This window comes from Carassius auratus, chromosome 36, assembly GCF_003368295.1.
Source record: "Carassius auratus strain Wakin chromosome 36, ASM336829v1, whole genome shotgun sequence".
Classification (NCBI taxonomy): domain Eukaryota; kingdom Metazoa; phylum Chordata; class Actinopteri; order Cypriniformes; family Cyprinidae; genus Carassius; species Carassius auratus.
Genome location: NC_039278.1, coordinates 4442330 through 4586508, shown reverse-complemented (window position 1 = coordinate 4586508; position 144179 = coordinate 4442330). Strand labels below are relative to the sequence as shown.

At 36.4% G+C, this 144179-nt stretch overlaps 1 protein-coding gene across 1 annotated transcript; it reads right to left on the bottom strand.

Moving 5' to 3' along the window:
* Window positions 1-67051: 67051 nt before the first annotated feature.
* LOC113055009 (F-box-like/WD repeat-containing protein TBL1XR1) lies at window positions 67052-126787 on the bottom strand. Its single transcript, XM_026220924.1, has 17 exons — window positions 126502-126787; window positions 97532-97588; window positions 87003-87068; window positions 76440-76537; window positions 75888-76033; window positions 75510-75729; window positions 75180-75312; window positions 74206-74347; window positions 74059-74122; window positions 73861-73958; window positions 72956-73016; window positions 72722-72843; window positions 72561-72635; window positions 72338-72465; window positions 69166-69331; window positions 68974-69075; window positions 67052-68893 (listed from the first exon to the last, which is right to left on the bottom strand). Exons 4-17 carry the CDS (start codon window positions 76495-76497, stop codon window positions 68867-68869), a joined length of 1542 nt encoding a protein of 513 aa, XP_026076709.1. The 5' UTR covers window positions 76498-76537; window positions 87003-87068; window positions 97532-97588; window positions 126502-126787; the 3' UTR covers window positions 67052-68866.
* Between the last annotated feature and the right edge of the window lie 17392 nt (window positions 126788-144179).

The following is a 144179-nucleotide window of genomic DNA, read 5'->3' as shown; positions in this document are numbered from 1 at the left end:
TCATCAACTGAAAATGCATGCAGGTCCCCTACCCTCTTGATGGAGGCCAGTACAAGCAGGAGCAGAGTTTACAATGAAAGAAACTTTAGCTCAACTGAATGCAAAGGCTCGAATGGGCCCTGCTGTAGTGATTTAAGCAGGGCGTGGGTTTGGCGACAGGCCGGTGTAACTTGGACCCGGCGAGTGCCGTGCTTCCACGCCCACCTCGGGACTCGGCCATGAAGCCAGTGCTGGAGCGCTCTCATATGTAATAGGCCGAGTGGTGTAAGTTCCCCAAGGAGCCTCTGAAAGAGTTTCAGTGGGACCGCTGTCCAGCCCTTGAATGTATTCAAGCAGGCTAGCACCAGCCGCACACATTCATCTGTGAGGCGTGCTGTCTGTTCGACTGAGTCCAACTCGCAAGCTACACCAGCGGGATTGGCAAATACCCCTTCACTGCACCGCCATCGAGGGTGATGAGGGAGGAGGAGCTCACCGGCCGGTTTCTGGCCCTCCGATGCTGAGATCGACATCTGATCGGGGGAATGCCCACTGGATAAAGCTGGTTTGCTCTTTGAAGAGGGCCCAGTACAAAAACACACCCATGAAGCTCTTTTAGAGAAATGTGCTCTTTAGGAAATGCTCTTTTAGTGCTGAGGCACACAGCGGAATTGGCCGCTTGCAACAGGGAAGGGGGTAGTGCAGCTTGAAGTGCGCAACCCACTCGACAAAGGATGACCACCGTTGAAAGTGTGCTGAACTCGTAGTTTCACAGCAGACACAGTTGAGCAGAATGATGTTCGGCTCTGAAGCAAAAATCTGGTATGCATTGCACCTGCTACCATCTTATACTCACGCTGTGATCAGCAGCAGCTGGATGCAATAATTGCATTTAGTTTACACTCGAAGTGGATTGGTCTATCGAAGCGATATCCCATTTTCATATATATATTTGATCAAAGACACAATATTTGATCAAAGACACAATACTGTATGAACAGTAATAATGTGAAATATCATTACAATTTAAACTGTTTTCAATTTTAATATTTATACTTTAGAATAAAATGTGTTCCTGTGATGATAGCTGACTATTCAGCATCATTCCTCCAGTATGATCCTTCAGAAATCTTTGTAATTGTGTGTTTATTATTAACTATAATCAATGCTCAAATTTTCATAGTGGTTCATATTCTTATCAATGCTGAAAACTGTTATTTATATTTTTTGTGGAAAATTTATAATTTTTAAGGGATTCTTTGATGAGTAGAAAGTTTGAAAGAACAGCATTAAAAAAAAAAAAAAAATAAAATATGTCGCTACCCTGACTTAGGTCTATATCATTTGAAAACCTCTTTATTGCTATGCAGCCAATCAGATTGCTACTGCTGATGTACAGCTTTGTGTGCAGTGTGTTTCATAAGATCAGAGAGTAGACTGTGAGTGATCTGTGGGTATGCCGTTTAGGTCAAATTCACCTCAAACTCAATCTTCCACTTAAGCTTTGCTGCCAGTCTGCTGCTCCACTGCGATGTTTCGTATAATCACAGCAAGCCATTCATCAGCGCCATAGCTGCTCTTAGGCTCTGCTCAGTAATTCTCAACCTCGTCTCATCAGTGGTCAAATTCCAGCACATCAATCACACTTGCTGATGTATTATCCCAGTTCGAAATGTCCATGCTTATCTATAATTTGGACGGTTATCATTTATGAGTAATGGTTTTATGGTGCGTGGACGGCCCCTCCTGCATCATGCTGTCAGTCATGCCACCTAAAAGGCGCAGAAGAGAGATATCATCTGCGACTGGCTCTTCCGTTTAACAGCAGGCAAAATATTTTCATGACATTCCCAATACAATAGTGGTCTGTGAAATGCCCTCCACCGAATCGCCAGTTAAATTGGGTAATTTAGCGCTTTACTATAAGTAGCAGCTAAATGCTCTTCGTCTGCTCAAATGAGGCCAGGAACGATCACGTCTCTTGTGTGGAGGGGCTGATTGTGTGCTAATTGTGGGGCATGGCTGGAAAATGCCATTGGCACGACTCCATTGATGTGACTCCTTTATGTCTGGATTTATTCATGAATTAAAAAATTTAATTCATATATACAATGACTTTAATTTAACTTCTAAATGAAAAGTAATTTATTTTTTATTTATTTTTTTATGTTTTGAGCATAAATTCAATAACAATATCATAATATAATAGTCTGATAACATAATAAAAACAATGAAATTCTGGAAAACAAAACCTTATGAAATAGTTGAGCTCAATCATTTATTAGTATTTTAAATAAAGAAATTAGAAATATTATACTAGATTTTTTTTTTTATGTTTGTATTTATTTATTATAAGTCATGTGTTGCAACCAACATGCAGAAACAGTAGAAAAATATATATCATAAAAATTATCCTCATTACTGTGTCATTTAAGTTAATTTTCCAGGTTGAAAATTGTCATGTGGTAGTACTCCACAAAAACTTGGATATGGAGGTGATAAAAGCTACACTGTATTCTTGTGTTCTCATGTTGCTGTTCCTATACTTTCTGTATGATGGTTGCACTACATGACATTTTAGAGTTATTAAATTTAAACTTTCTAAGATTTTGCTTTAAATTGGATTTTAATATATTTATCTGTGAGCCCCTTATTTGCTACTAAACCTTTTGCTTCAGTTATTGTGTTCCAGAACCAATCACCTGAGCCATACACATACGCATATAGATTTGCCAGCATGGCCTAACCATGGAAGCTAATCAGCCAAACTTTGACCCTATGACCTTGGCTATTTCCCTTTGTTCCTTTCTTTGGGGTCAGCAGTGATGATAAATAGTATAGAAAGTGTGTGCCAAGCGTCCGATGCAATATGTATAAAAGTTAAAAGCAGACCGGCAGTAATTAAGAACAGGTGTAGCGCGCATGTGTTGGGATTGTGGGCATTACGCGGGAGGATGTCAAATGCTGTTCCCTAATTGCCACTAGCTGAGGATTTATTGTTAATGTTGGGCCAACCTCCTTTAACTCCTGAGAGAGAATCCTAACCTGAAATATAGATTCATTAAGGATGCATATGGCACGCCTTTCAAATGTGCCCATGAAATATTTCATCTGGAAGACAATTCCTGGCTGGAGAATGAACAATTGTTGTTAAAATGATTCATAGTGCTAGACTAGATCAGCACTGGAGGAGCATGACATTTTAGCTGTAGAGGGGTTTACCATGTTCGGTTTGTTTTCGCTATCTCTTTGAGGAAAATCATTATTTTCCGCTGCTAAAAATATGTCCATGCATCAATCACAACAAAAGCTGCGGAGAAGTCCCCTGATTTGTATTTTAATCAGTGTTGGGCTTGTTACTCAAAAGTTAAATCTTTCATACTTATTACTCTCTGACAACAGTAATTCATTAAACTACTCTTTGAAATACTTTTCCGTTACACAGCATTAGCGACTTCCAGTGTTGTTTACCAGTGTTTTCTCTTCTCTCTAGCTCATATATCACTCATATCATGTCTTCATAACCTCTTCTGGTGACTAAGGTCCATTAAACTTTCACAATCCGCTTCTGTACATAACAAATTCCATAGAAACATTTCTACACATGAAGTATGAAGCTAATAAACAAATGGTTATGATAGCATATGTGTTGTATGTGATTTGGGTTACTTTTATAAGAATAAATTAATTTTACAGAAATTAAAGAGGTGTAGTAATTATCTTATTCTAAAATGCTATAAATAGCATATTTCTGCTTTATTACATGACCAAAATCTACTTTAGAATGCAATCAGAAGTTATTACAAACATGTAATAATTAAGTTTCAATGGAGTTTCAATTAGTTTTTTATTAAAATATTAAAATGTCATGTGCAGCTTGATACTAATTGTACCTATGATGCACCTGTTATGGAAGTGTGATTTATATTTCCTTGTATATGTTGTCATTTTTTTATAAATACTTTTGATTAGCTGATTATAGTGTACTGTATATCCGGTTCAAAGGCATGGGTAGGCAATACCAGAATAAAGTAATGCCACAACTTTTACATTTGACAACAATGTTCCTGCCATATTTTCTTCTAACAAAATCTAAATAATAGCAATATTTCCAGCTACTGAATGTGATCTTTTCCAAGCTCTTCCAAGCTAGCGTTCTGCAATGGTGACATGCACACGTGAGAAGGAATGATTTGGGGTCGAGGCAACAAAAATAACATTGTAATGAGCTGCATTTTAATGAATAGTAAAAGTAATATTACTCCTGAAATTGTATTCATAATTAGTTAATAGTTATTGATATTAGTACTGTAACTGTAATTCGAACACTGTTAGTAAGCCAGGCCTCTGTGGTGCTCCCGCAAATGGCATTTTCCCACTTGTGTTGGCTTATGGGATATAGCTGCTACACCTATTTAGTGTGCCTGTTTTGGGGTTCTAACACAAGTGCTGGGAAGGCATGGAGGATTTTGCACACAAGCTCATTGCATGTGAATGCTCTACCTTTTTCAGGTCACTGATGCTTTGAGTCAAAGTCTGTGTCAGGGGCATTAGGAAACAAAGCTAAGAGCAAATGGCATTGCAGTGCTGTGTGACTGTTTCAGGCTATCACACCCCACCAGACTCATCCATTAATGCTTTCACGCTCTCTAATGACCATTTGGGTGAGAAGCCTTAAGAATTGTCTCTCACACACACTCAGACATGATACGATTTACAGTAGTTCCTGCTTCCATCTCTGGAAATGGAACAATATTTGCTTTCTTCTGAAGGGCTGTTGAATAAAACATGTCGGAAAGTCTGGTGTGTATAGTTGGATTTAAACAAGTGACCTTGTCTAGTTTGCTGTTGCACATCGGACGTAAAAATATTACGAGATGACTTTTGTAATAGGCTTATGCCATAAACATTTGTATGACATAAAATCTTGAAATAAAAATATATATATATTAATAAATAAAAATATATTGTCACAATGTTACAAACTAAGGTAGTGCTGAACGTAAAATAAAGTGCAAGAGGAGGATCTGGAACAAATAAGGACTTTACTTAGGCTTAATACAGACAATATACTAGATAACATCGCATTAACATACAGATGCACATTCAGGTAAGGTTACAATACTTTTACATTCAAGCAAACAATCACGGACAAGGGAGAACTCAACATAACAGGTATTTAAACAATCAGGGGGTGATGAGGGAACTGGAAACAGATGGGAAGAATCAATTAACCAAAACTAGGAGGAAGGTGACCAAAAAAGGAAACAGAAAGTTCACAAACGTGACAGTTCGCCCCCTCCTGGAACGGTGCGTCCTCGCACCGCAAGAGGAATACCAGCGGAGGGAGGGTGGGGGTTCTGGAGGTGGGCGAGGAGCAGGACAAGAGCAGGTGACTAGGGAGCATGGAGGTAGGGACCAGGGCAGAGTGGATGGAGGGAGGAGCCAGGGAGGAGCCTGATGGTCCACCAGAGACCAGCCAGGACAGAAATCCATGGTGGAGTCGACGGCGGGAGGAACCATGGTGAAGGAGGGGCTAGGGCCTAGGTGGAGCAGAAGGCTCAGGCAACCAAGGTGGAGGCGGGGTCCTGGCAGACTGCTGTGGAGCCGGAGCGACCGAGGATGGAGGTGGAACCGGAGCGAAGGAGGAGCCTGTCAGAGCCGGAGGGATGGAGTGACGAGGTGGAACCAGAGGAGTGGAGTCCCGAGGCGGCGGATGGTCGACGACTGACCAAGGTGGAGCCGGAGGGATGAGGGAGCCCGGTGGAGCAGGTGGGATGCCAGGCCACGGTTCTCTCAGGGACCGTTCGCTGGTAGGTGTGCCTTACACCGCTCGCTCAGGCGGGTGTAGAAGAAGTTAGAGAGCGAGCGGTCGGGGAAGTGAAAAAAAATTAATAAATAAATGAAAGAAAAAAACGCCGCTAAATTAAACTATACTGTTAGGTCCGTGATTCTGTTACAAACTAAGGTAGTGCTGAACGTAAAATAAAGTGCAAGAGGAGGATCTGGAACAAATCAGGAGTTTACTTAGGGTTAGGGTATACTACAGTGATCCTCAAATCTGGCTCGCGAGATCCACTTTGCTGCGAAGTTTAGCTCTAACCCTAATCAAACACGCATGAGTTTGCTAATCAGTGTCTTCAGGATCATTAGAAAATCACAGGCAGGTGTGTTTAATTGGAGTCGGAGCTAAACTCTGCAGGAAACTGGATCTCGCGAGCCAGATTTGAGGATCACTGATATACTAGATAACATATAGAATTAACATATAGAATTAACATACAGATGCACATTCAGGTAAGGTTACATATTTTTACATTCAAACATGCAAAAGGTAACCGAAAAAGGAAACAGAAAGTTCACAAACGGGACACACAAATTTGCTAAATGTAAATGATATTCACTTTTTATTTGTTTCTACAAATTTATTTGTTTGGATGCTGAAGATTAATTGATTTGTATCACATCCCACATGGTCTATGATAGCCCATTTGGTGTAGTTAAATGCATTATGAAGTAGGGTTAACAAAGTTTGTCTCATGTCAGAGATTGTGATTACTAAGGGTTCTTTCTTCCTCAAAGTTACCAATGATTTTTTGATTTCAATATATGTCAGGGAAAGGCAGAGAGGGGGAAAACTATTTTCTCTCTCCATGATGATTTATTTATTGTCTCTGCTGAAGAGCTTCACTACTCAATCACAAACACTCTCCAGGAATCTATAAGGTTGTAACCTCATCATAAAAATTCAAAGTTGCCTCTTAAAGCATGTGAATGTCACCCTGTCGGCTCACGGCCCGGGGTTTCAGGACATGGCAGTTAAGCAAAAACTGCTGCCTGTCTTGTTGCAGAATGTGAGATCTTTGTCAGTGGACAACTGTAGGCGATGTGCTAATTTCTCCAACTACTAGACTCTCCATTCATCCCAGCTGTGGCCTACATGCTGCAGACAAAAATAAGAAAAGAAGCAATAAAGCTGTACTCTGAAGAAGCAATAGATCTGTCCACTACTCAACTTTACACAAGGGTAGCCGCAGTCGAGACAATCTGAAATCGATCATTTTCATTATTGAGGTGATTTTGAAGGACGGACATGGAGAGACGCAGAAGAAGAGCGAGTCTCTATTATGATACTAATCTCTGACTGATCCATCCATCTCACTTAAATGATGTCTTTGTATCTTATTTTATAAAAAAAAAAATCAAGTCTGCTCAACTGTTCATTTTATTCCCATCAAGTCTTTTGAGTTGAGTGAAACTGAAAACTTATAAAAGTATTTTATGTTGACCTCTTAGTTTTTAACAAGTTATCTCATTATAAACCACCAATTAGGGCATTTTAAAATGTACAATTTTCTGCAAATGTTACCAATATAAGTATTTTTAGTGTCATTTGTGTACTGCGTCACTGACTCGCATGGTTGCAGTACGTGTGATTTTCACAGTTTGTCAGCAGCATGCTTCAACACTTAGAAATGATAAAGAGCTAGAGGTGATACATGACATCTGTAAGCAAACACAGACTGTATGAAGCTCAGCTTTAACACCACAATGTGATGCATCAGTAAATAATCTCACCATTTTCTTTAAGCATACTGGCATTTAAAAGTGAAGACATTAATTAATTAATACTTGTCTTCAGCAAGGATGAACTGAATTGATCAAGTTGCATAAAATAAATTTTAAATGTAGCAAAATATTTATATTCTTATATTTTTTTGAACTTTGTATTCATCAAAGGATCCTAAAAATGCATCTCAGTTCCACAAAAATATGAAGCAGCACAATATTTTTTTTTTTTTTTTTTTTTACATTGATACTAATACAGGCCCGTCGTCAAGGGGGGGCATTGGGGGGCAGTGCCCCCCCAAATGACTTTTTGTGCCCCCCTAAACATAACGCACAGAACAATTAACCAAACTTGCATTACTGTGCATTCACACCGCCGGCGTCGAGAGCGTCAAAGTGGCCCGAAGTCATTCATTTTCAATGTAAACCAGCGTCGAGAAGCGGCGCGGCGCGACTTGGCCTTTGAGACCGTCGAGCAGAGTTGAAATCAAGGCAACTTTATGGTAATGAGCTATGACGCGGTTGGGCAGCAACCAATCGGAACGTAGAAGTCAACCGCTTGAGAGGATTCCAGAGGACGCAGCTCCGATCACATTAGTTCCCAAGCAAAATAGAGGACAGGTTGATTATTGCTGTTTCCCGTTTGCAGTAATCTATGATGTGTCCCTGTTTGCGTACAGGGACATAAAAAAATAATTAAAAGTGATACGTGTACCAAGGTGTCTGAGGATCGTTCATTTTAAGTAAAGGATCTTAAAATTTCATCCACAACAACATTTAATGAGATCAACTTATAACGTTAACCTCCTTGTGGTTAGTCCGCATAAGATCAACAAGTCTGTTTGCTTAGCGGCCACTTTTAATACAAAATAAGCATTCGGTCTACGTGACTACGTCAGAGCATCTGAGCGCTCACGAATCTTTCTGCGCCGCCGGTGTGAACGCGCAGTTAGACGTTTAATATCGAATGTTATTGATTTAGATCATTGCCCTAATAGTAACGTTGTTTCAGCAGAACTTGGCTCACATGAACAGTAATCACTACAACGGTAACACTAGAAATGCATAACACATTACCTTCAGAAATGATTCAGACGATTCATTATTCAACGCATTATTACACAGAACATAATTTTAAATATAACTATATTCATAAATGACTGTTAAAACATCCCAAAACAGCACCCAAACCTTGCAAAGACCTACCTCATGAATTATTCAAATACAACAGGCAATGGCAAGTCTCCAGCAGCAGACCTTTCAATATGTTATTTTTGTGTTAGTAGTTTTATTAATTCAAATTACAATATGCAGTTTGTGTGTAAGTATATGTATATATAAATCATGCAATTCATTATGTTAAGCATACAGTATTGTATTGTTTATACGCAATTCCTTTGCGCAGATGAGCTGCTCGTTGCATGCGATCTCAGAATAAATTTTTGGCGGTTTGGGAAATGTTAAGAAACAATAAACAGAGACGTTGAGATCAAACGGTGAAGTATTTTATTTGAATATTTGAACAAAACAAGACTATTGTGGCCTATTATAGTTATAGCCTAATATGGGTTTATGTTATGTTCTGTCTCAGATCATTAAAAAAAAGTGTGCCCCTCTATGAAAATTAAATGCCCCCCCATTTGGTTTGTTCTGGCGACGGCCCTGTACTAATAAATGTTTGTTGAGCATCAAATAAGGATATCAGAATGATTTCTGAAGAATCATGCGACACTAAAAGCTGGAGTAATAGTGCTGAAAATTAGGCTTTGCAATCATAGAAATAAACTGGATCCTAAAATATATTCAATTAAAAATTAATATATGTAGTAATAAGTAAGTTTGCATGACATGCATGCCAAAAAAATGAAAAAAATAAATAAAATAAAATCTTACCGACCTTCCTTATGACAATGCAAAATAGTAACTGAAAATATCATATTTATGTTACATATTCTTGTTTTTTAATGCACGTCAAATGCATAGAATGTAAATGTTTTTATCGGCATGAATCAAATGGGTTTGTATTTCTCTGAGTCTGCACTGATTCGTTCCTGCAGACAGAACTACACAAACCAAACAGATCAATGTCAGATTTCTGGCTCAGCCCACATAACCCAGTAGAGTAGATGTACACCCCTAGTATTTGACACTCTTTGTGCAGCTCTATTAATAAAGCATCAAAGCTTCCAATGTGCAAGAGCTGAATTGCTGCCCTTCCGAAATGGACACCCGAAATGTTCACTACACTTTTATTGTGTATTATATTGTGTGAAGGGACCAGAAAGGACCTCTTTGTCTGAGAGCTCCACACTCTTTAGTATTGCTTCACTCAATATTGCTTCACTTTAGTATTGCTTCACTCGGAATTATCACTTTTCACTTTTTTAAAAACTATTTTAAAAATAAATAAATAAATAACAGCTACTCCCATTTTAGATGGTGGTCAAAATAGTTTTTATACATAGGCATAGATAAAATACACTGTAAAAAATGTCTTGTTGTTTTTACAAAAACTTTTTGGCAGCTGTGGTTGCCAGAATAATTTTGTAAAAATACAGAAAACTGTAAACACATTTACGTCAAAAACTGTTAATTTTACAATATAAAGCTGTAATTTACAAACAAGAAAATGTGAATATAAACCAGTAAATTCAACAACACACAAAATTAAATCTGTTTTGTACCTTGAAAATACTGACAACCACCATAATAATAAAGATGGTACTGTATAAGAGAAAGCCACATGAAGTATCAAAGCTCATCACAAGTAGCTTCACCACAAGCAGAAGTAAATATTAACATATAGAAGGTGCACATTTATGGAAACACAAAACACCATCATGGTAACACACGTGATACTTAAATAATGCAAAAAACTTTCATTAAGCAACAGAAGATGTAACATAAAGCTCAAATGTACATAACTGATAACAAGAACTATTTAAAAACATGATTATTTAAACAAAATACTTTCAAACGTGGAGTGTCACGCAGGGAATTCTGGGAATATCAGTTTACAATTTTAGACTGTAAATTATACATTGATTTGTTCTTTTTTTACTTCTAAAAGCTGTATAATTAACAGAATTTTACTGTAAATTTACATTAAATGCTTTGTTAGATCTTTTACAGTTTTTCCCTGTATATAGTACGGGAACTTACTGTTAACCTATCATCAGTTTTTTTCCGTAGCGTTTTTACAAAATTTTACAGTTAAAATTACACTTATTTTTTACAGTGTAGGCCATTTACACTGCATCACCGCCTCATCGTTTTTCACTTTTAATGAACATGTTTTTCTATCACATTTGTGAGCAAATAAATGCTGACAAAATGTTTTTTGGGTCAACTTTTTCTTGTGCTCGCATGTGTCTGTATATCTGCTACAGGATTTCAACACGCAACTGAATTACAGTTACCGCCGCGGCACCGCTGCGGCAGTAAGGCCCAGATAGGCTGGCCACCTACTGTATTTCCCAACAATTTTGAATGAATCTCAAATTCAGAGTCAGAACTATCCATTTTATATAAGGGTTTACAAGTTTATCTTCCCCGTCTTGAAAACACCTCATCTATAAACACACAATCAGGGCCCATTCTGTTGACTGATCACGTGATAACATACAATCTCTTTTGGAGAGGGTTTAGATTTCACAGCGGGCCGCACTGAGCTGTCAATAAAGCAAAGCAATGCTGAACTCTTCAGTGAGTGTAACTACTGTAATTTGACTTGTGAGATGAAACTACTTCTGTTGCTCTGTATATTGCGGCACAGCTGAAGAGCGAAAGCAAATTTCCGTCATCTGTTCTCTCGCTCAAAAGTGTTCAGACAAAGAGGGAGAGAAGATCACAGCACACAGTACCATGGCAGTGGGTTAGGATGTCGCCTTCCCCAGCCACCTGTCATCTTCCTCTACCATCTCTCCCTCTAGTCTGATCCTCCGTGACATGGATTTACTCAGTCCATCATCTGGTCCCCTGTGAGTATTAGAAGATTGGAGCCGCTGGAGTGGCCTTTATGCATTTAGAGAGGATTTGCTTTACTTAGAAAGCGCTAAAGGTGTTTTGGCGATGGATGTGTGTGTGTTGTCTGACTATATCAGTTTGTGTACTTTGTGTTTATTATCATAGAGTGAGAATGAATGTGTGTGTGTTCATGGATGCTATCTCAAACGTCGAAGGAAATTGCATTATTCTCCTCTGCTAATGCGTGACATCTGTTGCGATGGGTCAGTCCTGATGGGATAGAGCACCTCTCACCTCCCTTCACTCAGCTCCAGCCATGCTCATAACTCCAGGAATGGAGGAAAAGAGAGAACAGAGAGAGCTGTGAAGAGATGTTGAAGGGCTTGGTAGATGGGCACTCTCAGACAAAGCCGTGAGATTTGAGCAAACAGCCTCTGTGGGGTAATATGTGCTTTTACACTTCATTTTCTTAGACCTCACTTGAGATTTTTGTCAGGTTAGAAAGAAGCTAATCACAGCCTTTGCTCAGTCTCCCTCCACCTTCCTGCTTTTAAAAGGAAACAGAAAGCCACTTTTATGTGATCTTATTTGTATTTATTTTTTCTACAAAAGCCACATGTGTGCGTCTAATGGAATGTCTTCTCAGTAATCCAGGTCACTCTTCTCTGGTCCTTAAAAGTGCTGCAAATGTTGATTTGCAGACAATAGCCTGTCTACACCAGCTTTTTTTTTTTTTCTTCTGCTCTTTCAAAAACTCTGAATTATAATAAATAAAAAAAAATGTCTTTCTAATGTAGTATGGAGACAGCATAATTTTTTTCTGAAATAATGGTTATTTAACAATAATATTAGCAATGTAATTTGCAAACAGATAATAAGGCATTGTACACTTTGTAGCTGCACAACAGATGCTATATGCAATAAATGTAGAAGTATTATCTATATGTATGTAAACACTACCATTCAAAAGTTTGGAGTCAGTCAGATTTTTAAATTAATACTTTTATTCATTTAGGATGCATTATCAGTAAAGCTATTATATTTTTTTATATCATATATATAGCAGCAGTTTTACAGTATACTAAATAAAATACATTTATAAATAAATTAAAATTACGTGAACCCACTGAAATTATATTATTTAATTCTTATGTAACCTAAATATTCTATTGAAATTATATTATAAATATATGTGTAGTTTTATATATAAAATAAGTTTTTTATAAACACGTTTTATTGTTTTATTTATTTTTATTTATTCATTTATTTATTTTTAATGTCTGTTAAAAATAATTTTTTGTATTTGGTGTAACAGAATATGCTGACATACTTTAATGTTCAGAAAACACATTCTTTTTCAAATACTGTACATTATTGTAGGTCCTCTATGCCCCGCCTCTCTCAAACACGTTGTTTTCTACAAAGTCCCTCCTTCCGACAAGCGCAATCTGCACTGATTGGCCAACTGACCCAGTGCATTGTGATTGGCCGAACTCCACAGGCACTCGTAGGAAATGTAATGCCCCTTTCCATAATCTCAAGCTTTATCTTTTCTAAATAAATGTAAAGACAGTTTTACCATCAAGCCCGAAAGGGGTACAGAGCCGCATGACACATGAGAAGATGAAGCTTGTATGTGTTTGCAGAACACTAGCCACAGACGGTTAAGACAGCTTACTCCACTGTGTGATCCTCTCTCTCTCTCTCTCTCTCTCTCTCTCTCTCTCTCTCTCTCTTTCTCTCACACACGCGACACGCAAATCTCCACGTTTGAACATTCAATAGCAGATACTTAAACTAATAATAAAAGATACTTACAGTAGCTGATTCAGAACTGCCAGATTGTCATAGCAAAATCAGAATGACCTCCTCTCCTAGGTTCACGAAACATTCATCCATAAAATGTGTTGCTGTTCTGTTGTAAGTAATCTTAAAGATTCCTACTTTCAGAAGGCCAAATAAAGTGTTTCTGCTTTTGCCTAGATACACACAGCATCACTCTGACATGACTGCTTCAACCCTAACTGCAGTTACTTCTTTCTTTTGCGTGAACATTTGGGCAGCATCACGCAAATATTTCCACATAGTGACATAGATATTTGCAGGTGTTTTTGAATGAGCCGTTTTGGGGGTGGGGGGCGTGGCAGAGTCTTAACTTTGATAAAGAATATCTCTTTGGATTTGAAACTTTAGTCTTTGCAACTTTACAGATCTTCATTATGCACCAAGAGCTTGTAACACTCCAAAGAGAAACGAAAAATTGAAATTGCATCATATGACGCCTTTAATAATAACACTGACATCCACTCTATCTGTCCATCTATATTGATTTGTCACTCTCTCCCCTTCAAGACATTGAACTATAGAGGGAGTGAGATGTCCGCCTCCATTGGGAGTAATTTCCTGGCTCTGTGTGGGCAGTGAGATGTAGGCAGGCTGTTTCTGAGGAGTTTCTCATTGCTCTCTCACGGGCATGTAGTGCTGCAGAATTCCATTAACAATCTCACAGCTCAGACGCGGCTGCACACTGAGTCTGGCCACAGAGGTGGGCTGTCATCTCCCAATAGAAGAGCACTGTACTACCATCCTCCCGTGGGCAGCCGTGTATTCTAGCAGTCCGACAATAGTGAGAATTGGGGTTAACACAACAGGAAGGTCCTATGACTTCCTGGAACACAATTATAACAGAGCAAATTTGTGCTTAAGCAACACTTGATGCTGTGATGATTTTTAATTTTCTCATTATTTTGCCTAAAGAGAGTGTTATCACTCTACCTAGTATCTTAACTCACTAGTTTACATATAAACATGTTATGACCAAGGTGGTCTTCAGTAGAAAAATGGCGTTGGGGAGCAGAAGTTGATTGATTCATGTGAATCGTTGCAGAAAAAAAATCATTGTTCATTTACTAAATTGAAGGCAGAGCCATTGAGCCATTTTTGTGTGTGTGTTCCCAAATGCAAACAAAATAAATTTAGTTGCACTGAATTTAAACTGCACTAAGATGGCCTCATCACCTCAAATCATGTAGCTAATAAAAAATATCCAATTGATGCAGAATGTTTATCGCACAGTGCTTGCAAATATTATTTTAGCTGTGAGCCAGACAGGCACCACAAATATCCAGGTCAAGGACTATTGTTGTTCTCTTTCACACATACTCTCCCTCTCATCTCTCACATATTGTATCTCATCTCTTTCTCAGTTTCAGTGGTCATGACATTAAAAGCTATCAATTTGTGGTAAAACACTTTTTGGTAGTGCTCCCTCAAGGCGTTTCCAAGTAACCCTTGACAGAAACTACTAAGACATTTGTCATGGCACTTTTTCTCTGCTTTTGTATATCCCTGCAAATGTCATTTGAAATGAGAATCTATTGGTGGGCTGGATTTCTTCGGATGCTCTGTGCCGTGTGTCTTATAGCCTGTCATAATTTCTTTGCCCCAAGGTGGCTGTGACATTTGTTGTGGGTTCAGAGGTTCACCAAGAGACCACGAATGACTTCACCTTTTATCTCTTGGTAAGATAAACCTCCCATGTTTTTTTTGTTTTTTCTTACCTCCCAAAAAAAATGTATTTTGACACTTACATCACACTCAAAAAAAAAAAAAAAAAAAAAAAAAATGTATTGCATCAGAAAAATTATATCAAACCAAATGGCATATACTGACAAATGCTGCTTGAGCTTTTTTTGAACTTTAAAGTTACTATCAAAGAAAAGTTCACTCCTATATTTATGGAATGAGTTTATTATTATTATAAATAATTTATCTGTAAACATCATTATTTATAAAAATAAAGAAGTCACAATGACGATAATCCATCCTCTCTATAGTTGTCACTCACATAAGATCGCAACAGTGCTATTTTAGTATCATTGATTATAGTTTGTATTAATATTTTGCATTAGATTTTTTTTTTTTTACTTTAATTTTAGTTAAAGGTTTAGTCATTTTTGTATGTGTTTTTGTCATTTTTATTATTATTATTTTTTATGTTAAGTTTTTATACATTTTTATAGGTTTTAGTTTTGTTACTTTATACTTCAAGTTAAACTTAAAAACGAAAATGGAAAATGTTGCCTTGGCAACTCACTAAAATAAAGTTTAAAATAATTTGTTTATATATGTTTTTCATATATATATATATATGGTTTTAGTTTATGTTATCTTGGCAGTTAGTTGAAATAAAATAGGTTTACCTTTTTTTAGACTTACTTTATTTCAGTTAACATTTTTGTTGTTGCTGTTTAAAGTAAAAAAAATAAAATAATAAAATACAAGTACAAATAAAAAATGGTTTAATCTTTAATTAACAATAATAATCCTGACCTGCAGCAAACAGTGATTAAATGTATTCCTAATGGACAAAATCCCTATTTTTATTTTATTTTTTCTTGTTCAAGAAGCTATTTCACTCAGACATACATTAAAATCAATCACAATTTATGTTCCGTGCCAACTTTAACCCAGTGGCCTCAAGCTGATTTTAGTGACTGTGTGCGCTTCATTTTGAACAATATATTCAAATTTATTTTTATTTTATTTTTATTTTATTTTGTTGCATCTTTAACCCAAGCAAACTTCATGTTTTTTTTTTTTTTTTTTTCTTCTTCTTGGTTTTATTTTTTGATGTAATGGAATGATATTCTTACATTTTCTTATATATTGAAGTCCAACTCAAGTGTCCAAATCCTTTCTAATGCTTGTTTATTTCAGGAAAATTTGTTTTATTTCTCTGTTTACGTAGCATGTGGGCATTGGCATGTCAGTGCATTTGGGTTTAGTGAAGTGTAGAGATCTGGAAACTAGAGACCCAAGTATGTGTTCATTACAGCTGGTGTGCCGAGCAGTTAATGAAAGTACCTCTCGAACCTTATCACTGTGACAATGTAGATGTTAGCCAGGAGTCCAGGGAATTCTCACTCTGTCCCTTTCTCTAATCCTGTTAATTGGCTGCCCACTCAGAGCTGGAAGGTCCAGAGGCAGCCAAACCTTGCTGGCCCGCAGGAGGCTTCTGTCAACAGAACAAACCAAATCCACCCGCATGAGTCTCACACATCACCTTGCTCTCATTTACAGCCAAAGTCACAATGACACCTTTGAACAGACAGCTACTTGCTCAACGGCTTTTTTTTAAAGGCCCCAGCATATGCCCTTTTGTTACCTCCAAGCACCTAATGGGTGTCTGCTTTTAAGGAGTCGCAAGGCCAGGCTTTGTTTACAGTGACAGCAGGGGGAGTCTATCTGTCTCTGGTCCAGCAGACAAGAAGGGAATGAGCTGGCCCGGTGTCAAATGGAACATATTTTATATATAAAAATAAAAAAAACACAAAGTGCTTATAATGCACATGTCAGCATACTGCGTGGCGGTTGCAAGGTTGTTAGTAACTGCTCGTTTAATGCAGATGCTGTAGAATAGGTACAAAAAGTGGAGCAGTCTCACAAGGGCCCACCGTTTGGTTTATTTGTCTGAAATCCGGCTTTGGGCTCTTGGGAGCATCTGCAATTACAAGGGCTCTTACCTTTCGCTGTATGCCATCTGTTGTAATGTACTGGGTTTAGTCCCCTGCTCCTCGTTCGTATTTATCTTACTGATGATTTTCATTTGGTGCAAGAGAAAACACAGTTGTGACTGTCAGCACTTTTAAGAGAACATTTATAGAGCTGCTCTCAATTCCCTAGTTCTTTATTAACAATTGCTAAAACTGAAAGTAGACTTGTTAAATGGATTCCGACTCATTCTGATTGGATGAGCCTCATTAGAAGCAGGTTTAAAATGGTAGCAAACTGGCAACTGTGACAGCACGTTTTACATTATTGCAACAAGTTGCTATAATATGGCATCTGTTAACAGCCTTCAGTAACAACAAAGCCTAAAAAGTCAATTTTGATGTCACAGCATGAAACAAATATATGAAGAGTTTGGTTCTAAAACACAGTATATTTTGAGTAAAAATGTGTTTTCTTTACCAAGGAAGTGGCAAGATTAAAAAAAAAAAAAAAAAAAAAAAAACTATTTTCTGTTTCAAATTTTCACATAGCATCTTTAGTTTATAATAACATTAAAATCGAGGTGTTGATTTTCAAAGATTTATTATCTTTGTATTATTTTTTAAATATATCTTTGAAATGGTATTATTTTTTTCCCCCAAAATGCAATAAAATAAATCCATGATACTTTTTTTATCTTCCTGAAAATTCAATAAATCCATTGTATCAATATGAAAGTTATTTTTCGTATTGAAACTGATGAAAATACACAACATAGTAAATTGATCCACATATGACAGCCTCTGAACTTGGTCAATACTAATCTTATATACAGGCACTGGACTAAAAATACATTCATCAGTCATCGCTCCAAAACTGAATTCAACGGGTCTTCTTGTTAATGATATAAATTAATTACAGCAATAAAAGAAAATTACATCATGAACAAGAACATGAATTACATTTCCCTTAGCTTCCCTTCCCTAAGCTTCCAAAAGTGCATTCATCTTTGCCATGTTACATTCATTTAGTTGACTAGTGCCTTACACTGTATTAACAAAAACATAAATGGCATTAATAAATGCCAGTAACACTGACAAGCTACGCAATATCACGTTCATAATCAAATATGATTCATTTAGATTCTAGGCTTAATGAATGTGATATAATGTAGTTTGTCAGAGATCTGCAGCTCTGTGTATTAAATATTAATGCCGCTCCATCTGAAAGCACATGATGGAGATTTACCGGTATTATTAATCACAGAACCAGCTTTACTGACAAGATGCACATGACAATCACATGTAATTTATCGTGCAGCCCATGTTTGTTGATCACAAAGTAAATGAGGAAACGTCTTGGTTATGTATGGTTACCCTAATTCCCTGAAGGAGAGAATGGAGACGTCACGTCGATGACAAACTATTTTGGGATATTACTTCGATAGACCAATCTACTTCAAGTTTAAACTAAATGAACCAATTATTGCATCCAGTTGCCACTGATCACAGCGTGAGTATAAGGCAGCAGGTGCAATGCATACCCGGTTTTCGCTGAGGAGCCAAGCCGGTGACCTGGTGGCTCAGCAATGGTACAGCAACCGTGGCGACGGGTCAGGACGTGACAATGACCGACTAATTGGGATCCCTACCAAAGCGACATGGGTGCTTCCCCTTCGACTGTATGAGCCGCCTGCACCCCTTTTAAGTGTAGGCCAGGGCTTGGAACAAGTAGTTCCACTCACCATTGTCAAAGCACTACCTCACTTAGTGAGATTGGATAACACTGGGAAAATGTACCCATTCCGCTTGGAACAGGGACGCTGGGAAGGCCCCATGCTTCCTGAAGGAATTTTCGGGAGCAAAAACACGTATAGCATCCGTTTAGGTGTATATAGAGTGTATATATAAATTTTGAGGTGATTAAAACCCTCTTGGGGAGACAGAAGTCTGCAGGGGAAACACAGGCTCTAAGGCTATACTTTGGACTATACGCATTCAAATACTGCTTAGGTCTCAATATGGAACCCAGCCATTCATGGTTCTCCCAGATTCATCATTAAGGCCTGGCGCCAGACGTTCCACCGCGTCCAGCTGCCTAGGGTGATGGAGGATCTCAACAGGGTCTACAGTACAGAACAGTACAGTACTCTGGAGCAGTTTTAGCAAACCGACACTAACCGGGGCCTCTCAGTGCTGCTACCTGTTTGAGGTGAGAACACAGGAGGATACTGGCTCTAAACAAAGGCTATAGAACCTAGCGAACGTGTTAGGGGTCACCCAGCCCGCAGCTCTACAAATATCTGTCAGCGAGGTGCAACAAGCCAGCGCCCAGGAGGATGGAACACTTCTAGTTGAGTGAGCTCATAGCCTGAACCTGAGAAACCAGGGTTATGGCATCCACAATCCAGTGGGCCATCCTCTGCTTAAAGACGGCATCCCCCTTCTGCCAGCCTCCGTAACAGACAAAGAGCTGGTCTGAAGCTTTGTGTCCTGTCTACGTAGCAACTCAATGCTCGGGGCAGCACTTGCAGGTTCACCACTTGGTCTTGGAAGGTGTAGTGGGAACCTTAGGCACGTAGCCAGGCCAAGGCCTCAGGATTACCTGGGAATCAGCCGGCCCAAACTCTAGGCACGAATCGTCAACCAAAAATGCATGCAGATCCCCTACCCTCTTGATGTAGGCCAGTGCAAGCAGAAGCAGAGTTTTCAGCGAAAGAAACTTTAGCTCAACTGAATGCAAAGTCTCAAATGGGCCCTGCTGTAGTAATTTAAGTATAGAGTCAGGTCCCAAGAAGGTATTGAGTGGGCCAGGAAAGATTTAACCTCCTGGCCCCTCTAAGGAACCTGATGATGAGGTCATGCTTACCTAAAGACTTCCCATTCACAGGGTCATGGAACGCAGCAATAGCGACAACCTGGACTTTGAGGGTGGAGGGGGACAGCCTTTGCTCCAGCCCTTGCTGCTGAAAGAAAATCACGACTGCAATCGGGCATCTTCGGGGGAAAAAAAGACTGAGGAAAACCGGAAAAAAACAGGTCAGGTTTTAGGTCAGGTCTTCTGTCACAATACTGTGCCAGAATGAACATGGAGTTGAGAATAAGAATAATCGAGAGAGTCTTTATTAATCCAACACAGGGTAAAGCCAACATGGACCTCAGGAGGAAGACGTAATGACTTGTAGACCCGACAAACACAGACTGAAAGGACATGGGTTTTAAAGACAGGCTAACGAGGGACTAAGGAGACACACCTGGGAACTAATCAGACACACCTGGGAACTAGTCAAAGCAGCACATAAACTGGGTCACATAGAACATGGGGAATAGAACACATGCAGGGAAAACACAACATAATGAGTTCAGGGGTGTGACACATGTATGACTTCAGTTCTTCTACACAAAAGGAATATTGACACAGATTGTTTCATTCAATTTATTTTTTAGAAATAAAGGTTCTTCATTGGCATCTGGTTCCATAAAGAAACTTTAAAGGTCCCGTTTTACGTGCTTTTTTGAAGCTTTGACAGGTCGGGTTGGGAGCACAGATCCAAAGTGCTGATAAAAGCACATTAAATATTGCACACTTTCCTATCAATGAATTATGTGAGTTAAACAGTTTTCTTTGGAAAAACTAGAAGATGTGTCTGAAATTAAAGGCCCCGTTTTACGCGCTTTTTTGAAGCTTTGATTGTGTTTACAGTGTGCAATATAAGGTGTTCATGTTTCGCGTGTAAAAAAAACACAGTATTTTTCACACAATTCACTTATCTGTATACCGCTGTTTTCACTGTCATAAAAACGGGCTGATGATTTCCTTGTTCTATGAAGCCTCTCCTTCAGAAATACGTAACGGGTTCTGATTGGGCCAGCAGTTCCTGTGTTGTGATTCGACAGCAGCTGAGCGCAGGCTGCCCTCCTGGTAACGTGATTGGGCTAGAACACACATGCTGGAGATGTATTTATAGTTACAGGAGCGTTTTTACTGACGAAATGCGCATGAAAACCGCATTTGTTTTTTTGCACAGCCCTAACATCTAGTTAACAAAGTTAAACAGTATTGCCCTTTGTGTAATAAGTTACAGAAACTGTTAAACGCACCAACTTAAATAATAAAATACACTTACCGGTTGTGGTCCATAAACAACGCCTTCTCCAGACAGAGAGGGAACTGCTCCATCTTTCAAGAATAATCTTTGTGCGAATCCGGCATTAAACTGATTGAGATTGAGAAAGTTGTCCTCAGCAAGCTGTCTTCAGCAAAATGAGCTGCACATAGTTTTACATATGCATTATAATGTTCGGGAACCGAGTTAAACATAAATTGTAACCATTAAACTCAAAGTACAGCGTTCCTGGGAAGCCTAAACAAAGAGGATTGGACTCCAAGATAAAAAAAACAGCGTTTCAACGACATGGCAACAAATACAAACAGCTCTTCCTTCTTCTCCGTCGGAGCACAACAAGGCCACGCCCCCTGTTTGTGAATTCATGCGGGCAGTGGTTAGTCAAAAAAACTGTTTTAGTGACGTCATTACTACAGGAACTAGAGGGCTGTAGTCCAAACGGGTCGTTTTTTGTAGGCAAATTCTGTTAAATCAAATATCTCGCTTGGCATTGAACTTTGAGCTTTAGAATTTTACAGATATTATTTATACTCTAACAACAACATTACACACTAAATAAAGTTTAAAACATGGAATCACGAAGAAGGTGACATTTAACTTTCAAGGAACCTTTTCATTCAACAAATGGATCTTTAAAATGAAAAAAAAAGGTTATTTTAACCAAAATTCTCACACATGTGCGCTTGTGTGGGTTTTCCTGGGGTGAACTATATCCCCATTAATGCTTTTCTAAGTGTCATGATCCTGCCTTCATGTCCTGACTTTTCTCTAGTCTTGAGGCAGGATCATGACAGACCCGTGTTTTGTGTACAAGCACATGGCCTTGTCCTTGGGCCATGTGCTTGTGGTGGCTCGTTCCCTTGCCCCGCCCCCCTTATCCTAGTCTTGTCGTGATTGCCTTATCTGTACCACCTGTTGTGTCTTAATTAGTTCCCCTATTTAGATGCCCTAGTGTGCTCTGTCTTTTGTCGGTTCATTGTTCCACATATGTGTTTCTACCTGTCAGCCTCGTGAGATATCGTATCCTTGGAACCCCTTTAAGAAGTCTTTGTATAACCGCGAGTGTTTTTTTTGTAGTTAGTGTTCAGAGTCTTTGTTTATCGTGTCTTGTAAAGTAATTTAGTGTCTACCCTAGTCAGTGTTTTCCCTCTCGTGGGTTTTGTTTTCCCCTTTTGTACAATAAATCCTGTGTTGGCACTTCCTGTCTGCATCTGAGTTCATCCCAACCCCTCCACATAACGCTAAGATCATGCACCTTCAATGATGTGTCCTTCAGTTTAATTTAAATACAGGACAACTGTCAAATTCAAAGTTGACAATACAAAGCCCTCCATGTTCATTTGTCAAAGCAAAAGAACTAACGTTTTTTTTTTTTTTTTTAAATGCTCCAGAAAGAGCTCAACCTAATGACTTCCGTCTCAAGTACATGTATTCGGGAAATAGACGGAGACGTCTGCGGTCCATCTCCCTCCTGAGCTGCCCGCTTGTCATGCATCCCTGATGTCTCTCTGATTTTAGCACACCCTGAAAAACTCTCCAACACACTGAGGTTTCATCTAATCATCTGTAAAGAAGTTATTGAGTTACCAATCAGCACTGTGTTACTCAAGAGACCCAAAGCAATTATGTTGGAGCAGATGAGATGAAAGGAGACGGCTACAGGAGATGAGATCTCACGTCGCCCTTTTCGGAGACCCAGAATGCTCTATAGCAGAAAATCTGTCTTTCCCTCACATCACTGCAGTTTACCCTCCTTCACTGATGACAGACAGTTTTTGGCTTTCCATTCTGTCAGAATCAGTTGTTATCTGAAGACTTGTCGATACATAATCACAGACTCTTTCCTAATCAAACACAGAACAGTCCACTTAGTCTGCTTAAAGAATCACTGGTATTCTAACTCTTGCTTTGGCTTTTTTATGTGTTAGAAAACACATTACACTAAAATAAATAAATGTTTAGGCTTACATCTGAAGTGTATTTGAATTGCAGAGTAGAACGTTTCCATCCATTTGAATTACACATTTTTGCATAAATAAATTAAATACCATACTGTCAGTCACACATAATAAAAGGGTAAGATTTCTGTAATATCATTAATAAATTAAATGTGTTTTAAATACACAATATCAAGGTTTAAATTTGTGTTAATACATTTCAAGTTAGAATGTCATCATTTAACTTGGTATTGCTTGTTCCACAACTTTACATATTAAATACAAATTTAAAAATCTAAATGTAGGGGGGGGGAAATACATTTTGAATTTAATTTAATAAGTTAAAATGTAGTTATCCAAATGGATGGACATTTTTTTATGCAGTCCAAACACATAAATCTTAAATTTCAGCCTAAATATTTTTTTGGCTTGTAGCCTGTGTTTTCTCTCCTATGTTTCTTCTCCAGGCCCAATTCTGATGTCCATTGTTAGCCACCACAGTAACAGCCCTGATTCAGCTTTCCTTGCCCTGGTTACAGCTCCTGCCTTTTTGTAGCTTTATTTGATTTGCTGCATCTAATTCAAATGTATTTACTCTTTCTTCAGCCAATATGCTCGTTTATGTAAATGCTTTCGGTGTCACCCAATTTGACCAGCTGAACTCTCATGCCATCATTTCTGGCCAGACGTGTAAGGCTCATGTTGCAGCCCTGTGCAGCAATCTTTTTGTTGTTGTTGTTTATTTACCATCGTTAAATTTACTTTCTTCTAAAGCCCGACAGATTCAACAATTCTTCTTTATTTGGCATCATGTGGTCTTTTTTTAGAGATATTAGACAGCCACTGAATATTGTGTCCTTCTATCAGCCTTAAGATGTTTCTTTTTTTCTACACGGTTGCTGATATAACTGTCAGATCAAGCCCAGAATGGATGCAGTGCATTTTCTTAAAGCTCAAGTGTGTGGTTTTTGATGTTAAAATCATTTCTGTTACCCCAGTTTAACATGCAGACACAGTTTGTACTCTGATTCCTGTGAGAAGGTAAATGCCATTAATTAATTTGTGTAAAAATATAGAAAAGCAAAACTGAATAAGATTTTTTTTTTTTTTACCACAGTTGAAAATTGCTTTGTCTTGGATTAAATTTAGTGGCTAAACATCGCATTAAGGATTGTTTTCTGTATTAAATATCTAAACATCTTTGTGATTTAAGCAACATTGCTTGAGATCCAATATTTTCAGAGAGTCTTTAATTAAGTTTACATTCTTAAACCACTGACAAATTATGTCTTGTCACGACTTATTTTAGTAAATCACATATTTTGGTTTAGGTAGTTTCTATTCAAACCTAAAAATGTACTTCAATCTAAAATTAGGGTGGCCATATGTGCTGTTCAAATGGAACACGTCCTATATTTTTAATATTGCCTGAAATATCCAGGTTTTGGCTGTTTGCACTGTGCAGGTTGATCATTATGTGACATTCATGGGAGCTATAGAGAGCAGAGCAGAAGGCTCCTTATGCTTTCAAATTGCTTTCACACCTAAAAGTCAAATGAACGAACAAACACGTGCACAAATTTGCATCGCTTTGATCATTCCCTGTAGATCTCACCTTCCCACTCGCAGTCCCATGATTGGTCGATTATGTACAATACATGCCTGTTATTGGTCAAACTGCTTTGGATGTTTAAGTCAATATTAAAATCCTGGCCAGGACATGTCCTGTGGGAATGGTGCATATGGCCACCCTATCTAAAGTGCATCCTACTCAGCCTAAGAAAGCCACATTGGCTCTACATCGGCATAAGTTTGGGGTTGTGACTGTTAGAGTGACCAATGACAGATGGTGGAGTGTTCATAAAATTTGCTTGTACTCAATCTCCCCTCCCCAATCTTGCTTGGTTGATATTAGTAAATGACTGACTTCACCTTTAAATTATGTGGTATAAATCTACATTGCATATGCTCAAAAAAAAAAAAAAAAGTATGAAATCTGTCACTGGGGTTGAACCTAAAGTTACCTTAAAGGTATATACTAGTACCTGAAGTTTACATATTAGTACATAAAAGGTAAAAAAGTGTATTGCCTCAGTGACAGCTTTCATTTTTTTTTTTTTTTTTTTTTTCAGCTTTCATACCTGTACGCTGTACAGATTTTATGTTCTAATCTGATTCTGCAACAATAGATGACTTGGCCTCCACATTGTAGATCCATTTCAGCATTATTTGTCTTAAAGGTCCCCTTCTTCGTGATCCCATGTTTTAAACTTTAGTTAGTGTATAATATTGTTGTTAGAGTATAAATAATATCTGTAAAATTCTAAAGCTCAAAGTTCAATGCCAAGCGAGGTATTTGATTTAACAGAATTCGCCTACAAAAAAACGACCCGTTTGGACTACAGCCCTCTACCTCCACCCACATGAATTCACAAAAAAGGGGGGCGTGGCCTTGTTGCGCTAGCACAGAGAAGGAAGAGCTGTATGTGTTTGTCATGTCGTTGAAACGCTGTTATTTTCATCTTGGAGTCCAATCATCTTTGTTTGGGCTTCCAAGGGACGCTGTACTTGGAGATTAATGGTTACAATTTATGTTTAACTTGGTTCCCGAAAATTATAATCCACATGTAAAACTATGTGCAGCACATTTTGCTGAGGACAACTTCCTCAATCTCAATCAGATGGAGCAGTTCCCTCTTTGTCTGGAGAAGGCGTTGTTTATGGACCACAACCGGTAAGTGTATTTTATTATTTAAGTTGGTGCGTTTAACAGTTTCTGTAACTTATTACACAAAGGGCAACGCTGTTTAGCTTTGTTAACTAGATGTTAAGGCTGTTCAAAAAAATCAAATGCATTTTTCACACGCATCTCGTCAGTAAAAACGCTCCTGTGATTATAAGTACATCTCCAGTACATGCTCCTGCCAACTTGCTTCTCAAAACTACTGCAAAACTAGCCCAATCACGTTTCCAGGAGGGCCGCGTGCGCTCAGCTGCTGTCAAATCACAACACAGGAACCGCTGGCCCAATCAGAACTCATTACGTGTTTCTGAAAGAGGGACTTTATAGAACAAGGAAGACATCAGGCCGTTTTTATGACAGTGAAAACAGCGGTATACAGCTGGGTGAATTGTGTGAAAAATACTGTGTTTTTTTTACACGCGAAACATGAACACATGTTATATTGCACACTGTAAACACAATCAAAGCTTCAAAAAAGCGCGTAAAACAGGGCCTTTAATTTCAGACACATCTTCTAGATTTTCCAAAGAAAACTGTTTAACTCACATAACTCATTGATAGGAAAGTGTGCCATATTTAATGTGCTTTTATCAGCACTTTGGATCTGTGCTCCCAACCCGACCTGTCTACTGCAGAAAGATTTTCCTTTTTTTCAAAAACATTGCCAGCTCATAATTTTAATATCTAATTATCGAACTGAGCATAATATTTATTTTGTGTCCTCTATTGAGAGAGCAGAGGAGGAGAGCTTCACTGGTTTGCATTGAGATCTTCTGAAGCATAGCTTGTACAGATTAAAAGAGAAACCTCTGGTGGCAGCTGGAGAGCGAGGAAAACAGTTTCACAAAGTTGTCTGTGCTGCCTTTTGAAGCAGAAGCTTTTCCTTTTTTTTTTTTTTAAGTCTTTGTTGAGCTTTTAACTTTTTCATTTTTATCTACAATCAAAATATCATCCTAGTTTTATTTGCCTTATAAATGTAGTTGTTTAGATCAGGGATTCTTAACCAAGGGTGCAAATGTCCCATGCGATACTTTAGCTGGCTTAAGTCAAAGAACAGAAAAGGGCTGTCAAATAATAAAACTATTGATGAAACTGTTCAAAACTAAACTACTAAATTAAAATTAATAAATGTAATTAATCATATTATTTTTAAAGTTTTTTAATAATAATGATAGTAAACAATAGTGCTAGTAACAAATTGTTATTATTATCAAATTAGTACAATTAACTGTGGCGATAATGTTAACTGCTTACTACCTTTTGAGGCAGGCCCGTCGCGACAAGGCAGGCAAACCAAGCAATTGCTTGGGGCCCCGAGCTGGCCTGGGGCCCCAAGACAATGACTGGTTAAGAATAAAATGCAACGACACTGTGTTAGCGCCCCTTTGATCGTCAATGCAGTAACATGCATCGGGATCCCCCTCAAGGGGGCCCCTCTCAGTAGTCGCTGACAGCAGCCAGCCAACCGCGTGATCTCACGTGATGGACTAATATCTGTAAATATTAAGCCGGAAAAGTCTATTTAAATATGAATCCTGCATGTTCTGCGTGTCTCTGTTAATGAATGGAGCAGAAGCGCGACTTCCTTTATTAAGACACACTGAAGCGCACGTGACGCTCGCGGTAATTTCAGTGTCTGATGTCTCACTAAATTTGCATCTCAGAAAATGCTTTATTTAAAACCACAACTGAATGTCACTTAAATGCACTTAATACATCTGTCAACTTTATTGTCATTGTTCACAGTACAAGTACAGACAGAGAAACAATGGATAATAAATGTTTATTTTTGATGTATGCATTGCATTCTATGCAAAAAAAAAAAAAAAAAAAGAATTCTAAAAAAGGAAACTTAGTTGTTAATTTTAAGAGACCCAGGATTCTTATTTTCTCTTGCGTAATTAATATTAATAAGCAAAAACACATTTTATCTGATTACTCGATGGAATTTTTGGTAGAATACTCGATTACTAAAAAAAATTGATAGCTACAGCCCTAGATGAAAGTGGCATAGCAAATAGCATGCTATACTATTCCACTGTGATAATCTATTTACCAAATGGGGGTTATGAAAATCACACAATAAATTCTGTGCATCAAACATTAGCTTGGGATGTTTTTAAGCATTGGTAGTGAAAGCAGCTGCCTGCATCCCTTCCCTTCTAATATCAAAATATGGAAATGCTAACATATCTTTAATTTTTCGGTAACCATTATAATAAGTAAAAATACTGTTTGCTAACAGTTAAGTGACAATTAACTAAAGAATAATTAACTATCAATTTACCATCTATTAATGATTGTTATTATAAAGTGTCTGCCATCTAACTTAGTTAGCAACTATGGTTTTTGAAAAAAGCACCCCTGAGCTGTTAATAGTGACCTCTTTCAATATGCTAAAAGTAAAATGGTAAAATGTACTTCACAGGTAATTTCAGATTTATTTTCAATTATTTTCCCAGCTACACCATCAACTTCATCCTCAACATTAACAGATGCATCACTTCTCAGTGCTGATGTTTCCTCTATATAGCCAAGGTACCACAAGCTCTATAATTATAGCTGATATCCTGCAAAGCCCGAGTTTAAACTGATAAGTGTGTGCTGTCATATTATTAGAAAGAAAAAACAGTGCAAATTACTATTGAATTCCCTGTAAACCTTTTTATTTATATAAAGTGTGAGTGAACTTAAACTGTATGGCTATGCTGTGGTTCCTGTAGGCTTTGCGTGCGTGCGGGGGTCGGGGGCCTCTATGTCCATTTTGCTTGGGGCCCCCAAATTCCTTCAAACGGCCCTGTTTTGAGGTAATACTTTTATATTATATAAAAAATATTTATATTTCAAATAAATGCTGTTGTTAAACTTTGTGCATCAAAAATCCTGAAAAAAAAAATGCATCACAGTTTCTAAATAATATTATGCAGCACAAATGTTTTCAACATTAATGAAAATAAGAAGAGTTTATTGACCAGCAAATTTGTGAAACTGAAGACTGGAGTAATGGCAGAAAATTCAGCTTTGCCATCACAGGAATAAATTACATTTTATATTAAGATGGGAAATAGTTGTTTTAAATTATAATAATTTTCCAAAATATTACTGTTTTAGTGTGTGTGTGTGTGTATATATATATATATATATATATATATATATATATATATATATATATATATATATATATATATATATATATATATATATATATATATGATCAATGCAGCATTGATGAGCATAAAAGATTGCAAAAAAAAAAAAAAACTGATAAACTGACCATTTAACTCATCAGTATCATATCTTGTTCATTCCTATCCAGCATTCATGCCATTATTTTATTTCTAATAGAATTTTGCAATGCAGTTAATGTTGTTTGTTGAGGGCCAAAGACTATTTATATAACAGGTTATATACAGCAATATACTTAATTTGTAACATACACAAGTACAGAAACACTGACTTTCACCTCTAGTCATAGATGCTACAATCCCCATTTAAACCTCAAAGCAGATATCTGCTTTTAGACAGTTGTTTAAGTCAGCCGCTGATGTCATCCTCTGCGATATGGCCCACTGAAAGAATACATCACCACCGCAGCACGGCTCTTGTCAGGCAATGCGTTACATATCGCTATCCTGACATTTAACAAGTCACTCTTTTGTCATTTCTGAGGAACGGTGCCCCTAATGTCTCCTGCTTCTGATTTAGTTTGCTCTGGGTGGCTGCTGTCCTATCGTAATTGAGTCATCAGTGACTGAGCGGTCGGAGTGGAGCTGGCTTGCAGGCACAGCATTAATGAACCCTGCAGCCAGTGCAGCCTGGGGTGTGAGGACTGTGGCTGATGAGTGATTGCTGGTGGATCCCGCCGTGCTAGATTTGTCACCAAAATGAGACCCCCCCCCCCAAATCCCATCTCCTGTATGACAGAGCATCAAGAACATCACGCAGCCTGTTTGTCAAATGATTGAGTCTTCAAAACAAGCACAAAACCATCAAGCTGTGACACATCACATCTGAGGAGCACCATAAATCTGATGACGTTTGAAAAGCTACAACGCGATTGATATGAATGCATTTTCACGTAAACACCAGCATAGTCCTGATGGAAGTATGAGGGGGATTAATAGCACCACTGTCATTGTTAACACTTGTTAGAGTAAGCCACGGCTTGCAATCATTCAAAACTCACAGAGTGCCATTAACCCTGAGTGGCTGTGTTAGCAATCTAGGCTTCAAATCTGACAGACTACTTCACTATCAAGGCCAGTTAAGATACTGTGACTAAGTTTCTCAGATATTGGTCACCACAAACCTACTTTTTCTCAAAAAGAACAAGATTTTTTTACTTAGCCACAGGAGAGCTTTCTCTGTTCAGTGTCTGATCTCGTGTCTTCTGTTATATGCATATGTGGCCATGTGAATGTGTACACTATTAAAGAAACTCAAACACTACCAAGCATCTAAAGGGGTTCTTTATTTCCGACCGCATATGCAGAAGACACGGCATTAATACTATTGGTTTCCAATTGCGTGGAAAGTTGTGCTGAATGTGATTATACAGTGCAGAATAAACACAACCAAAAGCACACTTTCCCAAAGGTATAAAGAAACAACCCAAAGTTCTAAGTGCTTCCAGTGGTTTTCACAATTACAGATATCACTTTAGGCCAGTTTAGCCAGTTTCCCTTTTTCCTTTTATACAGATAGCCACACAGTAACCAAAATAAATAAATAAACAAATTAATAAATAAATCAAACAAAGTACAAATAAACTGGATGTGAGCACTTAACCCCCAGATAGACAACGGTAGTGGCTTATAATGCTTTCTAAAGGAAGAATAGCCATAAAAGTATAATCAAAGATACATTCTCATAATCACTTACAGCTATTGACTATTCAAACATACACATTTCACATTGTAAATTCTTTACATCTCAATTAACATTGGTATTACTTCTGTTTTCTCCAAAGGACAGGTTATTAATGAATACAAATTAACATTGACATCAAAACAGTATTCGACCATTGAATCATTTCCCCTGAGTGTACATATATATTTATCAAAATTAAATGAAATGAATGTTACTCACTCTGTGGCGCGTTGCGTCGCATTAAAAATTCACATAACTGTCATCTCACAGGCAACTTCACGCGCCTTCGTTCTCCCCTCTAATATTATTTTATTAAAGGACAACAGAGTTTAGTTTACTTTCCATTTCACTTCACAACATAAATAGCATGTCCTAAACTTAACGTTTCCATAAAATAACACTCACGCTCAATCTCTGTGGCCTGCGCAATTTCTCTACGCAGATATTTCTCACCCACAGAGAAATACCAAATCAGTGTGACCGTAAACTGCTCCAAACTGCCCACCAACTGGACCAACACACAACCGAGGATTTCCCGTTTTTTTTCTTCCTAAACAAACAACGAACGGTGTTGTTTCCCAGCCCACACACTTCAACTCATGCACGAATCATAATCATCACCTGTTCCCTAGAATAAACGTTCTCTTTTTTTCCCTCTGCACTGCGCTGCTCCCAACCCGCACCCGACCGACGTTTTCAACTAACCAGCCCACAACTCGGACCGCAAAAAAGAAAAAGAAAATATTGTACCCGACCTGCTTCCTGACCCGCGTTTTTTTTAAAAGTAGTAAGTGCGTCGTCCCTTTATATTAATTTAATTACTTAAATAGGCTATAGCCTACAAGATAATAAGCTTTATGACCGCACACATAAGGCTTGCCACAAAGAACCAGTTAAAGTAATGATTATAAATGTGTTTGAATAAGCAAGGAGACATTTAATTGTTTAGTAATAAACTGGTGTTTTTTGTGTCGCTGCTAAGATGAAGTTGACGATGCGGACTCGCCTTGAATGCCAGAGAGAAATGCACATTTCATATGGATTACATAATCAGAAAGTAACCTATTTGTTTTGGTTTGAATATTGTGATGTACAGTATGATAAATGCTTGTCACATCTGCTGCCGAAACTTTGTCAGCCTGTGAGTCATTTGGTTTATTGAAAAACGATTGATTTGAATGTTTCTTGATGAGGTGCTTTTTTTCTGTGGTACTCACATGCACCGTGTCGCTTCACGTCGTATTCCCCACCATGTCCCACAGAAAAGCTGCTTTTGAATAAAATACAAAAAGCTCTCTCTGGTTCGCCATCTACAGGTCTTAACAAGAACAGGCTATGTTATGGTCCATTCGCTATTAAAAGTGCATCTTCTCTTTTTGTGGCCATGGTTGTTTAAGGGGGCCATTAACATATCGCGTCTTTTGTGTGCTCAAGTTCGTTATTTCAAATGTAGGAAGCTCATATTGGAAGCGACGTGGTGACGCGCTCGTTTTGTCCAGGTGTGTCCGCACCGCATCGAGTTAAAAACATCTCAACCTTTAGGATACTGCAAGCGCACAGCAGGTCATGTAGCTTCCTCACCTTTTCCGTAACAACGTTGAAAGCTCAGCCAAGATGAAGGAACAGCTGATCATAGCCATTTTTAGGCGTGATATGTGAACGGCCCCTAACCTGGCCGAACAGCGCGCGCTCCACAATTTGAAATTGTTTACAATGTTTATGAGTCATTCATGCACCAGTCTACAGTTTGATTGATGTACGACTCAACCTATCAACTAACGCTTTTATTGCTGTCCTCTGAACTATTGGACATAAGTTAACAGTACGTCTATGGACATATCCGTGTATTTATTAGGCAGGGTCTAATGAAAAAGTGGGACAGATGCTCAATTTGCGTGAGACAAAGGGTAAAATTGCTGTACAGTACAACTTAAAGTGGGACAGGTGGTCACTCTATTCGTGCCAGTTATTGAGCCAGTAAAGTGTAGGCCTATGTATTTCAAAATTGTGTCTAGTACTATATAAATTACAAAGGTTTAATTGGCATCTTTATTTCAAACGACCCGACCGACCGCGACCCGAATATCATGAAAAATATTTTTGGATGACTTGGAACCACGGGTGACTGCAGGCACCCGCTCATTTTGGATCAACCCGCCCATCACTGATACATATAAAATTTCAGCTGATGTTTTAAAACAGGCATGTACAGTATCCTTTACATTTTTGTTTCTCAATCTAATGAAGTTTCTGTTTCATTTTCTTTATTTTTTTACCTGCTGAATGTCCTGCTGAAATAACCAGCCTAGGAATGGTTCTAGAGTGGTTTCACGAATCACAGTACTGCTATTTTATTACAGCGCCAACATGTTTATGCGAGTCACCACCTGTGGTTGTGGTAGTGGTCTATACACACCTGTATTAAGTTGAAAAAAGTAGCTTAACAAAAGAAATTACACAAATGTTTTCTATCGTTGTAATGTTTCACATCTTAATGAAAGAGACTGTCTAACAGATACGTTTTCTACAAGTAAGCTTTCTACAAGTTATATCAATCTATAACCTCCTTAAAAAGACAATGACAGAAACAGGAAGGCTTAATATATTTAAAGCCGTGTGGTGTTTCATTTTACATTTGAACATTTTGAACTCCAGTAACCTGTTTTTCACAGGTCTTGAGTGAAACACACAAGGTATAGTTTATTGGAGATGGTGTGGTGATATCGATTCATGGCCTGACCCCGTCCTTGAACTCTGCACAGAGGAGGATAGTCCTGTAAAGCCGGCACGATTGAAAGCGTACCAGCCTCCACGGCTTTATATACTGTGTGCCATCATTCTCTTCAGTCATAGCAAGGTCTTCTCTGAACCGACTCCAAAAGCCTCTCTGTACATTCAGCCGGCAGAGTCGATCTTATGTTTATTCTCTTGAGACGCTAGCAGAGTGGGACAGAGAGAGAAAGACAGAGCAGGTGTGGAGTTGAGGGAAACTGAAATGAAGAATGAGACAGAAAGAGAACCGGATGATAGAAAGTGAATGCCAGTATGAGATACAGAAAGCGAGAAATGGATTTGGAAGAAGAAGAAAAAAGACTAAGAACTAAGAAAAAAGAGTGAACAAATACAGCCTTAGAAAAAGAAAAATATAAAGGGAAATATAAAGGAATATACTCTTCTAAATCCTAGTGATCTGCCTTTGTAGATAGCATTATAAAGCATCCTAGGAGTGTTACGTTATGTTGGCTCTAAGAAGCTTCGGTAACACTTTAGTATAGGGTCCAATTCACACTGATAACTAGCTGCTTATTAGCATGTCTATTATTAACATATTGGCTGTTTATTAGTGCTTATAAAGTACATATAATGCATGACATCCATAATCCTACCCAATTCCCTAAACTTAACAACTACCTTATAAACTATAAGTAAGCATCAAATAAGGAGTTAATTGAAGCAAAAGTTATAGTTAATGGTCAGTTAATAGTGTTAATTGGACCCTAAAATAAAGTGTGACCGAAGCTTCTTATGCTCACCAAGACTGCATTTGTTTGAAATAATTGTGTTATATATAAATAATATAAGAAAAAAAAAACTTTTCTGTTTCATGTTTTAAAATGTTATATATTCTTCTGTTAGTAAAGCTGCATTTTTAGCATGTCTCTAGTGTCGCATGATTCTTCAGAAATCATTCGAATATGATGATTTTATCCTCAAGAAACATTTCTTATTATTGGTGAAAGCTGTGCTGTTTAATACATATTTTTTGTGTGTGTGTGGAAAATTACTTTTTTCATGATTCTTTGATGAAATTAAGTTTAAAGGTTTGTTTTGTTTGGGGTTTTTGTTTGTTTGTTTGTTATTTCTTGTATGATTTCTTTATTTTCACTTTTTTTATTAAAGTTAAAGTGTCCTTTTGTTGAACAAAACTATTAAGTTCTTTCAAAAAATATTATTAGAACTAAAAACAATTCTCCCATTTAAGTACATACTATGTTTTAACATGGACATAGCTAATGTAGCACAAACAATGCGCCAATGAGTAAAATGACTCGCCTTAAAGGAACTTTAATCAAGCAAATCAATAGTGCGTTGAGTCTCCTGTGTGCTTCGCTTTTATGTGTCGCACATGCCGAGCATTCCAAATTGGTTGTATATGTGTTTCAATGTCAGTTAGTATGCTGCTTTATAAAGCTGCTGTCTACTAGGCAGTAGACAGCAAGGCAGCTCACTAGATTTCGTAACAGAGCAGTCACAGAGAATGAGCTGCATGTGTGTGTATGAGAAAGCAAGAGAGAGAGAGATCGAGAGGGGACCCTTGTGGGCCAGTCTCATCTGTCACAGCCAAGCTTCATCATTAATATGCAACAGCAGCCTGCTGAAGCTTGGCATTGACCTATTTTATCACTGAAATATCACCGCAAAGGTTCACTGTGTGAGAGAGACGCAGACTTGCACATAATCGGCTTTGCGTGGAACACCCAGCTACAGGGGGGAGGCTGGAAAACACTTGCACTTATATCCTGTGATAATAACTTCCTCTTTGTCCGGCACACTTTTGATTATGAGAGCTACTGGGGTTCAGAAATACTTGTCCGTCCTCCAGAACTTATAACGACAAAATGTGAAGTCATTATACATTTAAACCAGGTCCCCCTGCAACAAACGTGGCCTGCATAAGAAGTGTGGAAATAGAAGGATGTCACATGATGGAACATAACTGCAGAACTATTCATGAGATTCACAGGAAGAGTGCAGTGGGATTTTGTAAAGCGTCTAGATGTTAATATTCACATGTTAATATAATCCTTAAGTGGAATGAGGACAGACAGATTTGGCTAGCGACCTATGATGGAAGGCTCAAAAATGCTTAAAAATGTAAGACAGGTGGGGTGGAGGGATGCTGCATAAATTGTCACAGGAGCACGATAAGCAGCTGTTTTTTTATGCATACACCTGTGTTGTGATTGGCAGGATTAGATGAACATGCTCCAACAGACTTTTTTCTGAAGAGTGTGTTGAAGTTTCAGCATTAATTATCAAAGCACTGAGAGAAAGCTGTGTATATCTTCTGTAGAGACATCTCTTTGTATGATGTCTGGAATTGTTTTTCTCCCACTAGAATGTAATATGCATATGTGGCATGAAAACATGCTAAATGTATAGAGCTCTATGGAAACATTTGCTTGCATTTTAATATTTTGTTAAGTCTCGAAGATCAAATTTGTCCAAAAATGCTATTTATTTATGTGATGGCAAAGCTGAATTTTCACCAGCCATTACTTCACTGTTCAAAGTCACATGATTTTTCAGAAAACATTCTGATATGCTGATTTTGTCCTCAAGAAACATTTCTTGTTATCAATTTTGAAAACAGTTGCGCTGCTTAATTTTTGTTTTCATGCAAATCCTGATACAATTTATTTTTATTTAATTTTTTCAAGATTCTTTGATGAATAAAAAACTCGAATGAACAGCAGTATTATTTGAAATAGATTTTTTTTGTTTTATTTATTTATTTATTTATTTATTTATTTATTTATTTATCTTTTAGTGTTTGGTTGTTTTACTTTTTTCGTATATTGACATGAACAGCAACATCCGTTTTTCTGAATTTGTCACATACAGCATCAAGCTGTGTATCATGCATGTGATCTTTAATATTTTATATATATATATAATACATTTTGTATGTATTATATGTATTTATACCTGTAGTGATACCCTTAGTATAACATATCATCTATTTTTGTCATATTATATATTTATTGTGTTATGTACTGTACTACAGTATTGTTCAAAATAATAGCAGTACAATGTGACTAACCAGAATAATCAAGGTTTTTCGTATATTTTTTTATTGCTACGTGGCAAACAAGTTACCAGTAGGTTCAGTAGATTCTCAGAAAACAAATGAGACCCAGCATTCATGATATGCACGCTCTTAAGGCTGTGCAATTGGGCAATTAGTTGAATTAGTTGAAAGGGGTGTGTTCAAAAAAATAGCAGTGTGGCATTCAATCACTGAGGTCATCAATTTTGTGAAGAAACAGGTGTGAATCAGGTGGCCCCTATTTAAGGATGAAGCCAACACTTGTTGAACATGCATTTGAAAGCTGAGGAAAATGGGTCGTTCAAGACATTGTTCAGAAGAACAGCGTACTTTGATTAAAAAGTTGATTAGAGAGGGGAAAACCTATAAAGAGGTGCAAAAAATGATAGGCTGTTCAGCTAAAATGATCTCCAGTGCCTTAAAATGGAGAGCAAAACCAGAGAGACGTGGAAGAAAACGGAAGACAACCATCAAAATGGATAGAAGAATAACCAGAATGGCAAAAGCTCAGCCAATGATAACCTCCAGGATGATCAAAGACAGTCTGGAGTTACCTGTAAGTACTGTGACAGTTAGAAGACGTCTGTGTGAAGCTAATCTATTTTCAAGAATCCCCCGCAAAGTCCCTCTGTTAAAAAAAAGGCATGTGCAGAAGACGTTACAATTTGCCAAAGAACACATCAACTGGCCTAAAGAGAAATGGAGGAACATTTTGTGGACTGATGAGAGTAAAATTGTTCTTTTTGGGTCCAAGGGCCACAGGCAGTTTGTGAGACGACCCCCAAACTCTGAATTCAAGCCACAGTACACAGTGAAGACAGTGAAGCATGGAGGTGCAAGCATCATGATATGGGCATGTTTCTCCTACTATGGTGTTGGGCCTATTTATCGCATACCAGGGATCATGGATCAGTTTGCATATGTTAAAATACTTGAAGAGGTCATGTTGCCCTATGCTGAAGAGGACATGCCCTTGAAATGGTTGTTTCAACAAGACAATGACCCAAAACACACTAGTAAACGGGCAAAGTCTTGCTTCCAAACCAACAAAATTAATGTTATGGAGTGGCCAGCCCAATCTCCAGACCTTAATCCAATTGAGAACTTGTGGGGTGATATCAAAAATGCTGTTTCTGAAGCAAAACCAAGAAATGTGAATGAATTGTGGAATGTTGTTAAAGAATCATGGAGTGGAATAACAGCTGAGAGGTGCCACAAGTTGGTTGACTCCATGCCACACAGATGTCAAGCAGTTTTAAAAAACTGTGGTCATACAACTAAATATTAGTTTAGTGATTCACAGGATTGCTAAATCCCAGAAAAAAAAAATGTTTGTACAAAATAGTTTTGAGTTTGTACAGTCAAAGGTAGACACTGCTATTTTTTTGAACACACCCCTTTCAACTAATTGCCCAATTGCACAGCCTTAAGAGCGTGCATATCATGAATGCTGGGTCTTGTTTGTTTTCTGAGAATCTACTGAACCTACTGGTAACTTGTTTGCCACGTAGCAATAAAAAATATACTAAAAACCTTGATTATTCTGGTTAGTCACATTGTACTGCTATTATTTTGAACAATACTGTATGTGTATCATTTGAAAAGCTACCTTTTATTTTCCCTCTCTTTTCTCTCTTTCTCTCTCTCTCTTGCACAGGTACAGGTGTTGGCCAGTTTTAGAGATTGTTCCCCAGATGGCCGTAGAGTCACTGCTGGAGGAGAAACTCTTAAATAGCAGCGCGGGACAAATAGAGACTCGTCCTGTACACACATTTGTCTACTCCAACCTCTCCCTAGAGGAGTTAGTGCACACATGAACTTGAACATACAAACTTTATATCTACATGCATTGAGGTTATTGCACAGCAATCGTAAAGATGTCTCAGGAGACGTGACACTCGAATGTTGCTTTCATGTTTGCCTTAGTGTACCAAGTGCTGTTTTTCGTGGGCTAAAGTCTGTTTTAACAAATGCCAGTCCTAGTTACTCTGTGAGAGTAACTAGAGTTCATCCTGCTGGTATACATCTGCATTTAAAGGCACCTCTTCTTTCTGTAATGCAAGATGGCAGATAAGGAATTAGGTCATGTTCGGTACCAGTCACGGAGAATTACAGCTAAAATAATACAAGCCGCACAATGAATGACAACACAAGTCAGACTGAATCCAAAAAGCACTCACATTCTTTTAATCGATGTCTCCTTGGCTTTATCTGTGACGGGGAAAATGAAGAACATCCTGGGCAGGAGTCTTTTTTTAGAGATTCGTACATTACACTACTTGTTTATGTATGAGGCTTGTATTAATATTTAAATGAGCTCCGTTTGCATCAGTGTCATGTGTAATACAACCAGATAGATTTCTGGCCCTAATGATTCAGAGTTGTTTGTGTAACAGTGGATAGAGTAGCATGATTAGACATGTCAGTCAGCGCAGAGATGGTTTCTTCACGTCTAGACGGCGTCTCACGCAGTCGTTTTCAAATTTTCACCCTGGCACAAACCTCGAGTGATGCACCGTGCGTTGCATGATTGACTAAGCAGCACTTAAGCAGGTGAGGACCCTGTAAATAAGCTTTTTTCCTCAGAAACGATCTTGCTTTAGTCCCCTCCCTCCATCTCAAGCTCTATGCGGATGGATTCTGCCACCTGGAGATCGCCGTGTTCTGCTTTCCGCATCCCCTCCCATCCGCTGTTTGTATCAGCCAGGTTTGTTGAGGTAATCCAGCCAGATCCGAACTGGTGGAAAGATGGAGTTAGGGAAATGGATTTCTGGAATAAAATGAAAGTGTGTTGTGGGTGCACGTGTTACTCCGCGGTTACTCTGATGGGATTCACTGAGCCGCATAACTCCATTCACTCATCTGTAGATTTATTTATTTATTATTATTAAATTTTTTTCTGAGTTTAGTAAAGCTTTTTTAGACTGCAGTTTTGTTTAAAGGTCCTCCTACTCTGTAATTTAATTCGAAAGCCATTGTTGACGCTATTAAAAGAATAATTGCCGAAGACTAACACAATTCAAACTATTCAAACAGGATCTAAAGGTGATGTATCAGGCGTGATTATGAAAACACAACATCACGGTGGAAAATTGTAGGCTTGCTCTTAAACACGCCCGCCACTTGATTTTTTTTTTTCACACAAAATATTTCCTTTATATTCGCAGTGAAGCAGATTTTCATGTCGGTATTTTGACAGTTATTTAATTTAGCTGTCTGCACACCCCTGCATTTTGAATATGTGAATGTATTCGTAATAAAGACAGGTGTTGGTGCTAGTTATGAAAGGGAATGATGGGGCCCTGAGTGAGAGAGCCACAGAACAACAGTGGCCCCTGCAGGTTAAAAGATGCGCTGCATGAGGCTGGTCTGCTTAAACATCCATTATCACTTGCATAAGGACCTCGGATATAAAAATCTGCTGAAGATCACTGCGAATGTGATCATGGTTGTAAAGTATTGCTTGCATGTAGTTATGTTGCATTACGCGTGTAGTATAAGCTGCATCTGTAGATGAACGCCATCTAACTCGCAATTAGACATAAATCAATATGAAGCTGCCTGTTAATGGGATTCAAGTACATGTTTACGAGTTCATCCCAGAATAAGTATCTTGTTTGTCATCTCTCTGTCTCTTTTTACTGTGGCCGTCTTTCTTTCTCTCTCTCTCTCGCTTGCTGTCATTCTCACTCTCAGCATCAGGCCTACAACTCACTAATGAGTAAAAACCTCCCCTCAGAGCCGCTATGTGTAGTGAGATTCTCTAGAGGCTTTCCAAAAGCTGTAGTGGTAGATTTCATCCCATAATTTGCTTCATATTCAATTAGCCATTTCATATGGTCCCCTAACAGCAGAGCGGTCTGTGTGTATGACTCCGTTGCCTTTGTCAAATGTGCACACACTTCTCTAGGTTTTTGTCTGCACCACCAAAAATGTGACAAAGACCTGGGGACAATGCGGTCCACACCTGGGTGTGCAGACACATGTGGGGCATTTAGGCTCCTGTTGAAGTCACTGAAAAATGGAGGCCAGACACGAAACCTTTCGCTCGCTCCTTTTGGCTGCAGAGGGGAGGGCTCCAGGGGAGGGCAAGGAAAGAAATAATTAAAGCCAAGAGAAATTCATTTGCACCATACTTACAGAGAATGTCATTTCCACTGTATTATGTGTCTCTTTTACAAAAGCCAAGGTTAAATATTTTAAAGGCCTGGCTGGTTCTCATCTGGCAGCCTCCATTATTGAAACTGAAACATACTTAAGCAGGCAGAGGCATTACCCCACAGCTAGAGGGTCAGCCTGCATTAGACATTGCCTTTAAAATGCATTGCGTTTGATAACCTCTGGATTCATTGATTATACACAGCTGATGGATTCTAAGCACTGACTCAGAGCTTTGCTTTTTCAATTCAATTAAAGCACTATAGTGGAGCTACTCGATATTTCTTCTGTGCAGGCAATTATATTGTCAGCCGTGCGATTGATTTGTCTACAGTCGTTAAGACTTTTTACAACTGGAGCAGAGGTATTTTCTATGATTATTTATTATTTTTGGACTGAATTTGATAATGCCATTGTTCGTATTGATCTGCTGTCCTTGCCCTGGTTGTTATATGCTTGTGTGCCAGTTTATTTATTCGAAGAACATGGGGGGTATTGGGTAATTAAAAGTGTATTAATAAAATACCCAAGTAAAGGATATTTTAAGCAACCTCACTTTTTTGAGCTATTTATTATTATTATTATTATTATTATTATTATTATTATTATTATTATTATTATTATTATTATTATTATTATTATTATTATATTATTATTATAGGGCTGCCACGTTTTTTAATTAATTTATGATGTAAAAATTAACATTTATTTTACAAAAAAAAATAAATTTCATAAAAAAAATTTATGAAAGCAGGTTGTAAAAGTTTCCAGTTGAGTAATGTATCATTAAATAAATAAAAAAGCGGTCTTTTAAAATGTATTTTAGTTCATTTTGGAATCAGGTGTCACTTCCTTGTGCCGTATTTAAAGACAGAGCAGTGAGTTACTCTATCAGCTGACTTAAATCACCTCTTTTGTTTAAATTAATGCATGACTGAGATGAAGTGAAAGCAGTAAGTCAGTGCTGTCCTCATTGTTGGCCTGAAGCAGTGCACTTGACAAATGATTTTCTGGCCAAAGCGGAACAAAACAACGTGTTTAAGGTGAGTTCTGCCATTTTTACCATGTATGTGGACAAATCTCTTCTGTTGATTTGCTTTCAGACAGAACCTCCTGGATGATTTGAAATTGGCCACACATCAATTATTACTGCAGGCTTCCTCTCTCCAAAAGCAGATTAGTAGCTCTAAAATACAGCCCTCCAGCTACAAAGCCACAAAAGACAAAAAATTATTTGAATTTCAAAGAGACAGAGACTGGGCCAAAGCAAGGACTTTATAAGACACGACAGTGAATGAAAATGGAATGGAGAATCAGTCCACACATTCCCAGAGGGGTGACTGTTTGAAAGATCGGAGGTACATTTTACCCTGTGGACTAAACCTAGAAAAGTTTTTTTTTTTTTTTTTTTTTTATGGAGGCTTGTAACGGATTCACTCCATGCTCCACATGCAGCAACCGTTTGGCCCTGCCTTTAGGCTTTTGACCGCTTAACTAAAATGTTCTTCAATGTGACTGGAGTAATAAAAGAACTGGGTTTACTGTCATAGTGTCAAAGTAGCTCTTGTTTGACAGTTATATTTGTGTTTCTGATGATATCTAAAAAGATTATTTGTTTATTTTTACACCAGTATGTAAACTTTTTTTTTTCTTTGCAGGTCAGAAAAGGCAGGGGAGATAGCGACGATACCTCTAGCCAAAGTAAATGCCATCAAGTTTTACTCAGATCCACAGACCTTGTAATCCAGTGAGAGCCTTGGGTGGGTGGATATTAAAGTTTTAAATAGGAAAAACATAAAAACTCTTTGGTCGTTTTTGAGCGAGATGCTAACAATCTAATCATATTCAATGATCTATGCTAAGCTAAGCTAAAAGTGCTTTTGACTCTTCAGGATCATTCTGTCTCTTTAAAAGTGTGTCGCTTCAAGGCATTTTGATGTTTAACATCTTTATGTAAGGTATGTATAACATAAAAGCAAACCCATAACAGTTTAATGTAATGTAATGTTAATGTAATGTTCAACTTAACATAAATAGTACAATTCTGTTATTATTCGAATGAATCTCATAAAACTGGTCAAGAAATATCGAGGTCACATTTCACCCAGAAAACCAGAAGCAAAAGTCATATTTTGCGTAAAAATAAAATAAAATAAGAAATTATAATATTTTAGGATACATTAGAAATGTATTTGGTTTGTGATCTGGTATTTAATTATGATTCTAATAATTATTATAATGATAATTGTTTACATTTCTTTTAATAAAATATTTTTTATTAATAAAAATATTTGATTAATACTATAAAATACTACTAATAATAGATAAAATAATATAATGTAAATACTACAAATATTTGAAAATCTAAAAGACACAACTTTTCCCATTTTGGAGAAACCCTTCTCTTGTGAACAGTGTTTGCCAATTCTGTGGCAACTCTAGTGTGAACAATCGTTCTGCTTCATCTCATGCCTATGGCCGGTACTCTGGAAATGAGCTTAGAGGCAGGAGAGGAATCACAATAATGAATAATGCATGACTAAATATTTTCAAGCGCGCTCTTGGATCTTGGCTCTCCTCTTGGTTTGCTTGAGTCTTATCAACCTTGTAATGAGGCTAAATATCTCCGTTCCTATCTGTTAGCATACAAGAAACCCAGCGTCAACCCAAGATGTTCTCAAAAGCTTCCGATGTGGTGTTGTGGGTAACATGATGCACCATCATGACATCTGTAGAATTCAGCTCAGTGTCGCCCAGTGCATTGACTTGCCTGTTCTGATGTTTTTCCCAGGTGTGTCAGCTCGGATGTTCGTTTGCAGAGTTATTGTGTTTCCTCTTCTCACAGTGCCGCACCTTCGCTGGCTGCTGTCCAAATCAATCTTTCCTATTTGGAGTATGATGACTGTAATGATTACCTCATTCGTATCATTCGTTCTCAGAACAGTAGGTTAAAAAATGAAATAAACCAAACAGGAACACAAGTGTATTTGTCATCAGCTCCTGCTGTCCTGAGGAGGGAAGGGGGTTCAACAGGGGGTTCATCACCCTAGTTGGTAAGCATTGCTCTTTTTATGCTATCACGTTAGGGTTGGCAGACACACGCTCATTTTCAAGCTCTGACATCCCTGTTTTCCCTGTGACATTTGCATTGCACAGAGTGCAACCTTCATGCTTCGCCTCACAGAGATGTGCTGTATTACAAAGAGGCTTTGTGAGGAAAGACTTCAACTCTGCTTGTTATAAAAATGTACAAGATCTAGTGGCTGACTGTTCATGTCTTGGATATCACCTTCTGTTTGTATTAGCATAAATACCTCACAAGTAGTTATGCCTCTTTTTACACAGGGATATGAAATTGACAGTATAACAAAACACGTATTTCATTTAGCAATGGTTAACTGCTGTGCAAAGTGATAAAAATGAGAAAATGATGGCACTTCACAATAAACTTTCGTTAGTTCATTTTAGCTAATGCATTAATTAAAATTAACTAACAATGAGCAGTTGAATCGTTAGAGTATTTATTTTTAACATTTATTTAAGAATGGAACTGATTTATTAGTTAATGTTAACTAATGTGTAATGTTAACTTAATTTTATGTTGCATTAAAAGATGAAGTGTGCAGTTTCTGCGCTTCCCTAGTGTGAGTTAGCGCTTTTGCAAAAATTAAGGATAAAAAAAAAAAAAAAAACTCAGACTCATAATTCATATTGCATGTAATGGAATATCTTGCTTGACTAAGTGAAGAGCTGATGTGTGGCAAGATCTTGAGTTTAGCTACCCTAGCATTTCTGAACCGAACCCTAATCATTTCATCAGATTCCCTCCATCTAGTAAAAACTCTGCTATGTTTACCCTTTTTCCAACTTCTGCCTGTCTCTGCATTTCACATTAAAAAATATATATATGAATCAAAATATGTGTAATGTTATTATAGAAATGTTATTTAATAAATCATGTTTGTACACCTTTGGGAAAATTAAGATTTATCAAGTGTTCATAAATATTGCTGACACCAAATCGCATGGCATTTTAATATCTACACTCTCAGATGACACTTAACTTTTATTAAATCTGCTGAAGTAATCACTACCAACACAAGCATTTTTTTTTTTTTAGAAAGCAGTCAGCAGGAACATAAACATAATTGTATGCAGTCTCTCTACAACAGTTTACTTGTCACCCAGCCAGTAGAGAGAAGGGGTTTTGAAGCAGTGAGTATTTCAGACGAGTGATTGACTCGCCCAGTGTGGGTTTTCCCTCCTGCCACGGGCCTACTGTACCTGAGGAGTGTAGGTGCACAAAACAGAGTCTATAATTAGCCTGCCTCTAATCGGTAACATGCGGTGTATTTATTATACACTACAGAGTGTTTCAGTGTGTGTGCTGCTACAAAACTGCCCTACTGCAGGGACTCAGTCACTGTACTCACTAGTCAGAGACATTGCTGACAGGTGTTTCTCCACTTCTTTAACTAGCAACAGCTGCTTACCTGCAAACTACCTACTGGAGCTCAGCACTGCTGCTGAGAGTAGATCAAAATAAAACAGAGGTCTGGAAAGAAAATTAATGTGTATGTGTGTGTGTGCCTGTGTGTGTGTGTACATATATATGTACAAAAGAAACAACATAATTATTCTGACCTTTTCATTTTTAAAATATATAAAAGAAAAAGTTATCGAACTACATTTTATTAAATTGTTAAATAGTAACATTTTCCTTTCTGATAAATGGGTAAAACCTAGTAGTTTGAAGGACGGTGGCAAAGATTGCTAAAATTGATAGCCTGAATGCTCTGTAAGTTGCTTTGGATAAAAGCGTCTGCTAAATGCATAAATTTTATTTAGTTTATTTAAATTTAATTATTAAAATAGCAATTAATTATTTTTTTATTTTTTATTTTTTATTGGGTGGTGTGGGGGGGGGGGGTCTTTTCATGACATCCAGTGATTCTTGTTCTTAATATGCCTCAATACTTCTTTTGGTAAACAAACAATTTTTACACTGAATTGCATTATTTTCTGTAAATGTTGGTTTAAAGGGATCATATGATGTGATTTTAATTTTTCCTTTCTTTTTGGAGTGTTACAAGCTCTTGGTGCAATAAAGAACGTCTGTAAAGTTTCAAAGAATAAAGTCTCAAATCCAAAGAGATATTCTTTATCAAAATTAAGACTCTTCCATGCCCTCCTAAAATGGTTCATTTAATCAAAAAAAGGCATAACTTATATTCTCGTTGTAGTATTGTTGTTGCCGCCGCCATGTCGTATAGATGCTATGTGTTTGGTGGCAAAAGCAAAACTACTTTGTTTGGCCTTCCAAAAGAGGATGATATCCGCTTCGTCATGCCTGGAGCTGATCCATACTTGTCACTGAGGGAATACATCAACTTTGCACTGTGGATCGCTGGATCGGCTTTCACCGTGGATGAAGCCTGGGGTCGTCACATGTGGGTGCCACAAACTCCACTGTTTGTGGCGCTGTTTCGTTGAGAAAGCAAAACTACTTTGTTTGACCTTCCAAAAGAGGACACGACTAGAAATCATTTATATCACGTTTATATTGGGCTTTTTCGCCTGCACTTACTAACACCAGCACTTTCCCTTTTCTTGTCTTTTCATTTATAAAAAAAAAAAAAAACCTGGTTACATGTTCTATACTAGACTAACTGAGACTTGTCATGGCACTTGTATACTGTTGTTGTTCTCTTGTTGACCTGATTGCTTCTATTGTTCTCATTTGTAAGTCGCTTTGGATAAAAACGTCTGCTAAATGATTAAATGTAAATGTTAAATGTAAGTTTATGTCTCATCTCTCCAGCCAAACAGCCAAATAATGCTCTTTTTAGCAGCATCATGTGACCCCTTTTAAATGTGATAGTCTTTTTAAACAGGACAGATTCTAATGTATGAAAAAAAATTAACTAAAATGTAAAACTGTATTCTAACATAAATTACATATTAACTACCTGCATATATTGCTAAACAATACATGCATGCTCACATATATATATATATATATATATATATATATATATATATATATATATATATATGTATGTATGTATGTATGTATGTATGTATACTTTATGTTACCTGTATACTTTCTATTTTTCTGTTAAGAATGTTCTCACTTATTTAGTGACTGCTGATGATGCATCTGATGGCAGCACATTCATTGAGGAGGTGGTCGTGTAGGTGGTTACTTGAAAAGCAGCACAGACATTCTGATTCTTTTTTCTCACTTTTAATCGTGTTCAATATTATGTATGCATGAATGGTGAAATGAGTCAGAACTAATGACGGTCACACATTACCACCATGTTCAGAACAACATTCAAGAGCAGAAACGCTGGTTCCAAATGACACGATTATCCTGCACAGCAGTTTTAATGAACACGCTGTTTTATCAGGTCATGAATTCGGCTAATTCATCAGTCCATTGTATAGTAATGGCAGGAGAGATTAGTTTAACCAACAATGAAGTTGTAATTGCTGCATTCTAAATTGCTCACTCATTCACTCTTTCCTAAATAGTGAATTTGGAGAGTGCACTTAATGGGGCTGGAGTGAACATAATTACTGAAAATACTTGGATGCTGGCCTAAATATCCTTAGTCAGAGAGTTACTATATTAACAACTTTACTTTGTAGCGTTCAAAGGCTTGGGGTCAGTAAGAAAAACACTATAAATGTATTTACTGTCAATCTAATGCATCAATGTAATGCATCCTTGCTGAATATATTTTTTTTATCTTACTGACCCCAATCCTCTAAATAGTTGCACTATGTAAAGAATCCACTATTCGCTCAAAAAACAGCTCGTCTTTAAAATGTTATATTGAATAGAGAGCAATTTTAGATTCAAGGGTCGCCTTTTTTCTCATGTTGCTATTCCACAATTGAACATCTTTTAGTACAATTTTGAATCAATTACAGTTCTAAATGCTTTGTCAAAACTTGTTTTACCTCTGCTCTTTATCATATACAGTATCAGCTACAGAGAGTTTGGTTGCCAGAAGATCCATTTCAAAAGTCAATAACACTCACAAGTTCCTTAAGGTCTTTTGGTTGTTTTCACTCTGAAAAAAACAAGTGTTCAAAAACAAGATAATGCTTCAAGTTGTGTGCTGAAGGAAGCAAGCGGTTTATTCATCTAAAGCTCTAATTGCTACCTGAATCTAACTAACAAAAAGTCAACTGTGGCAAATCTGGTAAGCAGTGTAGCTCAATATATGTGAATGCCTCCAGTCAGAGTTTGAAGAGATTAAGTAACATTCAGTGCATATTCCAGAGGTTGAGATAATATATATAACTCGACATGTTATGTTTTCCTCTTCAAGTGTTCTCTCTGATGGTGGGATTCAGACACTGGAGACTTGACTGTGATGGAAGGCATGAGTTTGTCAATCAGGATGTATGAGGAATTCTCTCTGTATTACTCTGGGTCAATATTTGTCAGAACCATTTGAGCAATGCTTAAAACAGTTGAGATCCATTCATTATTCAGAGGTAACGCTGAATGCCAGAGTCCAGGGGAAGACAGTGGGGAGATGTGTGAGACCTGACCTGCTTGCTTTATTGGATTTGAGGTGATGGGGAGAGGAAATATGAATAGACACTGGTAGAGGTTAAATATGTGAGAGGGGCCAAATATTGATACAGCGACACCTTTGCTTTTGAGACGGATTCAGTGTCAGATAAGACAAAGAACTCGGGCTCCACTGTACACGCAAGAAAAAAGTGAATACTATGGGAGAATGTACATTATAAGAGGAGGAATAAATCGATTCTGATATCGATCAGAGTAAAAAAAAAAGAAAAAAAAAAAAAAAGATCTCTTCCAAGAAATAAATGGTATAAATCCAGCAGCATTGGGGGAAAAAATCATACTAGACATGCATGCTCATATATATATATACTTTATGTTACCTGAGGCCGAAGATGAGGCTTTTCTCAGTACAGTTGGGAACAAAGGAGAAGTACACTAGAGAAATCTGTTTTCACAATTATCTTTCCATTATTTATGATGTTTTCTATTGGTTTGGGGTTAAAAAATGATCCACAGGCTTCAGTAAAACACTTGGATGAATTTGATTGACTGTGCAGTCTATATTCCCTGCTTTGTGAAGATTATGAACATCTTTGCACTCCCATTTTTGATTTTCATACCATAATATACATCTACATTTTCTTCATCTTGAACAGTCTCCCAGAAGACATTGTCCTGGCGAAATCCTTCTGAATCAGATTCGTCCATGTTTCTATTCTACAGTAAATGTCTTCAACCTTTCAAATACTTAATTTTTCAACTTAATTTGCTTTCAGAAAACAATTGAGAGGACAACTTTGAATTACTTTCTCAAAAGTAAACTTTGGTTTCTCATTCAAATAGGAATCGACAGAGCACTGGTCTTTTGAAGCAGGTGGTGACTCAGCACTCTTTGCTTCAGCAACCTTCTGAAGGAATATATTAGCTCCTTCTCAAACTTTGATGTGCTCATGTGCATACTGGTTAACACCTTAAGGAACCTGCAGGCTCATAACAGGTGATGTGCTTGAGCCAGTGCTGGCCAGCTTTGAGATTGATGCAATTTGGGAAGCGTGTCTTTCCTGAGCTACACGGTATGGTGCAAGGATCATGCAGATGAGACTGGTGAGCCAATGAATCCCTAGAGCTGAAGCCATCGGAAAAGAAAATGATGGCGATTCGGCAAGACAGGTGGAGGAGAAAAACAAAGCACTAGGAATGCGAGGGAGCTGTAACACATTTTTCATTCATCAGAAAACAGCTGACAGGGCAACCAGAAGAACGCGTTTGTAAAGGAAGTTGTCAGAGCTGGTCAGTAAAAGCTGACAAGACTGAATTTCCCCAACACAGAGCGGTTCTTCATACTTATGACATGGATCTTCAAATATATAATGAAATAATAACGTTTTAAGATTTTATATTCAAGTTCCTGCCAGAATTATGAATATAAAATAATCTTCCATAGCTGCAAATTTGCAGGCAGAGTACTGTTATTATATATGTGCTCAACTTTAGCATCATGAACAGTGGAAATACTGTAATAAACATGAAAACATGTTCAACTAATAAAAATAATAAAATAAATGTGCAATCATATATTTTTTTGTATTTATTATTTTCACATTTTATTTATATTTAAACGCAATAAATTATACATATATATATATATATATATATAGCACATTTCCTCCGTGGGCTACTGTTTGTGCCAGTATGCAACTGAAGCCTCCATAGTGAAGTATGTTCTCTTTCTGGCAAATTAGTCAACACTGCATATTTACAAACATTTCTCTCAGCTTCAGTCGTACAATTAATTTAAGAAAAGACAATGGATGCAGATGAGATCCTCTGCATGGGGCCGCATCTGAAGTGCGTGGATATGGGAACATTGGTTATAACACAATGATGAAATAGGTTTTCATAGTGCTGAATCATTTCTCAATTTAAAAGCTTGCTTATCTAGCAACATCTAGTCAGTTAAATAGTCTAATAAATCCCAGGGGTGTATCACCTATCATCAGTTCTGTATAATCCTATATAGGGATTATGTAATATAATCCTGCTTTTTTGCTTGGGTTGACAGATAGCGACAGGGTCCCGCGGCATACATTCTGGAGGGAATATACGTTCGAAAGGATTGCTGTGACCTCGTTACATTCCCAGCCTGGAACTGGAGCTCCTTAATTCAGAGGCAACCACTGAAGCGGATGATTTTGCTGAGCAACATCAAACAGCATTAACAGTAGTTGAGACTCTTAATGTAAACATGATGAGTCGGGTGTCAAGAAATACGGGCTCTCCCATTGATCACGGAACAAGTACAGATATTTCGCCGGGTCTTGACATTCCCAGCACTTCAATTAACTATCAATTATTCAGGCTGCGCTGCAGGCGTTTCGGGACACACAGTGCTGTTTAGCATTATGCTGTAACTCGGCGCTCCCAGGTTGTCTGTCGGGACACGTGCTCCGTTGTTCCTCTGCACCTGCCAAAGAGCTTCTGACAAGCTTGTGTGTCCACTGAGGGCTGCTTGCTATACATGCATCCCATGTTGAGTGCATGAATGTTTCCATGGATGTACCTTTCCATCTTTCACACATGCAACCTAAAGTGGTATACTATCTATCTATCTATCTATCTATCTATCTATCTATCTATCTATCTATCTATCTATCTATCTATCTATCTATCTATCTATCTATCTATCTATCTATCTATCTATCTATCTATCTATCTATAGTAGTTATAGTAGTTAAGATGAAGTTAAGACCTGCACATCTCTCAGCTGTTTGTTCATGTCTGGAGTGTAAATTTGTCCAATCAGTGTCCGCCGCTGTGTTTGAACAGAGGATCAATGGTGAGGATCTTTTGTCTTAGAGATGATTAGCATAATGATGAGCTGACCTCAGAACTGCCATCAATCAAAACTCCACTCTCTGTTCAAAGCTTTGAGCTGACCTTGAGTTTGGCTCTGAACTAAAACCTTTAAGATGCCATTTGATGTTGTGCGTTTAAACAAAAGTGATAAAAACGGATGGCATACAAATGATGACTGTTTGATGGAGATTTCAAACAGAGGGATTAATGATAAAAGTTTCTGTCAACAGGACATGCTGCTTTTAATCTAAAGGTCATCTCATGCTTGTTAAGGAAATTGTGTTGATTTCTGCGGGTGCTGGCGAAATTTCCCTCCACCAAAGCACAGCTTTTCCTTTGAGTCATGGAGAGCTCAGAAACGCTACAGTTTTCTGTAATTCAGAAATTTGTGCTGGAACAGTGAAAATGTGTGGTGTTATTGCTGATACTTTTTAAACTTTATCTTCGCGATTAAGCACATTTGTCACAGAGCTTTTGCTGTATTCTTCTGTATCCCTACAATGCTCTTGAAATTGTACAGACTCCTGAAAAAAAAAGAAATGTTCCTTGCATTCATAAAAAGGTCATGCAATGCAAAAGGCCATTATTTACTCAAAGCATTCCAAACCTGTGACTTTCTTTCATGGAATACAAAAGAAAAAAAAATATTTTAATACTTTTCTAGTCATTTTTTATATGCAATTTTTTAATTGAAAGAAAAACTGAAGCATTCAAGCTTCACAAGAACAGAAACACATAGTGATAGCACTATATTGCCAGTCTTTTGAAGGTTTTTGATACAGGTATTCTTGGTCACTTTGGTGCTTTTCTCAAATCATCCTTAATATTTTGAAAGAACTAAGTTTGAATTTCATACAAACAGCACCACACAAAGAGTTACCTGCAAAAGCATGTAACTTACTCAAAATCTTTAGTTCATCTCTTTTAAAAGCAAGTATTTATGTCAATAAACATATCAGTGCCATCAGAAATGTTTAGTCACGTTGTCAATATAACTGTGCGCTCTGTTAGTATCACCTAATGTAAACTATTGCAACAGTTTGGATGACAGTAACTGATTTGAAGTGCAGGAGGCTGCACTTCTTATGTATGTAACGTATCCATTTCAAATTTAGACATTACTGTATGTGAAATATTGATTGAAAGTGACTGAATAGTATTCACAGTTACACTGTAATAGTCATCTGGCAAAAAACATTACAATGTCACTGTGCTATAGTAAATAAATATGGGAACAAAGGCAGAAATACACAATTAGAAAGGCAAACACAGAAAACACCAGAACTTTGCTTTTGAATGCAGCACTGTTTAAAGTATTGTAGAAGGCATGGTTGAAATGTCATCGGCCACAGAGCTACTGTTGATTTGACAGTCCAAAGGGGAGGAAATCTCATGGCAAATTAATAAAAACGCTAATAGAAACGTTTAGAAAATATGCTTGACAGTTTATGACAACTAGATCAACTATATTGCATTCAATGACTTATACGATTAACTAATGACTGTTTTGGCAGGTAAGACTATTGCACAGAGTACTATTTAATACATTTTGATCAAAATGACATTAGCAACTGATAATGTAGGAAACCGCAGACAAACATACATAATCAATTGCATGAACTTAACATAGCAATCATAACTTGTTCAAAAGAATGAGAAACTGCTTTCATTATGTGAACTAAGTATTACGATGATGTGGAGGTTGAAAAGGTCGTTTTGAGAATTTCATTTCTGATCTGAGAAATGCACCAAAGCAACTTAGAAAAAAACTTAGAAAAAAATTTTATGTGATGAATTACAATTGTTACTAAAAATCTGCCTGTTCATATTTAAGATCTTAAAAGAAGTAGCAAAATCTGATTCAGTCTAAAACCAGTGAGATTTTTTTACAATCATCTATTAATCAAACTGATTCAGTTATCAAGTTCAATTAACACTTGAATAAAGTATACCATTTGCATGATATATTTATGGGTCCTTTGTGTGTGTGTGTGTGTGTGTGTGTGTGTGTGTGTGTTTGGGTGTGTTTGAAGCCTTTTCTACCTTTTTTTGTGGATCACTTGAGATTACATAATTTTGTAGGTGAACTGTTCCTTTAAAACCATCTGTCAACTACCAGGAGCATGGACAGGCCTGTGGTTTGTAAACTAAAGCAAAGTTTACAGAGAATTTCAGTAAAGTTGTGATCTCAGTGGAAGTCGTTTGGCAGCATATCTGCTTGTTTCTATTTATATGTAGACAACCACATTTCATGGGTTGCCTGAGACTGTATCAAGCTGACAATTTCATATGCAACGCATCGACGATATAAATAAAGCCTCTCCTCCTAGGAGGCGAGATGAGGAGGAACAGCTCAGTTTGCATGGAAACATGCAGATCAGGTTTTATTTCCATTCGTTTTCAGCACACTAGATTACGATGCTCACGTGGATTCAAAGATAATAGCCAACAGAACATTCATCAATGATATTGCAAACTTTTTAAAACACACACACACACACACACACATCTTTTTTAATTTATTCTTTTGATGGCATCATTAATTTTCAGCATCATTACTCCAGTCTTCAGGGTCACATGATCCTACAGAAATCATTCTAATATGCTGTTTGCTGCTCTGAAATTTTTTTATTATTCTTATTATTAATGTTTTGGAGTTATCCTGTTTAATATTTTTGTGGAAACAATGATATTTTTTTTCAGGATTGTTTAATAAATTAAAAGTTAAAAGGAACAGCATTTACTTGAAACATAAATGTTTACTATCATTTTTTATTTATTTATTTATTTGCATTCTTCTGTATAAAAAGTATTTATTTATGTATTTATTTATTTATTTATTTATTTTTAATTTATTTATTATTGTTGTTGTTGTTGTTTTATTTTATTTTTTTGATGATATAAGAAGTGGTCCGTACAGTTCCTGTTCTATATTCCAAGTATCTAATATTGAATAAAACATACATATATTGAACAAAAAGGCTTAAATGATCAACTTTTTTTATTTATTTATTTCTACTACTGAGAAGTCTGTGAGTATATTTCATTATAAAGATTTATCACAGCAGTATGAGCCAAAAGAACCGGACTTGGCACGTCAGAGAATATATACCTAAATATTTCTCAGCACGCAGAGGCGATGGAGAGAAGCGCATGAAAAGAGCCCAGGGATGGTGTGCAGGGCTGAGATTCCAGAGACGGAGCTGAAAGATTGAAATGTCAGATATGAGTCAGAACCGCCAACCACAAAGAGATCAGGGCACTCGCACACGAATGACAACAGAAGACAGAAAGACTATACTTGGAAAGACCCAAATTTCCTAGCCCACACACAGCCTGTTATGAGTTCAGGCTTGTTTTATTGACTGTGAAAAAGGGGCTTTTTTGTGCACAAAGTTCATCTTTTTTCTAGCTAAAAATATTCTGTCAGCCCAAAAATATGGCATAATGATCTGTTTAAGGCAGTGCTGACCTTTAAAACTTCACCTCTACAGTAAATGTGACCTCCAGCACACAAGCAGCTCCTTTGAACTGATTCTTCTGGAAAGGTGAGAAAAAGAAAGGGGTCTTTAAATGTCAATAGCTTTGCTCTTGAATTACTTTATTTTTTTTTTATGGGATGGTGGCTCACATTGCCTTTTTTGGTTTTCTGATTATTCTGTGAGTCTTTTAATTAAACATACAAACCTCATGGTGCAGAAGAACTGCTAGACTCTCAATGCAGTCTCTTGAAGTCAAACTACCAGTTCTGTTGTGCTGAAAAAGACAAATGGGGACATCTAGTGGTCGACTGGTGGTATAACAGCTTTATTATATATATATATATGTTTATTAATACGTAATATAAATATAAATGTTAGTAAAATTTGTACACACACATACTGTCCAAATCCATTTTTTGAATAATTTGTTTCATATATACATATTTTTTTTATTTTATATGCCACAATTATATTGAAATATAGCCTCCTAAGATATTTAAATATATATATTTAAATATATATATAAAAAAAAAACATGATCTCTAAAACAGTTGATCAGTTGCAAGACGAGACGACCCAGATTCAGACGAGTATCGCCGCTGGTCTGCTTACAGTGTGTCCTACACATGACCATGAACTCCACTGGAGGTCATGTGTGTGTCCCGTCTCACTCTGACTGCTCTTGGCTCTGTTCCTCTGCCTGCTGCATCCATCAGAGAGGCTGAAGCCTGTTTCTGGGCCCAGTCCAGCAAAGCTCTCAGCTGAGGGTGTCATTGTGAATTATGGTATGATATGGTATGAATTCGAATAGCCTCAGTAACACATAACAGTGAGTTGCATGTGACACATTCCATCTGTTAATGTTGAGTGAGTGTGTTCTCACATCTGGCTATTAGTTGAAACAGTGTTGTGAAGGAAGGTTTTGTTTGAAGTAATCATCCAGTCCGTCTGGAATTGTATGAAGAAACAGAAAAACACTGAGACAGACTAAATCCAGAAGAACACTGTCAACATCTCCAAGATTCTTGAAGAAACCTTTCTGCAAAGCTACAATACTGTGATGGGTTTTAGGCACTTGTGTAAAAATGCTGCAAATTGAGGATGCTTATAAAAATAGTGTCATAAATGGATTTTATTTATGAATTAACTTGAATTAACTAAATCAAATCAACATTTGGTGTGATCACACTTTGCATTTAAACCGCTTTTGTCCTTGGTAAACTTGCGTATAGTTTTCAGATTTGTGTGAAAGTTTCTTGAAGTGACTTGGAGACATTCCCACAGATCTTCTGGATTTGGTCTGTCTCAGTTTGTTCTGTTTCTTCATGTTATTCCAGACAGACTGGATGATGGTGAGATCAGATCTCTGTGTGGAGCACTGGCTGCTGTCAGACTCCTCGTGCAAACAATAATCTCACTGGATTATTACAATTAATGGCAAAAATAATGTTGGCAAATGTGAACTGATATTTACTACTGACACTCTACAGCAAAAGATAGAAATAACTGTCTCTCTCTCTCTCTCTCTCTCTCTGTGAAAATACTTATCGTCTATGATTTTTGCAGATTAGTGTTTATACACTTTTTTTTCTTTTTTACCAAAAAACTGTAATATTGTTTGAGTTAGACTGACATATTATTTCAATATACAATGATTGTTTTTTATTTAATCTTTTATATGATCTTAATATTTTCAAATGTAATTTATTCCTTTGATGAAGCCTGTGTATGTATGTACAGTATGTGCGTATGTAAATGCAGTAGTGCATGCGTGTAGTACTTAAAGAACTAAAATAACTCAAACTAAAATTAATAATAAAAAAAAAAAAAAAAAAATTTAACCTAAACAAATCTTTAAAATGAAAGTGAAAATAAAAATATGGCACTCTGTGAAGGGTATGGTGTGGTTTGGATTAGTTTAGCTCTATATAAACACATTAGAGGTCTATATAATGTTCCCTTTTAAATATCCAAATAAACGTGTGTGTGTGTGTGTGTGTGTGTGTGTGTCTATTTTTTATTTTATTTTGTCTGACCTAATGTCATCCTCTGGAGGGAAACCTAGCTAATAAAGTATTTCATGATTGTCTCCTTACATGACATACCGCAGCAGTAATTTCATGATCAAACATGACCTTTGGCTTCAGTCGATGATGGCCTCGTGAGCACACACTGGATGGAGAACGTGGAATGGATGGTGAGAATCAGCCCCATAGCTCACAGAGGACTTCGGCCCAGAGCTTACAACATTGCAGACGCTAAACTCTGGATTCAGCCCTGGCAGATCATTTCACAGACCATTTCTTACAGCTTTTACAGTGCGTCACCACTCACACAGCCAGCATATTCCTTTACTCTGCTAATTAAAAAAGGCTTTTGGTGCATTGAAAACACTGGCTTTGATAGATTGCAATAACTCCCAGACTCAACAACCTCTCCGCTTTCCCCTCCTCCAGGTTCTTCAGCAGTTTCATGTCCTTTTTGGCTTTCGGCCTCATTTTTGTAGTTTGATCTTATGGACCGAAGGTCAGCTGATGTTTGGAGTTGATGTTAATAATGTGTGATGAATGTGTATTAGGATCACACATATTTCATCTTTGATACAACTACATCTCATTGGAGGAAGGATGTGCACAGAATAAATGTGACAAAGATCTAGCAAGCAGCCACTGGTGATTACAGAGGAAGTCAACTGCATTGATTCAGCAAGTTCAGTTATTATTTTGAGAAAAAGGAAAATATGCATTTAACAAAAATATAATATTAAAATATAGATCAGACTTAAAATGCAACACTTCAGTCATCTTATAAACATATAATATTTATGTATTTATTAATATATTGATATATATAAGCCTTTATTTGTAAAAAAAAATGAATTATTATAAAAAAATTATTAATGTTGAAATATTTCTGTTTACCATTAGTTTCTTTTTCTTTTTTAGTTTCTTTTTATATATTTAAGCTTACTTATTTCAGTTGCTTGCCAAATCTAAGTTTCTAAGGTTTTTTGTTTGTTTGTTTTTTTCAATCAAGATTTTATACTTTTATTTTTATTTAGTGTATTTTACTGCCAGTACAATATTTCTTATTTTCATTCATATTTTAACTTGAAGTACTAAAACAAGTAAAGCTAAAACTAATAATATAAATAAATTCTATATAGACGAACCATAGAAACAAACGTAAAAAATAAAAAATAAAATGACAAACTAAAATTACTAAAACGAAAATAGTTAAATATATAAATAAAAAATAAACTATTATATATATATATATATATATATATATATATATATATATATATATATATATATATATATATATATATATATATATATATATATATATATATATATATATATATATATATATATATATATATATATATATATATATTACTTAAGCTTCTGCCAAAACATTTCTCATTTTCCTTTATTTTACAAAAAAAACCTACTACTAAAATAACTAAAAATAAATAAACTAACATTTATTTATATTATAGTGCTACATAGATAATAGAAAAATTAAAATGACAAAAACAAAAATAGGTTAAGAAAAGAGTAATTCAAAATATTTACTAAAACTATAATAGTATATCAATGATACTAAAATTAACAAAAAATATATATTTTTAATAGTTTTAATAATAAATTCTAGTTAACAATAACAACACTTATAAATAAAAAAAATTTATTAAAAAAAAAAAAAATGTCCATCCTATTTTCTGTTGCGTAGGGATTTCTTGTGGTGCTTGACAAAGTGGTCACCTTCTCCTTAAACACGTAGGTGGCCTTGTTCGAGTGAGCTATTATTGCTATCCAGTACATAACACTTTTCACAAAAATATTAAGCAGCGCTGTTGTCTTCAACACTGCTAAAAAATCTTGATTGTTTCTTGAAGGATTTGTGAAGAATCGAGTGACATTGAAACTGCCATCATGTGAAATCCCGTGAAACTGCATTTGTTCATTTACATGGCCATGCATTCTCCTTCCTGTTTTCATGCGTCTTGACGGCGAGCAAGAGACTCTTCAGGCTCCACCGACTGCTGCCCATCTACTTCCTGTTTGCCGTGGCTTACAACGTCTTCCAGAGCATCCTAGAGATCACTGAGAACATGTCGCTTGTCCTCCACACCAATTCTACTTTTGGATGAGAGAGAAGAGAGAGACTGAAGATCAGTTGGGACAACCAATGCTGCTGAGAATGGACAGTTATTACCTCACACTGTGCCAATGACTCAAAGCGAACACACAGCACAGATAATGTGTCCACTACTCCAGAGGATACACACAAAACCAAACTTCATTTATAATACTGCCCCAGTATAGAGCATGTGACAAAAGATTTATAGATGTTCTTTGGGCAAACAGGCCCCTCGTGCAAGCGTATTTTTATATCCGCCCTCTTCATTTCCATCCAGTAAATTGCATGCGCTCTCACTGAGCTAGGAAAACATGTTTTGATTTCCTCAACAATGCCCAATGATTAAATCTGCAATCGTGCCATCAAACCATCCCAACGTTTCCAGAAAAGCTGCTACAAATAGATCTTTAAGGTAATCATGGGCTACTTTTGCTGTCCAGTATATGATTTGTCATTTAATTTGCAGATTGGGAGTGATTTAACAAGAAATAAACCAGAACAGAATAAAATATAGTGATTTGATTCAAGAGGTGCAAGATGTTAATGTGTGTATAGATCACGCCACTAGTTCATTTATTCACTTTTCTGCTCTGTTTTTTAAACTGCATTGATATGATATGATAAAAGATTAAAGGTGCTTTTAATGGCCAGATTACTTCTAATAAACTATAGCTTATTATGGAAAAAGTTCAACCAAAAATGGGAATTCTGTTTTAAACATTTTTAAATGAATAATTATATACAACAAGGATGCAGTTAATTGATCACAAGTGACAGTAAAGACATGAAAAAATGTTACAAAATATTTTATTTAAAATAAATGCAATTTTGAACTTTCTATTCATCCTATAATCCTTGAAAGAAATGTATAATTCTTCTCACAAAATAATATATCAACTAAAAAGATTTCTTGAAAAAAAGGTCCTAAGCAGGAAATAATTATATAAAGATCTGATATATATATGGTAAATGGTAAATTTACCATTTATATATACAGTACAGACCAAAAGTTTGGAAACATTTCTATTTTTTATGTTTTTGAAAGAAGTTTCTTCTGCTCATCAAGCCTGCATTTATTTGATCAAAAATACAGAAATTTTTTTGAATATTGTGATATATTATTACAATTTAAAATAATTGTTTTTACATTTATTATATTTTAAATGATCATTTATTTCTGTGATGCAAAGCTGAATTTTTTGGATCATTATCACATGATCCTTTAGAAGTTATTCTAATATGATGATTCATTATCAAAGTTGAAAACAGTTCTGCTGCTTAATATTTTTTCAGAACATGATACTTTTTTTCATAGATTGATTACAAAACTATTCAGGTATTCAAGGGCAGGCTCTAAGATGGTTTAGATCCTACCTGTCCGATCGCTACCATTTTGTTTACTTAAATGAGGTGTCATCTAATTTATCATCAGTAAAATATGGAGTGCCACAAGGATCCGTCCTAGGTCCCCTTCTATTTTCAATATACATGTTGCCCCTTGGTAATATTATTAGAAAATACGGAATTAGCTTCCACTGTTATGCTGATGATACTCAGCTATATATCTCAACAAGACCAGATGAAACTTCTCAATTATTTAAGCTAACAGAGTGTGTTAAAAATGTAAAAGATTGGATGACAAATAATTTTCTCCAATTAAATTTGGATAAGACAGAGATATTAATTATTGGACCAAAAACACTACACAGAATCTTGTAGATTACAATCTGCAACTAGACGGATGTACTGTTACTTCCTCTACAGTCAGAAATCTGGGTGTTATATTAGACAGTAATTTGTCTTTTGAAAATCATATTTCCAATTATACAAAAACTGCATTCTTCCATCTTAGAAACATTGCCAAGCTACGAAACATGTTATCTGTTTCTGATGCAGAAAAGCTAGTTCATGCATTTATGACCTTTAGACTGGAGTATTGTAATGCACTTCTAGGTGGTTGTCCTGCTTCGTCAATAAACAAGCTACAGGTAGTCCAAAATGCAGCAGCTAGAGTCCTCACGAGGTCAAGAAAATATGATCATATTACCCCAATTTTACAGTCTCTGCACTGGCTACCTATTAAGTTCCGTATCAGTTACAAATTAGCATTACTTACCTATAAGGCCCTAAATGGTTTAGCTCCTGCATACCGAACTAGCCTTATACCACGTTACAACCCATCACGCACCCTAAGGTCACAAAACGCTGGACTTTTGGTCGTTCCTAGGATAGCAAAGTCCACTGAAGGAGGTAGAGCTTTTTCACATTTGGCTCCCAAACTCTGGAATAGCCTTCCTGATAATGTTCGGGGTTCAGACACACTCTCTCTGTTTAAATCTAGATTAAAAACACATCTCTTTCGCCAAGCATTCGAATAATGTATCTTTTTAATTGTGAGTGTAGTTGCATCTGATCAAATGTGTATTTTTATTCATTAGCTTGGGTTAAACTAATTTTACTTTTTTGGATCAGCAACTCTGCTAATGATGTCTCTATTTTGTTTCTATGTTTTGCCACGGAACTACACTCTAAAAAACGCTGGGTTGTTTTTTCAACCCAACTGCTGGGTTGAGGCCGTTGGATAGGACTTTGGGATGTTTTAACCCAAGTTTGGGTTGAAAATAACTCTCTTTTTTAACCCAGCGGGGGTGGGTTGAGGACGCGGACGTGAAGGAGAGCACGCACGTCACGTCAAAATCGTACGTCTCCAGTGCGAGCAGCCGCCATTTTCTCAGCGTGATAGAAGCGAGAAGCGAGTGAAAGACTATGGTAAGTAACGTTAAATATTCAAAATGTAAAGTTATCTTTTATTGTTTACCCGGTTGTATGAAAGGCGGAAGGTTTTATGAAAGGCGGAAACAAAGGAGCTTAACGTTATATATATATATAAAAAACGGACGCGGTTTTCGCCTCGGACACGGAGGTCTTGCCTCATGTAACGTTACTGAACGGAGGATGTACTTTTAATATAACGTCTGTGAATGTATTTTGTCATATTCACATAAGATTTTACATTATCTGTTCTCTTTGAGGCGTTAACAGATGGTTATGGTCACGGTTACGCTCATGTGAATTTGTCTTTTTTTTTCGCGGTTAAACTGAATGTATGTTTGTCTCCTAAAGGAAACGGCATTGTGTAGTAAAGACTAGCATAATTATTTTGAGGCTGTTGAAGTGGTAACTGTTAAAAGTATGTTTTACATGTAATATTTCAGACTTGTCGAGCTCCTGTCTTCATTGTCCTCGCGCTGAGAGTTAAAGACACAGAAGCTGTTTGTGTGAGGAGTCACAGACCTGTGTGAGGATGAGGATGAGGTGTTCTTCTGAAGAGAGGGACAGACGGTTTAAGGAGAGTAAACTTCAGAATAACTTCAGAATAAGTTATCTTTATTTTTACTAAGACTAAAATAATGTGTGTTTTTTTTAGATGTTGAAATCCAGAGACAAGATAACTTCATTCTTTTGAGACTGATGTAAGTTAAATTATTATTACTTTTTTTTTAGAAAATTAATGTTTCTGTTGTGTCCTGCCTGTTAACTTCACATTTTGATGCAAAAACAGTGTGATTTTATATATGTATGTATGTATATGTTAATATTTTATTGAAGCCATTGATGTCCCTCTTTGCAGAACTCAAACTAACTGCAGTTAAGGACACACAAGTCTGCTTGTGTGAGGAGGTGGTTTTCTCAGCTTCTTCTGAAGAGAGGGAAAGATCGTTTAAGGCAAGTAAACTTCATAATTTCATGTTATCAGTTGTTGTTGTGTTTTACTAAGAGTAAAATAATGTTTGTTTTTTGTTTTTGTAGATGTTAAAAGCAAGAGACATGGGAGAGCATCATTCCTTTGAGATTTTATGTAAGTTATTTTTAGAAAATAAATTTTTCTGTTGTCTCCTGCCAGTTTACTTCACATTTTGATGCAACAACAGTGTGATTACGTGCTCATTTCATTAAAACCATTGATGTCTGTGTTTTTTATTGCAGAACTCAAACCAACTTTGGAGTTGTCTGATTTGGAGAGTCATTATTCTTGGTCTTCGCTCTTAGAGGTAAAGTTCACACAAAAAATCATTTACTTGCCCTCAAGTCATTCCAAACCTATAAGACTTTTGTCTGTCTTTACAACATAAATTAATATATTTTTAGTTTTCTCATAATATTTGTTAATCCATTTATAGTTTAGATAATCAGTATTTTCAAGCTTCATAAATACAGAGTTATTGTAGAAGTAAATTCTGATATTTATATATGAATACATCTTAAATTATATGATAGCAAACATGTATGTTCAAAATAAAATACTGGTCTCCCAGACCAGCAATGGAGGACACAAAAAGAGAATATTAAATATATTCATACGTTTTCCAAAAAAATTGCAGATTTTGTATGAGTCTGGAAAAACATGAGGAGAGTAAATTATAAACATTTTAATTATTTGTTGAACTAACGGTTTGAAGAGCAGCCCTCAATGTACGTGAATATTGTGAGGTATGTGAATGTCATGTCTGTTTTAATGTTTCAGTAAAGAAGCTTTCTGAAAGCAATATTTATTCAAACATATTGAACCTGTCCTCACACTAGTGCTGCCATTATAGACTTCATGAGAGCTGTGGTGGACTGAGACATTAAACAACCGCACAAAGTGTTGAAACTTTAAAACCGATTATTTACCTATCCTTACGGATGTGAATACACCTCTACCTGAAAATGGATAGTTTAATTAAATGTTTAATTTTTTCAAATGTGTTTCTCTTAGGCCACTGATGAAGAGCAGGCGGTGACTGGGATGAATCCTGGTCAGAGAGGAGAATCTTCTTTCCCCTAAACTGATGCAGTGGTGGTTTTAAAGGAGGACGCTGCCCTGGATGATGTAGATGTCACATGCTGTGCTGATGGGGTTTCTTCATGATTACATCAGTTATGCTAAAGAGATCATGAAAATTGACTGTGATGCATGATCTGTATTCATGGACTTTGAAACAAACTGTAAGTGTATAATTTGTTGTTAAAAAAAAAAAGTTAAATGCTTTTTCTGCGTTGTTTAGTAGAAGAGTTTACACTGTCATTCATACACCTGCTCACATTCTTTCACACACACACACGCACACACACATGCGTCTGTTAAATGTTATAATATCAAAGTTAATGTTGTGATTTATTTGTGTACTGTCATGCCAGAATAGTTGGAAAAAAACCTAACTAATTGTAAATTTATTGTATGTGTTTTCGTATATTTTTATACAATATATACAATTGAACAAAGTCCAATTTGATCTTAAGTTATATTCATCAAATGTTCAATGCTTTGTTTATGAACTCTGTAGCTGTTAATGCCATCCTTTTCTGCATTTCTTCTAACATGTTACTTTTTGACTTTTCTCTTGTTTTTAATAAATATTTTCCTTTTGGTAATTATTATTTGTGTGTAAAAGTGATATTTAAAATGAACAACATTTGTAGGTTTAATGTCTAGCTCAATTTGGGTTAATTTTAACGTAGAAATGCATTGTTTCCCCACATGGCTGCACTCTGTGAGTTTATTTTCTGCCAGCAGGAGGCGCTAAGAGCGGGAGAGGTAGGTTTCTCCGGTATCGGCTGCAGAGCAGCGCTGAGCTCACAAACGCTGCCTTATCAAGCATATGCGAAATGATATCGAACATTTTCTAAATACAGTAGTTTTCCTTCTGAAATACAGTGATAAAAAAACACCCGCTCTGTTTTTTGAAACCCTGCAATATAGTCATTTTAAACCATAAAAAAGGCAACCCAGCAGGCTGGGTTAAATATGATAACCCAACTGGTTGGGTTAAAACAACCCAGCGCTGGGTTCGTCCCTTTTTGACCCAGCGCTGGGTTGTCAAAATAACCCAAATTGGGTTGTTTTCAACCCAGCAGTTTTTAGAGTGTAGGATTTACACAAGCTCCAGTCTGGATCCAGAAAACCTGAGAAGAGATTATGCTGACCCCTCAGAGGACCCCAGATGATGCTAAACCTGAATCAACAAACAGATCTAACAATTATTGCTGCAAGTGTGACTGCATCATATAATAACTATTCATTAATAATATTGATAGTTCATCGTCTAGCTGACTACGTCTTGTATTATTATTATTATTTTTTTTTTCTAAAATCCTGTCAAACGTGCACAAACTGACAGTCACCACCATAAGCTACTACTAAATATTGTAGAAACATAATTTTCTGTAAAGTTGCTTTGTAACGATATTGTAAAAAGCGCTATAAAAATAAACTTGAATTGAATAGACTGGATGTCACATGTGACACTGAAGGCTGGAGTAATGATGCTGAAAATTCAACTTTGCATCACAGGAATAATTTATTTTCTAAAGTATATTCAAATAGAAAACTATTTTGTTAAGTTGTAATAATATTTCACAATATTTTGTTTTTCTGTATTTTTGATCAAATAAATGCAGGCTTGATGAGCAGAAGAAACTTCTTTCAAAAACATTAAAAATAGTAATGTTTCCAAACTTTTGGTCTGTACTGTACGTATGTATGTATGTACAGTATTGTTCAAAATAATAGCAGTACAATGTGACTAACCAGAATAATCAAGGTTTTTCGTATATTTTTTTATTGCAACGTGGCAAACAAGTTACCAGTAGGTTCAGTAGATTCTCAGAAAACAAACAAGACCCAGCATTCATGATATGCACGCTCTTAAAGCTGTGCAATTGAGCAATTAGTTGAATTAGTTGAAAGGGGTGTGTTCAAAAAAATAGCAGTGTGGCATTCAATCACTGAGGTCATCAATTTTGTGAAGAAACAGGTGTGAATCAGGTGGCCCCTATTTAAGGATGAAGCCAACACTTGTTGAACATGCATTTGAAAGCTGAGGAAAATGGGTCGTTCAAGACATTGTTCAGAAGAACAGCGTACTTTGATTAAAAAGTTGATTAGAGAGGGGAAAACCTATAAAGAGGTGCAAAAAATGATAGGCTGTTCAGCTAAAATGATCTCCAATGCCTTAAAATGGAGAGCAAAACCAGAGAGACGTGGAAGAAAACGAAGACAACCATCAAAATGGATAGAAGAATAACCAGAATGGCAAAGGCTCAGCCAATGATCACCTCCAGGATGATCAAAGACAGTCTGGAGTTACCTGTAAGTACTGTGACAGTTAGAAGACGTCTGTGTGAAGCTAATCTATTTTCAAGAATCCCCCGCAAAGTCCCTCTGTTAAAAAAAAAGGCATGTGCAGAAGAGGTTACAATTTGCCAAAGAACACATCAACTGGCCTAAAGAGAAATGGAGGAACATTTTGTGGACTGATGAGAGTAAAATTGTTCTTTTTGGGTCCAAGGGCCACAGGCAGTTTGTGAGACGACCCCCAAACTCTGAATTCAAGCCACAGTACACAGTGAAGACAGTGAAGCATGGAGGTGCAAGCATCATGATATGGGCATGTTTCTCCTACTATGGTGTTGGGCCTATTTATCGCATACCAGGGATCATGGATCAGTTTACATATGTTAAAATACTTGAAGAGGTCATGTTGCCCTATGCTGAAGAGGACATGCCCTTGAAATGGTTGTTTCAACAAGACAATGACCCAAAACACACTAGTAAACGGGCAAAGTCTTGGTTCCAAACCAACAAAATTAATGTTATGGAGTGGCCAGCCCAATCTCCAGACCTTAATCCAATTGAGAACTTGTGGGGTGATATCAAAAATGCTGTTTCTGAAGCAAAACCAAGAAATGTGAATGAATTGTGGAATGTTGTTAAAGAATCATGGAGTGGAATAACAGCTGAGAGGTGCCACAAGTTGGTTGACTCCATGCCACACAGATGTCAAGCAGTTTTAAAAAACTGTGGTCATACAACTAAATATTAGTTTAGTGATTCACAGGATTGCTAAATCCCAGAAAAAAAAAATGTTTGTACAAAATAGTTTTGAGTTTGTACAGTCAAAGGTAGACACTGCTATTTTTTTGAACACACCCCTTTCAACTAATTGCCCAATTGCACAGCCTTAAGAGCGTGCATATCATGAATGCTGGGTCTTGTTTGTTTTCTGAGAATCTACTGAACCTACTGGTAACTTGTTTGCCATGTAGCAATAAAAAATATACTAAAAACCTTGATTATTCTGGTTAGTCACATTGTACTGCTATTATTTTGAACAATACTGTATGTATGTATGTATGTATGTATGTGTATATATATATATATATAGTGAATATATAGAAGTAAATCTGAATATATAAGTCTACATATATAGAAGTGACTCTAAATATATAGTTCCAATTCTGAATATATAAATGTAAGTTGTGAATGAATAAGTTCAATCAGGAGAATCAAAACACAGCTGTAATATCAAAATATACTTTATTTTGGACTCCAGATCTGATTCAAATGACAACAGACCAATGCAATGCAGGGGGAATTTTTCAACCAAAAACATTTGACTGGGGAAACAAAGATCAGGTGTGGGGACATCTGAAGAGTGAGCAGAACTGAGGTCTAAGCTGTACACCCTCAAACCGACCTCCAGTAGTTGGTTCGGGTTTTATTTCTTTTTTTCTCTCTTTTTGCTTATTTCTTTAGTCCTTTTTTTATAGCTACAAAGAAATATGAATTACAAAAGTTTTAAAAGAGTACAAAAAGTCCAGGAGCCACAGATGCAGTAAGAATAATTAGAAATGACGCTGAAGAACTGAAGGTTGCTTTGGGGCAGGCAGACACTGGGGCGATTACAGAGAAGAGCAAAGGGGCGACCCAGACACCCTTCTGTTGTCGTAGGCTGTAATAAATAGTGTTCAGATGGGTTTTTTGATCCGTTTTGCACATCTCAAAATACAACACCCTTGTGTAAAATTTAAGTTTAAACACCGATATCCTAAAATATCTTTGTGTGGGACTTAAACAGAGATTCAGAGCCTCTTTCATGGGACAGAAAGAGAACTTTGCATTCTTGGGGTTTGACATTTTTTTCCCCCTTGATGGTCAAGGCATTGAAAACCTTCACTGTCTAAACACTGAGAAAAACAAAAGCACATTATTACAGACTCTCCCCATGCAGCCGATGACTGAGCATCAGCATCTCATTACATGGCAGTGCAGAGAATCCCAAAAATGAGCTTTTATTTTCAAAAGCATCAAAATGATGTCTTTCTTAGATATTTGAGCAATGTTCTGTGCAACAGACTTGCTTCAGGTTTAAGTTCTGGATCAAAAACATGCCGAATTTTGATTTGCAGCATACTGTGTAATAGATTTTTTTTTTACAGTTGAAACCGAAAGACAATTAATTGCAGAAATAATCCAATTATTAAAACGAAGTACAAAAGTATGAAAAATAAGCTGATGGGTTTAATTCAAAATATTGCAAACCTAAAACAAGTCTTTCTGTTTTCAGTCTGTATGCATGTCAAACGGTCCTCAGCTTGAACTGAGGGCTGGATGTGTTGATTTTAAGGGGGATATTTACCAACTAAATACAGTAGTATGAGCGAACAAATGCATTTCCTGTGGATGTGCGTGGCTTTTTTTTTTTTCTTTTTTTTTGTGGTTAATGTACCTCTCATTTGGTGGAGAAACAGGGTACAAGGGGGAAGGGGAGATTACAGTTACACCATAGCATAAAAACTAAAACTGAAGAACGATAAAGATTTTTGTTTTTTTTCTCATGTCCCCACACTGTTGAAATCACAAAACATCCAGTACCAAAAAGACTTAATATCTGTACGTGTGTCAAATGGAGGAAAACATGAGTCCTGGAATCATGCAGCTGTTTCAAATCAAAATCAATTGTGCAGAGGGGGGGTATTTGACTGAAACGGAATCTACTAACAAAGAATAAAATCCTTTCGTTCGTTTATTTTGATGAGATTTTGAAGAACAAATAGTAAAATATCTTCCAAATTTGGTACATATACCAGTCCTCTTGTCTTTCTTCTTCCTCTGTTATACTGTTGTTGTTGTTTCCACCTTACAGAAGTCTTTTGAATGTCTCTGGTTGGAATCACATCCTCCCCGCTCAGCCTGGGGCATCGGGGTGCTTGTGTTTGTTTGTCTGTAGTGGCTGGCCATGGTTCACTAGGGACTGTAGCAGTTTGAGGGTCAGGGACAGTCATTTTGGCTATGTACACATTCATAGTCGGTCCATGGCTTCCAGCAAGCAGCGCTATTTCCGCAGATCTAATACACAAACCTTCAATGAAAGCACAAAAATGCTTAGTATAGGCATCGCCATATATCCATTCGATTTAGTTGAGGTACACTTGTACTTACAGAGCCATCCGACGCACTTGCTCCTACTTTGTCTCCTGCTGCATTCCAGCAAACTTCAAAAATGCCCCCCGTCCCCCTGTAGCTATGGACTAAAGCACCAGTCTGTGGGAATGACAGCCACAAAAAGAGTTCAGCTCGGGCTGCATTTTGGCATTCTGGGGATCAGATGAATCGGAGGAGCTCCAGGCTTACCTGTGTGTTCCAGATGTGGACGCATTTGTCAAAAGAGCCGCTGGCTAGATGGCGTCCGTCAGGGCTGAAGGCCACGCTGTACACGGGCTCCTGGTGTTTGGTTAGTGTGTGGATGCAGATGCCCCGATCTACATCCCAGAGCCGAACAGTGGAGTCAAAGGAAGCACTAGAGGTGCCAGAGGAAAATGATGATAAAGAACAATTTGTGTTTAGTTAATAGTTTTATTAAACCACACACTTTTTTTATTAGGTATGCAAAAAAAAAAAAAAAAAATTATATATCTTATATATTTTAGTGTTCCTGTAGCTCAATAGGTAGAGCACTGCGCTATCATCAAGCGCAAGGTTGGGGGTTCGATTCCCCGGGAACACGTGATAGGTAAAAATTGATAGCCTGAATTTGGATAAAAGCGTCTGCTAAATGCATAAATTAAATTTTAATTTTAATTTTATATATATATATATATCTGGCTAGTACCGAAGAGCTATTATTTCAATACCTTTTTTTTTTTTAAACATGTTATGGTTTTTGAATACGGTAGCTTGAATATGCCCCAGGATTATTATTTTTTCATTGCAACCAATCTCACAAAGATGAAAACACATTTCTATGAAAAAAAAATTTGTATGAAAAAAAAAGAGTCAGGAATGAAATAATTGTGATGTCACAATCACATTTTTCCCCACTGCAGAAACGAGCTTTCAAAGATATCTGATCAATATACAAATTTCTGTACTTTACCAAGTATAAAAATACAACTAAAGAAATATCCCGAATTAAAATCGAAATAAAAATGGATATTCATTTTGAGATTTGCTAAAAAGCTATATGTAAATATGTAAAATTAATTTTTATATATTGATTTACCTTTGCTGTCATCCGATAGTTGAAACGATGTACTTTATATATATGTATGTATATATATATATATATTAGGGGTGTAACGATACGCCAATGGCACGGTTCGGTTCGGTTTACGATTTTGGAGCCACGGTTCGGTCCGGTTCGGTTCGGTTCGCTGTGGTGGCAGGGTTCATGTTCTTTAGCATTGCTGGTAAAAGGACAATAGATTCACTTAACTTAATTATAGCAACAAAATAACTTGTTTTTCTTTATTAACTTTGGCTTCACATTTTTAGTGCAGTCAGCATACCTGAGTAAACAAAATTTAAATAAATACTTCCAATGTAGACTAGTCAGAATAAAACATTTATCTCTGTAGTGCAGTCAGCTTATCAGAGTAAACTAAAATTAAATATATTATTAATAAAATGTATATCTTTCACCATTGATATGGAGACATTATATGACAAACATTACAAGGTGCAGGAGTGCCTGGCTCCACTGGAACTAACTTTCCAAACAGTTCAGAGATGGGTGCCTGTTTTGCTGGAGGATCATCACTGCTGGATGCCACATCTAACTGCTCCTCTGAGACCAATTTTCACGTCAAAGTTCAGACGCGGGCCAGGCCTACCGCCTGTTTTATACTTCTCCTTACTTTTATATTTTAGACATCCATTAATAAGTGATAAAACAAAATTGCTGCGCTGGTGGAAACAACGCGAGACCGCGCTACTGCGACTGTGAAGAGCGACTCGACGGAGTTTAGTGTCCCGCAACAGCAGCGCAGCTGAACAGTTCTGCGTTCAAATACACGCAATAGGCTCAAGCTTGCCGCAAAGCACCGGCAAAAGTAATTACCATAAATGTGACTGGTAAATATTAGGGAGATATTTGAATTATTTACTAATAAACTAGTGTTTTCTAAGTCTGTGTTGCAAGGATGAAGTTGCCTGTCTCGCGATTTCCTCATTAGATGCGCTGAGATCTTCACAGATTATGATTACAATGAGTTTTTGTTTTAGATTTGTTTTATTTAGTTAAGTAGTCATTTACAGCTTTCTATAGATATATTTATTATGTCTGTGAGGCATGTTACGTTTTCACTGAGTGTCGGCTCATTTTTGTATGAGTTATGAATAAAATCCGTCATTCTAAACAGCGGAAAACGGCTGCATATCTAGTGCCATGAAAACACCTATTACCTATGTAATTGTTTGAGCACGGTCCGAGTTAGCTTGTAGCTTCATTCTGAAGGCAGTGGGAAAAGTTTCCTGTTTTTGAGGCTTCTTACGTGTGTCGCTAATATTAATGTTGGGGTGATGTCTCCGATGCGCTTGCATATTAGACGTGTTTCCTGTCGTATAAGTAAGTTTTGAGAAACAGTTACGACAGATTGTGTGTGCTTTGTCTACGACACAAATTCCATTCCTGTACTCCACTGGAAAACCAAAATGTTCCCACACAAAAGACTTAAATGTGTCTGTGGGATCTGCAATCTCAGGCGGAGCAGCCATCCTGCGTATGCAGTAGTAACCGAGTGTGACGCTCACTCCCAAGTCACGTGACATAGAATGCACTTGGAAAACAGTAACTTTGGAATATAATATTTAGAACAGCGTTTAAAAAGCTCGTATTAGTTGTTACCAATGCAATTTAATCAAATGTATGGAAATAAAATTGAATAAATTAATAGATTAGTTAGTAAGAGATAAGTGACATTAACATCAACAATGGGCAGCAGGAGGCGTGAAAGTACCGCGGTACACCACGAGAGTTCCGCGATTCGTATCGTGGGTGGTGTATCGCGATCTTTCGGTTCGATTTGTGATATCGTTACACCCCTAATATATATATATATATATATATATATATATATATATATATATATATATATATATATATATATATATATATATATATATAAATGAGAAAGTATTTTCATTTTATGGCTGCTGTCTGATCTGATTAAACAAATCGATAAATGAAAAAAACCTTATATGTCAGCCATATATCACTCATTTACTTTTTTTTACATGCATTAATAGCGTTCCTCTAACTAAACCTTAAGAATAAGCCTTTCCAAATGAGAAGATTATATATAATGTAGCCAAAAGGAATACAGACTGAGTACAGCTTGTTGAGTTATTTTGTGGTTCGATAGATAGATGTGATCGTGAACATCGAAATCACTGAGGTCACGTAGAGCTGCTTCCCTGCACTGGATTTGGTTTCAATTTTAATTTGTACAAGTGAAATATTAGTGAAAACAGCCTTAATCCACAAAGCAGCAGCTGGTGAAAGTGTGTTAAAGGATGGTGACTCTACCTGGCCAGCATTAGATTGGCATTGGGGTTGTTGGTTCCTGGACCTGTGGGGCTCCATTTGATGGTATAGATTTCTTTGCTATGAGCTTGCAAATCATGAACACAAGTGTCCTGTTTCATACTCCAGATCTAGGACATTGGAAGAAGCAATTATTTAGACCACCACAACATCATTTGCATTATCCAAACACCTGCTGTGTAGCCAGCGTCGTAAATGGTCTTACCTTAAGAGTCATATCATCAGAACATGACGCCAGCAGGTTACCAGTTGGATCCCATTTGATTGCGTTAACTTCATTCTGGAGACAGAGAAAAAGAGTTTGATGCTGATCTTTTTGGCAGGCCGGAGCTGTAGGAAACGGGAGGATGAGCAGACAGGTCTTACTGTGTGTCCTTGGAATGTCTTAATGGGTCGGTCCTGGCCCAGTTTGCACACGTGGATGCACATGTCTGTGCTACAGGAGGCAAACGTGTTGTTACTCTGCCAGTCCACGTCCAGAGCCGGTGCTGAAGTGAGAGGGACAAAAGGCTACAGCATAAGAGCTTGTTCCCTCTAAATAATTGAGAAGATTATTCAGATATTGTGAACGATTAAGTATGAAGTGGAATTTGTGTGAACCTGAATGAAACGGGAACTGCTGTTTGGCTTCCCCTGTGTGAGCATCCCAAATGATTGTTGTCTGAAGAAAAGAAATATGAAATCAACTGTGATAAGGGGAAACCGTTACGTATAAGCTGATGTGGGTAATATGTGTCACTAGCAACACATAAATAGTAGATTATTAACTAGCTATTTACATTTTCTGAAGAATATGTGGGTGTGTTAGCCTTCACAATATGGTGTAGATCAGCAATTTACTATTTCTTTCCCACCAGTTGAACCCCTAACCTAAAATATTTTATAGAAGTATATAAATACCACATGTGATTCAATATTTTAAAAGTTCATATTTCAATGCTTTAACAACACATTCACGTTCATGGTTCTCTGAAGTCGGTAATTGTCACTTGACATGTTGCCAGGTAAGGAAATAAAAAAAATGTCATCAAATGCATATAAGTATAAATTTTTTCAAATTAATTAATTTTATTTTTACATTTCTATTATTTAACTTTTCATAAACTCCCTGCAGTTCCCACCCTAGTTTGGAAAACCCTATTTCAGGCTTATTATTGTTATCTGTTTTACTCTAAAAAATAAATACATAAATAAATAAATAAATAATAAAAGTTAACTGTAATTAAAAAAACTAATAATAATAATAATAATAAAAAAAACATTTATTTTAATTTAGTTTAAAATTACAAACTAAAATAAAAACAGAGAAGGGCGGAAACATGAATAAAAATGACAAAAACAAAATAACTAAAACTTTAAAAGGAAAGTGAAAACAAAATCTAAAAATAAACTTCTAAATATTTAATAAGAGTATAATAGTATATCTGTGATATACTGCCCTGTTCTAAGTGATTGTCAGGGTGCTTTCTAACTACACTCTCTTACTACACTGTAGCTTTTCTTACCTTATCAACACCAGCGCTTAGGATAAAGTTTCCTTTTTTGTTCCATTTTAAAGCAAATATTGGACCTTTATGTTGACCCAGGGTACTGGCCAGATTACCTGTGAATGAACAGTTGTCAGTCTGCTGAAAGGAATGACAGAGAAAAGCATTTTGGCGCAGAAGGCAAAAAAAAAAAAAAAAAAAAAACTGTTTTCTTACCATCTTTCGTCCATATTCTTGCAAAGCCGTCATATGATCCTGTGGCTAATAGTGTACCTTCACTCTGATAAACACAAGGAGGAAATGTTAGTCTTTTAAAATACACCCAGTTTTAGACCAGAGGGCGCATGTCGAAGCTAAACTCACGTTCCAATCTAACGATGTGACGTCTTTGTTGCTGGGCACGTCTTGGCCACCTTCCCGTATGCAGTGCCTGAGGACGAGCTGTGTACAGCTACTACTGCTGTTCTCACTCAGATTCCAGATGCGTGCCGTCGAGTCTCCAGAACTGTGGAGAGTCACAGTATTAAATAACTCTGCATTGACTGACTTCTGTTTTTCTACACATGCACCAACAGCGCTTTTTTCATCTGCTTCTAATATTTATTCCACGCTAGAGCGGAGTATTGACACAAATTTCAAGATTCGATTCGATTTTGATTCAAAAGCATGTGATTCGATTCAGTTGTAATCGATTAGATTCTATATCGATTCATTTAAATATAATATAATATAATAGACAGTGAATGGAGGGTTTTTGTTAAATGTGAGCCAAAATCATCACAATTAAAATAACCGAAGACTTAAACTACTTCAGTCTGTGTGCACTGAATTTATTTTATACACAAGTTTCACAATTTAAGTTGAATTACTGAAATAAATGAACTTTTCCACGACATTCTAATAGATTGAGATGCACCTGTACATCAAAGTATATAATCAAACAAAAATAAATCTCTCAGCTATGCTGTAAACTATACGTTCAGTTGGTACATTATAAGTTTGTAAAAAGTTAAAATTGACAACTTATTTGTATATAAACATTTAAACTTCACATAAGGCAGTTTTTACAATAATAACAACCAACTTTCAATTATCTAATTATTTCTACTCTAGTTTGTTGTTGAAATAGAAATATTTAAAGGCGGCTCAAATGAAAACGTCTTTATTTTTTTTTCTCTTCTGTTTTCACAATAAAAATGAAACATGACATGTTACTAGAGTGCCTTTTCTGTAGCTCGATAGTGACGACTATGTCTAACCCAGAGTACTGAATCGGTCACATCTGAACGGATTCAGTGATGAAAAGAGTCAGAAGACCAGCAGACTGTGTAACTGACCCGGAGGCGAGCAGATCACTGACGGGGTTCCAGGCGCAGATGAAGACCTCCGACTCGTGACCTCTCAGCACCATGGCTTTATTCTGAGGGATCTCCACATCCATGTCCACGTCCATCATGTCTGCATGGTTATCTGTAAAGACAGATGGTGGTGAGGACTTACACTGACTAACACACAGGTGTGACTAACACAACAGTTCTTTGATTCATAGCCACAGTACAAAACTGAAAGCTACAACATTCACATTTTCAGGAAATAATGGGGGGGGGGGGGTTATTATGAACAATACTAAGCAGAGTAAAGTGATCCCGAATCAATCAGTGACTCACTAGGTAAGGTGTGAGCACCGTTCTCCTCTCCGTTTGCGGTGTTTTCTCCATTTTTGGTGTTGCCCTGCATGTTGGTGCTGGTTGCTGAGGGCGCTGTGGCGGCCTGTTGCTGGGCGAGTTTGTCTCGGTACGCCTGCTGACGGGTCTGTACCACATCAGGCATCACCGCATCAATCAATGACAAAGACTCAATCGGTCGCCCATCGAACAGCGTGCCGTCCTGTGGACAGGAGTCAACATATCAGTCAAGCACTCAATTTGACAGTAACAGGATTTTAGCTAATATCATTATCTGGGTCAAGCTCAAGAAAACAAACTCCTTGATGCAGATAAATGTAGGTGTCGTGATCGCTTTTGTAAATAAAGCTCTGCTCTCACCTCATTGATGCTGACTTCAGCCTCCACATACTGCAGGCCCTTCTGGATGATGGAGATCAGGGCAGCAGGGGGCACTAGGGCGCCATTGATGTTGGACTGACTGATGTGGCTCTCAATGCCGAACGTGAAGGCCGAGTGGGAAAACCCTGCCAGAGGGAATGTTAAACACTTTAGTGTGACGCTTACTGGATCAACTTTCTCTCCAGCTCACGGCTACGAGAGTATCGCTTGCGTGCGCATGCATGTTCATTTAAATAACAGTCAGTGTTTTACTGTAATCAACGCTGATAATAAATTATATCCCAAAACTCAAATTAAGGAGACATTACTGACAAATATGTTTACATTTCTGTGAGTGAAAGTGATAGTCTAAATGGTAAATGCTTCAAGACATGTAGACAGTTTTGATTATACGTTGAGATTTTTTTGCCATTTTTGGATCAAAAACCAGCTATTATTAACCATGATTGGTTACACAAAATCTGTGCAAGATTTGATATGAATACAATTTTGGAGTGTTGATTTGGGCTGTTCTGTTTAAGCAGCACCTACCAGACTCCTGCAGGTATCTATACACCAGGAAGTTGACCTCATCGCTGCTAATACTCATCTTCACATCTGCTTACACCATGAGGTCAGCACACAGGAGACTAGCATAAGAAAGAAAGGACAAAACAATATCAGAAAGCCAGTTCACAGAATGTACACTAAAAACAGGAACAGAATAGATATGGATATTGTCAGGCTCTTTGCCTTCCACTCAGAGTGTGTATAAAAAGCCTCTTTTACAGTGCAATAAGGGGGTAAAAGCTCTCTTTGTCAGCAGGAACCTGAGTGTGTACTATGCTGCCAGAGGTTACCAAGGGCTTCACAGCCCTGCATGGCTGAATAACAAGTTGTAGTACCAAAAGTGTCCATGGTATTTTGGGGGCGCTGTTGCACCAACACTGCAGAGCAACAAAAGCATCTCCCACTGAAAATGTTTACACGAGTGCTACTACAAAACACTTCTGTTTACTTGAGTTTGACAGTTGGATTCATTACGACTTTGGCTTTACAGAGCTGCCAAAATGTCAGTTTACACTTAAAGATTTTTTTTTTTTTTTAGCACAGGAACATTTACTTGAAATCAAATCTGACCTAGATTTGACAGTCCTAAATTTACATTTTGAAACATTCACATACCTTTTAGAGTGGTTTATTCAAATCATATCTCATGCTTGCTCTATATTAAGCCACAATTTCAAGACATCCGCTCAGCTTTGGACTTCCTCCAGAAAAGAGCACAAGCGAGCACAAACATATTTTCAGTTCCACATCGAAATACTGCATAACCACAAGTGGGCTAATTCTGAAAAGTGACCCATTTCCTCATGACCCCTGGTGTCAACCATTCCAGATCACATCCTCTTCATTATACAGAGAAGTGAAGTGGAAAGTGTTTCCCCGTCACTGGGCGTTCACGCTCATAGGATGTGGTTTGTTAGTTAAATGGATGGCTTTCGTCTCCTCCTAAGGTTCTTGCTCGAGAACGGTTTTTGAGTGATGGGGTTTCATTCTATTTCTAGACGGTGCCATCGTGTGATGTAACACCTACCTGCTCCCTTATTAACAGACTACAGCTTGTTTTTGAGTAACATTTAGCCTGCTAATGAATGCTCAATTAGTTGGCTGAACTTCTCGAACATTAGAGTCGCATGTCTTGCGTTCCCTTCATAAAATATGCAAAAGTATGCAAATGGGAACATCATCAAAAGGCAGTGTGTCAAGGCCAATCAGACAACAGAGATACTGCGGCGTCCAATCAAATCAGGTAGAAACGGTGCCCCTGGATCAATGCGTTTTATCTCACAGTATAGCCGAATTAAATCTCTGCAACAGTGCAGAGTGCTCTTCTATGTTATCGAGCGGCTGAGTCGATACTAAGGAGGAGTGCTACCTTCCAATAAATCACCCGTGCTCTTCAGGACCACCTAGCCTGTAAAACAGAAAAGGGAACTCCAGGCATTTACAGTGGCAACATTAGTTCAAGTAAAGAAACTAAGGGTGGGGAAATTCCCTCGTAGACGTGACACAGAAAGAGCTTTTATTGAAACGGGTCACGGCAAACAGGGACCTCCATGAGATATATCGCCATGTGCGCCTCGTAAATTGTCCTCAGGAATGCAAATATCACGATATGTTCTCTGCCTTGGACGACATTTTGGTGTGCTGGCGGATGCTTCGTGTGTAGCGTAATCTTCATTGTATAATCAAAGGCGGCATGTGTTGCGTAACAGTGGAGTGCACGCAGTCGGGGTGAGGGAGTTTGTACTGTGTTATTCCAGGCTGAAAGGGAAGTCTGAGAGGAAATGCTGTTTAACTGGTTTGGGTGAAAGGTGTAACTGCCGGCTGTTGAGTTATGGACTGATAACAGGCCACTTTATAGCACGGTGATAAAGTTATTTTCCTGCTGATTTAAAGCTATTTTACATGTTCAAATAAGAGTAACTTCACAAAAAACAAAAGCTATTTTACATGTTCAAATAAGAGTAACTTCACAGAAAACAAAAGCTATTTTACATGTTCAAATAAGAGTAACTTCACAAAAAAAAACAAAAGCTATTTTACATGTTCAAATAAGAGTAACTTCACAAAAAACAAAAGCTATTTTACATGTTCAAATAAGAGTAACTTCACAAAAAAACAAAAACAAAAGTACTTTAATACCATTTAATGATTCTTTTATAAAAATGTTTATACTACTTAAAATAAGATTATCATCAAGTAGCATAACCAAGAAAATATTTTGTACACAGCTTTATTATTTTCAAGAAAAACTTTTTTCAAGTAATAAAAAAAAAATTTAATCATACAAACCATACAAACTTAAATTATTACATCTACACATTTATTATTATTAACAATATAAATAAATAAATAAAAATCTATTTAATGACTGTGCAAAAGTCATGTGGTGTAACCAAGTAAAAATGTTTGTGGTACATCTCAATAAATAAAAAGTTTTAAATATAATTAATAATAATAATTGTCAACATTGATAACAATATAAATAAAAAAAGTGTTATGACTGTACAAATGTCGTGGTGTAAAAATAAAAAAAAAAATAAAGTTATATATATAATATTTAAATATACATAATTTTTTTTTTTTTTTTTTGGTGTTTGGTCGTGGTCTTTTCACCCGACTCCCATGACAACAGTGAACTTGATCCTCTCAAACCTCTGAGGGCCTCAGTGAACAATGAGAAGCTTGGAGAGCTTGTGTTCTTGTGTAACACTGACCGTTGGACACAAATTCCTCAAGACACTCTTCACAGTCAGTGCTCCTCTTCCACCAATTAAGCACAAAAGAAAATATCCCAAAAGCCTAAGCATTAAAAATCTGTCTCAAGAGTACCATGAATTGTGGGGATTATGTTTGACCTGCTTTCCAAGCAATATTACAAAGAGATAAACAGCTTGGTCCTGATTTTTCTAAGCGTAATGTATATTAGAACTCTTAAACTTCACAAAACCACAACATATTTAAGTAGACCCCGCACATGATATCTACTTAAACATGCTGTGGTTTTGTGAAGTTAAGGAGTTATAATTTACATTACACATTTTTCTAAAGTGTCAGCAATTGATATATACTTTTAAATATATTTTTATTTATTTATTTATTTCACCATCCCAATATCAAATTTAGCATATGCAAATATTTAACCAATATGCTCAATTATGCCTTTATTAAATATAACCATTATTATAATTATTATTATTAAAATTACACATTACATGTGAAGCAAAGATTTAATAATAATTATTTTATAATAATGTTTTTATATATTTATATGTGTGAAATTATTTTGAATTCAAACGCACACCTGGGTACACAACAATATAATTACTTTTCTGAAAATTATATTTTCTGTTCTTCACTTTGTAATGCCACAAATGGCAACTACACAATCTACTCTTCTGAAATATAAAACACTTAGCTAAATGTAAAGTAAAGTAATGTCACCGCATGTAACAGAGCAGCTCTAAAGCAGACGTGCTACCACCAACCCACATCCTGACAATAGTACCATTTTTCTTCCTCTTTTTAAGGCAATTATGTCAACTCCATTTTTACCAGCTGCTTTTGGAAAAATCATATAGCTCACATCCCTCTGTCAGCATCTAACAATCGAGGTTGAGTTCAAAGGCAAAGCAGCCCAATCAATCCAGCAGGAACAATGACCATTGCTTATTAGATGCCTCATGCTAATGATTTCTGTCACAAGCGATTAAGACAGATGCTGGCCTAAACTGCTTGTGATGCAACCTACTCTCCGAAGGGCGAAAAATCAAATCAAATTGGACCAGCGAGATTACCACGTCACCTCATCTGACCTACTTTAGGATCTGGATCCATCAGTGTCTGTCTGAACATGGAGGGATAGGGGAAATACGACACGAGGCCCATGAATGGATCTCTCTACTCTTCTTCTTTTGTGTAAAGTGTCCTAGAAGCAGGTCAATGGATCGCACTGGCTGTGGTCAATCACGCATACATCCGCCGTAGGCCTCGTAGTGCTTTTTATTAAGAATCTTTTAACCACTGCCCTGCAGATGACATCGTCCTGCCATTATGGATCCTTCAGAAACAATATGTCAGCCTACGGATGGCTTGCATATAGTTGTCTCTGCACACAGGATAATGTATTTTAGTAGACAGACCAAATCCTGTAAAGCACATAACCACAGGCACTATGGGATCGTTAAACCGTCTCATTTCAGCTCCAACAAAAATTGGACTGGAGTCATTCTGCAGAGGACTAAAGACTCTACACACAAGGATGTTTAAAGCCGCCTGCATTTCCAACACAGTTTAAGTCAGCCTTGTGTAAAATTATAATAAACATCATGAGGACTAAGTTCAGAGGCGAATGACAAAATGTTATATAATTGGAATTGAAATGTAAGACTTCTAAAGAAACACATTCTAATGCAAATTAAACATCAAATCGATACAGTTTTCGAAAAAATCCTTGATTAATGTCTTTTATATATTAGACTTTCTGAGATTGTTTGCAATGGCTAACTGAAACTGATCAACAAACCAATTGTTTAAAATAAATTCAACACTCATATAGTTTGCTATAGTAACTACAGCTAGAAAATAAATCAGTAAGTCCACAAAATTGTATTGAAAACGTATTGAATGCTAGATAGTTGATCTTGTTCACAACCAAAAGTAAATATGACTGCTTATTAGGGGTGGGCGATATCTCGATATTTAAAATATATCTCTATTATATTTTTTAAACACGATATGGATTTTGACATATCGTATATATCGATATATTGTTTATATTCTGATTCCGCCACTTTGCTTGTTTGCCTTACCTGTGCTGTGCTCGCCCCCCGCCTCCTTGCTTTTGTCCCCTCTCACCTCGCGTGTAGAGAACTAGTCAAAAAAAAAAAAAGACAACTGGCTCCATTATATGGAGATACTTCAGTTTTAAGGCGTAGGGCGAACGGCAGGCAGATGTCTACTGTAGGGCCCAATGAAACGCGGACGGAATCGCGGAATCCAGTCATAAAAATGGAATTTACAGTTTAACGCGGAATGTCACGGAATTGGTCAAATTTTAAATGAATTAATCAAAAGTCGGTCATGCACTTACATCAAATCGCGAAATGGACTAATATCTGCAAATATTAACCCGGAAAAGTCTATTTAAATATGAATCCTGCATGTTCTGCGTGTCTGTGTCAACGAATGGAGCAGAAGCGCGTCTTCATTCATTAAACACGGAAGCTCGCATAACGCTCGCGCTGATTTCATTGTATTTCCTCTCTCTAAATAAAGACGTGAACACATGAGGAACATCTCCAGAACTGCACTGAGAGTCACTTCATGAGCATCTGACCATTTGATTTGAGTAAGACTAGCTCATATCACATCATAGACTGTGGTATCCGTATCACATACACAGAACTGTAAAGGTAAACCCGTCAAAATAAAAGTATTTGACAGAAATCTATTACTATTGTACAGCAGAATGTAGATAGCCCACTACTACTACTATTAAAATGAAACGGACATAATTTTATAAGGAATAATCACACAACCTTTCTCCCATGTTTTATTTTTAATAGTAAATCCCCTTTGCTTAATTTTAAATAATTAAAAGATAAATTAAATGAATGTTTTATGCCTTCATTTAATAATCAGAAAAATGTAAATACACAGAATTTCTGAAGGGAAAAAAAAACATTTCACATAAGGCTATTTTAAGAATTGTTTTTAACTAATTAAGTTGTTTTTATGCATTTAAATAATTGCACATGCTAAAACACAGAATTAGGTAACAATAAAACATATGGTGAAGAAAAAAATAAAATGTTTCATAGGCCCCTTAACATGTAATATTTGCCATATTTGTTTTTGCAGTAGTTTTTTGGGGGTTATTTTTCCTGTAAAGATATCGAGATATATATCGTATATCGAGATATAGCAAAATATATCGAGATATATTTTTTGCTCCATATCGCCCAGCCCTACTGCTTATCAGTTATCTCTAAGTATTTCATATCATATCTCACAACAAGTCAAGAGAACATTTCACATACTGAAAACTAAGCCAGTCTTCGGAACACAAATTAAGATATTTTTGATGAAACCCGAGAGCTTTCTGAATTAATGACAGAATTTTCATTTTTGGGTGAACTATCCCTTTAACTCTTCAGTCCAACAGCCTGAAGTACACACCCCATGGCAAACAGTTATGGGTGATGTAACACAAGGACATGTTCAGAGACAGAGAAGGTTATCTGCGTATGTTGTGACATTGCTTCTGGGTGAGTGCGGCTGTCACTTTACCGAGGTGCCATTTTTTTGTAATGAAATGTTGACTCATCTCATATCAACAATTTTATCTTTGGCGCACAGGTGGAAATTGTTGGGAAGGGCGGCAACGTGCTGCACCAAACTTGACAGAGGGCAACAAGAATGTGAGGTAACATGAGGACAAGATCTAAACTGCCAGCATTCCTGGAGGACCATGGGGAATGTGTAACATGTTTGCCCTCCTCCAGCACTTTGAGAACTCTACTAAGCATGTCATTCAGAAAAACAGCTATGTGACTTGTTTTTATTAAAAAGGAAGCATTTTGAAAGAAAATAACATTTTACCCAAGGGTTAGATAAAAAAACAGCTCCTTTATAGAATCGATTAAAACATTAACTTGAGAATAATAAGCTATATTGACAGATTCATTTAGATGCTAATTAGCATATTCATATACATACTCAGCATTAATAGTCGAAAATCTACTGTCATTGAAAATAAGTCATCAGCAAGTTGTTTTTGAATCTATGTACTATCCTGCTGATGATGTGCTGTAGCACAGGTGCAGATGTGCTGAGAATGTTAAATGTACTCATTTGCCTCTGTTAACTAGTGACACTAAATGGGGCACAATTGCTTGCAGCTACAGAGGTAAACTATGAGTACAGCAGCTGAAGGCGACCTTACAGTCTACACAGTCTTTCGTAGTATGAATCACTCAATTCAACACCATGTTGGACCAAAGGTGAGGCACTGATGTGTAGCCTATGTCAAAGGATACATGCGTTATCAGCTCGTCTTGTGAAAGGTTAGAATACAATAAAGGTTTGAAAAATTACAAAACCTTTCCAGAACATTTCACCACAAAGACGAGAAATAAGAAAACATTCATTTTAATCATTGTTATTAATACTTAAAATCACTCCCTAATTCTTAAAAAAAAAAAGAAAAAAGAAATAAATAATAAATTACCGTAAAAATTAAAAGGTTTAGACACAAATTAGAGAAATGTGCTAAATGTTCATATAAATGTCACAAAAAAGGACAAATCTGAAACATGCTCTGAACCAAGGCTGCATTTATTTGATCAAAATAAATACATAAATAAAACCAGTAAAATTGTGAAATATTATTCAAATTTAGAATAATTGTTATGGATGCACGGATACCACTTTTTACAGAGCAAGGCCCATACCGATACTATTATTTTAGGTACTTGCTGATAATGATACAGATATCTGTATTTTCACTGCATTTGTAATAAAAAAAAAACCTTGGTACAGAAACCAAAAGATTATGAATAATGTTGGTTGGCTTAGTTCATTTTGTAAATATATATTTCCTTCAGTTATCTTCACACTTAATTATGATCGTTAAAATTTATTGTACAAGCTTTTGTTACTTTCACTGTTCATTTTATTGCTCCATGGTATTTCATCTTTAATGTAGAAACATATTAACGTTGCTCCTATGCGGCGGCTCAGTACAGTAATTACAAGATGTTTTCCTGTAACAACGCAGGGAATCACTCATTATTCATAAATCTTGTAACAGCGATGAACATGTTCACTGAAATATAAGTCCCGATTTTTATCATCTGAAAGTGCTATGACTTATATTCCAAAGCCACTCATATAAAGCAATTAACGCCGAGCAAGCAAAACATGCAACGTGCACAAAGTTGTCCTTTTTACAGCCTGTTGCACTTCACACAGCCTGCTAGTTTCACTTTCGATTTTCACTTTCATCCTATAGGCTTTGACGTTAAAAGAAATGTTGTTTTATGACTTCCCATATATTTAGTTTGTTTTATATTTACTATTTAGATTTAATTTAAATGATGCATGTGCTAAGTGAGCGAACAGCAATCAATATCATGCAACAGAAGTGTGCGCTCTCTCCCTCGCTCTCTCTTCTTACCGCCAAGTAACTTGTGCATCGTTTTACTTACTTGCTTTTGACTTCTGACCAAATTACAAACTTTCCAGTGATGTCTGTGCTGCCGCACGCTCAAACCACTCAGTGTGCTTAGCTTATCAGCTCTCTACAGGCCAGTACCGGTATCGGTGTATCCCTAATGGTTGTTTTCTATTTTAAAACATTTCAAAATTCATTACTGAGATGGCAAAGTTAAATATCTGTCAGCTATTTAAGCATTTCTTATTTATATCAATATTAAGTAAAGTGTGAGTGTGAATTCAATTCTATTTTTATTTTTTTTATCTTTCGATATTGGGGTGACAATCTTTTTTTGTTCTTCTTCTTCTTCTTGACATGGTTATTGACAGAATTGGAATAATGCACCTGAACCTTATCTGGCATAATTAAAGAGTATCCAGCATGTGACAAAAAGCAGTAGATAATGAGTGATAACTGAGCAGGCAAAGAAAAGCCCATCATCGGAGCTCAGAGAAAGTCAATAATCAATAGCAGACTTGTTTAACCACCCCTGGTCAGTTACGAGAGCTATACATCTGCATGTGAACCGAGTGTACTGCCAGTGTTTCCAGGAACTCGACTCAGACAGCAGACCTGACTAATGAGTAACATATTCAAGGTCTGCAGAGACCCGGTCAACACTGGGGGCTTCTTATCTAGAGCGATAAAGAAATTACACAGGCACTTCCCTTTAGACCCGACTCTGCTGCTGGTGTGCTTTTTTACACATGTAGACCCTTAGGATGGGGTGTTTGTGAAACATGTGGGACAGGCACTGCCTAAAGGACAGCTGGAACACGATCGTGCTGGAGCTGTTCAGAAGGTTACATCATATCACCACCTGCCAAAATCACTTACTATAGCTAGAGCGCCGGTACACACAGACTCATTCATTGCTCTGATTTGAGTGCATTAGCGATTATGCTAAGAAGCTTTTGTTTGTTCTCAAATCACAACAGTGACCGATAAAGGCATCGTGGGATAAAGCTGTCACCTTTGGACTATTATAAAAAGCAGATTGTTGAATTTATAAATTACATCCTAGGCACCACCTAGAGAGTCTTGTGAATAAGATAATGGCTGCCTTCACATGAACACTACTACAATGCTGTAATTATCAGTGGGAAACTCGGCTTTCTGGATTTGGGTTGTATGAGTCAATGAATCATGATGGAAGCTAATTGGTATCGGTTATAATTATGTTTTTGATTCACGATTCTGAGTGGAAAGTCTGAAGGCAGTATATGATCAAATCATATACTGCCTTCAGACTTTCCATATATTTATATAATATTTCCATTATATATATAAAGCAGTGCAGCTGTCCAGGATATGTTATGACCCTTGACCTTTATGGGAGTCAATAACAGTAATTATTTTGAATCAGCACAAGGGCGCCAGGCTCTGTGTATCATTCAAGGAAAAGCTGATACAGGACAGACACCTAAATACTTTGTTGAAAATAAAGTTCATAGACTCACCTAAAACAACAACAACAAAAACTGTCTGAACAAGACATGCAGTGTTTTATACGACATAATACAATACCATTCAAATGAGATCAGTATGTGTTTGTGTGTGGGTAGGCATGCGTGTGTGTTTTAGAAAATTCATATTCAGCAAGGGTACATTCAATTGATAAAAATGACAATAAAAACAATTATAATGTTACAAAAGGTTTCCATGTGAAATGCATGCTGTTAACCACGCGTTTTGACCATTTGTAATAATCGGAATTGTTTCTTGAGCAGCAAATCAGCATATTAAAAATGAAGACTGGAGTAATGATGCTGAAAATTTAGCTTTGCATCACAAGAATAAATAGTATTGTAAAATACAGTCAAACAGAAATTGTAGTTATTTTTTTCCCCAGAATTTTTCCATTTAGAGCATTAAAGGATATCTTACAGACCCAAAACATCTGTACAGTAGTGTATACAGTCTACTTAAATATTTGATCTGTCCTTCCATCTGCCAGTATTTACTACAAGTGCTTTGATTATCAATCATACACTCACACAGAGTTTTTCAAGGATTCACACCGAACGGCCTTCATCCATGTCATATGAAGAAATGTCACTAGGCATTTCATTAAAACATGAAAAAGAAAAATAGAAAAAAAACAAGAACAAAAAAATAAATAAACCAAGATGGTGTATGTACTAGAGGGGACCAGAAATCTTGAATATTCCTGCTACAAATAGCCTATGATATAGCTGTACCTTTTCCATGTCCTTTCCAAAAACACAGAGCCCAGCTTATTTTTTTTTATTTTTTTTAAAGCAAGTTTTTCCATTTTCCTTAGAGAAAAAAAATAAGCCATCTTAGCAACAACATGCATTTATACTCACCACACTATCACCTCTATTTCCGCAAGGCAAACACTTTTTAAGGATCCAACCCAAGTGTCTCAGCACCTGCAAAAACATTAGAGAAAAAGGTGAATGAAGCAGAATTTGTCAAGCATCTGGGCAAAAAAAAAATTTATGCGTGGCTGGTGTGTTGCTGCGGAACCAAGGGAATGCAGTGTTGCATTTTGGTGAAATATGGACATGCGACCCATTCAGAATTAATACACTTTTAACAAACTACAGAACAGAAAAAACAAAAACAAACATTTTTTTCTTGTATTTCGCCATCATCCAAACGATAAATGTGAAATTACGGTCAAATAATCGTCTCAGACTCACCTAATTAATCTGAATATCTTTAACTTCAAACTATAGGCTAATATACACTACCAGTCAAAAGTTTTTGAACAGCAAGATTTTTAATGTATCTAAAAAAATATATTCTGTTTACCAGGCCTGCATTTATTTGATCCAAAATACAGCAAGAACAGTAACATTTTGAATTTCTATATATGTAAATATTTTAAAATGTTATTCATTGCTGTGAATTCAAAACTATATTTTAGCATCATTACTCCAGACACATGATCCTTCAGAAATCATTCTTATATTCTGATTTGCTGCATAAAAATAGTTTATTATTATGTTGAAAACAGCAGAGTAGAATTTCTTTAGGTTTCTTTGATGAATAGAAAGTTCAGACGAACATCATTTATCTGCAATAGAAATCTTTTGTAACATTATAAATGTCTTTGATCAATTTAAAGCATCCTTGCTAAATAAAAATTCCTATAATTTCTTTAGAAAAAAAAGAAAGAAAGCAAGCTAGAATCCAAAAAAAAAAAAAAAAAAAAAATTTAATCAACTGTTTTAAATATTGATAATCAGCAAATCGGCATATTAAAATGATTTTTGGATCTTGTGACACTGAAGACTGGAGTAAAGAAGCTGAAAATCTTAGCTTTGATCTCAGTAATAAACTATATTTTAAAATAAAGCAGTTTCAAATATTTCTAAATTTAACAGTTTTTGCTGTACTTTGGATCAAATAAATGCAGGCTTGGTTAGCAGAAGATTTCAGAAAAAATCTTACTGTTCAAAATCTAGTAATTTTGACTGGTAGTGTAAGCTGATTATTCTTATAGATTGAAACAAATGTTTTTTTTTAGCAATATAAAGAGTATTAAAAGTACTCTTCAGTTGCTGCAGAGAAAAAAAAAACTATGAAAATAATAAATGAAATAAAATAATCTTGCAGGGCAGTTTTCCCAGGTGCAGATTAAGCCTAGGTCTGGAAATAATTTCTGCATTTATGAATCACCCTCTTGGTCTCACCCTGTAATTTTTGAAGGGCGCATGCGTTAGTTTCCACATCCAAGCAATAAAACGCATGTATTGACATGGCTGTTAAGTTACAGCTATTGGCAGGTTTCAGTGGTCTCTTGTCTACCAAGGTTAGGCTTGAACAGAATTGGGTGGAAACTACTTCCTTCAAGCCGCCCGCTCTCAGTCCATGTCTCGCGGGTTTCTGAGACTTCTTTGTGCTGTTGCACCTGCTGCGTCTCTGTTTCCCAGAGCAGCGTATGTTCCAGTTAGCTCCAATAATTGGCTTGCACTTGCTAAGCAAAGTAACAGGTGCCGTTACAGTGGCAAGGCAAAGAATGTGTGACTGATGTCTGAAAGGTTTGTTAAAAATCAACTTGGGAACTGAAATCAGTTCGAAATCGATTCGATTACATTGCCAATTCATGGAAAATTAAAGTGAAAATGTGAAAATGATTGGGAAAGCATGTCTAATCGATTGAAAACATTTGCATAACTCATTCAGAATCATGCAATTGCTTAATTTACTTACTCTTCAACCAAAAATGTTATAATGTCCACAGCTTGCTACATTAGGCCCGAACCATTCTCTACCCAAGCTCAATTTACTGTTGTTGTGTTACAAAATGTGACAGACTGCAATTAATAATGCAACTCAAGCATGTTCCCACAAGCACTATAACAGACATTGTTGTAAATCAACACTAATACTTACTAGAATCGTACAGTGTACTACTGCTACAGAATTAATCGCATGGGGCTGTCATTATTACCACAACACTGTAATATCACAATACTGTCAAGCCAACCACAGAGTATGACAAGCATTCTACACAATTTTTCCTCTCATGAGGCTATACCTTTGTTTTACACTTAATGTATGTGTATCAAATGTTCAATTAATTAATACAATGCAATACCATGACTTAGGTCCCCTTGAGCAAGGCACATGGTGGTATGTCACGCCACTTTCACTTTTTTCCCCCACTTTTTTAATAATCATAACAAGAGTGAAGCAGAAGAGAGTAATATTTTTACACAAACTGACTCTTTTACAGCATTAAGACTGTGTACCATAGGGTTCTGTACAGAGGTTGTGTATATTTGCACTGAATTGACAGAGAGAGAGAGAGAGAGAGAGATAATAACTAAGCATGTGCGATCTTTTGCATCCGTACTTTTTCAGGGCAAGTCGTATATTCATGGAAAAAAAAAGTCAGTTTGCCATCAGCTGTCAGAAGATGAAAGCGATATCTTTGTCATAGCATCTTTTCAGTATTTAAGGGGATTTCCCACGACTGGCATCAGCGCTGTTCAATGCACTCAATCAATGGCATTGTTCTGCCTGAAGTGAAACATCAGCTTTAGTATTAGCAATCGTCGATTGAGCCTTTTAAAGTGGCGCTTAAAGTTGAATTAATTTCAAAATCTTGTTTCAATTATGAATTAAACGTATTAGTTGACTCACTCTTAAAGACAGCCCATTGCCTCCGCCTCTTGGCGTAACAATGTACCTGCACTGACAGCCTGTGTAAAATGAGCGCAGAGTAAAGTCCCTATACTCATACTGTTGAAATCTCAACAGCAGGGTTTGAAAGCCCCTTTTCCAATTGGATTCAAGAATCATAACTTACAATGAGCTTAAATAAATAAATGGCAATAATATTGAATACTCAAAATCGCTGCAAGGGAAATTTCTTCACTGTGACATCACTAGTATCGCAATGCCCAAGTCTCAAAAGAACACTTTATTCAAATACAGTTCTTCAAAAGCCATTCGCATGACGTGTGAGACAAAGTGCAACGTAATGAAACAACACTGAAATTCAAAAGATAAACTCCTTTTTATTTGACACCATCTTATGAAAGCAAAACCACATACATTGAACCAGCGAAAACATCTATCTGACGCATCTCCATAATAAGTAAAACTAGCACATGTGAAATATAAAGGGTTAAATCCACATTATGTAAACCTCCCGTGATGAGTGTGGTGGACTTCAGCTCTTTCGTAGTAATAGTAATACTGAAGTGTATTACAGTAGTAATAATATATTATTAAACTGTAAATAAATAAATAAACAGATAGGCCTTGCAATAATGGACCTCACTGAAGTCCACTACAGTCACCATGGGAGGTTCTCATGCTGCTATATCACATTCTATCTTTCCCACAGTTAATCAAGCTGTCATGATACTTTAGCTGGTTTATTACTGTGAGACACCAAAAAGACATTGGGACATAACAGTTTTCTCTTTTAGATCAACTATTGTCAGAGGAGATAATGCATTATTCTATCAACAGGAGTTAGAGAGAAGATAACAATAGGTTATCATGCAACTGTAGGATTAACTTGGTAACATGTTGTGGTGTTGAATCACCTTTTAGTGGAACTAATCACCATGGCAACTTATATTCTCGGGTTTAGCTCAGGTGAGCAATTATTCTCTTATCCTAAGCTTTTAAGCTGAAACCTTTGTATAAACCAACAAAACTGTGTCCAATCTTCAACCAACAGACCTCAATATCAACAATCTGCTTCCCCTGATAGCTTTAATCGATGCACACTTATAATAAATACTGTAGTCTTTTTGTTTGTTGGTTTTCTAGTGAAAGGAAACGGTTTGTTGTCTGTGGTTCAGTTGTAAGCAGGGGACCTAGATTCACACTGAGAATGTGCTAAAAGAAATCCCCCCTAGTTCAGAAAGTCTGCCACTGAAATTGAAACTTCACATACTTGAAGACACAAAACGTTTTCGGCAGTCTTCACAATGCTACCTAGCTAAAAGGAAACAGATGTCACGGTTTCCTTTCAAAGAGCAGTTAGTCTTACACACTCCTACACACCAAAGTGACAGTTCAGTGGAGAATGGGAGGCTGTTTCTCATCTCTCTCTCTCGTAAAGATGGAGGCTCCATCAGATGCCTTCCATCCCCCATCCGTCACAATAAGGTAATGAGGGGGGCATTCGTTAAAAACTGTTGATGCACCTGCTAGATAAGCCAAACACCTCCTCTATTGTTCTGAGGATCTTACATCAGACAGGAAGCAGACAGATACAAAAGGCCATAATCATGTGTGCTTTAGATGGAGCTGAAACAGCTCTGGCACAAAGGTTACAGTTTGCATATTCATCACTAAATGGCAGTTGCCTTGACGTGATAAATAATCTCAGGTGGTGATAGCATCTAGAAATCAAGAAGGGTTTTATGAGGCAAAAAATTAAATAAAGAAACTAGAAAAGGTCAAGATCGTTGACTAATCAGAAGAGCTGGCAATACTATCACATTTTTTTCTTATACTTTTTTAGCCCGTTCACATAGTGTGATTCTTAGTTCGTATGATACGATCCCAATGATTAATGATTAAGCATGTAAGACCGTACGATGTAAACTTATGATTGATTTTATCAAAGATGCATAACGAGAACTCCAATACTAAACCTTTAATATGAAAGAAATTGCAATTATTAAAATTTCGGACACATTCAAAACCTTTCCTGAGGCTAACATTATTCCTAGAACTCCCTTATAAAAATAAATCAATAAAAAATAGATAAAAAAAAACTGATCTGCTTTTGAATACCGTAAACATTTTCTAAATTAATAAACTAAATGAATAGTGAATGACAGTTCAGTGAGGCCGTGTTTTTTATAAAAGCAGCAGGTCTTAAAGCATCAACTAGGTGCCCTTTTCACAGTCAACTCTCTAAAAGATTGATCTTGAAAAAACAACCCAGACACAGATAAGCCTGACTTTGTTTTCTATACCTGGAGCAGGAGCCATGCAGGGTCATTTTTTGCCCAAAGCCAAAACATGGAAATTCAATATTGTTGTACAGCTTAAGTCAAGGAACTGTGGACACAGATTACATAATTGATACAGGTTACACCAAAGCGAACTCCTCCGGCTCCAATTCTACACAGCACCTTCACAACTCACAACAGATGCTTATTTTTGCACAACAGTTTGGCTTTCTTTACATTTCCGATATATTCTGATAAACTTCAGACACCCACATGTCCAAAAATGAGTATGATAATATGTGAAAGCCTTGCATCTCACTCGCCCACACTGCCAGATAATACGTTTTTTTTTTTAGCCCATCATGTTTTAAAAGACCTGTAACAAATACAGGAGTTAAGAGGTTTATTAGGCCTCTATTTTCTTCCATTCTCCACCAGCTTAGAGCCAAACCAATCTCTGCTTTTCTATACTCAGTGTTTCTATGGCAACACTCTCAAGAAAGCCTGACAAAAGGGTCTGAAGTGCAAATAGCATTTAACGTGGTTCAAAATTACACATAGAATTCAGTGATTTCAAAAGCAACCATAATAAAAATTAAAAAAAAATAAAATAATTAACTATTCCACATATAAAAATTGAGCAGACATCCTTCTCCAGCTCTGAAAGAAACTTGGTTTTGAAATTGCCCAAAATTTCCAATACATCCCGTTGAGAATATTCAACAGACAAACTGAGCTGCAACTCCTGTGAAGGGTTTAGGGGTCTTTGGGGGGATTTGTGAAGTGGTGCTGCTGACTAACAAGTTGAACTGACACTACTTGAGTAAATAACAGGTAATTTCAGCTTTCAAAAAGGCAGTCAAAACTGCTGTCCCATAAATAGCAAGAACTCAATTCACTAAAGAACTCACATTAATTACCATTCATAATGAGTTCTCAAACGATGCATGACAAGCTCCGAACTCACCTTGTTATGGAAAAAACATTTCAAGTAAAACATTTCTGAAACAAGTTAAAGGCGAGCTTGAGTGGAGCTTTATGTAGTGCATGACCCAGGAAGGCTTTTCCCTGTGTTTACAGATAATGAGCTTGTATTTGTCTTGACTGAACAGACTAAATTATTGTGTTACAGCAGCATGTTCATTTGGTAAACTTTTGGTTACGCAACAGTGCTTAAGAGGTCATTTTATCTTGGGATGCACCAATATTATTACTGTGGTGCATAAAGATAAGACGGTTATTTAATAAGTCTATACCATTTTGTTTAAATTAAAACTAAAAATGGAAGTCAATCATTATAAATGCTACCTTAAAACCAAAAATAAAATCAATAATTTTAAATATTACAATACATTAAAAATAAAAAATGAACCCCAATTTGAAATGAGCTAAATGATTTTAAAGGGGTCATTGTAAGCCCATTTTTTACACGTTGATTTTTATTCTTTAGAGTCTGTAACATAGTTTGGTAAAAATTAGGGATGCATCATCATGATTTTTCATGGCCGATTCCGATACCGATTTTTTACAAGCAAACTGGTCGATTCCGATACCCGATATTTTTTTTTTATATTTAAGCAACAAACAAGAAAAAAGGAAAGTGTGCATAAACCAGATGTTTATTTGGTATTTAATAGGCCACACTGGCTTTGGCTATTGAAAATAATAATCGTAACCATCTAAAATTTACAGCAGTAACTGCACAGTAAGTAGCCTACATTCAGTACAAACATAGATGGTACAGACATCAGCATTTAGCTTTTGTTTTTTTTTATTGGGTTGAAACTACATAGAACTGGCCTTAAATGAAAAGTTTAACTGTAACCATGTGAAATTAAAGGCAACAATTGCATAGTTCTACAATCCAAACAACACAATCAACACGCATTCAATAAGATTTTACTTAATCAACATTCAGTATGTTAAATTTAAAACAAGGTCTTTACCAGTGAAACTAAATAAAAATATGCTATATAAATATTATTCCAAAAAGTTAAAATCTAATAATGTTGGTGCGAAAAAAACAAAGATGCAAAGTGTTTCATTCATCCAATAAAAAAAAAAAAATTAAGGTAATGATTTACATCTATATTTTTTTTACATGAAACCAATGAAAAATAAATAACTATTGTCTCAAGTTAAAAAATGCAAGATGCAATAGATGCAAATCATTACCCTAAAATGTTTTCATTGGATGAATGAAACACTTTTTTCAGTGTGCTACAGCAGGTGATTTTAAAATCAAATTCAGTTGATATAATTTTAAGGTAAAGTAAAAAATAATCATCCTATACAGAACTGACATTTACTTCTGGCTTTTCAAACATAACATGTATGCAAGTTCTACTTTACAAAAAAAAAAAAAGTTTAATACATTTAATTTCTCATCTAACACGTAAGAAGTTGAGCTGAACATCACTTCACTGTCTCCGCGTGTGCAGGGTGCGGACAGGTACAGTATGCTCTGAAAATTGTCCGAAAAAAGACCAAAAAACGGGCGATTGCCGATCACATATTTTAAGCGAAAACTGGCCGGTTCCGATTTATGGCCGGTCAACGAGTGCATGCCTAGTTAAAATTTCTCAATGGTAGTACAAAAAACACCATTATTTACCCTGTCACAAACAGCTCTTTTCAGAGCAAGTTTTATAGCATTTTCCTTTACATGTTAATGAACTCTGCTGACCCCGCCCTTCTCTTCCGACTCAACTATCAGAAAGACTGTTTACTTAAGTCCCATTCATCGTGAAACTTGCTAATAAGAACATGATTAGGAAAGGCAATTTGGAAAGATGCACCAATATTTTTACTGTGGTGCATAAAAATAAGACAATTATTTAATGAGTTTATACTGTTTTGTTTAAATTAAAAATTACAATAGAAATCAATCATTATAAATGCTACCTTAAAACCAAAAATAAAATCAGTAATTTTAAATATTACTGTATATTAAAAATACTAAAATTTAAATAATTTTAAAAGCCTCTTTAAAATAAATGAAAATGAGCTAAATTATGTTAAAGGGAGACTTAAGCCACATACACAGTAAAACTTGCAAATTAACACATTATTAGAAAAGGCGATTTGCAAAAATCCACCAATATTATTCATTTAAAAACTTTAAACTCACTTTTTTTGTATGTGAAGCTGGACCAGGAATGATTAGCGTGAACACAGATGCATTTAGGTAGATCGGGGGCGCATTATTATTATTACTACATCCAACAAACAAACACATTATCGCTTAGGAGTCTTTCTGACGTCACACTGACAAGCATCTGAGATCGACTCGATTTGAGAAAGGGGTAAAGACGCACATTTCAGTTTAAACAACTTGTAAAAGTGCATGTAGCATCTGATGACTCCTTTAAATACAACTAAAGTCAATCATTTTAAATATTACTTTAGATTCAAAATAAACACTAAATCTGAAATATATTATTTTAAATGATACTTGAAAATAAAAACAAAAACCTAAAATTATTCATTTTAAATGCTATTTCAAATTTAAAATCAAAAACTGAAGTCAAATGTTTGAAGTCAAATGAGACTATATATAAATATTTAAAATGCTACTTGAAAAAAATACAACTTAATTGTTTTAATTCTATTTTAAAGAGAATTTAGGCTTCAAAACATCACAATGTGCAATATTAAAACCAGATATTCATGTTAATGATTAAATTTAACATTAAAGTACATTATTAGAGTCCTTTCTCCCAAGCCTGGAACAAATGGCTGTATTAGTTCGAGGTATGCTGAAAGCCCACCTTCCGAAAAACTAAGTGTGTTGTAATTGGTTAGCTGTCCCAGTCAGTTGTGATTAGCGAACTAGTCTCAGCCTCAGACATCACACCCACAGACCGCTGGTTAGACATCTGATGCATACGGGACACAAAAGTGGATAAAAAAAATAAATAATAATAATTATACAAGATTTCAGGGAGACACGTGTGTCACGTTCTTTAACGATCGCCTGGAAACAAAGATGACGAGCTGCTAAACCCCCTCATGAAAGAAATAAGCCATAGTTTTTACAACTGTGACGACAAGCGCTTATCAGGATCAGCTAAGTATGTAAAATATTTAAACTTCGCAACAAAGAATCTTTAAAATACGTCTGAGAGTTTACACACCGGTCTGTTATTGTGGCGACATTTGCACGCCCCAAAACGTGCTGCTGAATGAAACTGAGATTGGTTGTTTGACGTGTCAGTCAAACGGCCTTATGGGCGGGCCTTGGCCAAAGAAAGTTTCCATGAATTTCAGACTTTCAGCTGTACGGTTACGCAAGACTATTGGCAAACAGCTTAGACGGTGTTTTAGTACTGCCACACCCCTAGCTCCGTCTTTCAACAAAAGCTTTTTGGCGAAACCGGCACTGTACTCCCTCATGTTGTGGAAGCTGTCCTCAAAGCAAATTGGGGTTATAATCCTCAGGAACAGAGCTACAAATAAATCGCAACCACTGTTTCCTTATATCATCCACTTTCAGGAGCCCATAACAAAGACGTTTTTGGCACGGGGGGTGAAAAGAAACAGCATTTCTTAAGGCGGTCAAACACCGGACGAGAAGCGCAGCGCATAGTCGTGTCATGCCACATCTTTCAAATTCGAACACATTATTTTCTATGAGTGTACGCACACCGACGGCACCATATGGCATGTCGTGTTGTACTTGACATGAGAATTGATCTAAGCTCAGTACTGCACTTCTCGTCCAGTGTGCGTCCAACTTTAGACATGCTGAAAACTTGACGTTACAGCACCACTTCTTCGTCATAGTCTTGTCTGATGCACTCAACCAAAGCGTTCTAACCACGACTTCGCCCCTCCACACCCCCCAACCATACAAATTTCTATAGGTGGGAATTATTTCAATGATATTCTAATTGGCCGCTTTGTGACATCACAAAACACCGAAAAACAATGCGGTAGTCCAAACGAGTCATTTACTGTAGTTCTTAAAAGGGGATTTAAAAAAAAAAAAATGTATATCTCCCTTTGGAGGGGAACTTTGAGATCTGTAACTGTGTAGATATTTATGCCCAAACATACACCCTACACACTGACTAAAATTTAAAAAGTAAAAAAGCATAATACAACTTTTAAATTATTAGTGTTTTTAAAGATTGAGTTTTAATGAGTGATAGATGGAGAAGAGGAAATAAAAATGGACATGGAGGCCATATATATTGTGCAACTGCTTTCTGAAGCTGCTGTACAGTATTTAGTGCAATATCGCGGTACTCAACCTAAATGTCTGCACTGTCTGTGGAAAAGACATTATGTTATTCCTGAAATAAAAAATAAAATTGATGAATGCCAATAGTTCAGTTACAGCTGTCTACTTGTTCACCACTCCTGAGACCACATGTGTGATGTTCAAGGTGCCTTGATGTTGACCAAAACAAATAGTTGCAGTCTAGAAAAGAACAAGAGATCTTTTCTTGGCTTACCATGTGATCAGGTCTTGCTCCAGTGTGAACCCTTAGCAGAAGAGGAGTCTCTACAGTCTGGACATAAAGGAAACACAGAACAAAAAACTGTTACGTGGTGCCATGTAAAAATAAAAGGTCAATAAATCATGTTTGGATTGTAAACATATCATTAAATTTCTGTTGTTCTTTTAAAAAAAAAAAAAAAAAAACAAGCAACTGTTTGTCCAAGAATAGAGCATGAGGCTGGTTTCATTTCATGAGAAGATCGTACTGTTGAATTACAGTGACATTAAGGTTTTTCAAAATGAGCCTTATCAAGCCTATCAGCCTGTCAACAACAATACTTTCATAAAAATACATTTTACATTATTAAGCAAATAATGTTAATTATTTTAAAAAAATAGCATCGCTAATGGTCACAAGCTGCAATTTGTCTTTGATCTGGGCGTTTGAAAGCCAAAGACAGTGCAAATCAGTGCAAAAGCAACCTCTAGAGCTAATTCCATGCCAAGTATTTGAGAGAACAAATTTCATTGTAGCTTCAAAAAATGTTTTGACACAAAACCTACAGTTAGTTGGGTTAACTAGCACAACAGGAAATTATACAAGGAAATGAATCAATTATCCAATGGGTTTGGTGTTCAGTGCTAAAAACAGGTGGAGACAGGTTCTGAAACATTTTATGAACAGGTCACTGAAAGCACATAAGAAGGTAGCCAAAAATATACCTGACCACACTGTAGCACATTTGTAGTGGAAGCACTGTCCATCCTGAATGCATCCAGGAACGCAGCAAGTAGTCTATTCACCACCCACTCACCGTAAAATGTAAAAGTCAACATTTTAAATGATACTAGAAATATAAAAACACATTAAAAATAAAATCTAAAGTATTTTATTTATTTATTTTTATTAGGGATGTTAATTTTAACCTGTAAACCGTAAACCGACCATTAACAATTTTGACCGATTAATCCAATCAGTTACACTGTTTAAAAAGCCATATTTATTTTTTTATATCCAGTAATTTTTCTAAATATTTTAAAAGGTTTGCTGCATGGTTAAACTAAGCTACACACATAATTATTATTATTTTATTCTTTTAGAGAAGAACAAAAAAAACAGTCTAAGTCACGTATAAGTCAAATTTTATAATTTCATTCAGAAATAGGCATAATGCTGATGTGAAAATGTTTACAAAAATTATAATAAACATTGTAAACATAGCTAGGCTAGTTTAGTTCCCTTCTATACACAACAAATCCTTTCTATTGACAATATTTAGAAAATAACAAGAATTAAAAATATAAGAAGCTATTATTATTAGCTATTACGGCAAGCCAAAACAAATTATTTTAGGCTCAAACAAAACTGAAACTAATGTTGGGTCTCTCATTCGACACAAAATCAACTGTGTCCATATTCGAAATGTATATGAATATTGTAGTGATTCAATTTTAACTATTCATAAGAATATATCTCACAATAATGGGGCATGTGGTTCATTCTTCTCTTTTCAGGATGTTCCCACTTTAACTGCTTTTTCTAGTTTTTATTTGCCTACAGCTAATGAAATAGTGGAATGTGTCCAAAAATCTAAGCCTACTACCTGTCATTTAGATCCTATTCCCATACATCATGAGTTATTTTTCCTTCCTAGTTACGCCTGATAACTCAAATCATACATTCTTCTCTTATCACTGGTACTATTCCTTTATTCTTTAAACTAGTAGCCATAACTTAATCCCATACTTAAAGGGGTCCTATTATGCTCTTCAACAAAGTCTTGATTTTGTTTTGGTGGTGTACTAGAACAGGCTCTCATACTAGGTTGTTTGGAAAAAAACATAATTTCTCACATATTTTACAACACCTCTCTCCCCAGTCTGGCATGAACGGCTCGAACAGTTCCTGTATCAAATGAAGGCCCGCTTTCTGAAATACAAAATGTGCTGTGATTGGTTAGCTGTGCCAGTGTGTGTTTTGACTGGCACCGGTCAGCACCTGGTTGGGAAATGTCATGCCCCTTACCATAGCCGCCAATAAGCTTCAGTTTAATCAAATCAATTTGAGCGCAATTTAAACCTGGATGATTGTAACCACTGTAAGTTCGTCTGCCTTGGAAAAGCTATTCTCCAGACTATAAGTCACACTTTTTTTCATAGTTTGGCTGGTCCTGCGACTTATAGTCAGGTGCGACTTATCAAAATTAATTTGACATGAACCAGGAGAAATGAACCAAGAGAAAACATTGCCGTCTAAATCCGCGAGAGGGCTAAATAAATGCGACTTATAGTCCGGTACGACTTATATACGTTTTTTTCCTCGTCATTACGTATTTTTGGACTGATGTGACATATACTCAGGTGCGACTTATAGTCAGAAAAATACAGTATGTGTTGTAGTCCAAACGAGTCGTTCGTTGTAGTTTTTGAAAAGTGATTTATGTTAAATAAAATATCTCCTTTGGAAGTGGACTTTGAGCTTTGTGACTTTGCTGATCTTTTTTATGCTCAAACAGCAACATTACAGACTAACTAAAGTTGAAAAAGTGAAAAGGCATAATAAGACCCCTTTAAGAAACCTGGTGTGGCTCATAATAACCCAGAAAATGTACGACCCATTTCTAACTGACCTTTCTTTCTAAATTACTGGAAAAAACTCAGCAGGATCATACTCATTTAATGAAGAATAACTTGTTTGAGAATAACTTGTTTGTTTTTCCATACAATAGCACAGAGACTAGGGATGGGCATGATTAATCGACGATCGATAATTGATCGTTAAGATTTTCCTCGATCATGTTAATTTGTTATCGATTAATCTAAAGCATTTTTTTTAATCTAATGCAGGTTGCGTTGCGTAGTGCGAGTCTTCAAGCAATTAAATGAATTTCACTGTGTGGCAGCAATTAAATATTTTACCACCATGGGGCAATATTTGACACCCTACTCGGTTATCTGTGATCTTCCGTTTTGATTTCAAAGAATAATCATGAAGATGTCACGGCGAAGTGTGGCGTGGGACCATTTTGAATTAAAAAGCGAACTAGTTAACTGCAAACATTGCGATGCCGTGTTTAAGTACAACACGGCCACGACTCAAATGATGTACCTATGCATCCCGGCAAATTTTCATGAGGCTTTAACCCTTTCGAGTCGATTAACGCATATATGCGTTTTGAGTCATTTTCTCCTGATAACCCCTGATAAATTACACACTCAGTTTTTATCGTACAGATAAGAGCAATACATAAATCGAATCTGTAAAGGGTCTAGTTTTTTTTTGGATACAGACATAATAACAAAAAACCTTTGTGCACTTATAAAATAAAGATAACAAACAAGGTGCGCTGTCTACAGTCTTTGTCTCCGCTGATCGTCATGTACAAACATTTCATTAAAATGAACCGTAACTCCGTGAATACTCAACGAAGAGACATGAGAGAGATATCTATAGAAAGCCTGGAATGTCTACTTTTAAACTAAACAAGTGCTTCCGAAAAACAAATATTCTGAGATAAAGTAATCCATATGAAAACAACGCAATGTCTGTTTTTCATATCTTCATTATATTTAATGTGACCACGCCCCCGCGCTGAACGCGCTATTCAGATTCAAACTGAAGCGCGCGGCTTGAATACGCCCACACAGAAGAAAAGGCAGCGAGACTGTTCTTCAAGTTTTTATTTTATTTTACTGTTTGCTTCGCGATGAGAGGACTAAGACATAATTCACCCCAAAAAGATGTGATGTGGTTGATGATTTGAGAAATGGATTTCCTCAGAAAAAAGAATGAAGCACTTTATTCAGACTCAAAACGCATATATGCGTTAATCGACTCGAAAGGGTTAAGAACGCCTGCTAGCAGCTGCAGGTTCCGCTGCTTTAGAGCACTGCATATGCACGCGGATATATGTTCGGTTTGCCTGAACGTAGTTTAACTGTCTGCCACAAGTTGATCTTGTAATAAAGGTCTCACCGAGGAAAAACACGCTGTATTTTTGTATTCATTGCATTTTTTTATTATAAAAATTAAATAATTAATTATATTATAAAAATATTAATGATTAATCGATAGTCGATCGTTAATTCTCCCGACGATCGACTAAGAAAATTTAATCGAATGCCCATCCCTAACAGAGACAGCACTTATTAAAGTCACAAATTATCTGTTTATGGCTGCGTATTCTGGACTTTTATCAATGCTCATTCTTTTTGATTTAACTGCAGCTTTTGACATCTCACATAGTTATTGGAGATGTTGATTTCTATTGGAATTCCCCTTGACTGGTTTCAATCTTATTTGTCACATGTAAATAATTAGGCACACGTTAAATATTACACGGTCAACAAATTATCTGCGAAATATCAATCTTCTTCAACCATCTCTTTTGTGGATTCATGAGTTACATCTCAAATTGAATATTGTAATTCTCTTTTCAGTGGTGTTTCGCAGAAACTTATTCACAAACTTAAGATGGTTCATAATTCAGCAGCTCGAATCATTACACAAACAACATTGATTGAGCATATTACTCTAGTTTTAAGACACCTTCATTGGCTTCCGATTAGATATCAAATTCAATTTAAGATTTTACGTTTCACTTATAAAGCTCTTCACAATCTAGCACCTTCATATCTAAGTATTCACCTACCCGATATCTCAGGTCTTCTGCTTCTGTGATTCTTGCTGTACCATCTGTATGTTTGACTACCATAGGAATTAAAGCCTTTAGTTGTATTGCTCGGACGTTTTGGAATACTCTACCTCAGGACGTACGTAATAGTTTTAGTCTCTCAATTGTTAAAACACGTCTCAAAACTTTTTTCTCTTTTTTTATTCGCCTATCCTAGCGATTTAGTTATTTTATTGCGTATTGCTTTTATTTGTATTATTGTGTATTGTGTTGTATTGTTTTTTTTCTGCTTTATTTATTTTATTATTGTAAGGCTAAGAATATTCATTTTGGTGCATCCCTAGTTTTAATTATCTAATTATGAAAATAATGAACTTCACATCACAACCATATCTACACAGGAACGATATCATTATTTTCACTTTAAGAATTATTTTTCCAGCTGATGAATGACAGAAACGCCCAATCAGGAACCCACATAAAGAGCTTCGTCATTTAAAGCTTCAGACATCAAAACGGTAGCACAAACGTATAATTAACAGAATGATATCCATCCCCAGTGCCATCCATTTCAAATGAGCCCAGAAATGCAGCAAAGCTCCGTCTATTAGCCACCCACTCACATAAAACACATGATCGTTCAAACACATAATTCAGACTTTACTCTGTTGTGCAATGAATTACAGTAGAAATCGCAGCTGCCCTCCTTTCTTTCTATTTGCTTCCTTCCTGCTCACACCTAAGCCACACAAAATGGATTTGTTCATTCAATAGTATTTAAGCACTGTTCCCACAAAAGTGTAGAGCCAAAAAAAAAAAAAAGAGAGAGAGAGAGGGGAGGGTCTCAAATATATCCAAATACATTTGGTAACAGAAGGGACTTTTGAAGGGCATGTTAATACTAGATAAAAACAGCGATGTATCCTGGCTGATCAAATCATTTAAAAATACATCTATAAACCAGGTGTAAACAGAGCCTTACCAGTCTTTAAACAAGCTCAGAGCCGATCAGTTTCACTGGTGAAGTACAATATCAGACTCAACCACTCATGGACTTTTCACAGAATGTCTGTCCAAGTCACAGTGATTCCAATTTGACTGGTCAGCCTCTACTGACCGTCCGGAAATCACCTTGCCAGTTGTATTGCTCAAGTTAACAGGCTGCTACAAAGAAACCAATCTTTCTAAATGCCAAAGCATTGGCTAAAATGTCTGTGTGTGTGAGATCAACACTAAAATATTATCATTAGGTCGAAATAAATGTATATTTTAAGCTATATTTGCTCTAGTGCAGCTAAAGCTTTATCGCTGCTTGAATGAAAAAGCAAATGCTGACCTGCAAGTCCAAAACCACAAAGTATTTTAGCCAAGCATGACATATATAACCTTGATATTCTCTAAGGCTCTTCAAAACAACTTCCTAGCTTCACAGATATGGCAGAAGCAATTACTTTTGATTGAAAATGTTTTTTTAACTGTCAAAAACATACATTCCTGTTCACAATTCACAGCTCTTGTATTTGTGAATTGGCAGCTCAGTATCCTAAATGTATTTTTTTGTTTGCCCCCTTTTGAGCAATTCTGCTGTCAAATGTACCTCTTGCATTCTGATTCATTCTCAGCGATGAATTGAAAACAGAAAAACGCCTCTGGAAAAACTTAATCATTCAAATCCATTCCAAAAAACAATAGTAATACTTACTAAACATGTACAGAGCTCCGATAGGAATATAAAACTGTCTTTACCCACTGGGTGGTTTCTCAAATTCAACATTGTAAAACTTAAATTTTAAACACATTTTCTCAAAGAGGAACACAAGTGTCTTGGCAACATTAAACAAAGGGATCTCTCTCATCCTCATCCTGGGGGATCTGGATTGATGAGAAACACATCTAAAAGGATTCCTCTATCAAAGTCTATCCCTGCTGCCCGTTTACAACGGCCTAGCTGATGCACATGACAGCGTCTCCATTTACTATCTGGCTAGACTATCATTACAACATATTTTTCTCGCACAGCAGTATTTCACCATGGAGATGCCCTTTCCTGAACCTTGACTCTCACCCTTTTAGCAGTCCGGAGTGAGTCCGGTGAGAATAGCAGTGCAGAACGAGAGAAAGAGTTTAATTGGGTCATCTGAGACCGGCAGAAGAGATGTGCGGGACTGATGAAGGTCAGCCGAGGCAAAACCCCATAAGGTTGCACAGGTTTGTCAGAGGAGAGGGGAAAAAGAGTTGGAGGAGGAGGCACGATGGTCGAGGGGCTGGACAGAAGCGAACAAAAGGCCACAAAAAAGAGCTGAGGACATAATTATTGCAACTAATTGGACACAACATGTGAAATTATAAATCAGAGCTTATTCAATGCAATGAAAACCAGCAATGTGTATTATAATGAGTGATGCTGTCTACACTGGATGCATCGCAGCGCAAAATGACAACATGACAAATCCCCGACTGTAAACTGATGCAACGTTCTATTTAATGACGTTCTGACACAAAGTTCAAATGATTTGCGACAGTATCCATGTCGTGTCTAGTATAAACAGACTGTAGCTGTTGTGGTGTTGCACGACAAGTGTCACGTCCAGTGTAGACTAGGAAGGGGTATTTAAAATATTCTATTGTAATGTTTCGGCTCATAAAAATATATATATATATATATATATATATATATTTTTTTTTTTTTTTTTTTTTTTTTGAATACTTGTTTATTTAACTGAGGCTATCTTTCAAAGTTTTTGTCACCATTTCTAAACTTATGAAAGAAATTATAATGTTCTAAAAAATTACGTTATTTCTCAAGGTTTTCGTTTAGTTGATATGTACTAAAGTTATATAAATAATCACAAAAAATGATTACTTATACAGGGATTATTTTAATATGCCTTTAAAAATGGGGTTCATGCATAACATTATGTATATTGGGATACTAATATAAGACAAAAGCAAATACAAACAAAATGGAGCAGTCTGACGTAACCCCCAAGGTTTATTTAAACATAATACAATAGTAAACTGTGGAGGACAAAATAAACATTAAACATAAAATTGAGAAGTCTGACATAACTTTAACATTGTCCAATACAACTCTGAGCAGGACAAAGATTAATGAAAAAATAAACAAACAAATAATAATAAAAACATTTAAAACTCCTTTAAGAAATAATTGCAGTACAGTAGTTATTTAAATTCCAACATGGAGAGGTCTAATGTAACCACTGATTTCTCGCACCCTCTCGCGACTGTAGACGGTAATGTTTTCTCTTTGTTCATGCCAAATTAATTTTAGTAAGTTGCAGGACCAGCCAAACTATGAAAAAAGTGTGACAAAATATGGTAATAAAGTTGTTTAAAAAAAAAACAAAAAAACGCTGCCATGCATGTATGTATAGTTTAATACAATGGATTTAAGAACACGAGATACAGTTAAATGGAGAAAAAAGTCATAAAATCTTGAGACGTTTTCACAATGCATTCTTAACATGCTGCCCTCTTGTGCGAGACAGTGTAATGCGAGACAGTGTAATGCTGATGCTCTAACTTTCCGCAATATACTGAATGAACAATGTAGCAGTGCCACATCTAGTGGGATCATCTGGATAGGCTAACAAAAGCATTAAAATGCAATGACACTTACATTGTCAACGCATTTTGTGCACCAATTAAAAGGGTGCCTGGCGTCTGACACGAACCTAAAATTCAAATGCAACAGTTTTTGCATTTGAATGTGTATTTTTATTTTTATTCCACGAATATTCAAAATTTAAATGTTATTTTTGACAGCTCTAGTTACCGTTACCCCTTATAGCTCCGACAAGGTTTTGAGAGCTGCTTTTGAAACATGTCGCTGCTGTCTGGTATAAACACAAACATTTACTAGATTGACTAGGCTTTTGAATTTTGAATTTCATTTTATCCATTTCAATCCCGACTCCAATAACATAAAAAAAAGAATAATAAAACATTATTTTCTGTCTTTTTACAAAGCATTCTATTGCAGCTAAATAACATCAGCAAAAATTTGCATCCTACAGAACACACACTAAAAACTAAAGTCAACTAATAATTTAGTAATATCAAAAATGAAACTGGACAAATTTCCGGTACGCCTACAGAAATTGAAATCAACAGCACTGCATTAATTAAAAGCACTGCATAGTATTCTTTTCATAAATAAAACACAGATTAATCCTCATTGTAGTTACAGGCAACACGTTTATTAGGCTTGTGTCTCTTAAACACAGAATGTACTCGGATATAAAATAGTGTTACACATGAGTTCTCTTTCTCACCCGTTTACATTCACTTAAAAAACAGTTGTGTTTACAAGGATGTACTGGCGTTATTTTGTACACATTGGTTGCAAAATATGAAAGAAGACAGCTCCGGACCAGACCTATCTTTTCTACAGTGGAAATGCACGGAATGTGAACACAAAACAGCGCTCGCGTTCTTTCTTTTCCTGCACTTAATTTAAAATCACATTAAAATGCAAATACTGGAATCATTAAGTGGAATCGAAATTCACGGGTCTTATCAAATATCCGGTAAAGGAAAATTTGGAACCGGTTCTCCATATCCAACCCTAATGCTCAATCTCAATCACATACCTTGTTTACTAGGGAACTGAGCCATTTGGATTAGCCTGAGGAAGCTGCTGGATGTTGTAGAGATAAATCATATTGTGTTTATGTTTAAGGAAGATGCTCACAGAATATATGGACCATGTGTTGGTATTCATCGGGTGCAGCAAAGCAGGAGAAGTACAGCTGCCCCTATATATAGTTTCAAGATGAAGAGATTCTGTGGACATGTATGTTAGTCCTCCTACATGTTTAGGCCTATCAAAAGAACACATTCATCTCAGAATAATAGCTGCTAGTCTGTGAATCAACTGTAATGCTGCAGTGGAACTTGTAATACTTAAGGAGTTACTTTTATTTTCATAAATGATGTCCAAGAAAGCCCAATGGATATATATACACACACACTTGGGCTTTATTGGATGTCATTTATATAGATATATAGAAATATACACACACACGTACAAGCAAATTCTTTTAGCTATACGGGTTGTTAAAAAAAAAAGTAAATTTTTCCCTTCTGGTAAGGAATTATTAAAAATAATAATAATAATAAATAAATAACCCTTTGTGACGCTTAAAAGTTTCTCTATAATCCATTTTTATGTATATAATAATTTGATAAACTTTAAGATGTAAGCCATGATAACAAAAGGTTCATGGAGTAAAACATCTTGGGTCAGGAAGGTTCACTAGTAGCCCACCAACTAAAGATTTTAGCTTTAACATGCTCTAACAATAGTCTTGAAATTTCTAGCAATCCTGACTACCTCGATTTACCAATTCAAATGTATAAAATTAGTGTTGGAACTAGCCTTTGTAGGAAGGCGACTTTCCAAGAGCAGAATTGGACAAACCTGATCTTTACTGTAATTTTTATTTTAGTTGTAGTTTTCTCTCTTTTTTTTTTTATGTCGGTGAAGCTTTCAAGGTGATTAAAAGACACAACTTCTTTCTCTTCAAAGCATCACCACTAAGGCCCTGTTCACGCCGAGACACAGAGCCCACATCTCGTCCTTAGTCAGACATCTCTACGTCATGTAACAGCAACAAAAACATTAACAAACACTGAACGATTGTATTTTTATTGACTAACATTAACACAGATACTACATTGTTTTGTGTCTTTTTTTTTTTTTTTTTTTTTTTGGATTCGTGTGGACGCAGATATTTCTTGAAAGGATGGGGAAAAAAATGGATAGAGAATGTTTGAATGCAGCCTAAAACACGACTTTTGTAAAACATTCATCAACTAAAAAAAAAAAAAAAAAAAAAAAATTTAAATCTGTCACCTGTTGGCAAGCCAGCAAAGTTTTTTTTCTTAGTAGGGCTGCAAGATTAATTGAAATGGAATCAAAATCATGATTCAACAGAAGCTGCGTTTTTCATCCCTATCTTACAAAGAAGCACAGTTCTGTGATCAGCAGTAAATCTCCATCCAAAGCCAGAGGGCGCTCTCGTACTGAAAATCCAAATATGCTTTAAAGAAGAAACCCCGTAAATGCTGCAGCTGAATAAACAGAAGATTTAACTGTTTTCACTGATTCAACGTGAATAATAAACACACGACTACAACTATGTATTTTTATTATCTTATATTAAAATGAAGTATATTTATAATGCTGTGCTCCTATCACCACTTGAAATACTATTAAAGAGCCAGTAAGATGAAAATTCTAAGCTTCCTATCACTGTTTATAAGTCCTGTACATTAGATTTAAATCCATCCAAGGTTAAAAAACATTGTCATTTTGTCAAAATATAATTTTAAAATTACCTCAATTCTCAGAGATCAATTCTCTGAATAGCGCGTTCAGCGATGGGGCGTGGTCACATTAGATATAACGAAGGGAGACATGAAAAACAGACATTGCGTTGTTTTCATATGGATTACTTTATCACCGAATATCTGTTTTAGGCAGCACTTGTTTAGTTTTAAAGTAGACATGTCAAGCTTTCTATAGATATCTCTCTAATGTCTCTTCGTTGAGTATTCACGTAGTTACAGTTCATTTTAATGACGTGTTTGTACATGACGATCAGCACAAACAAAGGCTGCAGACAGCACACATACTGATAAGATGCTCTGAAGAAAACAGACACATAACTTCATAATCATACTTCGCATTGTGATTCGGAGATGCTCGTTGGTCTAAATAAAGTTGGTAATGAACCCTCTTTTATGGCCAAACGCTTTGAAAATCCCGCCTTGTACTCACCGAGATTAGAAAAGCATTCATCAGTGAAATGTTGTGAACACAACAAAAGGGATTTGTTGTACTGCTCTGGTATTGTGGTGAAAATGAATTTTAGCCATTGGTTCTTCTGATCTTCATTCTTTGGCAGTGAAAATAAAACAAACTTGCCTTTACAATTAAAAATACACTGTCTCCTGGACATGATGCTATCACACCAACCAGAGCGTCTGTGTGGGGGGTGGGGCAGGTCAGAGTTCCGTTTCTCCCAACACGGTAGGCGGAGATTATTATGCAAAGTGCTCCTAGTGACGTACATAGAGATGGGGGAATTTTTTATTTTTATTTATAACGACTCGTTTCAGCGATTCAGAGTCGACTCCTTACTTTAGAAGCCAATGACTTTATAAATCGTGTACTTTTTGGTTCAATTACTTGCACATTGTTTACACTGATGGACAGCTACATCATACACTGTAATGAAGGTAATTTTTGATTTCCCATCTGTGTGGCTGTTTAATTATGTTTGCGTGCCTTGTTCAGTAAACACGTTATTAAGTGTGGTATTTTCAAGTGCTCTCAGATGGAACAACATTTACTACACAAAGCCATAGTTCACTGAGAAGTTACGCAAACAGCTGTCATTATCGCGAACGATTTCATAATAATGCAATAAAATCATTAAAAAAAAAAATTTGTAAATTTGTCAGTGAACTATGTAGTAAATGCTGCTCCATCTGAAAGCAGGTGATGGTGATTTACTGCTGATTACAGAACCGGCTTTACTAACAAGATGCACATGACAATTAGGGATGTCAAATTTCGATTATTTCCATGATCGATCGTCGTTTAAATTAACGATCAATTAATCGATTAATCGTTAACCATAATAGTGCAAAATGCGTCTATTGCAGGCACGCAGTCAGCGGTATGACAGGATGTGCAAAAGCCACACACACACACAAAACGCTTTCTCACTTGAATTAAAGAGGTTTTAGTCTGAATAAAATGCTAGTAGCAGGATTATAAAATGAATAGATGCGATTATGATCATTTGATAAAATGAAGAGAGCGCGCCATACTTTTGAGGTCATTTTACTTTGTTGACAGTTTCCAATCCCGCACGGAGAACGCTGAACGCGCCTCTTTAAATGGTTTTGTGGTGCTCGTTGTTGTATTTTAAAGCACAATTGCAATGTTTTCAACTGACATTATTGTATAAAATTATCCGAAATGTGGAGCGCATGTGACTGCGCTGCACATTAAGTGAACTACATCGGCGCTGCTGCACCAAAACACAGTTGCTCACATTAATTTGATCCTGCTGGATTCTGTCCTAGAAAATGTCTGATTTTTAAAAATCCGGCATACAGCGCATTAGATCGTGACAGTGCATGCGTGCAGACGAGGATGAGCGAGCGCGGATTTGGCTAGATTTATTTGGAGGTTATTGCTCATGTCTCATTCGGCACAAATCGAAATGTTTCCATATTCGCAATGTATTTGAATGTTAAACTATTATTTATAATGTAAACTAGGCTTGTACTTAACACGCATTCGCATATAGACGGAAAAGATGATCCTCTTCATTTGAGCAAAAACGTCCTTGGCATAACAGCAGAGTGGACCGGTATACTACGGTCTATTTAAACTGAATGCTCCAGGAATGTGTCGGTCACAGCGCCTATGAATCGCTGTTTTGAATCCAGCAATTATTTATTTAGAAATGATAAGATCTGATTATGACAAGTGTGGTATAAAAGCTTTGTTTATTAGAGGAATAATAGGTTAACTGGAGAATGTTAGATCGCGACCATGCTTTTGGACCCCATAGTCTTCATTTACGCGGCTTTGTTCTGGTTTGCCTGTTGGTCACGAATTTCCACAAATTCAGTATATTTAGGCATTGTTTCTTTTCCTAAATCTTCATAGTCTAACCCTCTAATTTCCCAGGTTTATTTTATTATCTTTCGCTTTTAATAACTGTTTTCGCATCTCTTACTGTGGTAAACATGGGAAGGGAAATTAAAGATTTCATGAATTAAGAATTTGTTCGATTTATTAATTTGTTCCCTTATTTCACTTAAATCATGGGTTATTTAGGGAACAAAATTAATGAAACATGGACAATTGCCACATTAATAATTCGTAGGAATGAATTAACAAGTTGTAGGAATGAATAGACTACCTGTCCTGTCACTGTGTCCCGCAGCCCTGCAAAGCGCACGATATAAAACAGTTATCTGATTAAATGATTAGTAACTACATTTCTATTGCATTTAATGTTGAATAACTTTTATGTTGTTTCTATTTTAATGTACTTTAAAGTTTAAATCACATTAAAAGCTTAATTTGTACATTGTGAATGAATGATGATGCTTTTATATATCGTCACCGTCACTCACAGCCGCTCGCACGTGTTGAGTGCGCATGAGCCGCACGCAGCCCAACATTGAATCGGTTAACCGACCATCGATAGCCTTAATCGATTGCATCTCTTATCGACAATTAATCGATCATCGATTAATCGTTGACATCCCTAATGACAATCATAATTATTTTCGTAATTCATAATCATTACTTCTGCAGGTGCGCTGCGTGGTACTTCATACGTAATTATATGATCATTAATATGATTTATGGTTCATTAATATAAACATGTGATTAGTCAACTAACCGCTTAATATGAACGACTACTGGTCGACCAGAAAAATCTTTAGTTGAGGGCAGCCCTATAGCCTTCAGAAAAAATATAGGCCTAATTCCTCCATCCTGATGCCACATGACTGATGTGCTTGGCCCTTTTACTCTCAGAGAACAGATACTGTGATCTCAGCTTATTAAGATGAGGTTTCCCATTCCCTTCACTGGGCGCAAATACCCTATTATATAGCCTAGTCTTCTTTGTCCAAGCATTGGTCTAATGGACAAATGTAATTAGGCTAAGTGACAGGGGTCCTTCTTTACAATTGTTAAATGCATATTATCTGCAAGTCCAAAAGATAGTGGTCTAGACAACATGACTATATGACATATAATGGTCTAGCCAACATGAGCTATCTTCTGAAAGGAACATCTTGACAGTGGCAAAAGAAAATGAAAAAAAAAACTTTCCCTTCAAACAAGAAGCAGGAAGATAATACGCAATTTCTGTGTGTTTGTCACAAAATAATCTCCCTCCATAATATCTACTGTTAAAACCTAGCATGATACAAACAAATGTAGATACCGCATTACAGATGTTGTATCAGATGAAATCTCTGAGGAGAAGGCTGGGTTGCACATTAAGGGATTTCAACAAATTAAAGAGCCATTTAAGCAGTGTCTGAGCTTATTGGACTGAACCACTTGTTTTTAAAGCCTCTAGCAAAAAATGCTGAACACCTCAACCTACATTTGTTTCTCTATCCGCTTATGTTTTGTTGAAAAGGTAATATCAGTAACTTGTATGCTTAGCACCAATGTACTGAACACAGCATCAAATCAATATAAGGTGTTTGAACAGGATGATAAAGAATCTGCAGCGGGTGGTCCAATGTGACATTTAACTCTAATTGTCAGTCACAGTCAACATAAATGCATAGAGGCACAGAGGGGGGAAAAAATGACTTCCTATAGATATGCTATCCATATCCGGACAGGGTTGGGACCCCAACTCAGGTAACGATGCAGATCTTCTTTCAGTGTATTGCACTATTCTATTAGCCTGAACCAGTTGAATGCCACTTTTGATTTGCAGTTTACAGGCAGAGTTTCAAACTTGAACTTTATAACACATTCATTCCCTGGATGCCATCCTTGAAGTTAAAAAGCAAATGTGAGTTTTCAAATAGAATTTGTGAAGTTGCTTTGCAACATCAGCAAAATATTTAATCTCAAAGAGCACAGCAATCAAGAGTTAAAAATTATATGTTATATAATTATACGTTAAAAACTCTGAAGCATTTAGACTGCAATACTGTTCATAAGTCTCCGTGAACTAATGGAAGCAGCACCTCAGACCACATTAGAGCAGACTCCAGGCACTTCTGTATTTCTTAAAAGCATGCATGAACACACATGCCAGACACTCTAAAAACAGAAATGTATGTCGACTGCCGAACTTTTACATTTGATAAAGCCATGTATGGGTCTGGTTTTCAAATGATTTAAGGCACTAAAATTTTTACTGATAGATTGATCTTTAATTTTTGACAGGAATGAAAATGAGGCTGTGAGGGATTCCCTTCAACGGACTGTACTGTTGTTCAACAACATACCAATTGTTCAGTTCTAAAGAAAAAAAAAAATCATTAGATAAAAACTTTGTAAATCATGCGTTTTATAGTCATTGTAATGACTGTCTATTCTTCACAGCTTTGTTTTTATCGCTGATAATTACAATGACTTAATTCACTAATGTTTATGTTCATCTGTTACCAAAAAAAAAAAAGCCTGCTGTAATAATAATAAAAAAAAAAAAAAAGAATGCCATAATCATCACTTCTAATGTTGTGCTTAAAGGACAAGGTCAGTGATTTTCAACAAGCTTTGTACTGTTACAATGTTGGTAGTTTATGTAAATAAACGTACTACCCTGAAAGGTACACATTGTATATATGTATTAGGGCTGGGTGGTATATTGAGTAGGGGTGTCCATGGTTAACCGGTTAACCGATTAACCGTTAAAAATTGTGTAACCGAGTGAAACATTTTGCTCGGTTAAGTGACGTCAATGGCGTGCATTGAATTTAGTTGTAATACATTTTTGCACCACCAGAGACCGCCAGAGCGCTCCCAGACATTTGTAATGTCCACAAGAAGAAGTCATTTTTCTAATATGAAGCGGGCTAATACGAGTGACGGGGCAAAATGCAAGTATTGCAATACAGTGCATAGATATACTTCAAGTACAACCTCTTTGTTGTAATCTCAACAGCCAACACCCGGGCATCATTATGCCGGTCAGGACACACTGGATGCGTGGCGAAAGCATCTCAGCTGCGTGGCGTGTCTGTTTTTAATTCGGTTCCCATGTTAACAGGTTAGAGCTTGCCGACTGGCGCGGCTCGACGCGTGCATGCTAGAAATAGAACCGACGCCTTGTTGGAAGCGTTTCCAGGCAAAGTATAATAGGAAAATATGTTTATATGTAATTTTGTACACAAATACATATTAATTCATGACATTTTGATATTTGAAAGTCTATAGGTTGACATAAATTCAGATATAAATGTAATTTAAATAAATAAATAAATAATTATCGATTTTCAAATATTGTACGTGTCAAACATAGTCATAGTCATAGCCTTAGCGAGGCAGCCGCGGAGTCTGCTTGTTACCTTTTGCCTTATACATTTTAGGCTTATTCTCAAATTCAGATTGTGTTAATGGGCGGCATTATTAGGCAGTTTTAATAGGACAATTTGACCGGAGAGATTAAATTTTGTCGGACATTACTTTTTTTTTTTCGGCCAATGTCCGGAAATTACTATGGTTATGGTTACTATGGCACACTATGGTTAACCGAGTATTAACCGCTAAGGGCCTCGGTTAACGGTTAATGAAAAACTTGAGAACGTGCAGCCCTAATATTGAGTTTGTATGATATATCAATATTTTCTTTATAAGTGATACGATATGAGGCAATACAGTTTATATATTGATGCACAGTAGCTTGATATATACACATCTGAAAAATATAGCAGAGGACAACAGACTGAACTGCTGCGGAGAAAGTGCAAAATCCAATTTGTTCTAGACATGTGACAAGCTTTATATTAATGCCTTTAAAACTGGAAAGACATCGTATAGTTTATAGTTTTGCACAGTTTAAGTGGCTCAGACTGTCAGATGCATGTCGCTACTAACTACTCCGCACTAGGCTATCCGCGCTGTTCAAGATGTGCCATTTCCCTTAATGTATCCATCTGTAAATGTTATAAAAGTCATGGAGATATTTCCATTTTGCTGTCAGAAGTGCATGAGCCTTCTGCTTTGCGATTCTCTGCTAAACTTCACAAACAGACTTCATTTAGAATGAGTGCAGTCGCGCGCACACATGCCAAACAGACAGAGCTTAATGACATAGGAGCGCAATAACTTTGAGTAAAATATACATTTTGCTGAAATATTTGTAGTTGGACAATAAATGTGACATTTGAATTTTATACCTACAAGCAAGTATACCTACAAGTAAGGGCTCGAAATTAACAGGTTAACCAGACCCCCCATTTTGGGACTCACAGCTGAAAGTGCCCAACCTAACTTAAAATTGCAACAGTTCCTTACTTCAGTGTGTTACACAAATAATTTTGGTGTTTTTGCAAAAAAGACCCTCTGGTATTTACCTTTCCAGAGTTGAAAGTGCTGAAAAAGATAAAAAGTTATAGACACTGAAGTGCCTTGAAAAAAATTGTGCCACACTGATTTATTTACTAGATCAGTCCTGGAGCGATCTAGAAAAGTAATGGGTTGAAAGTTGAAATGAGTTTCTATTTCAAATCTGAAGAAGATACCATGAAAAATGAGATTGCTACAACCATTTTTCTGAGACTATGTCATTCAGTGGACCCTTACCTTCCTAACTAAACTGTGATTTACAGCTGTGGATGGGTTTAAGACTCGTTATTACGACGAATCTGGTATGTACTGCGTTTTGATTCTTCGTGTTTTGATGTGTACTGCTTACACAAATTTAGCAAATACATTCTTTATAAGCTTTCCATTGAAAAACAGTGATCTGTCGTCGATGCTTGAGGCTTAGATTTTTAGAATGATATATAGTTTGTCAAGATTTATTTTGTCCCGTTTCATTTAATCTATTAATAAACATTGACACGTGCATACAAAGAGAGTTCAGTGCGCCCTCGTCCAGGTTAACTTTTTTGCTTGTTAGCAAATTTAGGAGCACTCACCAAAATGTTTTAATAGCATCACAATTACAAATTATTTATTAACAGATTTTATCATTACATTCTTAACTTCAATGTAGAGTTTAGTCACAGCTTTCTGCTAATTACCGTGAGAAAAAGACTGAACAAGAGAACAAATGAAAAGAACACTGACAGATTTCTTTTATAAACAACTTAAAGTTAGGCTCTACATTGGCGAGGGTTAGCATGGTGTGTGCAGTATTACATATTACATTCAGCAGGGAAGTACACTGCGACCAAAATGGTCGCATATGCGACCTTTTGAAATGACATTGCTACCATCATTTTTATGAGGTCGCAAATGTATCACTGATTATTTTTGTACCTACCTTATGTTTTAGGCAATATGCTATGATTCACTATGAGCATTTATTAAAACAGAAATGTGTAGTTTAAAAATATGTTTAATAACGTGCACTAAGCATTCAACACATCAAGTTGGCTTCAGCCCCGCGATGCGGTAAAGCTGAACTGAGCAGCTGGTTATTGCGCGCTGTGTTCGGTGCGCACGAGAGAGCCACATTTCACAGAGAGCAACACTAAACCGAGCTCTCTTTCAGGACCTTCACGTCCTCCTGCACCTGAACGAACAAATATAAATTGCAGTTTGAACAAACAGAAAAGGATGCGAAAGAGCTTAATTCAGCACCGCGGTGTTCTGGTGTTCAGGGCACAAGCAGAAACGCATCTCAAAGTCTTCTTGCTTTTTTACCAACAAATAGGCCTATACACACTAAATATGTAAAAACGTAAAACACCTGTTTTGGTTACGTCTTTAGTGAAAGTAAAGAGTTGGAAAGAAATCGGATGTGTATCATTATAATGGATGCACGGTTATAGTGACCGCGCCTAATTTACTAGCTCTGCTGTCTGTGTCTTTAATGTTAATCCAAGAAAATGAAAGTAAATCACTCACGGCTCTTGATTGAATTACTTTGTAGTTTTAACAAGAATTTATCCACAGTCAAACAAAAAATCTGATATAATTGATTAAATTGTTTTACTGGTGGGTGCAGGACACTAGTTCATTTATTTATGGGAGTATAGCAAAATACAGTGAAATGTGAAATATTATACCCAAAAATTCTTCATATTGCAGACCAGTGACTTTCTTTAATTGCTAATGCAACCTTTTCACACCACAGACTGAACAAAATTAAGCATTGCTTGCTTGGTAATTGTTCAACCAAGTATTGATAGTTTTATAAATATTATCATACTAACAGTTGTCTGAAGTTTTGGTTGATTCCATTACATATCTTTCTATCAAAGCTATCTGACATTATCAAGATGAATTTGTTCTGACACAGTTTAACTCTGAGTTCTTTGTCATATTTTATCACCAATTTCTAAACTATAGCAAACTAAACTGTTATAATGTAAGAATTGTCGAAGGTGTCTGAATACATTTTGGTTTGACTGTGTATTTTATTTTACAGTGAGGACCTTGCAGTGCTATTTTTAATTCGTTTCTGCGCACCTACAAATGTGTAAAAAAAAAAAAAAAAAATAAACATTGTGTAAATAGCACAAATAAATAAATAAAATGAACATACAGTAAATATTAAACCATTTCAAATAGGGCCCACTGTACAACCTGCACCAGGGTCCATCTAACCCCAGCTATGACTCTGGGTTAAAGTACCAAGACAGAGCAATGCACTGTGTGTACTGCAAGAAATAAAACAAGAAGGCATGTGGTTTAAAAGATGGCAAGTAAAATAAAAAGCACATCTGTATGCAATACAGTTTCATTATTATTCAGAGCGGCTTACTATAAAAAAATAGTGTGACCAAATCATGTTTTGCCCAGTAACTGAAAAAGTTAGTCGCACAAGTGAAACCAGTGGAAAAAGTTAGTGTAGTTCCCTGACATTCAGCCAATTGGACGGAATGGCTGGCAGCTAGGGGTGTGCAATATTGACAAAAATATATATCTCTATATTTTCTGGGATTTTATGATAACAATAATCGGATATCTTGAGGACTACAGTTGACAGCTGACTCATCTACACAATTTTCTATATTCTTCATATTCTGTGTGGTGGTCAGTTCCCAGCAATGACAGAAATTAATATTTTCCCATAAGTTTAAATTTATTTTTATGGACTTTTGTGGTCATTTTTACCTTAAAGCAACCCTCTACAGAGACAGTTGAGCCATTGCCTAGTACATTTTTTCCATTTACTCGCCAGCCATGAGATTGCATTTGCACATTAGTTCCGCCTACTACAGGCAAACACGGCAGATCTTACAAGCTGAAAAAAAATCATTATTTTGACAGGAAAATACAACAAAGAAGCTTTACATGTAGCATGTCAAATCTCTCTCTCTCTGTCATGCACCTTCACACTAAAGTCTACGGTACATCAAATACAGGTGCGCTGCGCATCCATTGATCCATTCAAATTTGAGACAATCTGTTAGTGTATTCGGTGAGTGAAAATATATCTGTGCTAAACGTATACTCTGCCTCCAACTCACATACTGGCCAGTAATATCTGAGAATTAATTAGCCATTGGCTAATATTAGACATCATTTAGTCGCCCAGAGTGAAGATTTAGTCGCATATACAAGTGATTTATAAGGGATGCATCGATCCGATACTCTGGATCGGTATCGGCTCCAATCCAGGAATTTTCTGTGGACTGAGTATCGGACAGATGAGACCGATCCAAATCCGATCCAGTGTATACTATTCTGTGTTATTGCTGAGCTCCTCGAAAGGCATAAAACATTATAAAGCACCAAAACATTTTCATGAACATATTTCAAGTGTTGTGAAGCTCAATAGTTACATAGTTCAATGTGAGGTACAGATTAATATTGAAGTCATTAAATTCAGTTCACATAAACTCTTCTCTCCACTGCAGCTATCGGTCATCCTCCATTCAGTGTTCAGACTGTGTGGGGCGTTCGTTACTACAGTCAAAACAATGAAACTCTCTTCAAGAGCGCACAGTAACTGAGGTTTAAAACCTTTGTACTAATGATGTCTGGCTCGCGAACGAATCGTTTAATATAACCGGTTCTTCTTAGTGAACCGATTGAACCAGTTCACCAAATAGGACTGAATCGCTTGAAACTGTTCGCGTCTCCAGTAAGTATTAATCCACAATTAATTACTTTTTTTAAGGTGGCCAATACTCTCTCTGAGTTGAAATAAACCAATATCACGGAGTAATTCATTTACTTAAACAGTACACTGTCTGAACTGTAGTGAAGAAAGAACTGAAGATGAACACAAGCAGAGCAGCTTTCTATGTGGACTCGGAGGGCTGTGCAGCCTGCGCACTGTGACTCTGTGTTGTTTCAAGCTCATCATTCTGCGCATAGGATACGCATAAGCGCTCTGTTGCGCTCTATATTGGCGCCTTCAGTATTATAATATTTTCTGCGAAATTAAAGATTATTAATAGTCTTTCTTGTTCTGTCCTATCTATGATATGTTGCTGCCTTTATATCTGTGATTTATTTTATTTTTTTACTTTATAATTGATTGTTTTTTTGTTTGTTTTTTTTTAGGCCATATCGCCCAGCCCTAGTTGTCATACACTCTTAAAAATAAAGGTGCTTCACGATGCCCTTTTTGTCAAAATGGCGTTATAAAGAACCTTTAACATCTTCACATTTCACAAAAGGTTCTTTAATGTGAAAGAAGGTTCTTCAGATTATAAAAAGATCAGAAAGAGTTGGTTCTTTAAAGTGCCTTTGACTGAATGCTTCTGTGAAGAACCTTTTAATCACCTTTATTTTAAGGGTTTATGTCTTTTATATTTTTTTAGCCTGTTTTAATTAGTAAAATGCAGTTTTATAGGAGTTCAATCATGTAGACAACTGGATAAGCAAAAAATATTCAAATGCAATAACGCAAAAATATAGCAAAATACTACTCTTTATAGTTATTTTTCTAGCTGACTGATGAGCTTATTAACACCGAATGGTTATTGAGGCGAATATTACATTGCAATGTTTACAAGCTTTACATGTTTTCTGCAGTTTGAAACTGTTGTACTATAGGCTCTCTCATAAAATAGCCCACCTTTTGATGTTAATTCCTGTTCATTATGTACTCTAGTAGTAAAGAAAAAGGTATGATAGTAGAGCTGAAACAACGAATCGATTAAATTGATTAAAATCGATTATTAAAATAGTTATTAAAGAGTTTATTTGACAAAAAAAAAAAGATGACTGTCTAATGAATGTCAAAATAAGTGTATCGCCGTCAAAAACCGCAACACGTGCACCACACCAACAGTGAGAGAAATGAGAGAAAGCTCCCGCCAATTGCTGCGTCCCACGCTAGCCTCTTCATACGCGTCGCCGCAGCAAGCGGTGGAACCGAGGCTGCACCAGCGCAACAGTCGGGGTGGACGTTACCACAAAAGCCTAATGACAGCATACTTCAGCTTTGTACACCGAAACATGAACTGGGACAAATCTTTCACCCTCCAGTACTAGCAGCGAACTATATTAATGCAAACATTAGTGGCATACCCTAATGCTAGTATTCCCTGTCATTCAGGATTTGTTCAGAGATGAAGACTGCCACCTAGCAGTCGGGAAATAAACTCAAAACAAAACAACTGCCATAAATCTTGTATGATTTTATTTTTTTTTATATCGATATACTGTTTTTGAGAATCGACACCTAATATTCACAAATTGCCACCAATGTCACATAAGATGAACTGTACGTTTCCTCTGCCTTTTAACATTTCCTTCATTCTCAAAACAACATGTGCCCGGCCTTTATACTAGGAAGAGCACTTGGGACTGCTTGTTGAACTTGACCTTCAGGTCACACACAACAAAAGTATGCAACCGCGTAGGTGGGGGGAGGAGCACTACAAAGGTTTCATTAGTCTGTCAGAGAGCAGGAAGAGACAAATGAACAGCTAAAGCACGGGTCAGACATACAACCATCCCCCAAACACCACCACAGCTGAGCACATGAACAACCAGTCAGCAAATTTCAGCTCTTGCTTGTGTGTATAACCTTTAATCTGGGAAATGAAACCAACATGACGATGATGATTTATGACTGCCTCACGGATCTGTCTGAAAAATGGTAAACACACATTAAAATATGTGCATGTTGCATAACTGTTATCGGCCAAAAAATGCGATATCGAGTCATGCTTAAAGGTCCCCTGAAGTGCCTTGAAACAAGCAGCGTTACTCTATGTGGTGACGTAATTTAAACTGAAACAGGAAGAGAGGGCATATCGAGCAGCCCCGTCCTCTTTTTAAAGTAGCCAATAGCATTTTGATTATATCTGCTCGGGCCAGAGCTGTTGAGCTTGGTAAAGCCGCATTTGACCATCACAGTCTGATAGATTACCCCCTAGATTCAGTATGAAACTCTTAGTAAAACAAAATAGTGGTCATAATCAAGCAGAGACTGTGTAGTTGTAAAGGTTTTTAATAAATGCCGACTGGCAAATATGATTTGCTCAATGCAATCGCGTCTCTGGACCGGAGCCAAAGTCCAGATGTGTGCCGCGGTTCACGTGAAACAACATGAAACCAGACCTCTTTTGCACTAAGCAAAATTTTTGCATATTTTGCATATATACACTGTCTGAATCGTTCCCTATCACCTACACTGTGCACTATGAGGCATATACTGTACAGGAAATATTACACTGAACAAGTGACTGTGTTTCAGCATCTATAGTTATAGTGCAGGAGGCGGGCGCTTCGGATTCTGGAGAGTATTTAATCGGTGAGAATATTTTAAGTGAAGGTGAAGTATGATGTGACGTCAAATATTTAATTGAGCCATTTTGGCAGAAGTTATGAACTGCAAGCTTTGAATGAACATTCTATTTAAATATGAATCCTGCATCTTCTGCGTGTCTGTGTTAATGAATGGAGCAGAAGCGCGACTTCCTTAGTATCTTCTAAATGCCAATTTTGTCACTGTTTTGGAGCACACTGCATTATAGATAACCTTAAGACTAACATATTGATGCTAGAACCCAAAAATGTTTTATTGAATTCATGGGGACTTTAATAAACATCATAAAAAAGTACCACACTGCCCGAATGAGTAATAAGGAGGTAGAACAGATACTCAATTTATGATGAAATAATCTGAAAAAGGGACGTTATGAGAATATGAGTGACCTGTGTTACTTGTTGGCAAAGAAAAGGGGAAGCAGCTTTCTGAAAGTTTACTTCCACTTACGTTCATATCACAGATTATCACAGTTTCACAGAATCGGAGGCAACACAGACAAAAAGTAAACAGCCAGAGGTCAACCAACATAATGAAACAAGATTCATTACTGTAGATCAAATTCTAGTTCAGTAAAGCCACATCAGAAAGCCCATGGCTGCTTTTCTTAGGGCCCTATGATTTCCACAATGTGGACAGAATTGCAGAATCCAGTCAAAAAAACTGAATTCAAAGTTTAACACGGAATGTCATGGAATGTCAAATTTTGAATTAATTAATCAAAAGTAGGTCATTAAACGTAAACATTAAATTGCGATATTGACTAGTATTTGTTAGGCCTGTTGCGACAGTCGACAAATCAATTAATAGCACGATAAAAAAAATGAGCTTGATAATTTTTTTGGCTACAACAATTTATTTTTTACATTTTTATTAAAAAATTTTTTTACATGTTATGATGTGGAGTTAGTCTGGAGCGCAGCCTGTGGACAGCCCGCGGTAGAAAACACCCTCTCCGATGGCACAGATGTCCCAGGAATAAAGAGATAACGTCTCGCTAGAGTGACCAGCTTTGGGATGTGCCTTTCATTTGCTTGTGGATGTTTGCGTCGCAAGTGATACAGCATTGCAGGTTCACACACATGCAACTTTCATCTCTCTCTCTCTCTCTGATTAAAATAAATTGTATATTTAATGAATACAAATATAAGCGATCTTACCGCACTGAATCTCTGTGTCTGATGTAAAGCAGGCAGAATGCTAACGAGCCTTAACTGATGAAAATGACCATAATTTGAACAACGGAAGAATTATCGTCTTGTGAAATACAACTATTCAAAAACTCTGCAGAGTTTATATGTGAACGCTGCACCTGATGTTCATAAACTTTAATAACTGGTAGGCCTAAGTGTTTTTTCTTTTGCCTTGTGAACTGCCCGAGCCCTAATGATTATGTTTCTTTACATGTATTTACTGACCATTGCAGCGGTAAATTCCCTCAGGTGCGTGATTTCACATAGAGCAGCTGCTACTACACAGAGCCGTTGTTAACTGAGAAGATGCGCAAATAAACGCTGAAAAATGAACGTGGATTTGCGCAGCTTCAAACCTAAGGTTTGGGCTTCAGTTTAAAGCCTGTGCAGACCTCTAACTAGCATCACCGATTGCATAAATAATAACTGTGTCCAAACAGGTTTCCCAAACTTTTCACCCCACCCCAGTCACCAGGGTGTAGATTTAGTCGAATATGAGAGTGATTTACACGCAATGTAGAGGGTTGCTGATAGTTCCACCCAAAACTTAAACTATGCATTTGCTTATTTTTTCTCTTGTAAATCATCTTTAAGTACCTTGAAAAGCATTCAATAAATATTATTATTTTGCAATTTGGACTGTCGAAGCCTTTCACTATATAATAAATACAGCCATATATGTCATTAATTAAATTGATACTTTAGATTGTATTCCTCCTCAACCTGAATATAGTCCTCCACACTGTGCTGTGCTACGTGTTATGCTTTCACAAACCTGCAAAACTATGTATAACAGCACATTTATGCTCGCTGATGAATCACTCACAGAGGGAAGCTGACCATGGTGAAGTCAAACACACCAGAGACCATCCTGCACATCTAAAACGGGATTGCCTCTTCCTCCCCCCCCCCCCCCAAACACACACACAGATCCACAACATGACATCCAGACAGACGAGGTGCCGAAAAAGCCTTCATCAGATTAGGTGTCAAATTCCACATAAGCCACACTTAATTTAAAGTTGATGCCATACTTTGTACATTAAAATACTTCTTTCTATACAAGTTTCATATTCTTATTAAAAGAACACTATTCGATAGCTTAAGTTTCTGTTTGTCCAAACAAAGAGAGACAGGGCTAATATTCAGAAACCTGTTTGGAAACAGTCATTTTTGGAACTAGTTAACTAGTTAATGGGTAATCCAAACATCCAGTTGATTAATTGACCATAGGAAACTGCTAAAATAATAAGCCGGTTTTAGGTTATAGCTGGATGGGGCACAAAAAACAATGGAGCAGAATGCATGGATGCATACCAACCACAAAATAACAGGTAAAAAAAAAAAAAAAAAAAAAACTATCCACTACCAAATAGCAGGTCAAATTCCCTGTGTGCATGTAATAACTGAATGATAATGTGCATGTAAACAACTGAATTTTGTTCATCATTCCAAAAATTGTTTACATTCTACAGTATGCAACTTAATTTTAGCGCAAAAACCGAAACCAAAGGGTGCAAGGCATCCAGTGTCTATGAGACCGGAGGAGGGGAGCCCCATTCACTTTGTTATTTTAGCTGTACAAAATCAGTCCATTATGTTACTAAATATTACAAATTGGTATTTATCATTATTTTAATTTACAGTAAACGTAAACATGCTGATTTGTGACTCAATTTTACTGTCCACTCGCTGTTGTTCTTCTAGTTATTTACATATAGCAGCTAATGAATCAGAAGTCTTGCAAAATTGACAGAAAATAGTTTACTAACATGCTGAAAAATAAGATGGATACTGATACAGTAGTGTGCTGTAAAATGTTACTTCAAACACAGCATGTGATTGACGACCCTGATAGCAGGCCACCAACCATATAAGCCACCAATCGTTCAAGAAACAGACCTGAGAGTCATTTTAACTTCACTTGAACTCGATTCCATGTTAACTAACCAGACTGGCAACACTACGGTGTTTCCCTGAACAAATGCATGTACACAGCAAAGAAATAAACAATGCCACAATGAGTTTGTTTACTAGTTGTCCTTCATGTTTGATGCTAGTACAGAGTAAAAAAAAAAAAAAAAAAAAAAAGAAGTTATTACTGTTGCTTTACCTGGACAAATAAAAACCCAATTTGCATACTGCATTGAATTGCATGACTTGCCAACAGTTACAGCAACAGTGTTCCTCAATGACCTTGCAGAAAATAACACAGGCCTTGTTCAAGAAAGCACAGACCATAGCAGGCATTTTCAAGCTCACTACACCATCTGCCCATCTCATCTCAACCTTGAGGCTCAAGAGAAACAGGGTCAACAACACGGCATCGCAACAGAGCACAGACACAAACGTCACGTTTCAACACATCGGCTGGCCCACTGCGATTCAGCTCGGTGAAGGAAAGGAAGGGAGGAAAAAAAGAGGGAAAAGGCGCAATAGATCTGTCTGTCCCATCCCCCACATCTTGCTTCAATCCACTCTCAGGCACGAGTTACATAACCGTGCCACTCTTCCACTTGAGAGACGCAGATTTCAGACAAAGACTGAGAGACTCAAATCATCCACTTACAGAATCAGAGATAGACTATATGTGTAATTAAAAAAAAACCTTTATTGGTATTTTTACAGTTTATAATTATATTCCTAATTTTCGAGGGGGTTTGTGTAAAATGAGCTGGGTTAACCTAACCCCAATAGTAAATGACTCCAATGCTTGGTGATCTAAATAGGTTACATGTGATGTGAGCCATTACAATGGGAGTTTCCCAACACACATGGCCTCCAGATCACACACACACTAGAGCTCCCCACCCCCACACTATGATCAAATATCACACACACACACTCATCTTATACAGAACAGCATTTTACAGTAAAAAAATACAACTGCACTCTTTAAGTGACTCAAAAATAATAATAAAAAAACATAAGCTTTTGTAATTTGTAATAATATGATTTGACAGTGATAGTGTATATAATCAGTGTGCACACTAAGAAATATCTCTTTACATGTAAATAATTATAAATTCATGATCCTGTCATTCAACACACACTGTTTATCCAAACACAGAGTGGGGGAGGGGAACTCAACATCCAGAGTTAGTGCACAACACTGTCATGTGTTTTTACTGATCATGTACAGTCTTATTATAAACATGTATTATAGTTCACACAATGCTCAGGTTATGTCACATTCACTTACATAAAGAACAAAAGACTGTAACTCACAAATAAACACCAGTGTTTTCAAGAGGGCCATCATTTAAACAGAATAAATGAAGAGTATTTATGTGAGAAAATCAACTTGAGTAGGCTGTATGATGCCTATTATAATAAACGTAAAAAATAAACGGCCTAATATTAAATATCAAACCTAGTATTAAATTATATTAAAACATACCAATAATTACAATAACATCAGATGTAAAGAGATCAATTTAATGTATTATTGACTTTAAAACGGTTTTTTAATTACGTTTTGCATAAACTACCAAACAATCTGAAGAGCTGCTGCATTTACGCGCGCGCACACACACACAGACACACACACACATACACACTGCTGCCCATCCCCCACCCAGTCAGATCCTCCAAAAGAAATGCTCTCACCAAATTATATATCGCTGTATGTTATTATTAAAAACACAGAGAGGTACATAAAAGCACATATGCTGCTATGTTATCGATAAAACGGGAAAAAATTAGGAAAACACTCACTTTTATACCCGGATGAACGCAAGGACTGCCTTTCACTGCTTGTGTGGAATTTCCACCTCCTCGACTATTTTGTCAAATAGTACTCAAACAAAGCGTTATAAAGCTGCTTTGAGGCGGCAGATCGTCAGATAAATTCCCAAACAAGAGTCCGGTCCCGTTCGCATCGGCGTGGAGCGGAATAAAGCCGTTTAAAAATAGATTTAAGAGCGATTGAGGTACATTGTGGAGCTGTTTGCTAGTGGAGAAAGAGCCAAACGGTTCAGGAGCAGCCAACGGCTTCAGACACTCAAACACTGGAGAGGTGACCTTCCAGGCAAAAATGGGGGAGGCCTGGGCGGTTGTCTCTGCAGCTTTGTTGAAACTGAAGGATGAATATCGCAATAACGTGCCTGTTCCTTCCATCTACCTCGGCATTTTACCCTAAACTGCGGCAGAGGAGTATAATTTAGCCGAGTATTATCCCTCCCACAAACTACGGGACTGTTTATGGCATACAACTGGAGAGATTAGTGTATTATAAAAATGCATCAAAAAAGATTCTACTAATATTCTGATAGGTTAAGTTATCTCTTGAGATCTTTTATGGTCATAAATGTCGTTATTGGTATTTATTGAAAGAAGCACTACAGTGATACATGTAATTATTTATATTTTGACAAAGATACTATATATTATTGGTATTTTGTGTTCTTGGTTTTCCATATAATATTTTACTTAAATATATTAGCATTTTATTCCACCTTGTCCCATTTTGTTAGTCATAATTACAATGACTATTTAATTCCTTTGTTCTGATGTATTTGTTGGAATTATAGATTAAATTAAGTTAAATTACATTTCAAGTTAACAATTTCCTCTTAACGTGTTATTAGTATTATTATTATTATGTAATAACACTTTCAGTTGATGAACTATATATATATACAATGGGATATCAACATGTTCTTAATTTTTTTTTTTTTTTTTTTTTTTTTTTTGTAATTATCTGTACTCTCCATACAATATTATGTCTGGAGTCTGCCCTTATGTGCAACTTTGGTAATGAATTCATGATAATTTAGCATGTGAAGGCAGGATTATGGTGTGCTCAAGTCATGTCAGAATTACCGTAATTATCTGTTCTTGAAATTTTCCTTGTCACCAAACTTATAATTACATGACAATGTAAAATGGCAACAGTTGTTTGGTATCTCAACACATAGTTTTGTTTGCTATTACAGCCACTTTTTGATTCTAAAACATGTTTCACAAACATTTAGAGGTGAACTAACAAATTAATGTAATGATTAAATATTTTGCTGCCACCAGCAACAAAGCCACACATGGATCCATTTTGGCGTTATGAGAGTTGCCATAGTAACAAATCATTTCTGAGTCTGAGGACATGAACAGCTCTGAGTAGAATCTCATAATTACAGTAATTCAAGACATGAACGCAGCATGACTCCTTGGTTATGTGATATATGGGGTAGGGCAGGGGTACAGTTGCCTCCGAAATAAATGCTGTATGTCATGATTAGATAATTATTTGATTAATCACATAACCAGATGTAAAATGAATTTGGTTGCCATAGCAATCATGCTGGCCATGTTTGAATAATGCTGTCTTCACTGGCAGTAAACAGAGGAGGGCTTCAAGGCAAGCCAGGCATGTGTGTGGCTTCTGCAGTTAATGGAAAGAATCAAAATAGAAATCAGTTTCTTACATCTTAAATGTAACTTTTAGTCATTAAATATTTCATTGGCTATAACTAAAACTCATTTGAAGTTGTTGTAGATCATTAGACATGCTCTGGAAGCCTGTCTGAACTTTTATGCAAACAAGCTATCAGGCAAAAAGGCTATTTCAAACACAGCAATTTTGTTCTTTTTCCCTGCTGACACTCATTTCTTACTCTCTTTCTGTGCGTTACACAATCACAGTGTTCAGGGTGAAGGGTTTGTGTCTGTTTGGCTGTAATCTTATCAGACCTTGAAGTGTGCAATAGCTTTGAACAGGTCTCTCCTCCTACCTTCTCTTGTCCTTTCGTTTTTTCCCCTTTTCTGCATCAAAACAATAAATAAATAAATAGGTTATTTACATAAATTTTCAAATAAAAATGTAGATATGTTGCCATTAAAATATATTAATACAGTAGCATGAGTTAAAACATTTTTATATATTTAAAAATATTGATTTTCCCCGCATCACTAATAAATACCCAACACATTCATCTATCCATCCATCCATCCATCCATCCATCCATCCATCCATCCATCTATCCATTTTGTGCTTCAACTCAGTTTAGTTGTTTGTTAATTTTAATTGTTTGTTAATTTGTATATTTATTCCTCAATCAAAACTTTTTTAATCAATAAACACTTATAATTAAATAATACATAAATTAAATAATACATAGCAAAACATAGCAAAGTAATAATACAGTATGGCAGGAAAATTTATTAAATTAACTGTAATTTCACAGTAAATAAAAAAGCAACAGTATAAATAAGGGCAAAACAATAATGCCAAAATTACACAGTAAAACCAACAGTATAAATAATACCAAAACAAAACACGATAATTAAGTGTTCCAAAAAAGAATTTAAATTCCTTGTCGTTTTACAATAAATTCAAAGACCAACATTATAAATAATACTGAAACAATAAATACTAAAATACTTCCAAAACCTCAGAATCAATTTAAAAACCAACAGAATGAATAATACTAAAGCAACAAAAACAAAATAATTTAGTATTACAAAAAAAGCAAGTCAGTGATATTAACTGTAAATACAGATTTGGAGAAAAACATAAATTCTAAAGAACAACATACATATTCGGCATCATAGAAATGAATGAGTCAATCATGGATCCAGCTGTGGAGCTGCAGACAACAAGATGGAGACTTGGACTCTCTCCAGTGGCTGAGGTTTCAACGTCTGCGCTAACAAACAAAGCTGCATCCGAAGCCTTGAAAACAAGAGCAGGGCAGCCATCTGGTCCTCCCTCACAAGGGACACACATATATTTCAACAGATTCAGGAGGAGAGAAAGACAGGGTGGCTGGATCAACCACGACTGTTCAGAGCATAGCACAAAATAATTGGGGAAGAAATAGTACTTTATATGGCTCGAATCAACCTGCTGAAACAAACAATGAAGAACAAAACATTATTTTATACTAGATAAATAAATAAAAGAAAAAAATAGTGAAAAGGTTGATTTTAAAATACTGAAAGGTGAAGTATAAACATTTTATGACAGGCATAACGTAAACTCAAAACACGTAAACACATTAAAATGAAAGCACATGCTGGGAATTAGATGGCATGTGCTGTTATTTTGAGAATTATGGTTCATTATCATGGAGTCAACAAACCAACAAAGATGAGATTAAGAAAAACTCTCTAGCAGTTCTCTAGCACAATGACCACTTCGGTAGGATTTAAAAGACAATTTGCTTTTAATGAAACTAATGCATAGAAAATTACAGAATGAAATGTTTATATAGACCCTAATTCAGTGGTATTGGACTGGCTTTGCTTCAGGATCCAGACTTAATAGTGGACAAATGGTGATTCATGCCAAACTGATTTTATTGCACATAAGTAAACAGAGATGTCTAAATAAGGTTATTTTTTAACATCTAAACTGCATGAGATCCAACAATTTCTAAAATTATTAAGATCTCAAATTTTAAATGTGAAACCTTTAGTGTCTAAAGGAATTGTGGTGCCATGCTCTCTGCAGCCAACAATCCACCACACAAAACACACTGTGGTCATCGCAAACAATGTTTATCCTCATTGAAAACCCATGTTTACTTGGTCTAGGCCACATTTTACTTAGTTTGAGTAAATTAGTTCATGGTTTTCAAGGATTCTACACAGACTGTCTGACTTATTTGACTGGTTTCTGATAGTAAATAAAAAAATTGTGCCAAAATATAGTTTGATGACATTAAAAGGGTCATGTGACGTTGCTAAAAAGAACATTATGTTGTGTATTTGGTGTAATGCAATGTTTTTATGCAGTTAAAGGTTAGGTACATTATTGTTGTTCCTCTATGCCTCGTCTTCTGAAACGCGTTGATTTTTAAAAAAAATTAATCGGTCTGAAAAGTGAGTTGTACACTGATTGGCCAGCTATCCAGTGCATTGTGATTGGCTAAATACCTCAAACGTGTGATGGAAATGTTACGCCCCTTACCATACTGTGATGTCCCGGTACGATGAGACAAAACCAATCAAACCCCATTACAAATGAGTATTTTGATGCATCCAGCTGGGATATAATTAACGATTATAATGACTTATACTGTCTTTTTACGTGTTGCATTGCTTAATGTGCAGCGTAAACATAAAACCATGCCTGCGTATGCTCTCAGCAGCCTTTGTGCACAGAAGGCCAAACAAAGTAGTTTCGCTTTCACACTGAAACACAGCGCCTCCATGACATGGCAGCAGCGGCAGAAATAATACTACAGCAAGAATAAAACTTACGCTTCTTTCTTTGTGTGAACATGTGGGTGGTGTTATGCAAATCTTCCCACACAGTGACAAAGACGTGTGGGGGCGTGTTTAAACGATAATATAACATAATATTAATTCATAATCACTATTATATACATACACTTACCTAAATATATTAAGCAAATATTCAGGTATTGCAATTAATTCATGTATAAACATAATGAAACTTTATTTATATCAATAATACAATTTCATATTTAATTTATACATTCCCTATCATTGTTATTTTCACACATGCTTTTACTGCAATAGTCTCTTCAGTATTTTCCCTTCAAAATGGCAGTTATACAAATACTGCATCATAAAAATAAATAAGTAATAAAAATAAGAAATCCATACTCACATGTCCCATTTCCGGGATTTATCACATTAATATTACAGCAATAATTACACCCCAATCAGCCCTAAGTTCCTCATAATTGCTGGTGTGTGTGTGTAAAATGTTACAGAGGACTATTAGCTGAGGTGTATGAATATTTCTGTGTGTGTGTGTGTGTGTGTGTGTTGGGGGCTGGGCACAAATGTCAAATCTTCCCCACCCCTTCCCTCCTGTTATTTACACTTAGGAAGAACAGCGGTTTTGGCAGACACAGAAACGTATTTCCTGTTTAAAAACCTTGCATAATTCTCCACTTTTCATATCCCTTTTCCCCTCTACTTTCTTTAAAATCGCCCTCAGAGTTCAAACCATGCATCAAATAGGACGGCCATATTTCTATTCTATTTCTAGGGCGAGGGCACAGTAAACTAGAGAAATGCAGCACAGCTACAGTTAGAGATGATTGTCTGGGGCTGTGAGACTCTGCAGAATCCCACCCATCCCCCACTCTGGCTTGTCAACTCATTTTTGCCTGGCTGGGCATTGCCTGCAATAGATTCCACCCCACCCCCTCCGCTCTGCTCAGTCATTCAGACTTGGAAAGTCAATAACAAGCTGACATCATCATCGGTTTGTATATTCCTCTTGGTGCTCTCAGACCAGCTATCTACTAAAAACAGATCACCTTTGTTTAAGGAACAGGTACGAGTAAAAAAAGTGAGAAGAAACAGGAAAAGCGTGAAGCTTTTGTTTCAGCGAGCTGTTTGTGGACTTACTTCCTGACCTTCACAGTTTATATGTGGTATAATTTTGACTGGGATTGGGCTGCAAGATCAGCTACTTTATAGCGACCATAATTTGCAGATAAAAATGTTAGTACATTTTCTCAACTCCCATGTGACTTGCAGCTTAGTTTTGGACGCAAATGCATGCAACTGTAACATCGACCGTGGAGTTTCCCAAAAAGTGCACTGCATCACTTTGAAATATGATACAAATAAAGTAACCGTACACATCGATAAACAATGTTTCTGTGATATATTCTTGGCTTAAACTAGCGTTATCATGGCCACAGGAAATATTTGTGTCATAACCGAGCAAGATTATCACTGACCTACTTTTATGATCGTGGACAGAATTGAACCGGCAAGCTTGTTTATGTAATTCTGTTCACTAAAAGCAAAGACAGCTGGGATGAAATCGCCAGGAAACAAGCCTAGTCTACTCATTAGAGAGAAATTATTTTGCCTTGACCTCTTTTTTATTATATATATATATATATATATATATATATATATATATATATATATATATATATATATATTTACATTTTCACGGCCTATAACCGCAGTCTGGATGGGGGAGGGGAGTGACTGTAAGCATATGTTACTGCAAGACATGTCAACAAAACAGCAGAATTTTCCCTTATGGTCTATATTGTCTACTGTACAGTAGTACCGAAGATGGTAAAACATAGTGTTTAATTTATGTTTTCAATCTTTATATTCTTTTTATTGAATTGAGTTCATGGTTTTATTACACAACAGTTACTTCTAGTTTACAAATTGGATTGGCAGAGCAAATAGCATATTGATGTCCATATTCGTTACAGTAAACGTGCATGATACTATGTGTGTGTTGAACAGAACTAGGTCTGATGAGATTTTCAGAGGGTAATACAAATGGGTCATGAAGAGTACATCCTGAAAACAGTTTGTTTACGATTACGTGATCCTGCATGGTATGCTCTTGTGAGTCATTTTGAAAACTGGGGTAATTTATTTGAGTTAAGTTGCTGGTATTTAAACCCAGCTGGGGAAAAAATATCTGAAGACTTATTATTTTGTATTCTTTCATTGTATCATTTAGTAAGGTCAAATTAAATTGATGAAATGTGACAGTAAAGGCATTTATCATGCCCCTCCCCCATCCCAATTTTATTAATCAAAGAATCCAAAAACATTGATAATAACAATAAATGTAAATACTATTTATTCTGAAACGCCCTGAAATAGTAAAAGTATCCTGGATTCCACAAAAATATTAAGTAGCAAACTGTCTTTAACATCGATAATAAGAAGAAATGTTTCTTGAGCAGCCAATCAGCATATTAGAATGATTTCTGAAGGATCGGGTGACACTGAAGAAAGGAGTAATGATGCTGAAAATTCAGCTTTACCAAAAATTGCATTTTAAAAGATGATTCACTTCACATGTAATTAGGACCGGGCAATAATTCAATATCAATATGTATCGTGATATACTTTTCTCAATATTGGCGATATGATTTTTTAACATATCTCTGAAGAGAACCGACTGTCTTCAGAAAAGTTTCCATGACATGTTGATTTTATCTGATAAAGTAGTATTCATGAGTGGAGTTGCTTTGATTACAGCCCTTACCAGCGAAACCGCTGAATCTGCTGCCCTCACAGCGCCTCCTGCAGGCAGACAATCAGTTTGCATGTTCAATAATAAATCCGTCTCCAGCAACATGTTTTTGGTTGTTGCTAAATTTTTTGGTTTTGTGCAGCAGCTCAGAGCACTTTTCATACACCTCATCCTGGCTGAAGCACATTTGTTTCAATCTATAAGAATAATAAGCCTACACTACTACTTTTTTTTTTAACAGTAAGAATATGTTTTTTTTTTGTTTTGTTTTTTTTTAGAATTATCTTTTGCTCACCAAACTGCATTTATTTCATCCAAAATACAGCAAAACAAATTAATATTACTATTTAAAATAACTTCTTTCTATTTGAAAGCAGTTATTTGAAATCTTCAGAAATAATTTTAATATGCTGATTTGCAGATTATCAATATTTAATACAGTTGAGAACCTTTTTTTTTTTTTATATATTCTTTGATGAATAGAAAGTTCCAAAGATCAGAAGTTATCTGAAATAAAAAAGATTTTATAACATTATACACTCTTCAATTCGAAAGCTTGGTGCCAGTATATTTTATTTCATTTTATTTTACTTAACTTTTTTATGGTTATAGTAATTGTATTTAGCGCTGCAATTTTATTTTATAAATATTATTTGTAATTAGCATGGATGCTTTAAATTGATGAAAAAGATTATAATGTTACAAAAGATTTATATTTCATATAAATGCAGTTCTTCTGAACTTTCTACTCATCAAAGCAACCTGAAAAAAATCTACTAATTTGTTTATAACATTATAATACATGTTTTTGAGCAGCTAATCAGCATATTAGAATGATTTCTGAAGGATTGTGTGACTGTAATGATGCAAAAAATATAATTTTGAAATCAAAGGAATAAATTACATTTTCAAATGTTTTCAAATATAAAACAGTTATGTTAAATAGTAAAAATATTTCAAAATGTTACTGTTTTTGCAGTATTTTGGATCAAATAAATGCAGGCTTGGTGAGCAAAAGAGATTTATATAAAAAAAAAAAAATGAAAATAAATTGTAGTGTTCAAAAACTTTTGACTGGTAGTGTATGTCAGTTTATAGTTTATGTGCTTTATTTGTGCTGTTTTTTTTTTTTTTTTTTTTACTTAAATATTATATAGTTTTATAGGAGGTTTCATAGACTAGGAAATTTATTTTTTTAAGAAGTTTTTAGGTACAGACATCTGTTGTGGGTGTTCTTGGCAGTTTATATGAGGCTTTTTTTTATTTATTTATAGTGTTCATATAGATTTTGGAATTATATTGTATCGACCGAAATTAAGAAATATATTGTGATATAAATTTAGCCCAAATCGTCCAGCCCTACATGTAAGTTGGAGTAAGCTTTAGTGATGCTTCCTTTCTATTGTGTTCTGTCAATACTGTATTTATTAGATTACATTTTAATATACAGTATATGATATATTATAATGTAAAAGGAGCTCATTCAAATACTGAGTGCTAAACCATTCAGGCCTTTATAAGTAATAAGCAATATTTTAAAATCTACATGATGTTTAATAGGGAGCCAGTGCAGTGTTGACAGGACCGGGCTAATATGGTCATACTTCCTGGATCTAGTAAGAACTCTTGCTGCTGCATTTTGGACTAGCTGTAGTTTGTTTACTAAGCGTGCTGAACAACCACTCAATAAAGCATTACAATAATCTAACCTTGAAGTCATAATTACATGGATTAACATTTTTGCATTTGACATTGAGAGCATAGGCCGTAATTTTAATATATTTTTTAGATGGAAAAATGCAGTTTTACAAATGCTAGAAACGTGGCTTTCTAAGGAAAGATTGCGATCAAATAGCACACCTAGGTTCCTAACTGATGACGAAGAATTGACAGAGCAGCCATCAAGTCTTAGACAGTGTTCTAGGTTATTACATGCAGAGTTTTTAGGTCCTATAATTAACACCTCTGCCTTTTCAGAATTTAGCAGTAAGAAATTACTCGTCATCCAGTTTTTTATATCGACTATGCATTCCATTAGTTTTTCAAATTGGTGTGGTTCACCGGGCCCTGAAGAAATATAGAGCTGAGTATCATCAGCATAACAGTGAAAGCTAACACCATGTTTCCTGATTATATTTTCCAAGAGTAACATATAAAGCGTGAAGAGTAGCGGCCCTAATACTGAGCCTTGAGGTACTCCATACTGCACTTGTGATCGATATGATACCTCTTCATTAACTGCTACAAACTGATGGTGGTCAAATAAGTATGATTTAAACCATGCTACAGCACTTCCATTAATGCCAACAAAGTGTTCTAGTCTATGCAAAAGAATGTTGTGGTCAGTGGTGTCAAAAGCAGCACTAAGATCCAATAGAACTAATAGAGAGAAACAACCACAATCAGATGATAAGAACAGGTCATTTGTAACTCTTAAGGAGAGCACTCTCAGTACTATGATACCCTGGTGACATGAATAGTTCTCCTGTGTTCTTTGACATCACCAATTCAGCTGAGCCCCAATTCACCTTTATGCCAGCCGGATCCATAAAGCGGTGTCTCTTCTCGAACATTGGGAATGCTTGGTTCCAGATGCTGTAGCCTGTAAAAAGCAGAGGACTGACACAGCCCCTGGAATGTGATTTAACACGGCTTATTTCAGCCGGCACAGTGTAGGCACACATGGTCAACAGAATTCCAATCAATTAGGCACAGTGGGGCTCTACATTCCAGTCTTTTGGGGTTGTTTTCTCACTTGAGCAGCTTGAGCAGGGAAGTCTTATCCTCTCAACCCTGCCAGAGCAAGAGACGCCAATACATGAAGAGGCCCCAGTCTCAGGAACACCTGTGTAGGGCTATATTTAATCCTGTGAAAATCAGACCTTTTATTTCTTTTCTTTTTTCAAGACTGAAATGCTGTGACACTCTCCCAACTCTTTGATCTAACTGCTAATTGCTCTTCAAAGCTCACCTTAAAGTCTGTCATACCGGACCAAGCTGATCTGGACAAGGAGGTGTGATGTTGCCCACAGAATGGCATAAGAAATGGTTGTGAAATGAAAGGAGGCATTTCATGCATTTGTAAATGTAAAAATAAATAAATGTTCTGCTATTTACTATTATTATTATTATTATTTCTTGTTGCTCTAACCTCATCATATAAATTACTTGAAAACTTTGGTAAAACTTTATAAGTATAATATAATAAGCATATATAAGTTTTCAACTACTTGTAAATCATGAGAAAATTCCTACTATAAACAGTGTCACGGGGCAGTGCAGTCGCCTGTCAATGACGTTAGTTACTCTTTGTGACCACCTTTACTGATGTAGAAACCACATGACGACAGTGTCGTGGACAAATGCGGAAGTAGCTTCTCGACAAAGTTCAACTAGAAAGAAATGCCGTTCTCGCATGTGTTTTACTCGACAGGTGAGTTGTTTTGATTCGTATCTTTACAGAAAACGTATGCTATTATAACGATCAACAAGATTAGTATTATGCCAAATACATGCCAAATGTGGGCATCGCATCTCTAGACCCGCACGAGGATGTGTCTGATACATAGTCTGATAGCGTCTTTGCATTGACTTTGTATGTAATCTACTTGCACAATCGTTGAACTCGCATTAAATCCATGATTTATCTTTCCGTCTGATTGATGGCCATCACCAGTTGGGTAGGAGACAACAAATCCCATCATTCCACAATCCTCCTTAGCCTCATCAAACCACACGATTGTTATTGTTTTGGTAGTGTGGCCTCTAGTGGCAGGTCCTACAACCTGTACCTTTTACATTAAATTAAATTAATGTTAAAGTATAAATATTGTTTACTGTTAATTCATGTTGTACATAATACATTAATGCTTATGCTTGATACATTTAAAAATGTATACCTTGAATTTTTGCAAATATATTACTGTAAATCAAAATTAATATTATTGTAATTTATTGTAGTTATTGTATTGTAGTGTCCACTGCAAACTGCTGAATAATTTCCACACTAATGATACTCATCAAGAATGAGGAAGTCATTATGCAAAACACAGTGGGGAAACAAACTATTGAATCACTAGCTCAAAGTAGCTAGTCAATCGTTAGAGACCTTGTCCCACCTCCTTCATTACACCCACATGAGTCTTCACATTATGCAGTGCAAATATTGCATACTAATTGGAGAGTATTGAAAATGTCATTATTGTTTAACTGCTGGATAATTTACTATATTATCTCAATTCGGATCACAAAGAGAAATGGGAAGGTTGCTTACAAATCTATTCCAATAAAAATACTAATTACTTTCCAAAATGTAATAACGGATACATGTCTAGGCATCTTGTTTCTATTCTCTACTCTATTCACTAACACTAATTATGACTGAATGATTAAAATGTCCTATGACTTTCAAGCACATTGTAAAAGACATTGCTTACCTTAATCGATTTTAACTGCAGTCGATTCATTAACTAATGAATATAGAATGATCAAACTATCCTGTAACAACATTTAAAGAACATTATATCAACAAAGTATGAATAACATTTTCAAAAGAACATTTTGAGAAGGTTTTGCAAGCGTGGCAATGTTTAAAGAATGTTGTAACCTGGAGTGGACACTTAAAGAACATCTTGAGAATGTTCTCTGTTAGTTGGGGTGGTGATTTGGTGTCCATGTATTTTTGGCCATGTAGTGCATCTAAATGAATGGGTGTGATGGGATACAAGACATTATATAATACCTTGGCTAAATGGTCAAAAATGTACAAACTGTGCCTTTGAGAGGGACTTTTTTCATTTCCAAAATACACATTCTACACATTATAATCCATATTCTCTGACCTAAAGCATTTGGTCCTATTTGAGGGCTGCTATCCAAACCTAAGGGAACAGTTAAACAAGCAAATGTTGCACACTTCCAGAATTAATGGTATGAAAATACAAACACAGGCAGAAATTTGTGTGACATGCCATTTGTCAGGAAGAAGCCCATTTTGCATGTTTAACCAAGGAAGGGACTTTTGGTGGGATAGGGATATCGTTGACTTGTGGATCAGATTTCATGGGTCCCGGTCTAAAGCACCCATTGTGGCAACTCAAACCCATACAAAATCTATCAAAGGCCTTCTTGCAATTATGCAGAATGGGGCAATGCTGGGAAAGCGTTATGCATGAGCTTTGGAGGGGAAGAGGAACACTTCTTATTCTCCCTGATCCCATCATCCCTGAAGTGGGGCAGGGGGGTCAGCCACCCTCCTTGTCCATCACAGAGGAGATGGAGGATGAACATTGAAAAGGAGCATTCTCTTGGTCTCTGGTGTAGGTAGATGTGTGTGTACAAGCGTATGGTGTACTGCGCATACTGATAGACCTCTGAAAAGCTTTACATTATAACAGTTCATGATTCCAAATAGAGAGAGCCATTTAATTTACAATTCAATTCTTGAATTTGAATTAAGGTAGAATACAGGAAAAAGAAATTAAATTTGAATGTGATGTAAGCCTACATAATCCTATTAATAAATTTCACACAGCCTTGCTTATTCAGACCATCTGCACAAATGCGAATGAGATAAGTTTTAAACAACAGTTCAACAAACAAGAAGTTAATATTGAGGAACTCACATTTTATATTGCCAGTAATATTTTATGTTTTTACTCTGCTGAGAAAAATTGTTCTAAACCAAAGCAGTATCAGTAACTGCATTTCCAAAAAAATGGAATTGTGTTTTGGAATCAGTGAATGTAATCTGTACATACTACATTTGTCTTGTCAGTATATTGTGACCTGTGTCAGTTGTACATCTACATTGCCATTTACATATTCTCTTCCATGGCCTCATGGGATAGTAAAGAACCCATCAGATGCACACTTCACAATTTCGCTTTATATAGTAATTTATTTGCATATTTTTGCCTGCTTTTATATACAGTATTTTTCATACTATATAGATGGGAATTATGTATGAATTTAGATGAAGCCATCCCTCGTTTTATTCCTATATGAATCAGTATTTGAATGAATTGGGTGAATGAATGACTCATTCATAAAGACTGAGTGACAATGTAACCTGCAGAAAGCGTTGTTGACAATGCCAGTTTGACAAAATATGAATTGTTATTTTTGATTGTGGTAATTATTTGACAGTGCTGAAGTCAAAATAAACAGTGTAATCATTTGTTTTATTACAAAATGTGTGTTAGACTAATAGAATGTATCTGTTGCGTGACCTTCAATTTTCTTTGAATTTCATCAATTAATTAAATTCACCTTCTGGTCATTCCAATTCAAATTTCATTTCAACATACTGTGCAGCATGAAAAATGTAATTCAGATTCAAACAAAGTGATTCAAATCATAAATTACGTTTGTTTCTGCATTATATTTCTTTTAGGGCAAAACTTCTTGGGAAGTTCCTCTGCATCTTGCTCTATATTAATAATGATACAGTTTGAGGCTGTGTTATTCAATCATACTGTCAGTCATTTTTCATTAAGCCTAGCCAGCAGTTCACGCAATATCTATCGCAACAGTGACCATGACAGCCTGGCTTTAAAACGAGGCATTTATATTACAGCAACAACTTTCAGTTAGCTGCTGAGTAAGCCACATTGGGAAGGCTGGTAATTTCATGGCTGAAGGATTCAGACTACTTGCTGTTTGCATGCTTAGGATTGGAGACCACAAAAATAAGCCCAGATAAACATTGACTGCTGCAACAGCTCCGGCTGGCATTTGCAAAGACGTTGTGATGACGGCGCGGCATGCTCCAAATGCGGAGGAAACCTCAGACAGCAATTTGACTACAGAATATGAATTCTGCAGTGTGAATTCACTGGACCACAATCATGTTCTGCTTAACAGGTCATAGCATGCACACTTACGTAAAGCTCTCTTTATTTTGTGACAGCAGAACTGTGATGGGACACGACTCGTCTATATGCAAACTGAAATCTCCACAGATGGCATTCCAGCACTGACCTAGTTAAACAGGATCTGAGAGTGTGTGAGCTCCCATGTGGCTCCTCAATTAAAAACCATACTCTGACTACTTTCCTTCCAAGGCTGCAACTTGTCATGTGTGTGTGTGTCTGTGCGACAGAGAGCTTATGGAAAGCTGTCCCATGACTTATTTTGTTTAACATTGCGAAGAGCTTAATTACTTAATTTTGTATTTCAGATGCATCACATCCCACATCATATACAGGGAGTGAATGAACAACGCTCTCTTTCACCTTCAATGCCCATGGCTGAAGTGCCCTTGAGAAAGGCACTGAACTCCCAGTTGCCCCCCGGGCACTGGATATATAGCTTCCCACTTCTCTGGGTGTGTGTTCACAGTGTGTTCACTTCTCACTGCTGTGTGTGTGCACTTGGATGGGTTAAATGCAGAACACTAATTCCGAGTATGGGTTCACGTACTTGGCCAAATGTCACGACTTTCACTTTCACGTACTACTTTTGGCCTTCATAATAATTTTTTTTTTTCCAAAAACAAACAGATGGATACATTCCATTCAATCACACCAAAATACACATAATGATGGACTTACAGGCATCATAGACAGGCTTACAGGCATGAAACTATTTTCTCTTTTTATTTTGTTTTACTTCTTTAAGTATTTATGTTCAGTGTCAATTGTCATTTATCCATGTATTCTGCTAATGACTGTTGCTAGAGCATTGGCAATTTTTATTTAATTATAAAAAAAGTTCCTAATTTTAACTAAATGCTGTTGTTGTTGTGTATTTATATATATATATATATATATATATATATATATATATATATATATATATATATATATATATATATATATATATATATATATATATATATATATATATATATATATAATGTGAGGCTACAAGATATTATAATAACAGGCAGATAGATGGGTAAAAAATATTAATAAATAGTGTATACACTGATATAAATATAATATGCTAATATTAATGAAAATTAACTATCATACAAAAGGTTTTTTACAACACCATTAAGGTCCTTCATAGCATTTTCAAAGCATGGTTCTTTATGGAACCCTATAAAAAGGGTTCCATTTAGCACCAAAAAGAGTTCTACCGAAAAACCCTTTTCTGGTACTGTTTAGAACCATTTTTCTAGCAGTACCAGCTGCCAAGAGGAACTCTCATCTAAAGAGTGTGTCCCACGTCCAGCTCCCAGAGCGCTTTCATCAAGTTGATTTATGTCTCCCTGAGAGGAACTGGTCGTCACTTATCTTGAGAGTGTAAAGGATATGAGAATGTGAAGAGAGACAGAAACCCTGCTGAGCTGTGGGACAGGAGCATTGAATATTCTGACGCTCTTTCAAATGTCTTCAGTGTCTCCAAACTGTATCCACACCATTGCTGCAAAGCCACCAACAAAAGCAAAGTGTTCAGGTCAAAAAGAAAAAACAAGCAAGCTAAAGCAAACACAGATGAAGAAACTACACCCATGACATTGTCCAGAGCTGAACCGGATCACAAACTGTCCCTATATTGTCAGTCAGGGTCTTGGTTTCTCTCCTGCAACAATACGCATGGAGGAACATTGTGTGACCTCTAAAGAGGGGATGATTCTGTTTCATCTGCAGGCTGTGTATGAATTATAGATGGAGCCTCATCTGCTCCAGAGGAAACATCCAAAGCAGGATAAAAATACTCTACTTGTCTCATATTGCGTGCAGGAAAAAACAAAAGAGAAGGCGTGTGCCACTGTGTCAGACGTTTCAGTCTGAATAATTGACTCCATAAGCAAAACCTGGCAGATTGAGCCTCTTTGTGTGTATTTATTCGCTGGATTTTAAGGGGCAGAGAGTGGAGAAATTTAGAGTAAAGAAAGTGTTAACTCTCTCCCCAATGTTGGTAGAAAAAGGAGTATATCTAAGGTGTGGAAGCACTGTAGGAGCTGTTATTTGTGAGCATGATGGGTAATAGTGTGTTGTGCTTATCAGTTATGTACAGACTGCAATAACTGCATAGTTGTTTTGCTTCAGAAACGTCAGAATACTGCTGATAAACGAGAATTTCTGTATTTGTTATTGTAGAAGAGAAAAATAACTATTCTGCCCTGGGACTCACGGGTAGACTGGTGTCTCATTTACATAAAACTTAATGTTGTAATGTGATTAGTTTAATGTTAAAAGTTAAAAGGTCAAATATAGCAAACAGCAAAATGCACATTACACCCTGATTGTAGATGCTGGAACTGTTAGTAAACAGAAAAAAAAAATAGCCAAATATTACAACAGTATCTTTTTTATATTTTAAATAAAAAAAGTAAAGCAGTGTGTGTGTTTATTTTCATATATATATATATATAAATTATATATATATATATATTATATTTTCCTTGTATGCAGAGTTCAAATCAAGACAGATATTAGGAATAGATATAACTAATTTGTTTTTGCTTAAAAAGTGTGTTTGCCAGGTATTTTTGGTTTATGATGCAAATAAATTTTTACTGTGGAAAATGGAAAATACAGAAACTGTATATACTCTCAGTACATTTTCAGTGATAGTGTGATGTCTAAAACTAGTATGTGTCTACAAAACCATTCCTTTTGAAAATTATGCACCAAGAAAGCATACTTCTCTCTTTTTCATCTTATATTATGAAATAATTGGTTTTCACTAATGCAACACATGAAAAAACAGAAGTGAGTGATAGTGTTTTTGGTTGCATTATATCTTGGCCTTGTCTGAATGTAGGAGACAACACAGTAAGGTGCATTGAAATCTTTGTGTTGAGGAGATGTGGCGAGGCTTTAGTTTAGCCTTCAGCATGTTCTATTTCTGAGTCTGCATTCAATTAGCTACGAAATAAACCAGGGTTAATGGAAAATAATTAAAGCCATATTTTTCTCAATCTCTCCATGATATCTCAGCATTATTGGTGCCTTGGGTAACAATATAACCTCACATTTTTCACTCTGGGGAAATTACAAAAACCCATTGTGCAGATTCAAGGATCACCCGGCTTTATACCACAGAGGATAAGAAAAAACAACATTGAACACATGTAGTGCTACATGAATGTGTATAGGCCAGTTGTAATTCCCTTTTCTGTTAATATAAACGATAATGAAACAAGCGGTTTCATTTAATCATGCCTTCATGTCCTGTTATGCAACTGTCATAAACATTTGTAAACAATTCTTAAGGGATGATATTTACACACTGTAAACAGAGCCATATGTGTAGTGGGCTGATAGATTGATCGGCAATTATTACACAAGCAGCCCAGGACAAAAAAATTAAAATTAAAATACGTACATATGAAGGTTTAAAAAGCCTGCAGGTTTCACGACAAAGATCATGTATGTTTATATGTTATATGATACAGAGCTATCAGACTGAGGCGAAACAAAGGAAAATAAAAATCCTTTCGGTGGATAAACCCTCCACCTTCACAATACAGGCGGTGACACCGAACTGTAAAGCAATC

Coding starts and splice junctions, on each gene's coding strand:
- LOC113055009 (XM_026220924.1), bottom strand. CDS start 76,497: ATGAGTATTAGCAGCGATGAGGTCAACTTCCTGGTGTATAGATACCTG. Junction 75,730..75,887: donor CTGAAGTCAGCATCAATGAG/GTGAGAGCAGAG, acceptor TCCTGTCCACAG/GACGGCACGCTGTTCGATGG. Junction 73,017..73,860: donor TAAGCGCTGGTGTTGATAAG/GTAAGAAAAGCT, acceptor TCTTTTCTTCAG/ACAACAATCATTTGGGATGC.